The 101,460-nt window shown below is 41.3% G+C and overlaps 2 protein-coding genes across 9 annotated transcripts; one reads left to right on the top strand and one right to left on the bottom strand.

Annotated features, from left to right (window-relative positions):
• Positions 1–7,052: 7,052 nt before the first annotated feature.
• Positions 7,053–32,748, bottom strand: LOC116984400 (bestrophin-2-like). The gene is made up of 9 exons (XM_033038555.1): positions 32,430–32,748; positions 24,298–24,392; positions 22,213–22,446; positions 18,764–18,918; positions 16,318–16,395; positions 15,921–16,073; positions 12,790–12,870; positions 10,711–10,862; positions 7,053–8,379 (listed from the first exon to the last, which is right to left on the bottom strand). Exons 1-9 carry the CDS (start codon positions 32,579–32,581, stop codon positions 7,053–7,055), a joined length of 2,427 nt encoding a protein of 808 aa, XP_032894446.1. The 5' UTR covers positions 32,582–32,748.
• A 7,615-nt stretch (positions 32,749–40,363) lies between these two features.
• rab3il1 (RAB3A interacting protein like 1) lies at positions 40,364–95,862 on the top strand. Of its 8 annotated transcripts, none has more exons than XM_033039071.1 (12): positions 40,364–40,483; positions 71,013–71,265; positions 74,457–74,552; positions 74,816–74,893; positions 78,607–78,822; positions 81,093–81,209; positions 83,566–83,694; positions 85,006–85,118; positions 85,206–85,229; positions 90,818–90,917; positions 94,693–94,759; positions 95,405–95,862. In XM_033039071.1, exons 2-12 carry the CDS (start codon positions 71,083–71,085, stop codon positions 95,485–95,487), a joined length of 1,206 nt encoding a protein of 401 aa, XP_032894962.1. In that variant the 5' UTR covers positions 40,364–40,483; positions 71,013–71,082; the 3' UTR covers positions 95,488–95,862. The 8 variants fall into 8 exon arrangements, with proteins under 8 accessions (XP_032894962.1, XP_032894961.1, XP_032894960.1 ...); XM_033039070.1 differs by lacking the exon at positions 40,364–40,483 and adding an exon at positions 53,807–53,921; XM_033039068.1 differs by lacking the exon at positions 40,364–40,483 and adding an exon at positions 53,811–54,057.
• Positions 95,863–101,460: the final 5,598 nt, after the last annotated feature.

Below are 101,460 nucleotides of genomic sequence, written 5' to 3'. Positions count from 1 at the left end.
GGGGCTCTCGAATAGCATTAAGGCGGATAAATCCCCAGGAACTGATGGGATTTATCCCTGGATTTTGAGAGAGACGCTGCCTGACCCACTGAGTTTCTCCATTAATTTGGTTTCGATTCTGGCATCCACTGTCTCTTGTGTCTCCAAGGTTGTTAGGTTAATTGGCCCTAGTGTTGAAATTGATGGCAATATGAGGGAATCAATTCATTCTGCTATCTGACATAGACTTGATGGGCTGAATGGCCCATAAGGAAATCTGGAATATGGAATTGTGAGATTAATTCAAACTTTGACAAGTTTCTTTGTAGAAGTTCTCAATAGGTTAAGTGTTATTAGAAGAGTCAATGAAGCATTACCTCATTATTTAGCAAGCAAGTAGAATTTGTTGTGCTGATTTTGCTACTGTTTATTTTCAGGAAGTTTAATTTATTGATTACAACTTGTCCTACAGTAGAACAGTAAATATTGCTGAGTTATCTAAAGATTCAACAGTATTCTGAAAGCTTTGTAGTGTCATGCAGTCACAACTGCAATAACCCACTAAGTGGGTAAGGGTGTATTTTGTGTAGTTCTGGATGACTGTGATAGTTAGAGCAGTAGAGAATGTGGGACCTCAAAACTATTACTCGGCACATCACGGCCTGATTTGGCAACTCGAACACCCAAGAATGAACGAGATTGCAAAAAATGGTGAACATTACCTGATTCATCATGGGTACTGACCTCCCCGACCTCCCCACCATCTATAGGAGGTGCTGACTCAAAAAGGCAGTCAGCATCATCAAGGACCCACACCAACCTGGCCACGCTCTTATTTCATTTGTGTCATCAAGAAGAAGATATAGGAGCCAAAAAGGCGTAATGTCCAGGTTCAGGAACAGCTTCTTCCCAACAACCATCAGGCTGTGGAAGACTACGAACCCCAACTAAACTCTGAACGGCCTGGGTTGCACTTGGGACTTTGTTTTTGTTTTTGCACTATATTGTCTTTTTTTCCCCAATTTATTGAACTTTTTGTTTATCATGGTATCTACTGAGTATTATGTTTACATACCTGTTGTGCTGCTGCAAATAAGAATTTCATTGTCCTGTTTCGGGAAATATGACTATGAACGGTTTTGGTTCTGGCGCTGTGCACATGGTAACCAGCGAACAGTCCATCGTCTTTTCCTTTTTTTAAACTTATTTATTTTGACTTATTGTAACTATTTATTTTGTTTTTTTTGGTTAGTTAGTTTTTTTGCACCATGTTGGGGGGGAAACTTTTTATCTCTTTCCTCGTTGGGGAGATACTTTTTAAACGTATCTCTGTCTCTGCACTGCGGCTGCAACAAAGAGCTGGCGGTCTCTTGGTTGTCTACACCAGGGATCGAATGCTGGAGCTCTGACAGCCCCGACTGGCTGCCTTCACTATGGTTACATCAGAAATCCTCAAGGAACTGAGGAGAAATTACAGGGGATGCCAGTCGGGGGTAAAACGACGTGCAGTGAAAAGGAGGTACGCCATACTTGCAATTTCATCACAATGGTGAATGTGAGATCACTGGCTAACAAGATGGACGAGCTAGCTAAACTAGTGAGTACTCTTAGGGAGTACCGCGAGAGCAGTGTGATGTTTCACAGAGACATGGCTCCATGAGGACAATTCTGAGTCCAACGCGAGTGTGGACGACTTTCAGACTGTTCGGGCGGACAGGGACTGCAGGGAGGGTGGCAAGTGTAAAGGTGGGGGACTTGCTAGTCTTGTTAACAACGAATGGTGCAAACCTGGTCAAATCACTATTAAGGAGTGTGTGTGTAGCCCGGACATTAAACTGATGGCTGTGGGTCTCTGTCCATACTATATGCCCAAGGAATTCTCACATGCCATTGTGGTGACTGTTCACATTCCTCCGTCGGCCAACCCACTGCGCACACGTGCCGTCATCCACACAGTCACCGCAAGACTTCAGACACAACACCCGGGGGCTTTCATCGCAATCTCGGGGGATTTCAACCACGTTACTTTGGACGCTTCCCTACTCATTTTCACTCAGTTTGTTGATTGTCTCACCAGGGATATGAAAACATTAGATGCCAATGTTAAAGAAGCTTACAGCTCCATAGCCCTTTCGCCACTGGGAAGATCCAGCCACAACCTGGGTCACCTTCTACACAGGTATAAGTCAATGGTCCAGAGGCTGCTGTAACCACAAGTTCAGGGAGGAGATGGTCACAGGAGACCTGTGACGCTCTACAAGGCTGTTTTGAGGCCACAGACTGCGACGCACTCTGCAATCCCCATGGAGAGGGCATTGATGGACTCACGGACTGTGTTACCAGTTACATAAATGTCTCTGTGGAGGTGACAATACACTTTTTCCCAAACAACAAGCCCTGGGTCACCAGCAACATAAAGACCCTTCTCAACCAGAAGAAGAGGGCCTTCAGGAATGGTGACAGGGAGGAGGTGTAACGGGTACAGAAAGACCTGAAGGCGAGACTAAGACAGGTCAAGGACGACTACAGCTGGAACTGAAACTTCAGCGGAACAACATGAGGGATGTGTGACGCGGTATGAAGAGCATTACAGGCTACAAGAAGACCAGTGGCCTGGGGAAGGAAAGCAATCAGGATTAGGCCAACGAGCTAAACCTGTTTTGTTTTTTTAACAGATTTGATGGAGGGGCCTCTGCCTTTTCTCACCCCTGCTCCCCACCAGACTCCCCCCTCAATCCCCCTGGTCCACTTCCTCCTGCCCTTTCTTTATCGCACCTGACCATCAAGGCTGAGCAGGTGAGGAAGGAGCTGAGCAGACTCTGCCCAGCCGAAGCCACGAGTCTCTATAGTGTCAGCCCTAGGGTACTTAAGACGTGTGCTAGCTAGTTGTGCGCTGTACTCCAGCATATCTTCAACCTGAGCCTGAGCCTGGATTAGGTTCCTGTGATGTGGAAGACATTCTGCCTGGTTCCTGTACCAAAGAGGACGCACCCCAACTCCTCCAAGGACCTCACATATCATGGAGTCCCTGGAGAGGCTGGTGCTCACTCAACTACGACCCCTGGTTAAACCCTGCCTGGACCCCCTGCAGTTTGCTTACCAAACAAAGATGGGGGTGGGGGACACCATCATCCACCTATTTCATCATTCCTATGCTCACCTGGATAAGCCGGGAAGAACTGTGAGAGTCATGTTTTTTTACTTCTCCAGTGCTTTTAACACCATCTGGCCGGCACTTGTTGGGAACTGACAAAGATGCAGGTGGATACGCCATTGGTTTCCTGGATCACCAACTACCTGACTGGACGACCACAGTATGTCAGCCTACAGAACTGTGTCTCGGACATGGTAGTGAGCAACACAGGGGACGGTCCTCTCTCCCTTCCTGTTTACCATCTACAACTCGGGCTCCTGCCTCCTGCAGATGTTTTCGGATGACTCTGCAAGTTTGGGCTACATCAGTGAGGGGAGGGAAGCTGAATACAGAGGTGTAGTCAATGACTTTGCTGAGTGGTGTGGGTTGAATCATCTGCAGCTCAACGCCAACAAGACAAAGGAGTTAATGGTGGACTTTAGGAGGAGAGGAACACCCCTGTCCCCTGTCTCCATGAAGGATGTGGATATGCACATTACGAAGGAGTACAAGTACCTTGGAGTTTACCAGCACAGTAAATTGGACTGGTCCAGGAACGCTGAGGCACTGTATAAGAAGGGACAGAGCCATCTGTACTTTCTGAAGAGGCTCCGCTCTTTCAATATCTGTAGTAAGATGCTGCAGATGTTCTACCAAGCGGTGATGGCCAGTGCCAGCTTCTTCATTGTCGTGTGCTGGGGTAGCAGGGCGAAGGCCGGGACGCTAACATAATTAACAAGCTCAACAGGAAGGCTGGCTCCGTCCTGGGGGTGGAGTAGGGCTCACTGGAGATGGACTTGTAGGGGAGGATGCTCCTCAAACTGCAGAGCATCTTGGACAATACAGCTCACCCCCTCCATGACACACTGGTCAACCTGAGGAGCACCTTCAGCAACAGACCGGTTCCACCAAGATGCACCACAGAACGCCAGTGAAGATCCTTTTTCCCTGTGGCTATCAAACTGTTGTGGGGTAGACTGACTCGCCTTCCTCCTCCTCCCCCCCCCCCCCCCCCCCCCCCCCCAATATTTGCACATCCCTAATCCTGAACTTTCCACTCATCACTTTAATTTAATGTTTCATGTATCTTGTTGTGTTTTAAGACTGTTGGCAGACCAATTTCCCTCTTGGGATAAATAAAGTTCTATCATATCGTAAAACTCTCTTGACTCTTGAATTATGGTCAATGGTAAGTCGGGAAATTACCGGTAGCTATCTTAAAAAATAGAGCTATATGCTAATACGTATTTGTACTGAAATGGAATTGAAGTGGGTGTCACTGTTTATCATATAAGCTTTATACAATGCTGAGAAAAACTGGAAAATGGATGAGAGGCAAAACAAGTTTTATAGCTGGCTAAAAAAATAAATAAACGTTGCAAAAAAAAAAGATATTGCTTAGAGCATGATTGATAATTAAAAGCATGTGTTACCGTATTTGTATCTGGCTTTGGTCAGTCCTATTTAGAGCATAAGATTATAAGAAATGAAAACAGGAACAGTCCATAATGCCCCTCGCACCTGCTCTGCTTGTCAATAAAATCATGGTTAATCTTTTATCTCATCACCACTTCTTGCAGCAACCCCATGCTCCACAATTCCCTTAATATCCAAAAATCTATTGATCTATGTCTTGCGTGTGTACTCAGTGATTGAGACCATACAGCCCCCTTGGGCAGAAAATTTTAAAGGTTCAGCGCTCTCTGAATGAAGACATTTATTTTAATTTCAGTCTTGAACAGCTGATTCCTTATGTTGGGATTGTGACTTCTGGTTTTACCATTTCTAGCTCCAAAAGAAGTTAGCGTGTTTGACTAAGATTACTTTCCATTCTTCTAAACCTCTGAGAGTAGAGGCCCAATCTGCTTACTCTCTCTATGTAATAACATTCTCCCTTCTCCCCTAGTTCAGTTTGATAAATCCTCATTGCACTTTCTGCATCACACAATTTCCTTCTTTAAGTAGAGAAACCAGACCTGTGCACAATATTTCCTGTGCAGTCTCACCAATGCCCAATATAATTTCAGAGAGAGGTGAGCACTCTTGAACTTAAATCTCTTTGCAATAAAGGGAGGCACACCACTTGCTCCTCCCCCTTGTTGTTTTGAGCTTCAGTGTTCCAGTTAGGTCTCTTCATAATAAGAAAAATGTAGAATATTTGAAAGAGGGGTTTCAATCTGAAATCCGAATACTGAAGTGCAGATGATGATGCAATGAAAGCTTGTTGGACTTAAGAGTTAAATTAAGAATTTTAATTGCTGATCTAAAGTGGAACTAGTTCATAATTAAGGCATAATTAAGGCTGTCAAAATATGAAATATAGACAATATATTTAGGCGTCGAAGTGTTAGAAATTTCAATCTTAGGCCGCTGAACAGAAAACCATGGTAGGTTTAAAAAACTCAATTGGATACCTGAAGATAGACATCCATATTCATCCAGGGACCCCAGTCCTTCCAAGTGAGACAGAGGTTTACATGCACCTTCTCTAACCACCTCTACTGCATCTGGTGTTCCCGATGTGGGCTCCTGTACATTGGCGATCACTTTGTCGAACATTTTTACTCAGTCCGCCAAGGCTTACCGGATCTCCCGGTTGTTAACTATTTTAACTCCCATTCCCATTGCGACCTTTCCATCTTGGGCCTCTGCGATTGCCAGAGTGAAGCCACATGCGAACTGGAGAAACGGCATCTTATATTCCATAGGTAGCTTACAACCCAACTATGAAAAATGAACTCTCCACTTTTAGTGAACTTCTACAATCCCTTCCAATTCTCTTTTCTCCCACTAACACCCCCCCCCCCCTCCTTACTTTAACATAGCAAGAGATTCATCAGTTCTTCGTTGTGTCTTTTCCACCAAATGCAGAAATTACAGCAAAAACATTAGTCGTTTTCTTTTAATCCTTTTTTAAAGAAAAATATATCATGCCTTCTGATGTATACAGTCTACATCATTTGAATCTTCTGTGAATCTTCTTAACTTTCATCTTCTTTGAGTCTGCTCTCCTGTACATTTGTTCCGGCTCACATTGAATCATTGAAAAATTATTACATCAAGTAATTGCAAATGAATCTATCAGTTGTGAATGTTTAAAAAAGGTTATTTGTATGCTAGTGTTAATTTAAATGCAGCAGACTACTAAACTCTGAAGTAATAGATTAATGTTAGTTTTAATTTCTCAACAATCACTCTTCACTGTTACTTGTAGTTTATAAAGGGACCTGCTTCAATCAATATAGCATTGATTCTAAAGGTGTTCCTGATTTTGCATGGTTTGACTCAACAACATACACTGAGTTATTTATATAAAAGATTAATCATAAAATGTTCAATACAGAATCAGTTTCTGAATCCCAAATTTTAACCATGGATACAGTGTCAAAAGTTATATTTGTTTTAAATATTTTAAAACAAAATAAGATACATTTGCTAAATCTGTGCATATTATCAGAGTTTTTGGAATGTATTAAATTGTATATAAAATTATGAGAGAGTATATAGAATTATGAGAGGCACAGATGGCATAGTCCTTTTTCCCAGGGTGGAAATGTCTAACACTAGAGGGCAAAGCTATAAAGAGAGTAGGGAAAGTTTAATGGAAATTTGAGGAGCATAATGGGGGCCTGGAAGGCATTGCCGCGGGTGATGGTGGAGGCAGATATGTTAGTGGCATTTAAGAGGCTTTTAGATATTCACATGGAAGTGGAGGGGATGAAGAGATATGGATCGTGTACAGGTAGATGAGATCAATTTAAATTTGCATCATGTTTGGCATAAACATTGTGGGCTGAAGGGCTGTGCTGTTCCTGTGCTGTACTGTTCTATATATTATGTTCAACGAATTTGGTCATTTCAAAATTTACATTTATGATTATTCACTCTCTAGGACAGATAAAGCATAAACTGGAAGCTAAAGGTTTTGATATATTCTTCATTATTCTGTGTTTTCCATCCAAACAATACCTTTATTTACTGGTGTGACAGTTTCCTGTTTCCCATTCTGAGGGACAGTTTCTTCATGTTCAGTTGCGATATTCATGAAGTTGACTAGGTCCCCATCACTGAGGGAGAAGCTTGAATCGTTTCGAGCCACAGTCATATTTTTCAACAGTGGTTTCATGCAGACATCTTTGGTGCAGTCAGGAGTAGATTGAGTTGATAGGGAGGGAAACTTGGAAGAAATCTCTGTTTCAGAAAATTCTGGGGAAGAAGTACTTTCTGCCTTGTAATCAATGCCAGATGCAGTCCCGCTTTGACTTATTATCCTTGACCTACCAAGCATTGGGGAAGGCAGTGGTGTGAAGGAAAAGGTGGAAATGGTTGTCTCGTGACCTGGTGTGTTGTACAAAGGATTTAAAAGGTCTGGGTTATTGGCATATCCAAAGGACTCAAGGGTCAGTCTGGGATGTTTGCATTCCTGAAAACTATTTAGTTTTTGCTTTCCATTATCAGGTTTATTTGTATCTGAAGAGCTGTCTGAGAAGAGAAAGTGTGGACTTTCAGAAATCATTAGTAGGCTGTTGCTGCTACCAGGACTGAAGTTGCTAGATAACTCTAACATTACTTTATTGTTTAAGCACTGACAGTTTGTAGCACCTTCTGCTTCAGCTGCACTTTGGCAGCTGTCCACTGCTACTATCTCCTCAGATGGTTCATTAAAGGACATTTTATTTGTATTAATGCTATTGTGCATGTCTAGCTCGTCAGGCTTTGAGGCCAACACACTGTTGTTACTCCCTGGGTTTCCGGCAGGGAAGGCAGAAATGTTGGCTAGCTTAGAGGGCTTCTTCAAAGGAATCCGTTTGAGTGGAAATGCCATGGGTATGGATTGTACAGGTGTTTGAGGAGCACTGTAGTAACCGGGTCTGTCATAGAGTGAAGAGGATATGAAGCTATCGAAATCCCCTGTCTCACTATCCAATGTAACACAGCCTTGAGTTGATCCTAAAGGTGAATGAGAGGAGGAGGAAGCTCGTTGAATTCTTGCAAAGGGTCTGTTGGGGGGAAGAGATCCTGACTTGTGAAATCCATTTGGTGTTGATTCCGAGCTCAAGAAGCTGAACATGGAAGCTGGTGAAAATGTGCCATTCCTCTTCCTTGTTAGATTGATTCGAGGAGTCGATCGAGAAATGTTTTGCAAGTTTGTTGCCTGAACTCCCAGCAGCCGGCCTAAGTTACTCAGAAGTGGAGTGGCATGGTTGACTTCTTCGTTCTCATTGATTTGCTCCAAGGGCTGGAATTCCATCTCCTCTTTCAGCATGCTGTGAAGGAATTAAACACAAGTTTTCAGCAAGCAGATATATGCTACACAAACATTATTAGGCAGGAGTTTTGGAGATTTAAATTGGGTAAATCCACATCAGACATGTGGGATATGTAATTAAAAGGTCTGCAGATGCTGGTTTATACCAAAGATAGACAGAAAATGCTGGAGTAAGTCAGGCTGGAAACGTCACCGATCCATTTTCATCAGAGATACTGTCTGACCCACTGAGTTACTTGTATCTATCTTTGGACAGTTGGGAGTAATTTAAAGACCATCGTTCAGGACAGGATCCAATAAGGAGGAAGGCTAATGAAGGCAAGGTAAGGGATCCTAGGATGACAAAAGAAGTTGTAAATTTGGTCAAAAACAAAAAGGAAGCATACATAAGGTTTAGGAAGATTAAATCAGCCAGGGCCTTTGAGCAATATAAAGCAAGCAGGAAAAAACTCAAACTGGCAATTAGAATAGCCAAAAAGCCCCCTGAAATGCCATTGGATTAAATAAAATACCAAGGCTTTTTATACATACATGAAAATCAACCAGGGAGAAGGTAAGACCACTCATGGATAAAGGAGGAATTTATGCTTGGAGTGAGAGGATGTAAGCGAGGTGCTGAGCAAATACTTTAAAATCTGCATTCATTAAGGAGGACATGGAGGGTAGTGAAATAAGTGTGGGGTATCCTAACTAATATGCTAGGGCAGAGGTGTTGTGAATCTCTTTAAAAGCATTAAGATAGTTATATCCCTAGGACCTGATGGGATTTATCCCAGGCTACTGAGAGGGAAAAGAGGAGATTACAGGGGCATTGATGAAGATCTTTCTATCTTCTCCAGGAACAGACAAGAACCCAGAGGACCAATGAATAGCCATTGTTGTTCCTTTGTTTAAGTAGTGAAGTTGTGATAATCCAGGAAATTGTAGGGTGGTGACTCTCACAACAATGACAGGGAAGCTATAGGATAGGATTCTTCAAGATAGACGTATTTGCATTTGGATGAGAATGGGCTAAATAGGGTCAGTCACAATGTCCTTGTCTGCTCCAGGTCATGTCTTACATTGGATTGAGTTTTTTGAGGAGGTGACAAAGGTGATTGATGAAGGTTGGGGAACAGATACGCCTACATAGACTTAGTAATGCATTTGAAAAGACACACAGTAGGTTTATCCTATGCAATAGAATACATAGGATCCATGGTGATTTGGTAGTTTGGGTTCAGAACTGGCTTAGCCAGAGAAGCCAGATGGTAGTGGTAGAATGATGTTATACCGGGTGGAGGGGTCTGTCACCAGTGGTTTTCCGCAGGATCTGAGCTGGACTGCTGTTGTTTGTAATATATATATATATATAATGACGTAAAAAATATATGGATTTGTGAGTAAATTTATAAGCGACACCAAAATTGGTGACATTGCACGCAGTGAGGAAAGCAATCAAAAGATTAAAACATTTGCTGAATTAGGTAAAAAAATTGTTGCTTGCGTACGAAAAGGTAGAATCTTCACATAGCTTTAAAAAGAAGGAAGGCGGAAAGAAGTTTGAGAAAGACAATAGACAATAGTTGCACGAGTATGACATTCGGCCCTTCGAGCTAGCACCGCCATTCAATGTGATCATGCTGACCATCCGCAATCAGTACCCCGTTCCTGCCTTCTCCCCATATCCCCTGACTCCGCTCATTTTAAGAGCCCTATCTAGCTCTCTCGTGAAAGCATCCAGAGAACCTGTCTCCACCGCCCTCTGAGACTCACCACAATCTGTGAGAAAAAGTGTTTCCTCGTCTCCGTTCTAAATGGCTTACTCCTTATTCTTAAACTGTGGCCCCTGGTTCTGGACTCCCCCAACATTGGGAACATGTTTCCTGACTCTAGCGTGTCCAACCCCTTAACAATCTTATATGTTTCAATGAGATATCCTCTCATCCTTCTAAACTCAAGAGTGTACAAGCCCAGCTGCTCCATTCTCTCAGCATATGACAGTCCCGCCATCCCGGGAATTAACCTTGTAAACCTACGCTGCACTCCCTCACATGAGAAAGGGACGAATAAATAGGTTTAGATTGTGAAAACACAGGGCAAGAAGGTAATCTGCAAATATCCAGGTGATTCCATGTCTTGGATTCAATGTACTTGGCATGATTGCCCTTGAACATGTTTGTTATTATTGGGAAACATCTGGAATAATTAATTTGAAGAAAATACATTGTAAGTCCAGCGTCAAAGTAGCACATTGGATAGTTTGACGTGTATAATTTTGTTATAAAGGTATTTCTTTTTCCAGCCTCTTAAAAAATTCTGACTGTAAACATTAAATGCTTTACTTAACCTGATGTCAAAAGTGGAGCCAAGGAAGGAAGGTTTCCGGTGTTCTGTTGTTGCGGCTGTGTATGGAGGTTTGGGGTCATTATCATTCCAATATTTGTCTTTTTCAAGAGCTGGTAAGTTCTGATGCATCTCATCAACTGCCAAGAGTGAAACCTCAAAACAAAAGTGGAGCGTAAGAATGACCAATTATTCCAGGAAAATCCAAACTTTGTGTAATTATTCGCTTTCATAATTCTCACACTTCTGAATAAGCAGGATTCTCTCTATCATACAGTGCATTACCCTGACTGCTTAATAAACACAAGCTCCATATAATCAGCAGGTTAAACATTACTTAGCAATTATGAATTAAATGTAGTAGTTAGCAAGATATGGTTGATATAATCAATTAATTTAGAATTCCCGTTTAGTTAGCAGTGTAGAGATTAGGTATTGTTTTCATGTTTCCAGTTCATTTTTCAGCCTTACACTTGCACTTCTGCATTGCAGTTAAGATATTCAAACTGGGAGATACAAACAGCAGTGAAAAATGTATTGCTCATCATTTACTGTTAAGTTCTGCTTTGAACATAAGTTCACCTCAGTTTCCCTCTGGAAGTCAAACTCCAGCTCGACCAGTTGGAGTCAGAGCCAGCGAACCCTCCGTAGCGGCGACTACGGAGCGTTCATGGCCCCGACCCTGGATGAACAAAGGAGGAGGATTGACTGAACTTTGTTGCCTTCCACCACAGTGAAGAACGCTATGGTGGATGTTTGTGTTAAATTCTATTGTGTATTGTGTGTAATTTTTTAAAGTGTATCGCTGCTGGCAAATTCATTTCACTGCACCTTTGTTCGTGCATGTGACGAATAAATTTGACTTTGACTTCCCCAAAAACCCTTGTTGTGAGAGCAGAGTTGTACATTATGCCATTTCTGAAGCTGATATGTCAACTGTCCAATTTAAGATAAAGATGTATTAGCTTGAGGCTTAGCTTCTGATTTTCTATCAGCTTTGACGTGGAGACTGAATTCAAAACTGTTCTCTTGTATAGATGCACTGTTTCAACATACAAAGCTGGCGTCTTGGGTCCACCCTTTTGCATCAAGGATGATTGGCCAAACAAGTGGAAACTATAGTCCCCTCAACTCCTTCAACCCAATGCTGCAAACCTATTCACAGAAACTAAAGGAGGTGATAGGGTCCCAGATTTACAGGACATTATTCAACATTAGCTTCACTCATTAGATCGAGAACCAGACTCACCAATTTCTATTTTGTCTGATCCGGTGATTTAAATTATTTTAGAAATTGTTCCTTCGTGGCTTTTTGTCCCATTCCAAATACATGTAATGTTTTACTTTTGCAAGTTTAGTTTGGATATACAGTGCGGAAACAGGCCCTTTGGCCCATCGAGTCCGAACCGACCACCGATCCCAGCACATTAGCACTATCCTACACACACTAGGGACAATTTACACTTATACCAAGCCAATTAACCTGCAAACCTGTACATCTTTGAAGTGTGCGAGCAAACCGAAGATCTCGAAGAAAACCCAAGCGATCACGAGGAGAACGTACAAACTCCGTACAGACAGCACCCGTAGTCGGAATCGAACCCGGGTCTCTGGCGCTGCAATTCTACCGCTGCCCCACCGTGCTGCCTATTGCTGTATTTGTTATAAGAAAATGATCATTGTTCTGTTAATCACTCGTAGAAAGGATCTCTCACTGATGAATTTACTGAAAGTCTCTGTGACTCTAATGCCCCTGTCCCACTTAGGAAACCTGAACGGAAACCTCTGGAGACTTTGCGCCCCACCCAAGGTTTCCGTGCGGTTCCCGGAGGTTGCAGGTGGTTGCCGGAGGTTGCAGGTAGTGGAAGCAGGTAGGGAGACTGACAAAAACCTCCGGGAACCTCCGGGAACCGCACGGAAACCTTGGGTGGGGCGCAAAGTCGCCAGAGGTTTCCGTTCAGGTTTCCTAAATGGGACAGGGGCATAACAGTCTGGCAGTTGTGTAAACCCCCTGTGGGGAGGGTGGGGAGTCTATGTGGAAGTGAGGATTCTGGGATAGATTGTCTGACAATTTATTGCTTACCTGGAAATTTCTATCGATGAGCCAGTTTGCCTCAAAGTCATCATCATCCTCACCAAAAGGGTTGATTAACTGTTCAGCCACCTGTTTGTAATTACACATTAATGTTAATAGTGTGAATGACAGTTAATTTTATTTTTCTCCTACTCCCTTTGAGTATCCATATTTTCAATTTGTTTCCCCACCTGAAGATGAATTACATCAGGTGCAGCTTGTAGAGCTGCTGTCTTACTGCTCTGGTGACCAGGGTTCACTCCTAACCTCCGGTGCTGTTTGTGTGGAGTTTGCATGTTTTCTCCGTGAACTAATGGGTTTCCTTCCATATCACAAAGACATGTGGTTTGGTAGGTATATTGTCTTTCATGTGCCGATGAGTGGTAGAACATGGTGAAAACCGATGGGAATGCAGGTACATAAAATGGGATTATTGTGGGATTAGTGTGTATGGGTGCTTGATACTCATATGCACATGTTGGGCCTACGGACCTATTTCTGCACTGTAAGAGTCTATCACTTTATATAGACCATTGGTGGGATTGAACTTCACTTCTGGCCATTCTTCATGCATGAAGCTAAAAAGCAGACCTAAACAGGATACTCAAATATTTCCAGAGATCATTAATAGAGATTTGGAGCCTGGACTTTGACTGATTTTGATATTAACTAGCAGAGATGCTTCCAGGCCAATTTACTGACATTCCCATCAAAGACTAATTAATTTGGTGCAGGCCGGGATCATTTGACCTTGCAGGGCTTAGTTACGCATCATGTAAGGTGGATTGGAGGATGTCAAATAATTCAAAGTAAAAATTATACACTTCTATTTTTTTGCACTATTACTAATGGATATTATCAGAGGGAACAACATGAAGCACAATACCAATTGCATCTAAACTAATGCCAAGGTGGAATGAACATCAAATTAAAAATAATACTTAATGCAAAGTAGTTCTTTTTATCGCTATTAATCAATCTGAATGAGGTCTTAATCAAGTTTTTTGTGCAAGATCACCTTAATTCCTGCCTACCAACTAATTCCTGTCACAATTACTGACAATTTAAATGTATTTTCTGTGGTTTATAAATATTCACACAGGTGAATGATGGAACAGAAATTGTATAGAATGAAATAAATAAAATGGGTTAATTTATTTGAATTTCTTCTCCCTTTTTATTTATCTCTTCTGCTGTAAAATACTGCTTCACAAGCACTGGCTATCTTTGACAATAGACAATAGGTGCAGGAGTATGCCATTCGGCCCTTCGAGCCAGCACCGCCAAAAACTTCCAGAAGGACAACTATATCTGCAACACTCCATCAATCAGGCCTTTATGGTAGAGTGGCCAGATGGAAGCCACTCCTCAGTAAAAGGCACATGACCGCCCACTTGGAGTTTGCCAAAAGGCATGAGAAACATTGTCTGGTCTGATGAAACCGAGATTGAACTCTTTGGCCTGAATGTCCAGCGTCACATCTAGAGGAAACCAAGCACCGCTCATCACCTACGGTGAAGCATGGTCGTGGCAGCATCATGCTGTTGGGATGTTTTTCAGCGGCAGGAGCTGGGAGACTAGTCTGGATCAAGGGAAAGATGAACGGAGCAAAGTACAGAGAGATCCTTGGTGAAAACCTGTACCAGAGCCTTCTGGACCTCAGACTGGGGCGGAAGTTCATCTTCCAACAGGACAGCGACCCTAAGCCCACAGCCAAGACAACGCAGGAGTGGCTTTGTGGCAAGTCTGTGAATGTCCTGAAAATAGCTGTGCGTTGATGCTCTCCATCCAACCTGACAGAGCTTGAGAGGATCTGCAGAGAAGAATGGGAGAAATTACCCAAATAAAGGTGTGCCAAGCTTGTGTCATATCCAAGAAGACTTGAGGCTGTAATCGCTGCCAAAGGTGCCTCAACAAAGTACTGAGTAAAGCCTCTGAATACTTATGTAAATGTGATATTTCAGTTATTTATTTTTAATTACTTTGCAAAAATATCTGAACACCCGCTTTTGCTTTTTTTATTATGGGGTATTGTGTATAGATTGATGATAAAAAAATGAATTTAATTCATTTTAGAATAAGGCTGTAATGTAACAAAATGTGGAAAAAGTGAAGAGGTCTGAATACTTTCTGAATGCAATGTACCTAAAGAAGCTTTTACTATCCTCCTTTATAGCTTTCCTTCATACCTCATCTTTTCTCCCTGTATTGCCTTTTTAGTTATCTTCTGTTGCTCTTTGAAAGTTTACCAATCTTCTGGCTTCCCGCTCATCTTTGCTGTGTTATACTTCTCTTTTAGTTTTATACGGTCCTTGACTTCCCTTGTCAGCCACGGTCCCCTCTTACTTCCCTTAGAATCTTTCTACCTCTTTAAACCTTTTTCCTCATCTCCGTTCTAAATGGCCTACCCCTTATTCTTAAACTGTGGCCGCTGGTTCTGGACTCCCCCAACATCGGGAACGTGTCCAATCCCTTAATAATCTTTGGTACCTAGCACATTCTTCTTGAATTAGTCTGAACAATGTCTGCTTATGGGCTCTTCAAAGTTTCAAGCTTGATGTTTTGTCCACGCACCATTTCCAGCAAGAGTGATTGAATGAGGATTAATTGTGGAATCCTGTGATTTCTTTCTCTCTGTCTAGATTAAAATCTGCAGGTAATTGCAGCATCTCGTTTTTGGATGACATTATCTAATTTAGCACGATTAAGGTTTTCAACAAGAGACAACTTTGTTCGGAAAGATATCTATACAAATAAGTCTCTTGTTGAAAATAATTCAGTGTGGAACACTGTTATCAAGCAAATCAACTGGGGGTCTGTAACAAGAGGTTTGTTTTTAAAAACGTTCCATTTTTGATGTAATAATTGATTGAATTATTTTTTTGGATGGTTGTAATATCTGTAATTGCATTTGTTATTGGCGTAACATCACACTCTCTGGCAACATGTTTCTGTACACATGTCCAGTATCTATGTTTCCCCACATTGTCCAAGTTGATAATGTCTGACAGTTCCATTACAACTTGTTGATTCTAGTATTTGTGCAAACCGTTTCAGACTCATTTTCTCACAGTCTCTGTATCCCGATCCAAGGTTAGAAGTGTACTTTTCTTCAAAATACATGAAAGTGAAGTTGTTACCTTAAGCCAGCCTGCATAAAAGAAGAACTGTAGTAGGGTGAATGCAGGGATGTAAAGGTCCAGCTCATGGCCTGGATAACCCTGACTGGGATCAAGAAACTGTCGTCCAATCAGACAGGCTAGAAAGAAGCTGTAAACAGCAATGGTGACGACCTGAGAGATAACAAAGATAGAATGTGAGATGAATACAATTATAATTAATCACCAAATATATCTGAAGGATTCAGTCTTTCTATTTTTAATATTCTTGAGAGACTGTATGTTCTTGTTTTTACTGAATTAAATATAGTGCAATTCTGGTAGGAGTTATCAGCTATCAGCTTTTAAAAAAAATCTATTCTCCATTTTATCAAACCAGTTTTGAGTCATTTATCTCAACTAACATAACATTTCTTACCTGTGTATAAACCAGAGGGACGCTGATCCAGTCATAACTGTAGAGCTTCTCACACTGGCTGCGCAAATTATTTACTTCCTGTCGGAAAAGGTGCATTTTATCCCAATGGTATGGGAATAGTACTTGCATAAACTTTAAAAAAGTAAGTATGCTTCCTTGAAATGATGGAGTTTGCAAAAACAGGGATAATAAATTGAAAGCATAATGCTTAATCAGGAACTGGTGTAGGTCAACAGCACAGAAGTGGTGCAAATTTGGATACAGGTAACGCTCGCAGTACATATTATAGGGGCTTATTATTTTAAAAAATTGGTTCATCTATGAGCTGAAAATAATTTAATTTTGCATTGAATTTACCTTTTTCAACTAAATTCAGTGAGAACAAATTTTATTCTGTCTCTCAATTTTTTTGGGAAGTGATTTGTGAATTCTGTTAGGGGAAATTTCCATAACCTGAATGGCCATAACATGGAGGTTACCTGTATAAGCACCTGAGATTTAGAAACAAGGAAAAATAGGTGCAGGAGTAGGCCATTTGGCCTTTCGAACCAGCACCGTTCAATATGATCATAGCTGATCATCTAAAATCAAAACCCCGTTCCTGCTTTTTTTCCCATATCCCTTTATTCCTTTAGCCCTAAGAGCAAAACCTAACTCTCTCTTGAAAACATCCAGTGAATTGGCCTCCACTGCCTTCTATGGCAGAGAATTCCACAGATTCACAACTCTCTGGGTGAAGAAGTTTTTCCTCATCTCAGTCCTAAATGGCCCACCCCTTATTCTTAAACTGTGACCCCTGGTTCTGGACTCACTCAACTTCGGTAACATTTTCCTGCATCAAGCCTGTCCAATCCTTTAAGAATTGTATATATCTATAAGATCCCTTCTCATCCTTCTAAATTCCAGTGAATACAAGCCCATTTCATCATATGTCAGTCCCGCCATCCCGGGAATGAACATGGTGAACCTACGCTGCACTGCCTCAAAAGCAATAATGCCCTTCCTAAAATTAGGAGACAAAAATTGCACAATATACTCCAGGTGCGGCCTTACCAGGGCCCTGTACAACTGCAGTAGGACCTCCTTGCTCCTAAACTCAAATCCTCTCACAATGAAGGCCAACTTGCCATTAGTTTTCTTCACTGCCTGCTGTACCTGCATGCTTACTTTCAGTGACTGATGTTCAAGCACACCCAGTTCTCGTTGCATCTCCCCTTTTCCTAATCTGACACCATTCAGATAATAATCTGCCTTCCTGTTCTTGCCACCAAAGTGGATAACCTCACATTTATCCACATTATTCTGCATTGGCCATGCATCTGCCCACTTGCCCAACTTATCCAAGTCATCCTACAGCATCATAGCATCCTCATTGCAGCTTACACTGCCACCCAGTTTTGCTATCATCTGCAAACTTGGAGATGTCACACTTAATTCCCTCGTCTAAATCGTTAATATATATTGTAAATAACAGGTCCCAGCACCGAGCCTTGCGGCACCCCACATGTGTGGGATCTTGTCAAAGGCTTTTTGAAAATCTAGATACAGCACATCCATTGGCTCTCCCTTATCCATTCCACTTGTTACATCCTCAGAAAATTCCAGAAGATTAGTCAAGCATGATTTCCCCTTCATAAATCCATGCGCTGCTGTAACATCTTTAACAATAGACTCAAGCATCTTCCCCATCACTGATGTAAGGCTAACTGGTCTATAATTCCCTGTTTTCTCTTTCCCTCCTTTCTTAAAAAGTAGGGTTACATTGGCTACCCTCCAGTCCACAGGAACTGATCCAGAGTCGTGAGAAAATTGGAAAATTATCACCAATGCATCCAAGATTTCTAGGGCCACCTCTTTGAGTACTCTGGGATGCCAACATTCAGGCCCTGGGGATATATCTGCCTTCAGTCCCAACAGTTTTCCTAACACCATTTCCTGCCTAATGTGGATTCCCTTCAGTTCCTCCCTCCCACTAGAACCTCGGTCCCCTAGATTTTCTGGGAGATTGTTTGTATCTTCCTTAATGATGACAGAACCAAAGTACTGCCATTTATTTATTTTTCATTACAAATTCACCTGCCCACCAAATGGCCTAATTCTGCTCCTATGACATAAACTATGAACCATAATTGGTTGATCTATTTTTCCCTCTCAACCCCATTCTCCTGCCTTCACCTCATACCCCTTGATGCCCTTACCAATCAAAAATCTGTCTACGCTTTATAAATACCCAAATGACTTAGCCTCCATAGCTGTCTGTGGCAATGAATTTCACAGATTCACCACCCTTGGGCTAAAGAAATTCCTCATCATCTCCATTCTAAAGGTGTGTCCTTTTATTCAGAGGCTGTGCCCACTGGTCCTAAGCTCTCCCACTACTGGAAACATCCTTGCCACATCCACTCTATCCAGGCCTTTCACTATTTGGTAAGGTATAAATACTCACTCTGAAGATGTGTGCCAATGATACATAATCACTGATTCGGTCTTCCTGCCTCGCTTTCACTGCTAAATTGACGAACCAGACACAAGGAACCCAGAATTTATTGTGAGGTGAATTCAAGTGTTCAAGCTTTTTGTGTTCATCTGGAGTCATGAAACCTGGAAATACAAAAACAATAGACAAAAAAAAGGATGAGGAAATTGATTTGTATTGTCCTGAAAAACAGCTGTGTCATAGGATTTCTCCTAATGTATTGCCCTTCTTATTTTCATGGCCACTAACACGTGGAAACACTGGTCCATGTTTTGAAACCGGGCATTGAGTTTTCCCGAAACAAAGATACAAAATGCAGGAATAACTCAGTGGTTCAGGCAACATCTCTGGAGAGATGTTTTGGATCGGGACCCTACTTCAGACATTATCAATCCATTTTGGGTTAGGTTTCCTGATTGTGTTTCTGCTTGCTTTGAAGTTTAAATGTTTTCATGTGGTCTTCTGGCTGACTCCTCCTTGAAGCGGTCAATATGTTAAGTTTGAGTTGAGGTTGACTTCAAGATGCTCAATTAAAAAGACATCACAATTAAACCATATCCCATCCTTAGTTATCACCTACATATCCATTTTCAGCATGGGTCTTTGAATAATAACCAGCAGGGGAAAATTTGGCAGATTTTCCCCTTCAAAGCCCGTGATCACTGAGATTAACTCCATAATTGCTTCAGATCAGTTTCTGCCAAGCGTATTGCTAAATACTGCACTGGGTGGACCTTTTCTCATTCTTTATATGGCAATATTACTTCTTGATTGGGCAATGATGGATTCTTGGCTCTTCTTTCTGTCTCAGGTGTAGGAATCATTTCTCCAGCCTTTGCCTGAGTGAAGGTTCTGTACCATGATTTTTTTAAATGCTATTATCATTGCCGTTGTTCATCTGAGCTGAGACTGAGGACTGGAAATCTTTGGGTTTATCCTCCTCCGCCCATTTTTCTTTTTTGATTTTGTTCCTTATCAATTGAACCTCTAATTACATCCCTGCTTCTGATTTCATCCAGCTTTAATTATCCTCCTGGTCCGTGTTTACCTCTCCCTCCCACTGTTTAGTGCCTCACCACAGTATATTTCCTTTCCACCAGGCCACAAGGCTTTCAGGGATGCCAGAAGAAACTTCCAAAACAGGCCGAAGTTTAGTCATTAGGATGTCAAGCAATTGTGGCAGGGTCACAGTATCATCATGGGCTACAAGAAGTCAAGGGCGATCTCTGGCAACGGCACCTCTATACTGGATGAGCTTAATGCCTTTTACGTCTGTAATGATTAGGCAAATAATCTCGACTGCCCCCCCCCCCCCCAATTCTCCGCTGGCTCTGTCCCACGGTGGCAGACGTTAGATCTGATTTCACGAGGATAAACTTTTGGAAAGTGGCTGGATGGGTTCTGAACGTACACTTATCAACTGGGTACAGCCTTCACTGATACACTGATATCTTCAACCTCTCCCTTCATCAGCCTTCTGCCCCCAACTGCTTCAAGGATATCTCCATCTGTCCAGTCCCCAAGGAAAATAAAGGGATCTGTCTCAATGACAACTGCTAGCAGCTCTAACAGTGACGTTAGATTTACGATGACCCATATCACCAGCAACTTTGCAATTAGTGCACAGTAAAATTAAGTCCATGGAGGCACCATCTCTCTTGCACCACATTTAGCCCTGGATCACCTTGACAATAAGAACATCAATTCATTGACTACAGCTTAACCTTCAACATCACAATTCCAAATAAACTCATCCCTAAACGTCTGGACTATGTGGCCTCCATCTGCATCTGGCACTGGACTTCATGACTGATGAACCTCCATTAGCTTACAGCCAGCGCGGAGAAGAAACGCTAACTCCACTGCTCCTGTCAGTCCAGGGCTGTTGGTTAACCCGGCAGGGCAGGTAGAGTTGAGCTGGAGTTAGCGCTTCTCCACGCTGGCTATAAGCCTGGGCGCCACTGCTACGGGCCGGTGTCCCGTCAGTCCAGGGCTGTCGATTAACCCGGCAGGACAGGCAGAGTTGAGATGAATTTAGCGCTTCTTCTCCACGCTGGCTGTAAGCTTGGGCCGCAACTGCTCTGGGCTGGTGTTCCGTCAGTCCAGGATCACCCCGGACATCTTCGGCCGCCCCCGGAGAAGGATGGGATACTCGGGAGGGGACAGGGACGGTCCAGTAGCAATTCGACAGCGCTTGCAGCGCCGGAGACCCGGGTTCGATCCTGACTACGGATGAAACACAGGTCTGTATACATGCAGCAGCACAGTTGCCGAGAATGTTTATCGCGAGTGACCTTTGACAAATCCCATGATTCCTTGCGTTTTTTCGGAATACCGAACTCGCTTATACAGTATATCGGAGCTGGAAAGCTTGGATGTCCAGACTTAAGAACAGCTTCTTCCCAAATGCTTTTTGACTTGGAACCAATCACCTCTTTCATACCACATTCACGGAAGTGCTGCCATTCACCCTTACTTTTAACTCTACCTCATTCATTTATTTCCATCGTTGCAGTTTAATATTCTTCTGCACTACTTTGTTTTTGTACTATAATCTAGCACCATTCTGCCATTTTAAACTCGTCATCGTATTGTTGTATTTATCAATACAGTATAGTAGTTAGTCTGTGAGCTTCAAGTGAATAAGGAATTTTGTTGCACCCTACAAAGACAGAGTGCTGGAGTAACTCAGTGGGTCAGGCTAAATTACTCCAGCAATGTCCCGCTGAGTTACACCTGCACTCTGTGACTTTGTTTTGGAAACCACCATCTGCAGTTTCTTGCTTCTACATTTCGTTCCACCCTGTTGTATATGATGTAGGTGACAATGCACAATCCAATGTAATCTAACTCCTGCTGATCTTTTGTACCTCGCGTTTAATTATGACCAGTCTTTGATCATCTCCCTGTCTTTAATTGTCCCCTGTCTCACTGGGTTTTCCCCCAACTTCGGTCACTGATTATCCCTATCCCTTATCCTTTCCTCTCATCCCAGCCTCTGCTTCTCACTCCTTGCAATGCCCAGCATCCACCAGACCTCACAGGCCACTGTAATCCCCCTCACTTCCCTTCATCTGAACTGAACATTCCTCTAACCCTCCAGTTAAATCCATTCTCTGATGTCCTCATCTTCTCCTCATCAATTGTTAATACACTGGTTCAGATATTCCCAATTTAGCCACACTGTCACATTCCTTGACAGAGGCCATTGCCCTTCCCTAACAAGGACTGTCAATGGTCCTACACCTTGTTCACCTTGTCAATACTCACTTTCCCTGGCACTCCTTTGATTTCTTCCCCATACCGATTCCCTTTCCTCCCTCTCATTTGTCTTGCACGGTCCCATATCTCCTGGTACTGGATAGAGCCAAATCCAGCCGAGAGCTTTGATCTTATCGGCTGCACTAATGTTTTCTTACCTGCCTCCATTACATGTCTCATGGTGGGAAAACGTTTGTAGACAGCAGTGCTGACTGAGCGGAAGGTGAGGATGGAAGCGAGGTTTGCGTAGCGCATCAGTGTCCTTCGTAGCATCCTGCCGTATTCATCTTTGCCTTGGACATGACAGGATACAGTGCACATAAGGCGGTCGAGCCATGGCATGCTCTGGTACTGGTTCCACCAACGCGACACAACCAGACTGACGTAGAACCCTAAGGGAGAGAGACCATCACCAGTGAACTGTTTGAAACAAAAGGTGATTAGCATCCAGGGACATATTATTTATTGTGTGATTACTCCTCTGTGCATTTAGTGGACAATGTATACTGTTATTGACCACGATCATGTTATAGGAGCAAAATTAAGCCATTCTGCCCATCTAGTGGCACAGTGGCACAGCTGTAGAGTTGCTGCCATAGAACACCAGAGACCCAGGTACGATCCTGACTACGGGTGCTGTCTGTATGGCGTTTGTATATTGTCCTGTGATCACATAGGTTTTCTACTGGTGCTCCAGTTTCCTCCCACAATCCAAAGACATACAGGTTTGTAGGTTAATTGGCTTCTGTAAAATTGTAATCCTAGTGTGTAGGAAAGTGTTAGTGTACGGAGTGATCGCTGGTTGGCATAGCCTTGGTGGACCGAAGGCCTGTTTGACACCCTTACTAATCAAGAACCTATCAATCTCCGCTTTAAAAACACCTAATCTTGGTCTCCGCAGCAGTCTGCAGCGATGAATTTCACATTCACCACTCTCTAGCTAAAATAATTATTTGTCAACTCCTTTGTAAAGGTACGCCCTTTTATTCTCTCACTAGTGGAAACATCCTCTCCACATTCACTCTATCTAGTAATAAAAAGGAACTGCAGGTACTGGATTATACCAAGGATAGACATAGAATGCTGGAGTAAGCCAGCCGGTCAGACAGCATCTCTGGAAAAAATGGAGAGGTGACTTTTTGGGTCAGGAGCCGTTTTTAGACTGATTATGTGAGGGGGGTGCGTGGGAAGTAGAGTGGACCACTCCATCCACTATCCATTTTATATAGGATGCAGGAGAATATGGCAAAGCACAGCAAAGTACATTTGTGTGCTGCACAAACCATGTCTCTATCCTAATAGCTTTAGGTTACAATATTTTACACCTTTACACTCCAGACATGAGCTATATTTCATAGAATTTTATAGGGAAAGGTTTCTGAGCAGTGAATTTAGGAAGGACAACGCCTTGACTTTGCAAACCACAGGGGCTGGCCCTTTTAAAATGAAAATGGCAAAGAGCCAGTTGATTGCAGAGTATTTTAAAACACAAGGACACAGCGATGCTCTTGAAATCAGGGGAAAAAATGCAAGCTGAAAAGGCTTGTTTCCTCATTTTGCGGCTTACCTGAACAGCATGCTCTCTAATAAAAATACATTTTTGGAATGGAAGTAATATCAATTGTTTCATTTTCCCCTCTTGTGTTTAGATTGATGACATTTGAAGATCTGACTGAAATGAGAGTGGGCCAGTTGCAGCTTAGAGATATTTTGTGGAGCCAGGAGAAACATCTTTTCTCCTTCCAATTTTGCAATAAACTATGTTGCAGTGAGATTTGTGGCTATCTTTTGCACATGTGTAATTTTGTGTGCACAAGGTACTGGAATTGTAGGTTTAAACAACAACAACAAACATGTTGTTGCCTGATTTGGTGCTGCGTGACCTGCTGAGTTACTCTAGCACTTTGTTTTTTTGAACAATAAAAAATACCCATCCTAGTTCAGGAACTCTTTGGGACACGATCAATTTACCAATTACTTTGTCATCTATGCAGACCTGATTTGCATATCTACATTATCGACTTGATTTTAGTTGCATTTATTCTTTGGCTAAGAAACATGCATCACTATGTTGATTATAGATCCCACCCCAATATCCAAGGGTTATACTGGAAAGCAACACATTATAAAAAAATAATTATATATAAATATATTTTTATATTAAAACAAATTCTTACCACTAAATCTCAACTTAATTCAATTGGAGAAATGAAAATAAAGCTAAAATCCAGAAGAATTCTTACCAAGCACAAATGACATTGGGATTAGATCAGCATAATTGTTGCAGTTGATGGCCATTTTCTCAAAGAAGCGCTTTTGGCTCTCATTCAGCATAAACCTAAAGATATTGGGGGAATAAAGTGGATAGGCTTTTTGAAGATAAAAAAGATAAAGTGCTGGAAATGCTCAGCAGACCAGGCAGCATCTGTGGAGAGAGAAGCAGAGTCAACATTTAACATTTCGGGTTGATGATGTTTCATTAGAACTTGGAAATTAAAGGAAAGAGAAATGCGTTTTCTACTTCACTCATTTCATGGGGCAAAGTGTTCCATATTCTTGCCACGCTGGGTAAAATAATTGTTTCCTAATTTTCTTCTAGAGCTGTTTGTATTTCAAATGGCTTGTGTTTTGGATACCCCTCCACATTTATTCTATCTAGTAGTTAAAAGGAACTGCAGATGCTGGTTGGGGGGAATAAAATGTGCGATGATTGTAAAAAGGTGCTTCATGTTGGGCACTAATTTAATGGACCAAAAGCCCTGTTTCTGTGCAATATGACTCTATGACGCTATGATTCCTTGTAGGTAGAGCAATAAATCTAACTAGTCTTGACATACTGAAATATATACTCTGGCTGTGGCTTGGCCAAGAGCTAACTCTGATCAGACAGGCAATTAATTAATGATTTTGATTTGATGTCTCGTAAAAGAAACCTAAAGCTGTGTCCACAATTTGGAAACAATCCTGTATATTCAGTTCAGTTTGCAGCAGAACTTAATATAATTTTGGGTCAGTGGTAACGTGGTCCCCTCTGAATTAAGAGATTATGGTTTTAAGCCTGTTCAGAATCCTGGCAACCAATTTGTGAGCATACCATTGCTGCACCGAGGGATCTCTCTAATGTCCTTGTCTTAGGTGTGAGGTGCCAAATATTGGAGCTGACACTTAGGTGGATGCTAAAGATTTTATAGCACTGTTTGTAGCAGTGTGAGGGCCTGCCAAAAATGTATCCGTCAACTAACAATGCAAAAGTATAATTAACCATTTATTGATTCCATTATTAATCAAAGATAATATTATTGTTGAATGCAGTGTTAAAAGGGAGAAATGCAAAATAACGACTTAGATTGGTGATCTCGGTAGGATTTATCTCTACCAATGAAATGGAAACTGCTAACATTAAACTGCTTACCTTTTAATGCACCCATAGGCAGAACAAAAGTGGTCATAATGAATGATTATTTTGTGTTAATATTTACAGTAGATAATATTGAATCAGGAATGGGGTCCATCAAAAGTAACCTCAACAAAATAACAGAAAATAATTGCTTTCAAGAGTGCCAAAACCCTAATATATGCTTAAGTTCAAATGTGGCAAATCCAGATGGGTTGCATTAACCAGAATGACTGGGAACATATAGGGAATGATAATCAGGGAAAACATTAATAATCATGTTCAAAGGTTTGGAATTAATAAAGGAACCGGACCATGATTTTTTTAAAGGCATATCATGTTTGATTAATCTGGGGTTTTTGGTGAGCTAACAAAGAAGGTTAATGAAGGGACATGGATTTATATATGGGATTTAAAAAGGCATTTGAAACCCTCTCACATAAAACAACCGGTTAGCAAAATTGAGACCAATGTGATGAAGTTGGCTTGAGACTGAAAACCAGTGTGTCCTATTCCTGATTGTGAGTACATAAAGAGTGGTGCTCCAAAGCAAAGATCCTATAGCAAGCAAAGATCTTGCCTGCTACGTCCTTTTCGTCGAGTGGGCTATCTTGCTTGCTATAGGATCTTTGCTCCAAAGGGCTTAGTGTTGAGACCCCCCCACCATTTCAGATGTATATTCATTGCTTGGACGTGCTACACTGAGTAACAAAGGGCCAATTCAATCAGGGTGTAAATCATCCCAGCATGCTGATGTTTTCCAATACCATACATACGTCTATCCACACAGCCAATGGTTGAGACTTTAATTCCACTTGCTGGTGTAAATTGGAGCAGGAAGGCGCAACCTGGCATGTATGTTGAACTTCACAGTTTAAGCAGATGCACATCCTGCTATGGGATGTGCTACAACTGACAATGAGTGTTTTTCCTAGCAATTCATAGCTGGCTATGTCTACTGAAGCATTATCATTGAGGATGCTGGTAGCATTCTGTTAGTAGAAAGGTGTCATTATGAGATTGATTAATCAGGTAAATAGGCAACACTGACAAGCTGATCTGAGAAAAATCTACGACATCAGATTCTTTAACACTGTTAAATAATATCTTCCAACACGGGTTTTCTGAAGTTGTCATCAATGCGATATGAAGATAGACACAAAATGTTGGAGTAACTCAGCGGGACAGGCAGCATCTCTGGAGCGAAGGAATGGGTGACGTTTCGGGTCCAGACCCTTCTTTAGACTGATATCAGGGGAGTGGGCGGAACAGAGATAGAATGTAGTCGGAGACAGTAAGACTGGTGCGAGAACTGGGAAGGGGATGGAGAGAGAGGGAAAGCAACGGCTATTTGAAGTTAGAGAAGTCAATGTTCATACCGCTGGGGTGTAAGCTACCCAAGCGAAATATGAGGTGCTGTTCCTCCAATTTGCACTGGGCCTCACTCTGACAATGGAGGAGGCCCAGGACAGAAAGGTCAGATTGGGAATGGGAGGGGGAGTTAAAGTGCTGAGCAACCGGGAGATCAGGTAGATTAAGGCGGACTGACGGAGGTGTTCAGCGAAACGATCGCCAAGCCTGCACTTGGTCTCGCCAATGTACAGAAGTTGACAACTGGAACAGCGGATACAGTAGATGTGGTTGGAGGAGGTGCAAGTGAACCTTTGCCTCACCTGAAAAGACTTGCAGTCTTTGGATGGAGTCAAGGAGTATGAAGATCCAGATCAAATCTACCATTCTCTCCATCTATGTCAGACAACCTTTAATATCATCTTCCTCACCTTAATAGGTGACCGACTAGGAAAAGGGGAGATGCAGCGAGACCTGGGTGTCATGGTACACCAGTCATTGAAAGTGGGCATGCAGGTGCAGCAGGCAGTGAAGAAAGCGAATGGTATGTTAGCTTTCATAGCAAAAGGATTTGAGTATAGGAGCAGGGAGGTTCTACTGCAGTTGTACAGGGTCTTGGTGAGACCACACCTGGAGTATTGCGTACAGTTTTGGTCTCCAAATCTGAGGAAGGACATTATTGCCATAGAGGGAGTGCAGAGAAGGTTCACCAGACTGATTGCTGGGATGTCAGGACTGTCTTATGAAGAAAGACTGGATAGACTTGGTTTAGGAGATTGAGAGGGGATCTTATAGAAACTTACAAAATTCTTAAGGGGTTGGACAGGCTAGATGCAGGAAGATTGCTCCCGATGTTGGGGAAGTCCAGGACAAGGGGTCACAGCTTAAGGATAAGGGGGAAATCCTTTAAAACCGAGATGAGAAGAACTTTTTTCACACAGAGAGTGGTGAATCTCTGGAACTCTCTGCCACAGAGGGTAGTCGAGGCCAGTTCATTGGCTATATTTAAGAGGGAGTTAGATGTGGCCCTTGTGGCTAAGGGGATCAGAGGGTATGGAGAGAAGGCAGGTACAGGATACTGAGTTGGATGATCAGCCATGATCATATTGAATGGCGGTGCAGGCTCGAAGGGCCGAATGGCCTACTCCTGCACCTAATTTCTATGTTTCTATGTTTCTATGTTAATGATATTTCCAAATGGCCACAGCAGATTCCTGCCTCACAATTTACTTTTCACTTAACAATGGAGATTTCACCCAGCCACCCTACTTACAGAGAGTTACTTTCATATGTTTTCATTTTAGTGAAAAACATATGACATTTTGGGCATTGCAATTGTCCAGCATTTCTATGGCAGTTATTGACTACATAGGAGCTCCCATTTATAATCCACATTTTTTCATCAACAGGAATAGTTTCCACTTTCTCAAGGTACATTTGGTTTGCAGAGTTTTCTCATGATCAATGCCATATTTCTTGGCAGTTGTCAAGTGACCTTCATCTTTAGGGAAAGTGAATGACTAGACATTTCCAGGAACTGTCAGTGTAACGAGATGTGATTTCTGCGGAAGTGGGCTTTATACTCTATTTCTTGGTTTTCTGTAGCAATTTGCCATCCAATCACAGATGCAGAGAACTGCCACAAGGACAGATCAGACAAGTAGCAGAATACTATTGGTCTCCTGAAATTTCAATCCTAGTGTCTCTGTCAGCCTTGCCATACTGATCAATTTGTCTGCCTGAGTCCATCCTGTTTTCTGCATTTGGCCCTTAACCTTTAATCTTTTCCTCTTGTTTTTCCTGTCTAAGTATCTGCTCTTCATGGCATGTCGTTGTTCCCTTAGATATGGAAGCTGCACATGTGCAACAGAGTCTAGATGTTCAGCTGAATTTGTATGAGATCACAAAGACGCAGAAAGAATTTATGTGACAACCTTTGTCCTTCCACAACAAATATCACTTCCTACAATGTGCAGCATATGACACATTGACAAAAAGCCCTCGTAAGAAAATCTCTTGATATCGTTAAGTGAGAAAGAGTGCGTAGAAGATTTACGAGGATGTTGCCAGGACTCGATGATCTGAGCTATAGGGAGAGATTGGGCAGGCTGGGACTTTATTCCTTGGAGTGCAGGAGACTGAGGGGTGATCCTATAGAGTTTTAAAAAAAAATAATTCATGAAGGAGATAAGGTGAATTCACAGTCTTTTACCCAGGGAAGGAGAATCAAGAACCAGAGGACATAGGATTAAGGTGAGAGGGGTAAGATTTAACTGAGGGCCAACATTTTTTACTCAGAAGGTGGTGGTATATGTAATAACCTGCCAGTGGAGGTAGTTGAGGCAGGTACAATAACAGGATTTAAAAGACACTTGGACAAGTACATTGATAGGAAAAGTTTAGAGGGATATAGACCAAATACGGGAAAATGGGACTAGCTGAGATGGGGCATCTTGGTCAGTATGGACGAGTTGGGCAAGGGCTTGTTTTCATGTTGTATGTCTCGATGACTCCATCTTCAGAGAAGAGACCATGGCATCCTGGCTCCTGTCACATATGGAGATGCACCTCTCTATGCGCCACGTCATCACTTGCAATTTGGTTCTCCTGACTACCACCTCCAGATGTACATTAAATGGTTGATTTGTTAAAGTTTGATTGCAATATTTGTTTGTAGTATTGCCCAAGCAACAGTGAGCCCTTCAATAGAAGGTGCCATCTGTGAGCAGTCTTACTGACTGGGATTGATTACATATAATTCCCTGAGCTGCACAGTCCTTCCTCCCTTATCACCAGGCCACTCTTGATGATCTATGCAGAAGTTATGCTGCGTTACTTCACGTCTGTGTTGTTGGCCTTGGATCTGTTTTCTCACTGCAGCTTTGTCTCTTTGCATGTAGACTAGGCAATTTAGTATGTATAATGGCTGAAAAAAATGGTTTTCCACGTACGTTGAGGATCTGCTATTCTGAAGGACTATAATTTATTCAAACCAGATTCTAAGATGCTAATACTAATCCTGGGAGATGCCAGTCTTATTTTACTTCACTGCCTTTCATTCTTAGCATCCAGCTATCGATCAAGCTCCCCCTACCATGTACCATTCACTAAAGGCCACTGGTCCACTGTACTTCTGAATCTTGTCTAAGGAAAGCAGAACTGGATGGCATATGTTTGAATGCAAAAATATGGAACAGGAAGTCGGCTACAGCAATGGGACACAACTAACAAGTTTGTTGTTCCACAGCATCATTGCCCTTCCAGCATCAGGGACCAGGGTATATATGTGCATAAATCCTTGTAGGAGGTGGGGCAGGTTGACAGAGCAATTAATGAAGCAAATGGGATGCTGGACTTATGATGCCCACCCTTATATAATACATTGTTGGGATCAGAAAAATAGAATTGTATATGGTTATAGTCATCATACATTGGGAAGGAAATTAAGGCTTTAGTGTGTGCATAATAGTTCTGTAGATGTGTCTGTTACAACCAGTTGCACTTCTTGCAGCAGAAAAGGTGCAGTGGGGAGGGATCTGAAAGAGGTATAGAAATGTTTACTGAGTGTCGGGTGTAAAAATCAAGTACTGAAGTGCATAAAGTTAACGTACAAAACAGAGAGTGACACAAGGAAAAATGTTATGTGCAGCAAACGGTTATGATCCGGCTGAAAATGTGGCAGATGGAGATTCAATTGAATATTGAATTAAAAAATAAATTGGATAGATATTTGATTGTTAGAAATTTGAATGTTAAAAAAATGCTTTGGAGAAAGAACAGAGACATAGATGTTAATGGATTGGTTTACAAAGCTGCATTGTGGACTGGATAAGCAAATAGTGTGCACCAGTACTCCAATAATCCTACAATTTAAGAGAAATAATGCAGGAGTTCTAATCTTCCAAATCTCTTAATTTAGAAACTGTTCTTGTGGATTGGAAAATTGCCATTTCAATACTTAATGAGTTAAGACAGGAAACCAAAAGATTATGTAATATCTGTGTAGTTGGACATTACTGAAGTCTCAAATTAAGGGTGATCGAATATCTTGAAACGTTTTCAGCTGATCAGAGAAAATCAACATGGATTTAACAGGAGGTCATACTCGATGATTGGATTGTTTCAAGGGATATCTTAATTTATGAACTGGAAAATGTCATTTGATATCATTTATATGGACCCTCAAAAAATATTTGACAATAATTCTCATGAGAGACCATTAAATTTCATGGATTTGATTAAAAAAAACCTTTGACCTGGTTAGAAGATTATTGAGTAACAGTAAAATGGATAATGGATAGACATGTTGATAGCAAATGATGATTGGTGTTCCCTCGAGGATGTAATGCTGGTTTCATAATTCTACACTACTTTCTGAAATAGAAACTAACATATCCAAGATCGCCAGATACATGAGAAGGCTATATTGTAAACGGTGTAGATGGAAGCATAAAGGTATAATGATATGTTAAACAAATTGGTAAAAGAGTGGCAATTATATTATAATATTGGTACTTAAAAGCATAATTGGAACCTATTTCTATGATTAGGAGGGTGACAGGGATTGTTCTGAGATTCAGGTCGATATTACTATGTCAGCACTAGGATGCAATGAAAATTCCTTGATTGCATGAAGCTCGTAGAGAAAGCAGTACAAAGCGATGATGTATAACTATAAATGCAACATCAAATGCTAAACAACATAGTGGTATAAATATTGTAGGGCAATCTGAAGTAGTGCAAAATAAAAACACTATAGTGCAATAATGGAATAACTGAATGAGATAGAGCTAAAAGTAGAGGATAGCACTTCCGGGAAAAGGGTGCAAAAGAGGCAATTGGTTCAGGAGCCTGATAGCTGTGGGGAAGAAACTCTCTGCGGGTTCAGATGGTCAAGAGAAAACCAGTTGCCACACCAGGCTGAGGTGCATCCCATCAAAATACTTTCTATAGCACATCTGTAGAATGTTTAAGAGAATCTTTGTAGAGTTGCTTATGAGAGTAAATGCAGTTTGTTGATTGCCGCCTCAGTGTGAAGGGATTAGATTGAGTTGCTAATAATATGGATGCCAAGGAACTTGAAGGTGTTGAACATCGCTATAATAGCCTTGTTTGCTCAGGAGATACCTATGGGCAAACTGTGGGCCTTAGTGGACTTTATAGAAATAAAGTTTCAAAACACTTCCTAATGCGAGGGGAGCCCTTTTACCAAATGACAAATAATAGTGGGTTATAATGCTAGTCTTTTTATGACCAAAGGACATAATAAAACCAAAATAAAACCAGAGATATAGTTGAATGGCTTTATGGGATAAAAAAATGTTTTGTTCTTATAATACTTTTTGTGGGATCTTGAATGCAACATTTGGTTATTTGCTGGACTAAAGCAGATGCAGTAATGTGGTGAAGTGCCTCTTAAATACAAGTAGTCTTGCCTTGCTTAAAGCACAGGGGAAGAGTAAAAAAAATATGTACTGGTGGGGGAACAAAAAAATAGTAAGAAAAAGTAAATGGAATGAAGAAAAAGAGAAGTAATCAATTACATAAAATTTAATGAGAGTAGTCAAAGTGATGAACTGATCTTTTTGTTGCTTAGCCCATGTTCCTACTCCATCTCTGGATTTCACATACCTGTAGATGCAGCTGAGAGTGAGGTAAAGCAGCATAAAGATGAGGAACTCCTTGTACAGTAATTTGTATATGCTGCCCTTCCACTGCAACAAGAGCTTGGAAAACCCGCACAAGCGGGCATTGGCCACACGACTTGTATATGTCACTGTCATAATGCCACCTGGAGGGAGGAACACAGATTGCTTGAATTGTTGCCAACGGATAAACTGTTTGAGAAGATAAACATATTTTCTTTCCCTCTACTTTTTTCTTCCTTTTACCAGTTGGGAGTTGGTTCAATGGATGCTGGCCATCAATAGTTATAGAATTGAATAGAATAGAATAGAATGCCTTTTATTGTCATTCAAACAGCTTGGTTTGAACAAAATTGCATTTCTACAGTCTTAACATTACAAAAAAACCCAAGACCCACACTTAACACAATTTACACAAACATCCATCACAGTGAATCTTCAGCACCTCCTCACTGTGAAGGAGGGCAAAGGTCTTATCTCTTCCCTTTGTTCTTCTCCCGCGGTCCAGTAGTCCAACTGCAACGTCGAGGCGACTGGGGCTCCCGATGTTAAAGCCCCCGGCGGGCGATGGTAAGTCCCGCAGCCGTTAAGCCGCGCCAGGCGATGTTAGGCCCCGCTCCTAGTCATTTAAACCCCGCGATTCCAGCGGGAGAAGTTGCTGTTGTGGGAGCTCCGAAAAGCGGTCTCCCACCAGGGACCTGTGAGCTCCCGATGTTCCTGTCCACCGGGCCTGTGGCCGGAGCCTCCAAAGCTCCGAAGTCGGCCAGCTCCGCAATGAGGGAGTCCGCAGGCTCCGCGACTGGAGCCCTTAGGTTAGTTCCAGCCGGAAGCCACCGCCGGCTCCCCGTACAGGGAAGAAATTCTGGTACCCCGTACAGGGAAGAAATTAAACGGTTTCCCCCACCCCTCACATATATACAGCTAAAAAAGAATAAAAACTAGAATCAACACATACATTTAACGAGACAAAAATTTAAAAAAAGACAGACAAACTGCAGTTGAGCCGCTGACGTTAGGTGCCGTCACACCACATATTTGAGAGTACCAGAGGACAAGCTTGCACAGTCTGAATTTGATATTTGTCCCTTTTGGAATTTGCACATCTACTTACAGTGGAGCCAATTAATGGTAAAAATCCAAGCTGGGTTTTTGTTTGAAGTTAGTTCAAGAGAAATAAAAGCAGAAAATGCTAGAGGTACTCAACAGTCAGGCAGCAACTCTGCAGAATGACTCAGATAATGTTTTGGGTCCATGACCCTACCATCAGAAGTTAGGAATCAATGATGTGTTATATTACAGAGAAGGGGAAGGAATGCAGAGAACAAAAGGCATGCAGTAAGGTGATGACCAAAAGTGATTGGATTACACAAATAGTCTTAGTGCTGACTTGGAGAGGGTGGTTAAGGCTTGTTGAAAGATCAAAGAACAGTTGATCTTAAGTCTTTAGACTTTAGTGATACAGGGTTGAAATAGGCCCTTCTGCCCACTGTCTGTGCTGACCAGGAATCACCCCGTACACTAGCACTCTCTTACACACGAGGGATAATTTACAATGTACAGAAGCCAATTTACTTACAAGCCTCTACATCTTTGGAGTGTGGAAGGAAACCAGAGCACCCGAAGAAAACCCACACGGTCACAGGGAGAACGTACAAATTCCGTACACACAACACTCGTAGTCAGGATCGAACCCGGGTCTCTAGCACTGCAAGGCGGCAACCCTACCACTGTGCCACTGTGTTAACCTAGGTGGGCATATAAATAGATGAAGATGAACAAGCACAAGCAATGTGGAAAAGATTACTGAAGAATATTGAAGCCGCTTGCTGTGTTGATGTTGCTATCTGATTAAAGTCAGTCTACTCAGCAGAGACCAGAGTTTGAGTTGTCATGGCTCAAGATAACATTTGTAGGTACATTTGAGTTGATAGTCATCTCAGAAATAGCTACATTTAGACATTAAATTAAGGCTGATTCAGGTGGACAGATAAGATTCTATAGCTCTGTGTTCCCTGGTGTTCTAGGATACATTAATCATTAAACCAAGAAGTAAAAATTAGATTTTATGGTCATTGTCAGATTGCTATTTTTGGGAGCTTGCCATGTCTAATCAGCTGTGGCATTTCATACATTACAACAGCTACAACATTTTATGCAGTACATTTTGGTTGTAAATTGCATTGAAATATCCTGAGATCATGAAAGGAAAATATTAATATGTTTTATTGTTCAAAATTGTAAAGTCTATGGATGTTGCTTTTAATCTAGAATTTGAGATGGCGGAATTGGCTTGGACCGTGTAAGACATCTGTAAGAGGGCGAAGAGTGATGCCAACAGAGAATGTTAGAGTGAAACATTGAAACATGTTTAACATCTAACATGTAATTAATCTCTGGGAAAATATTATTTTACGGCCCCGGGTTATTGTTAAATCGGCACCTGCAGCAATTGTCAATTAGACTACAACCAGAGATTAGTTTGCAGCATTTGAAGACAGCACATGAAGTATAAAATTCTGATACATTAAAAATGTAGCAAAGGATTAGAATTTTAACAGAATGAAAGTATCTAGCTAACACAAAGCTGAGTAAGAATACCAAGTGTTTAGACAAGTCAGAAATCCCTTCTAATGCAATCGCGTCAGAAATGAATATATCAACTTTTGGGGAAACTTTGGGCATGCATAAGATCCTCTGAAAGACTTCTGCCTTGATTTGCTGACGGTAGACTCATAAACCAGAAAAGGCCACCATGAAAACCGAAATGGATATAAACCTTCACAATTCCATGGATATGCAAAACGATGTCAAATGTTTTTCTTCAGTTCTGCTTCAAAACCTCTGTCACTCAACTTTGCCATAAGGCCAATTGTAAAGATGAAGTGCTGGTAATATCACTCGGTCAAATATTGGTTTAGAAATAGTTACTCAGTCAAATGTCATTTTAGAAACAGTACTCACTGTATTTTAAGGCTAGAGCCTCTCCCTTTCCTTTGTGTCCGAGTTCTGATTTCCAGAAGGTTCTTGAAGGCTCATTTTTTCCTCTGTCCTTGTGGTAATATGGCAAAAGAAGTACGCATGGAATTTTGAAACCCTTTCAAGTAGTGCTGGTCACTTGACCAGCTAATCTGCAAATTTACAACACTGCTTTGTTCTTGTGTTAATCTCTCTCACTAACATTCTGTTACATTTTCAGTGCTATTTCACAACACAAAGTGGTTAAACAACTTGTAAAACGAAGCAATTTTTGACCATCAGGTCCGGAACCTTGAAAGCAGGATTCTTTGTCACAATAAAAGTAACAAATGAAACAAACAAGAACAATTATGGAATTTTAATCTTCCCTGTTTTTCTGAAATGTTACCTTCACAGTCTTGTGGGCGCTCTCCAGGTCATTGGGTTGGATGAGTCCACGAGTACAGCCGAACCACATCATGACTGACCAGCAGGGGGTGTCAACACTGAAATGGTCGCGTAGAGGCCAGCTGGCCCCTAACATGGGGTAAGTGGAAGATTAATGCTCCTGCTTTCTCTTGGGTGAAGATATAAATGTTGCTGATCACAAAAATGGCATACAAATCATTTAAATCCATGATGGACTATTTATGGGTTTCTTCCTTGGTGGAACCTGACTTCATCAGGTTAAAATGTATTTGTTCCATCTATTTGTACAAGCTTTAGAAATATGTTCCAGTCTGATTGATGGTATAGAGTTTTTATCAAGGCACAAAACTTATTTAGGAGGCCCTAACAAGTTGGTTGGAGCCAATGTCCTTGGGCAGTGATTCACTTGATGGTCATTCAGAATGATAGGAACAAATAAAAGCATTCTTTAAAGTTTGTCTCTGCAGATTGGAGCATTGGGATGATGACTGACTTTTCATGAGTACAAATTTGTGGGAATAATTTTTTACATTTAGTGCCCATTGGAAGCAATGAATGAAAGTAATATTTTATTGTTTTTGCTAGGGACCCAGTCCAAGTAGGGGAAAATCAACCAACTATTCCATGTGTTGGTCCATTTCATTATTTTGTTCCCAGAACATGAAATTGATGTGCTTAGGATAGATTGACAAACTTAAACTGCTTTCAGGCATTGGTTGCTTTAGAGCTAACTAATTTATCTTATTGTCTTGCATAAAGAACTTACAAGAACCTTTGGTAAACTCTCCATGTTTATTGTCACATGCTAGACGCTTTATGGCACGTCCATCAAAGATGGCAGTAGTTATCTGACCCCCAGAATCATGTGTCATAAGAACCAGGTACCTTTGAATCTCCACTTTCAGTTTCAGATTCATTGCCAGAGAAAGCTGTGGAGGCCGTCAATTAATATTTTTAAGGTGGAGGGTCAAGGGTTATGGGAAGATGCTATGAGATTGGGGTTGAGAGGGAAAGATAGATCAGGCTTGATTGAATGGAGGAATAGACTTGATGGGCTGAATGACCTAATTCTGTTCCGACAATTTATGAACAACAGGTGGCTCATAAGAAGTCAGGTGGGAGTCTGGCAGAGGGTGGTAGGTGGTTCAAATCTTTGTACTTGTAATGATCAAGACTTCCTTTAAAGTATGTGGAGCCCAAGTTAACTTTTGTGAGCTCACAGGAATGTCTCTGATAGATCCAGTGAGCTGCCAGATGTTATTATAATGGCTTCAACTGAAGTTACCTCAGCACAGATTTTGAATGCCTGATCTGACAGCTGAGTGTATAGCAAGACAGTAATGTTTTGTGGAGAGAATTAAACTAAATTCATGTACAGATGACAAACGTTGCGTTGCCACTCTGCTTCCGACTCTGCCATTATAACTTTTTTTTCACAAGTATCAGGTATGTCAACTGCAGGTGGGTGGGGCCTTAGAATAAATTAAATTGTTCCGTGACTTCTTACCTCACATCTAAATGCAAATTTGAACTTGGCGTGTGCAAATTAAGTGTTGCCATTAGCAGCAGCATGCGGAATTGGGAGCATCTTCCTCTGCGCCAACTTGAGAACATCTCCATTGCAAGGTGCAGGCTACAATTAGCTACATGGCACAGCCACAATGCTGGGTGCTGATTTGCAATTCCCAGGAGAGCGGGTATGTCTGCCTGCAATGACACAGACTCAGAAATCACTGAACCTCCGGGTGATTCTCATGGTCTGCCAGTATGCGGGTCAAATCTAATGATCTCAGGGATAATGAGATTCCCACCCTCCGTCACTGTCTGCTCACTCAGCGTGCTGAATCAGTTGACTCGGACCTGTCCACAGGCTTGTTGTTTGCATTATATCCTGCTCATTGATTCATTAAAAAGTCTACTTTTGTAATCTCTTTCTGTGTGAATGTAACCACATAAGCACACATCCTGCCTGTGTAACTAAATTTGTACATTTGAAAATTATCTCGCTCTGTTTTATTTCTATTCTCTCTCTTCACCCCCAACCGAGTTCTCTAGAAAAGGGTGTATCCCCCAAACATCCACCCACTCTTTATGCACTGTGTGCATCACCGCTAAACTGTTGAAGCCTGGAGTTAATTAATAGAGTATAATAACTAAACAAAACTATCACAGTCTGTGTATGACCACAAACAAGGAAAATGTTGCTCTGTGACCTTGCATTAGCAAAAGTCGGCAGCTGAGTTTGCAAGAGTTGGGGTAGCCTGTGTTTATATTCACTCTAAGCTTATCAACTTCCTTAGAAGCTCACAAATCTTTCTTTCATCACGAGGCTTTGCCATGTTATGTGGGGGAAGAAGATAAGGAGATGCAAAATGGAGCTTGGATCAAGGGGCATTCACACTGGGACATCTTTTAAATATGTCCCATCAGGCAAATGCATCAGCATCTGCCTTCCAAAGAATCGTTGGACTTGGTCATCAAACGGAATGCAGGACAGCGATTTGTACCTCCTCTGCCTCTCTCAATGAGTCAGAATCTCTCACAGGTTTACTAATCTCGCATAATTCATGGTGTGTCCAGCAATTTGCACAGTGTTAATTAGTGACGAGCAGATCACTACTGACAGGTAGCAGTTATTTTAGAAGAAACATAGAAAGTATTTGGTTTGGAGAAAGTAAAACTAGTTGTAAGGTGTGACAGGGTCCTCTCCCTTGTGTGTCGCTTTGATCCCTTTAACTAGCTGACAAGGGCAGGTGAGGCCAATCATTGGTAACAGCAGGGTCTAATTAGCTGATAAAGGTTGGACACTTGAACCTTGTCAGCCTGCTCCCTATAAAACACAGGAATGCTAGCCAGAAGAAACAATGTGAGGTAAAGAGACAAAGTGGTGTTAGCTGTGCTATGGACCTGCTAGCTGTGTTCCCCCTCGTTCAAGGAAGACTGAGTCACTGGGACAAACCCAAGACCACCAGCGCCACCATGTGATCAAGACTGGACAGCTGGGAAAGAAGCCTGAGCCAGCCTGCTACTCTACCTAATGCTGACTGAGTGGCCGGGGTCAGCCTGAGATTCTTGAACCTCTTCCTGGTCACGCGCACACACGCACACAGAGGCACACACGCACACAGAGGCTCACACGCACACAGAGGCACACACACACACACACAGATGTGCACACACACAGAGATGCGCACACACACACAGATGCGCACACACACACACAGATGCGCACACACACACAGATGCGCACACACACACAGATGCGCACACATAGACATAGATGCACACACATACATAGATACACACACAAGATCACAAGGCCTCCTCCTGTGACGATCGGGAATGAGTTGCCTGGACAACCCTGAGATTGCGTGTTCTCATGGTGTTCTGATGGCGTCCTAATATTTCCGCTTTCCGGAATAGTCTTTCTGCTGACTAGTTAGTATGCAACAAAAGGTTTTTACTGTACCTCTGTATGTGTATCAGTGCTGTAGCACAAGTTCTTGCAAGCTCCTTTTTTAATTCAAAGGAAGTGTTAGATTAACAACTGTGTTACAAGGATTAACATAATGGGCCTGTCCCACTTAGGCGAATTTTCAGGCCTGAAAAACTGGCAACTGGAACGGCGACTGTCAGAGACACACTCACTCACACACACACACTCACACTCACACTCTCTCCCTCTCTCTCTCTTAAAGAGGGGGGGGGGGGGGGAGAAGGAGTGGAGACAACTTTTAAGAAGCCAGAGATACATGGCTGTGAAGCTCGGCGGACATTAACATTACCAGTTGGTTATCCTTGGTTCTGAAAACTACTGCTTATGTTTTTTTCCCCAATGAGCCAATGAAATTTACCGGTCACCACCGGCTACAACCTACGAGAACCTTCGACCTCCTGGCAACCCACTAGGACCTCCTGGTGACCCACCTACGGCTCGCTACTCTCCATGGCAGCTTCATTCTAGTCGGTGCTAATTTTTTCAACATTCTTCAACATGTTGTAATTTTTCAACATTTATATAACATGTTGAAAAGTTCGCAGAGACCATAATGAGGCTGCGACTAGTTCCCAGAATGCGGGAACTGCTCACGACCACGAAGGCGAGTCCTCGGCAACCACCTGCAAACATTTGGCGACTATGTGGCGACTGCATAGTCTCCCGCCGTTGCCTAAGTGGGACAGACCCATAAGTCTTTTGGTTCATTTTCATCAGCAGTAAAGTCAGGGGCTTATGCAGGAATTTAAATTTGATCAGTTTTCGAAAGGCATGTAAAAAATGTAATCATATATGGACAAACCCTTAATGTGTTTAATGGTTATTGGAGGGAGTTGCCATTCCTCCTGGGTACACCCTGAGCAAAACTAGAATCCAAACATTCAAGCTAAGACTTCTGTCCTCTGAACTTATCTTGACTCCGTTCTTCAGCACTTGTGATGCTCCATCTTTATCTCCACACCACCACATGGTACACCATCTATTCCATAGCTGCTGTGCCTCTGATAAGCTTTGAATTTGATATACGGTATTGGCCAGTAATTTTAACTGCATGGAGATCCAGTTGTTCTACACAATGATGATTGATTGTTGCATTTAAAAAGCACTTGGGAGATTTTGACATGCCATACTGCGACTAGATACTAATCTATAAGGAGCTGGTAAGTCGGCCAGCTTAATGGATGTGACGAGTTGTTTGGTTTCTGGTGTAACATTTAAATTAATTTTTGGTTTTATATTTTGCACGTTGTACAAAAGAACGCTGAGTATGTGAAACAGATTAAACATTAGGCTTTAGGGAATGCAATATGTAATTGACTGAAGGTGTGATTTAGGTTGGCAATATTATATGGACCTCATGTTACTGCTTAAGTGTAATGAAGTAGATAATGCAGCCTGAGCCTTGGGTGTTTGTGAATATGTTTGTCATATTTCATAGGAGCGTTGCTAAGCAAAATTTGAAACTGAATCACCTAAGGAAATGCAAGGTGACAATTTGTGATAATTATATACTAACAGAAAGTTTGGGTTCTATTGCATCATTAACCAGAGTTCCGGTAACATTTTACATTTTGCAGTGACGCAAGGTGTTTCACAGAAGCATTCCCAAACAAATTTTAAGATCATCAAAGCATATAAGGAGAGGCGATCAAAACTTTGGACAGGATACATTTTAATGAGGGTCCCAAAGAAGCAGATAACGATAGAGATGGTCAGGGAATTAATAACATCATGTAAGACACAAGGAACTGCAGATGTTAGTTTACATAAAATACATAAACTGGTTTACAGAAGGTGTGGGAGAGGGAGTAGAGCTTCTGCTGTGAGCTTGGGGAATGAGAGAGGAGGAATTGGGCCCTAGGTCTTCCCAAGGATCAAATATGCTGATGGGGTCAATGTCACAGACTATGGCTTCCATTAGAGAGACCTTATTGAGTTGGAAGCGAAGTACTGTAGTAACTCAGCAGGTCAGGCATCATCTCTAGAGAACATGATTAGATGCCATTTTGGGTCGAGACCCTTCTTCACAATGTTCTCCAGAGATTCTGCCTGACCTGCAGACCTGAGTTATTCCAGCACTTTGTGTCCTTCTGTGTATTAACCAATGTCTTCAGCATTCGTAATAAGGTGGATGAGTTGAATGTGCAGATAGCTATTAACGACTATGATATCGTTGGGATCACGGAGACATGGCTCCAGGGTGACCAAGGCTGGGAGCTCAACATCCAGGGATATTCAATATTCAGGAGGGATAGACAGAAAGGGAAAGGAGGTGGGGTAGCGTTGCTGGTTAGAGAGCAGATTAACGCAATAGAAAGGAAGGACATTAGCTTTGAGGATGTGGAATCGATATGGGTAGAGCTGCGAAACACTAAGGGGCAGAAAACGCTAGTGGGAGTTGTGTACAGGCCACCTAACAATAGTACTGGAGTTGGGGATGGCATCAAACAGGAAATTAGAAATGCGTGCAACAAAGGTAAAACAGTTATAATGGGTGACTTCAATATACATATAGATTGGGTGAATCAAATTGGCAAGGGTGCTGAGGAAGAGGATTTCTTGGAATGTATGCGGGATAGTTTTCTAAACCAACATGTAGAGGAACCAACGAGAGAGCAGGCTATTCTAGACTGGGTATTGAGTAATGAGGAAGGGTTAGTTAGCAGTCTTGTTGTGCGTGGCCCCTTGGGCAAGAGTGACCATAATATGGTTGAGTTCTTCATTAGGATGGAGAGTGACATCGTTAATTCAGAAACAAGGGTCCTGAACTTAAAGAAAGGTAACTTTGAGGGTATGAGATGTGAATTGGCCAAGATAGACTGGCGATTGATTCTTAATGGGTTGACGGTGGATATGCAACGGAAGGCATTTAAAGACTGCATGGATGAACTACAACAATTGTTCATCCCAGTTTGGCAAAAAAATAAATCAGGGAAGGTAGTGCATCCGTGGATAACAAGGGAAATCAGGGATAGTATCAAAACAAAAGATGAAGCATACAAATTAGCCAGAAAAAGCAGCCTACCAGAGGACTGTGAGAAATTCAGAGACCAGCAGAGGAGGACAAAGGGCTTAATTAGGAAAGGGAAAATAGATTCTGGACTGATATTTTTGAAATAACTTCAGAAGTTATTAATACAAAACTGGACCCAGACACAAAATTAATAATACTTGGAATATCAGAACAAAGCTTAACACTCACAACAAACCAAAGAAATTTCCTCAACTACAGTATAATAACCGGAAAAAAATTAATATTAAAATTTTGGAAAGGCCCTACAACCCCCACAATTAAAATGTGGATTACGGAAATGTCGGAGACCCTATACTTAGAAAGAATTAGACTTGTCTTAATTGACAAACAAGATCTTTTCCTTAAAATTTGGGCTCCATTCATTAACTATCTGAAGGGATAGATTGGCACAGCACGAGGACCCAACTGAAACTTGAACTCAGGAATAGATGAAAAGCTATACTTTATAACCTACGAACCTATCTCCATTGATGTATTACAGGTAACCCATTCCACCTCCCTTGTTTTTCTGTTGTGTTTTTTTTTTTTTTTTTTTCTTTCTTTTTTATTTGTAACTTTCTACCCTCTCTTTTTCCCTCTTTCTATAAAAAATAAAAACACTAGAAGCAGAAGTAATTGATAATGGAAAATTTTAATAATGTATGACTGATGTATATGAAAAGTTTTTTTACTATAATATGTAACTACATTTTATAATATGTCTACTTCTAATAAATAAATAAAAAAATAAAAAAAAAGATTATGAAAGAAAACTGGCAGGGAACATAAAAACTGACTGCAAAAGCTTTTATAGATATGTGAAGAGAAAAAGATTAGTTAAAACAAATGTAGGTCCCTTGCAGTCAGAAACGGGTGAATTGATCATGGGGAACAAGGACATGGCAGACCGATTGAATAACTACTTTGGTTTTGTCTTCACTAAGGAAGGCATAAATAATCTGCTGGAAATAGCAGGGGACCGGGGGTCAAATGAGATGGAGGAACTGAGTGAAATCCAGGTTAGCCGGGAAGTGGTGTTAGGTAAATTGAATGGATTAAAGGCCGATAAATCCCCAGGGCCAGATAGGCTGCATCCTAGAGTACTTAAGGAAGTAGCCCCAGAAATAGTGGATGCATTAGTGATAATTTTTCAAAACTCTTTAGATTCTGGAGTAGTTCCTGAGGATTGGAATGTAGCTAATGTAACACCACTTTTTTAAAAAGGGAGGGAGAGAGAAAACGGGGAATTACAGACCAGTTAGTCTAACGTCAGTAGTGGGGAAACTGCTAGAATCAGTTATTAAAGATGGGATAGCAGCACATTTGGAAAGTGGTGAAATCATTGGACAAAGTCAGCATGGATTTATGAAGGGTAAATCATGTCTGACGAATCTTATAGAATTTTTCGAGGATGTAACTAGTAGATTGGATAAGGGAGAACCAGTGGATGTGTTATATCTGGACTTTCAGAAGGCTTTCGACAAGGTCCCACATAAGAGATTAGTATACAAACTTAAAGCATATGGTATTGGGGGTTCAGTATTGATGTGGATAGAGAACTGGCTGGCAGACAGGAAGCAAAGAGTAGGAGTAAATGGGTCCTTTTCACAATGGCAGGCAGTGACTAGTGGGGTACCACAAGGCTCAGTTCTGGGACCCCAGCTATTTACGATATATATTAATGATTTGGACGAGGGAATTGAATGCAACATCTCCAAGTTTGCGGATGACACGAAGCTGGGGGGCAGCGTTAGCTGTGAGGAGGATGCTAGGAGGCTGCAAGGTGACTTGGATAGGCTGGGTGAGTGGGCAAATGCATGGCAGATGCAGTATAATGTGGATAAATGTGAGGTTATCCACTTTGGTGGCAAAAACAGGAAAGTAGATTATTATCTGAATGGTGGCCGATTAGGAAAGGGGGAGATGCAAAGAGACCTGGGTGTCATGGTACACCAGTCATTAAAAGTAGGCATGCAGGTGCAGCAGGCAGTGAAGAAGGCGAATGGTATGTTAGCATTCATAGCAAAAGGATTTGAGTATAGGAGCAGGGAGGTTCTACTGCAGTTGTACAGGGTCTTGGTGAGACCACACCTGGAGTATTGCGTACAGTTTTGGTCTCCTAATCTGAGGAAAGACATTCTTGCCATAGAGGGAGTACAGAGAAGGTTCACCAGACTGATTCCTGGGATGTCAGGACTTTCATATGAAGAAAGACTGGATAGACTCGGTTTGTACTCGCTAGAATTTAGAAGATTGAGGGGGGATCTTATAGAAACGTACAAAATTCTTAAGGGGTTGGACAGGCTAGATGCAGGAAGATTGTTCCCAATGTTGGGGAAGTCCAGAACAAGGGGTCACAGTTTAAGGATAAAGGGGAAATCTTTTAGGACCGAGATGAGGAAAACATTTTTCACACAGAGAGTGGTGAATCTGTGGAATTCTCTCCCGCAGAAGGTAGTTGAGGCCAGTTCATTGGCTATATTTAAGAGGGAGTTAGATGTGGCCCTTGTGGCTAAAGGGATCAGGGGGTATGGAGAGAAGGCAGGTACAGGATACTGAGTTGGATGATCAGCCATGATCATATTGAATGGCGGTGCAGGCTCGAAGGGCCGAATGGCCTACTCCTGCACCTATTTTCTATGTTTCTATGTTTCAGTTCTTTTTTTCTACCTTATTGAATAGTATGGATCAGGCACTGGGTTTGTGATGGCTGACCTGGGTGACATGCTGAGTGTTTCTAGCTTTGTGCATTTATATTTCGGATTTTCAGCCTTCATGATATCTTGATTTTAACCAATACTCATTTGTTCTAATTCAAATGACTGGGTCACATTAACTTGTCATAATTCACTAAGTTTTGGCCTGCAGCCTACATAAATATCTCATACAGTGGACGGCAAGTTCTTTTCAGATATCCTTATCTGCTCCCCTGCAAATAAGCTTGTTCAGAATCCTTTGTGTTGTGACCATTACTGTGAAGTGGAAAATTGCTTTAAACAAATAAGGTTGTGAAAGTTCAACTTTAAAAGAGAAATGTAGTTTGATAAATACTGCATTCTAAATGCTGTGAAGCAAGATAATTTCAATTATCAGTATTTGAGTTCTCTTTCTTTGCTTTCACTGCTGGTTCTGTTCTAATGATCAAGTGGTTAGAAGGACATAATATTGAACTGTGCAGTTCAGGTTGTTCTTATTTTCTTTCTGATCTCCTTTGAGTTAGCTAAACTCACCAAGCAATGCTTCTCAAATGACAACTCCCTCTTGAGCAAAGTAGTAAAAATAAATAGGCCAGATTTCTTACTACCATAGTGGATAATTGTACATTTGCCAGCTGAGAACAAGTTTGAGATTTCCTGGTAAGACGCCTCCGTTGCCATGCTGTGAGAATGGAGAGGTTGAGAAGGAGTTTCTTCCCAGAGGCCATTAGGAATGTAAACTCCTATCTCACCAAGGACTAAAACTTTACTGTACCACTCTACTGCTTTTTAAAAAATTGCTGTTTTTTTTCCTTTTTCCTTCCGCCCACAATATTTAATATGAAAAAGAATATGTGATTCTGTTACATTCTGTTTGTAGTTTGTTTGGTTGTTTGTTTGTTTGTCTTTTTGCACAAAGTCCGCGAGCATTGCCACTTTTCATTTCACTGCACATCTCGTATGTGTATGTGACGAATAAACTTGACTTGACGAGATTTCCCTGTTTCAAGATAGATATGGACAAGGAAATCATTTGGGTGATATTAAGCTGAAAATACTTAGCTGGTCAGGCAGCATCTGTGGAAAAATCCCAACGAGGTTTGGAGTTCCTTGCCTCAAAGTTGCTGGTAAACTGCCACTATCTCACATGTGTTCCAGCATGGGCCTTGTGGTGCTGTATTCCACTTGGAATATACGCCACGTTTCAGCATGGCTAAGGGCAACACATGGGCTGCTATCAGGAGGACTAACTGAACAACTTTGAAAACTGATGATTGCAAGCATTAAAAAAAGGGACAGGTTAACAAAACATTAAAAGATAATTTACTTTACATGATAAATTTTAATCTGCAATTTGAGAGGGAGAAGGTGATATCGGATGTGTCGGTATTGCAGCTGGGCAAATGGGACGACAGAGGCATGAGGGAGGAGCTGGCAAAAGTTGACTGGAAAGGGACCTAGCAGAGATGACGGTGGAACAGCAATGGCAGGAATTTCTGGGAATAATCTGGAAGATGCAGGATCTTTTCATTCCAAATAGGAAGAAAGATGCGCCTGTGGCTGACAAGGGAAGTTAAGGACAGTTTAAAACAAAAAGACAAGGCATATAACACAGCAAAGATTAGTGGGAAGCCAGAGGAAGCCAGAGCCTTTAAAGAACACCAGAGGGTAACTAAAAGGACAATACTGGGAGTAAAGATGAAATACGAAGGTAAGCTAGCCAATAATATAAAAAGAGGATAACATGAGTTTCTTCAGATATAAAGAGCAAGAAAGAGGCAAGAGTGGACGTTGGACCGCTGGAATAAAGAAATGGCAGAGGAGTTGAATAACTTTTTTGCATCAGTCTTCACAGTGGAAGACACCAGCAACGTGCCTGAAATTCAAGAGTCATGGGGTGGAAGTTAGTGGAGTGGCTATTACTAGGGAGAAGGTGCTTGGGAAGCTGAAAGGGCTGATGGTGGATAAGTCACCTGGGCCGGATGGACTGCACCCTAGGGTTCTGAAAGAGTTGTCTTTAGCAACCGTAGAGGCATTGGTAGTGATATTTCATGAACCACTAGTGGTTCCAGATGATTGGAAAATTCCCAATATTACCCCGCTGCACAAAAAGGGAGCAAGGCAGAATAGTGGGAAATATAGGCTGTTTAGTCTGACCGATGGTTGGTAAGATTTTAGACTCCATTGTAAAGGATGAGATTACGGGTTCTTAGAAGTTCACGATAAAATAGGCCGAAATCAGCATGGCTTTGTGAAGGAGAGGTCTTGCAAATTTGCTGGAATTCTTTGAAGAAGTAAATAGCAGAGAGTCAGTAGATTTTCAGAAAGCCTTTGATAAGGTGCCACATGTTATGCTGCTTATGAAGGTGAGAGCCCATGATATGAAGAGGCGGATACCAGCATGGATAGCAGGTTGGCTGGATGGCAGAAGATAAAGTGTGGCACTAAAGATGGCTTTTTCTGGTTGGCTGCCAGTGGCTAGTGGAGTTCTGCAGGGGTCGGTGCTGGGGCTGCTGCTCTTTATGTTGTAGATTAATAATTTGGACGAGGGGATTGAAGGCTTTGTGGCAAAGTTTGTGGATGATACGACAAAAGGTGGAGGGGCAGGTAGTGCAGCGAAAGCAGGGACTCTGCAGAAGGATTTGGACAACTTGGAAGAGTGGGCAGAGAAGTGGCAGATGGAATATAGTGTAGCAAAGTGTGGAGTCATGCAATTTAGTAGTAGGAATAACAGGGTAGACTATTTTCTGAATTGAATTGAATTGAATACATTTTATTAGCCAAATATGTGTACATACAAAGAATTTGCCTTGGTGCTTTGCTCACAAGTAATAACACGATATGCAGTAGACAATTAAAAATAAAACATGTGAAGAATGAAATAAAATTAATGCATTATTTTGCCGAATAATTTATTCAACATAATGTTCACCCTCCAGCCAAGTTGGTGAGCAGCTGCTCTTTTGGAGACGAGGAAGTTGACATGAAGGTGTCAGCAAGCAGCTCTTGGCCAAGGTGGTTTGGGCTCAGACTTCAAACTCGGAATGTGAGGATCTGGAGTATGGCACACATTACAATGCAAGATGTTGTGAAACCTCCTTTCAGTCTTTACACACGGCTTCCACAGTTTAACATTGTACATGGTCAAAATGCTCAGTGCCTGACTGGATGCTCCTTTTAGAGTGGTCATGGTCCAGATTTTCTCATGACTCCAAGGAACCCAGCTTTAAATAATAAATCTTATTATCCTCAGCTAGCTTTCTTAATCATAAATGGGATTAATGTTCAATTGCTGTAAATTCCCCATATTTTAATTTTGGCAGGCAAGCATGGATTGCAGTGGGGGTATTCTGAGCTCATAGACTCCTTCTTATAAATACCTGGTGTTTTTGTACAAATACTTTTAGTATAGAGGCTGCTGGACCAGTATTGTTTTCATGTTGATTACTAATATTCTCACCTCTCACCCAAGTGTAGTAATTTGGCAGGTTATTCATTCCCTTCAACACTAATGTTGCTGTCGCCTTAAAGGCAAGTTTATAGGAGACCTTGGAATTTTGTTATACTCAGTAAGGCAAATGATTGAGATTTAACATTTTACAATTGGCCATGAACTAACATGAGTATGGATTGGATATTTGTCAGTTACAAGTGGTTTATTGCTGCCATCATTTCAGATTGTCCAGATGTATTTGTTTTTCCTGATTCTCTCCCCAGAACCTGAAGTTTTTGCTCTTCAGAAGGCTTTTTCTTTAGACAAAAGACAATAGACAATAGGTGCAGGAGTGGGCCATTCGGCCTTCGAGCCAGCACCACCATTCAATGTGATCATGGGTGATCATCCACAATCAGTACCCCGTTCCTGCCTTCTCCCCATACCCCCTATATTTAAGAACCCTATCAAGCTCTCTTGAAAGAACCGGCCTCCAACGCTCTCTGAGGCAGAGATTTCCACAGACTCACAACTCTCTGTAGGGATGTCACAAAAATTGGGAAAGTTAAAAATCAAGCCTGTAATTTATCCCATCAGATAAAGCATAAAAAAAACTTTAATTTGATAACCAATTCACTTTCATATCTTCAGTATAAAAAATAATTATGGTCATTTTCATACTCGGAAATTAGCATCTTGTTCCCTATTGTTTTTCCATTAACTTAACACAAAAGCTGTGATGAGAGCAAGAGCCGTTTACACAGACATGTGTTCAAAATCCTCAAACATCCACTCTCAAAATAATCAAAATCATTATTTTTTGCAGTCATGTCATAAGAACATCTAAATTATCCGTATTTTGTGTAATTGTCTATCCATGATCGATATTTTCATACTAAATATCTGACTAAAAACTTCCACAGTACATACAGATATTGGGGCCAAAATAACTTATTTCACATCATCAGATTAAAATGAAATGACACAAAAAACTAGATAAATAAAATGTTAAATAAACATCCTACATACCTTTTGTTTTGTCCTGAAATTGATTCTGTGATTTTGAAGGTGTTGGTTGAGCCCGACTTTCAAATCCAGCGATCCAATAGACCAGCAACGTTTTGAAAAAAAAAACGTGAACGGGATGACAGAACGAGATTTCTTCTACGTCATAAGCTTGTCGTACGTGGAAATCCCTCCATGACAACCAATGAAAAACCTGCATTTTACTCACCCCCCCCACCTACAACCTCTCGGGTTGCACGCACTGGCAGTGGGCAGATCTAGAGCGCCACTGATCGCGGGGATTGTAACATTACTACTCTCTGTGTGAAAAAGTGTTTCCTCATCTCTGTTCTAAATGCCTTACTCCTTATTCTTAAACTGTGGCCCACGGTTCTGGACTCTCCCAACATCGAGAACATGTTTCCTGCCTCTAGCGGGTCCAAACCTTTAATAATCTTATGTTTCAATAAGATCCCCTCTCGTCCTTCTAAATTCCAGAGTATACAAGCCTAGCTGCTCCATTCCCTCAGCATCTGACAGTCCCGCCATCCTGGGAATTAACCTTGTGAACCTATGATGCACTCCCTCAAATTAGGGGACCAGAACTGCACACAATACTCCTGGTGTGGTCTCACTAGGGCCCTGTACAACTGCAGAAAGACCTCTTTGCTCCTTTAGTCAACTTTGTTGTAGCTTGGTTCCAAGGTTACACAGTATGTATCTGAACACTGTGTGTGGAGATCTGCCAGTTTTCAAGACTTCAAGACCCACTACGTCTCGATATCACTTCCCAGTTTTTAATAGAATAGGAAGCTTGGCAGACTTTTGTTATCCTTAGCTAAGGGAAGGAAGCTGATTCCGCTGGCCTGGCAGGTGACATTACCAAACTTAGTATTGTCTAGGGAATAGGCTGGCATCTTTCTTGTAGTCTCTGGCTAACAATTTACCTGGTGTTTTGATTGGCAACCTAACACTTAGATCCTTTATTGCAAAGAATTATTACAAAGTAATTATGCACACTGCAAATAAACTAAATTAAAAACAGTTATGACAAAGTCTGTACAGTGATGTTGGATAGGAGTAGTTATTATATCCAGTTGTGAAAGGAAACTGATTGAATATCACTTGAATTTAAGTATACCTATTGTCAAGATTTTACTTGATGACAATGTATACTTACTATACATGTATTTCAATGTTAATTGAGATGTCAGAGGCTGTGTTTTGTCCAATTCAACTGATTGTCTAACATCACAATTTGATAGACAGTATATATAAAGTAGAAACAAGGATCTACAGCTGCTAGTTTACCCAAAAGGACATAAAGTGCTGGAGTAATTGAGCGGGTCAGGCATCATCTCTGGAGAACATGGATAGGTGACATTTCGGATCAAGACCCTTATTCAGACTCAATCAAGCAAATAAATTAGGTTGTGTATGCCATTTTGATTCCGTGACTGAGAGGAAAATTTCCAAGAAATATATGTTCACAAGGACACATCAGGTAATTCACTAGCGTGATGAAATGTAAACAAAAGCTGGTCACAAAACATTTTTGAACCGAAGAACTTCTCAGTGTAACTACACTAAAGTGTTTGTGATATGGAATTAGTTTTTCTCGATAGAATAATATATTTGAACATTTTAGACTCGCTCAAACACCAGATAACGAGAAGGGAAATTTTGTGTATTTTTACTCTGGATAGATAATAGACAATAGGTACAGGAGTAGGCCATTTGGCCCTTCAAGCCAGCACCGCCATTCAATGTGATCATGGCTGATGAATTAGATACATTTCCTCCCTCAATTTAGTATATATATATAATGTGTCAAGATGGCTAATTGAAACAACAGCAAATAAAATCCCTTCAATGGTGGGAAACCTATACATAAGTGATGATCAACAGCCAACAAGAGAATTTACTTATGTGCAGTGCTGATCCATTTTGAACCTGTTTAGCACTGGAATTTTGCAGGTGTGCCATCATATATACTGCATACGTTTACATTTTGTTTTATTGTACTACTTTATTTAAGCCACAGGCTCAACAGACTTGTAATATTGAATGGTGCAAAGCATAGCAGGTACTAATTCTTTTTGCCAACTACCCTGATCTCTCCGTGTAACTGAGTCGTATAATGGAGATCACAGGCTTGATTCTCAGCCCCTGAGTCATCAACGATGACCCTATTGGTATTATACTTGGTTTTGGAGCAATCGGGTAAAAGGAAATCAGGCAAGGTATTCCATTCCTTATCGTAATTCATGCTGGAAGTATGTGGATGTTTGGAGGAAATAAGATTCAGCCTCAATTAAATAATGTGCTAAAACTTTCCGTAAAGTCTGGCCACAGGTTGAATGGGCAGTCTGGGCAGATATCCTTGAGGTCAAGGGTGTTTTGTTTCCATCCATTTCTGAGGTAACTGATGAGGTCAATGTAGAAGCCACAGACTCCTTTACGGATGGAGCAGGAGATGCTTGATGGAGGGAGTGGATAGATAAGTTATGAGGAGATATGTGACTTCTTTTGCTGACGCAGGTCCTCTGTGTGCTTCCGATTCCAGGCATGGGTACATCTTTGGATTATTTTCTTCCTCATCCATCTAACAATCTGTTCCCTATTAGAACTTGGAGAAGAGTGTGTTGGGAAATCTGGTGTCAGGGGTGTAAATAATATGACCTGCCTAAGAAGCCAATCAAGTGTAACTCGGACCTTAATGCTGGATATGTTGGCCTTGGAGAGGATATTGATGTTGGTTTAAATACATTTGGAGGAATTTGTGAAGCCAGTGTTGTTGGTATATTTCCAGTGTCTTGAAGTGTTTGACACAAACAGTTTAGGTTTCAGAAGCAATAATTGTTGCTTTCCAGATGATTAATTTTGTGCCCGGTTTAGATTTATTATTGTGACATATATTGAAATATTATGAAAAGATTTGTTTTGCATACTATCCAATGAAATTATACTATAACTAAATATAATCAAGCCAATCTTAAGTACCATAGGTAGAGAAAAATGGATAGATACAGAGTGCTGAATATAGTTCTCGGCATTATAGTGCAACAGTTCAGAGACAAAGTCCAATGTCTCTGGGTAAGGTAAATTGTACCCTAGCTTATGAAAGGACCAGTCAAAAGCCTGAAGGTAGACAAAAATGCTGGAGAAACTCAGAGGGTAAGGCAGCATCTATGGAGCGAAGGAATAGGTAACGTTTTGGGTTGAGACCCTTCTTCAGACTAATGTGGGGGTCAAAGATACTATAGGGTGGGGGGCGGGAAGAAGAAAGGAAGAGGCGGAGACAGTAGGCTGTGGGAGAGCTGGGAAGGGGAGGGGAAGGAGGGAGAAAGCAAGGGCTACCTGAAATTGGAGAAGTCAATGTTCATACCGCTGGGGTGTAAACTGACAATGGAGAAGAAGAAGTTGTTTCGGAGTCTGGTGCTGCGCATATTCAAGCTTCTGTATCTTCTGTCCGATAGGAGTGGGGAAAAGGAATGAGCAGGGTGGGAAAGGTCTTTGATTATGTTAGCTGCTTTCCCAAGGTAGTATGAGTGTAGATAGAGTCAATTGTGGGCAATCAGATCTGTGTGATGGACTGGATTACATACACAACTGCAATTTCTTGCAGTCTCAGACAGAGATCTGAGGTCTTGGTGTTTAAATACTGTTTTCTTTATCTGACCATGGATTATGCTGGTGAATTAAAGGTGACGGTGACTTTCATCATGAATGCCCGCTTTCATTGAGAGGGAAGTGTTCCACCCATTTGTATCCTTCAGCAAAAGAGGCGACGATGTCTTGGGGCACATGCAAACGCAAGCACTCTCTGCAGCTAATATACTATCACCGAGGTTTGAGTAATCGCCCTCGGAGTGCCTGTACCATTGCATGCAGCCGCGAGCGATAATGCATTCAAGAAAGATAGTGAAAATGGGTGATTCTTGGAATGAATTACTTCTGGTCTCTAAAGTGAAATAAAAGGGGTTCCATTTCTGTTTTTCTCTTTCCTGCTGAATTGATCTGGTGCCGAATGTCTGAAGTAAATTATTAAATGAGTCAGAAAATGTTGACAGGCTAAAAGTTTAATAAAGTTTGAAGCTCTAGAGACACTGGCTGGGCACCTCCCAGTATTTTTCAGACAGCCGGAAGATGGTGTCAGTTTTATTTGGAAAGGAAAGCCTCCTCTCTCGGGCATCCTGGCTGAAAGTAAGCAGTTTTTAATCAGATGTTTTCTATCATTGCTCTCAGTCAGCTGGAGTTGCTTGTCTGCCTGTGTGTCATATGATGCTAGAGGGAGGGTCACATGTTGTACTTATTCAAGAGAGAGCGAGTGAATTAGCTGCATGTGGTCACGTGATACTGAGTCTCGGCTGCTGAGCTGTTCCTGTTCGTGCCTTGTGCTGTAGAATGCAGTGAAGTGGAGAGAGAGAGAATCCTAATAGCACAGCTGGGTAAGGTTCCCCAGTATTTTAATGCCAGGAGTTGGCATCTCGGCCCTTTTTGTGTAATGGAATCACAGCTGCAACCCATAGCAGTGGATAGTTAGGTAAGCAGGAGAGAGGGGATCGCTGCTGGCATGTGGAAACGGTAAGTCTGAGCCTTTTCAACTTGCAGCTTCTTTCCTGTGCTGGCAGCAGGGAAGCTAATGCCGTCACTAGTTTTAATGCAGACTCGCACGGTCTCTGACAGGAAATCTATTGGGGGGGAGAGAGCAGGCATCGAGGGGGCTCAGGCTTTCAGGGAGCTTAAGACAAGTAGGATGAGAAACTAGCCTGATGTGCTGTGTTTGTATTTATGTTTTATTAAATACTCAAAATCCTTATGTTGTACCCTATTGTTATTGTTAATAGTGATTGTAAATTACTATTTAGTGATTCACTGCAGAGTGAAAGTATAAATTAGATGCTAATTTGTGACTTGTAATGAAAAGTTGTTCTTCTCATGCCTGCTGATGTGCATAACCACACACAGAGATACGAAGAGTAAAGATTTGAACGTTAAAAAACTCAAGGGAGAAAAGGGCATTCAGACGAATGCATTCCCTCTCAACAGAGGAACACTGATCTTGTCTAATGCCACATAGTGTTGATTTGACTGTTCCTTGTTTAAAGGAGAAGGAGAAATCGTTGCTCTCAGACAATGAACAGTGCACTCCTCATCAGTCTCTGCACTGAGCATGCTTATAGTTTATGTTGGGGTATACTTTCCTCCATTTTCTCCTCTTCCTCCTTGATGTCATTGCTTACTGTAAGAATGCAGATTTGGGAGCAACAAACACCATCCTGTATCATGGGCAAAGGGTCATCCTTCATGCGTGAGTCCAGACAATGAAGCTTAGCAGACTATCCAACTATAAAAGCATGGAGAAACTCAGCGGGTGAGGCAGCATCTTTGGAGCATAGATCCATATGCTCCATAGATATAGAGCATATGCTCCATAGATGCTGCCTCACCCGCTGAGTTTCTCCAGCATTTTTGTCTACCTTCGATTTTTCCAGCATCTGCAGTTCTTTCTTAAACTATAAAAGCATTGTTGCTGAGCCCCTTCCTGCCTTCATTTGTTTTCATCTTCCAGAGTAGAAAGTGATCAGGGGCAGAAAGACAAAATTATTTTTCTCCTTTTTAAACCAGCCAGATATCAATTTAGAATTACTGATGTTACGCTGACTGAGATCAGCCAGTTCACCATTGCCTAAGGACCAAACCTAAGACCTTCTCGTCCCTGCACTGCATTTTGTAAAGCGTTCCCTGACCAAAGGATAGGCCACCTCCTACCTCAGTTACTCTTGTGGCATGTGTCATTATTTAGATTGCTTTTCATCCTATGGTTTGTTATAATGCTAAGAAGATCCACAAATACTTTTTTAACTGTTAATGCAAATATGATTTTTGAATGAGTGCGCTCCTTGTAAAGACAGTAAACCTCAACTTTTATTTCCAAGTACCATAAGCAGTCACTATATTGAAATGTGTAGAAAGGAACTGTAGATGGTGGTTTATACCGAGGATTGACACAAAGTGCAGGAGTAACTCAGCAGGTCATGCAGGATTTCTGGAGAAAAAGGATGGGTGACATTTTGGGTTGGACTGAGTCTGAAGAAGGGTTCTGACCTGAAACATCACCCATCCTTTTTCTCCAGCAAAGCTGCCTGATCCATTGAGTTACTCCAGCACTTTGTGTATATTTTCACTATATTGAAATGTGTCTTTAGGGTCACGTATCGCTTTCAACAGTTCTGGAACTGATTTTAGACCAAAGAGTTGTGACCCAAAACATCACCCATCCATGTTTTCTAGAGATGCTGCCTGACCTGCTGAGTTACTCCAACACTTTGTGTTCTACGCAAGATTCCAGCATTTGCAATCTGTAGTTTAGTTTAGAGATACAGCGTGGAAACGGGCCTTTTGACCAACTAAGCCTGCGCCGACAAATGATAGCCCATACACTAGTTCTGTCTTACACACTGAGAAGCTAATGAAACTACAAACTTCTTGGGAGTGTGGGGGGAGACTAGAGCACTCGGCGAAAACTCAGGTTGTCACAGAAAGAACGTACAAACTCCGTACAGACAGCACCCGTAGTCTGGATCGAACCTGGGTCTTTGGTGCTGCAAGGCAGCAACTCTACTGCTGTGCCACTGCCACCCCGATCTCTTGTGTCTCAAGGAATTTTAAAAGTTTGACCCATCCCTTACCCAAGTCTGAATTCTAAGATTGGTCATTATCCAGTTAACCCAGCAAGAGAAGATCTTCAGGAATGGGAATAGTTTGAGTGGTGGCTTGAGACGGTCACTTGAGACCAATAGCTGCAGAACTATATTTCCACAAATAATCTGTATATTCAGGGGAGGAGGGGAAGGGACACAATTAGTGTGGGTGTAAAATGTGTAACAGAATCTGGATCACAGAATGTTTGGATCTTTCACATCTGTGATCCAGGTATTTAAACAGCTTAGACCACAAATTGAAAGTTCAGTGTCTGTGCTAATAAAAAGCTTTGCACAGTCCAAACACAGTTATCAGCAATCCTTCTTCATAAACAGGCAAAAACTTACAGTACTTAGGAATCTGTATTTGAGACCACATTATGATGGTGTGACAAATAGAGGAAATGTATTTCCAAGAGTCAGTTGAGGCCAGTAGTTGGGTTGGAGGTAAAGAGAAGGTTATATGGCAAGTGATCAACACTTTACTTGGTATGGGAGTGCTTTATGTGGTATATTGATGGGAGCCTTACTCTGCTGCCAACTCATACATCAATATAGCACCTTTCCATTTGACAGGGCACCTCACCAGCTTCTCAACTACTGAATTGTTTTTGCATAATGGTGATTGTTGTAGGGAAACACTGCAGTTAATTTATACAAAGTAAAGTCCATGGTCAGCAATGAAAAGCTGGAAGGGAAAATAATAACTTTAGCATCTATTCCTCTTCATTGGCTGTGTGTAAAATGTAGTAGGTAGATGCTTGGTGAGTACGGGCTAGAGCTCGACTGGTTCATTCAGTAATTAATAACTTTCTGAATTGTGCTGTCTCTGCAGGCTCAAATACAAAGAATGGCCCTTGAATCTGCACCACAGAACATCAATATTTTTAGAAAGGGAAAGCGAAGGGAGAAAAATTGGAGATATTATGGGAATAAAATAAAAAAGGAAAATAATCAAGAGTGACATAAGGAAAGTCTTCTATACACTGCATGCGGTTGAAATCTGCAATGCACTGCCTGCAGATGTTGAAGTAGACTTCAATGCCTTCAAGTGAGAATTGTTTGAATAAATGGTGAATATATAGAGTGAAACTAGTGAATTATACTGGTGGAGGTGACAAAGACATGATAGGCTGAATGGCCACCTATGCAGTAACTAAGAAGCCTTTTCTTGCAGCCATCTGCTCTGAAAAACAAGATGCTCCCTTAAATCACAAATTTCTGAATATTCCAGATTGTAATTATTTTGGTGGAATAATACTACTCTTGACCTTGCAATACTGACCATACTTCCATGATGCAGTTTACTATGGGAAATGAAGGTCATTCATTCAACTCTCCTGTGACTCGTCACAAGGACGAACAATCCAACTGAAATGACATTGAATGTACATTTCTTCCAGCTCATATTCCGATTGTAGTGCAGCTCAAACACACAGCAAATATTCAACCCGATCCAGGAAAAGTAAAATACATTTTTGATGTGGAATATAATAGAGATGTACTAACTGTAGCTATGTATTGACTCTGTAACGAACCAAGTAACATAGTGACTTAATTTAGCATGCACTAACAAGAAGTCCAGGGATTCATTAAAGACATTTTCAATTCTTCCTATAACATTCAATATGTTGCATTTCGGATATCTCAATATCTGCTGTTTTAGCGAGTGCTAGATTTGGAGATTTGTTTGATTCAATAAAAAGAATCAGTGATATCCTTATTTGAAAATTAATTGGGATTTTTAATACAGCAATAGAAATAAATGGCTTAAACAATTTTAAGAAGTGGATAAAATCAAGAAGGCTTTCTTCTGAATTTATTCTTGACGTGGACAACTTTGGCAAGTAGTTTTAATTCCCCATTCCCAGTTGATCTAGGAATTAGTGATTGATTGCTTGAGTGTTTGCTTTTTCGCTTATGTGGTTTGCTGGGCCACTGTCAGAAACTCTTGTAGGTCAAACCTGGTGTTGGTTACCTTTTCAGCAAAAATTACAAATCACTTTTATTTATTTTTATATCACTTTCCAATGAGTGGTTACAATCTGCAACTTGCTGCCTGTAAAAGTTGTCGAAATAGTGTAGTCAGGAGCGGCACAATGGTGCAGCTGGTAGACCTGCTGCCTCACAGCACCGGAGACCCAGGTTCGATCCTGACCTTGGGTACTGTCTGTGTGGAGTTTGCATGCCCTCCCTATCATCGTGTGGGTTTCCTGTGGGTACTCCAGTTTCTCCCCACATCTCAAAGACATGCAGTTTGCTGGTTAATTGGCCTCTGTAAAATTGTCCCCTGAGTGCAGGGAGTGGATGAGCAAGTGGGATAGCATGGAACATGGGTGATCGATGGTTGGCGTGGACACGGTGGATTGAAGATCCTGTTTCCATTCTGTATCTCTAAAAACTAGTCAGGTGTTTTTGAAATAAAATTGGATGGCATTGGATGAAAAGTAACATGAGGAAAGAGCAAAAAAATTGGGCGAACAGAATTGCTGTGCACTCATCAACGACTCCTCCCACAGTTATTAACAACGCCGAAGCCTGTTTGATGAACCTGCCAGCCAGTGATGGATCAGTTTGCCACTGCAAGCAACCAACTGATCATCCTTCCAAACACTTATACACTGGGCATCAGCAGTTTTAACATCACCCCGACCCCTGTGCTCTGCTAGTCATTTGATTAAATGATCAGTGTGCTGGATGACTTGGACTGAAAGTTTGTGCCCATATCTGCACCTGAAAGAAAGATGGTTTTCAACTAGGAGAAGACATGTCTTTGTCAACCACGGACCTTTTAAGCATAGTTGCAGGGCCAGCCGGATCCTCAGTTTCTCCTGGTGGTCAAAGATCTGTGTAAAAGCTGAGGATCCAGTTGGCCTAATAAGCATTTCTGAAATGCTTCCATCATCCAGGAGGAGCTGAGGATCCGGCGAGTAGGATTCCCAGGCCCATAAAGCCCCTTTCATTCAGGAGAAGTTGAGAATCCAGCGTATACTGTACGGGCACCTGATAGATTCCCATCATTCGTCTTTCATAGGGGTAAAGAGAGCGTGGGAATACATTTGTCAGATTTAGTTTAAAGTGGGGAGGAAGGAGGGAATAACACATTTGCTGTTGAGTAAAACCTTTGTGACCCCAATATTCACAGACCAATCCATCATTCTGTTCATTTGTGGCTTGTGACTGTGCTCGTGGAAGCAGCAAAAGATTGTGCTTTTCCAGGAGTCTTTTCCTGATCATACGCATATGCATGCATAAATGTCACCTCTGTACTCTTAGTGTCTACTATGTGATCTGATTGCATTTGAAAGAACAAGGCAAGGCAGAGGCAGCTTGTCCTCATTGCACTCGTCACCGATACATTGTGAAATATGCATCAAAACAGAATTCCACTCGTAGAGTAAGGAAAAGCTTGGTGTGTTGCTGCTTTTCTCATGTTTTTATGTATAACGTTTATGTATAAAGTTTTTATGTATAAAGTTGCATTTAAGTACGGTAATCTTGGTACTTTTTTCCAAAAATGACTTGCAGTATGTGAAATGTGTATGATCGGAATATAAATGAATAATAAAGTGGAGATAGAAACCAAAAGATGGAGTAACTCAGCGGGAAAGGCAGCATCACTGGAGAGAAGGAATGGGTGACGTTTCGGGTCGAGACCCTCCCATTTCTTCTCTCCAGCTTTTTGTATCTATCTTTAAACCAGCATCTGCAGTTCCTTCTTACACGAATAATCAAATGGGATTTATAGACTTATTTTCCTGCTTCTATTCTGACAGCACTTCACTAGAATCGGTGAAAGATCGCATTCTGCAGAGATAGCCTCCATGGCTCTCAACAGCCTTGGTATGTCAGATACACATGATGAATTGGAAAGGACTAAAGACTGTACAGTACTTGAGAGTAGAAAATACATGTTACGAGAGGTGACTTTCTAGATTCTGAGATTCAAAGTGTTGAAATCTTGTCGATGTGAGTTCGAAGTGTATTTGCCTGCTGCAACAGTCACTGCAAGTGAAGCTAATTTAATATGTGTGAAAGACAAATTTTTCCATTAAAAGCGATGATACTGAAATCCAAATTCTCTGATTTTCTTTGCTCTTTGAGCAAAGGACGTGAGCTGAGATTTCAAATGCAACCACATTATGTCCTGCTGAGCCCAGTGTTATTTCTGAATGTGGTTAGGGATTTGGAAGAGGAAGTGCAGTTCCAGCCTATTCTGCTGACTGCATTCATCTGCACAGAGTTTACAATGTCAGATCCCCAGAAATATTTAAATGAAGAGCAGGCTTTGCCTGAGTTAACTTTTTTAAACACGAGCCAAGTTCAACACGCACGTCATATCAACGACTACAGGGTATCAGATGTCTCTCTGTAAACGGCACTGATAATTTCTCTGTTAGCTGGTGAGATGATGTGCTGCAGGTTGACATTGTTACAACAAAATTGAAAGGTCAGTGAGTATTGTATGTATTAGGTTTTCAAACTCCAGCAGAATTTAAAAAATGCTTTTGGTCTGTTTTCACAACTGGGAATAATTACATACCACCCACGACTTGGTACTCCTGTCAGCAAATTCAGTTCTTTCATTGCTGAGCTAATGACTGCTGGTAAATGCTGTGGCTAGGGTGGTGCCAAACTATATTGCCCAATATTTGCGATCCTGTTCTCAGTCTGGGCTGTTTGCTGATCTTGAAAAGAGAACTGCAAAGTCTAGAGAGGGGACTGTGATGCTTAACTCAAAAACTGGGTCTTCGGGTCTCACTTAAGGGAAGGATTTGTTGCGTTTTTTGCATTATTTTGCCTGCTATCATTCGCAGTCATATACTTGTGCTGAAGTGAAGTGTGGAATGGCCATTTTGACATGCCAGTAACTGAGCAACATGCATTAAGGCAGCTTCTTACACTGAATGACTTACTCTGAACTGTTCAATATTACTCCCATTTAAACCATAGTAACCTCTTCAGCATCTACAAACATCTTTAGTTCACGTCTTAACCTCCCTAAATGTAGTAATTACTGTCAAGCTCTTTCATTTGACATCCACATTGGAGAACACAAACACAAGACACAAAATTAGAAAAAAGATTAACAATGCCGGAAATCTAAAAGGGGAACAAGATTTTGGAATTACATGGTAATGGAAAAGACCATCTGGATGAGGAAGAAAAAAACAGATGCCACTGTGGACCCTACTAATCTACTTCTTTAATCAGCTGGTTGTTTAATGTAACATCTAGTCCCCTTTTTCCAATTTGCACCCCTATTGATGAGAGATACAGCATGGAACCAGGCCCTTCGGCCCACTGAGTCCATGCCAACCATCGATCACCCCTTCACACTAGTTCTATGTTATCTCCCGTTCGCATCCGTTCCCTTTGTACAAGGGGCATTTTATAGAGGCCAATTACTTCCAAAACCGCATGTTTTGGGGATATAGGAGGAAACTGGAGCATTTGAAGGAAACCCAAGCAGTAATAGGGAGAAGGTGCAAACACCACACAACAGCTCCTGAGGTCAGGATCAAACCTGTTTTTTGGCACTGTGAGGAAGCAGCTCTACCAGCTACTCCACCTTATAACATGTGTTTTTGTGCCATTCATTTTTATATTAATTGTTGGCAATAAAACTGCTTAGAAAAGATTTGTAATGCAATGGACGTGTCAATGTTTTTTTTTGCTGCTCAATATGTGTTTTGTTGATGATTATAAAAGGCAAATATGTCTTGCCTGAAATTCTCCATGAAGGTTATAGATTGTTCTTGTTTAAATAACAGGTACATTTTGCATTTTGTTTTATTCTTTGCTTTAAGTTTGATAAGAATTAAAAGTGAAACGCAGGATTTGCGAAGGGGAAATCATGCTCGACTAATCTTCTGGAATTTTTTGAGGATGTAACCAGGATAATGTACAAGGGAGAGCCAGTGGATGTAGTGTACCTGGACTTTCAGAAAACATTTGATAAGGTCCCACATAGGAGATTAGTGGGCAAAATGAGGGCACATGATATTGGGGGTAGGGTGCTGGCATGGATAGAAAATTGGTTGGCAGACAGGAAACAAAGGGTAGGAATTAACGGGTCCCTTTCAGAATGGCAGGCAGTGACTAGTTGGGTACCGCAAGGCTCGGTGCTGGGACTGCAGCTATTTACAATATATATTAATGATTTGGATGAAGGGATTAAAAGTAACATTAGCAAATTTGCAGATGATACAAAGCTGGGTGGCAGTGTGAACTGTAAGGAGGATGCTATGAGGATGCAGGGTGACTTGGACAGGTTGGGTGAGTGGGCAGATACATCGCAGATGCAGTTTAATGTGGATAAATGTGAGGTTATCCACTTTGGTGGCAAAAGCAGGAAGGCAGATTATTATCTAAATGGTGTCAAGTTGGGAAAAGGGGAAGTACAACGGGATCTGGGGGTCCTTGTTCATCAGTTCACTGAAAGTAAGCATGCAGGTACTGCAGGCAGTGAAGAAAGCAAATGGTATGTTGGCCTTCATAACAAGAGGATTTGAGTATTGGAGCAAAGAGGTCCTCCCACATTTGTGGGAGACCACACCTGAAGTATTGTGTGCAGTTTTGGTCTCGAAACTTGAGGAAGGACATTCTTGCTGTTGAGGGACCGCAGCGTAGGTCCACGAGGTTATTTCCCGGGATGGGGAGGATTATCATACGTTGATAGATTGGAGTGGCTGGACTTGTATACTCTAGAATTTAGAAGGATGAGAGGCAACCTTATTGAAACATATAAGATTATTGAGGGTTTGGACATGCTAGTGGCAGGAAACATGTTCCCAATGTTGGGGGAATCCAGAACCAGGGGCCATGGTTTAAGAATAAGTGGTAAGCCATTTAGAATGGAGATGAGGAAAGTTGTGAGTGTGTGGAATTATTTTCCTCAGAGGGCGGTGGAGGCTGGTTCTCTGGGTGTTTTCAAGAGAGAGTTAGATAGAGCTCTTAGGGATAGCGGAGTTAAGGGATATGGAAAGAAGGCAAGAATGGGGTACTGATTGTGGATGATCAGCCATGATCACATTGAATGGCGGTGCTGGCTCGAAGGGCCGACTGGCCTATTCCTGCACCTATTGTCTATTGTCTAAATATATAAATAAAGGAATCGGAGAAATTACATTTTATGATTTTCACAGAATAATGGCAGATGTGGAATTCAAACCTCCATTTGCTGTATCAGCAAAATTCTCAATGTTCCTCAGACAAACATCCTTTTGTAATAAAACATTGAATTATCTGACTCGGCATAAATATCACCTTGGGAAATCAGCTTGTTGTACAGATTGAATGTAGAGGAGGGAAAGGCTGGATCATTTAACAATTTAGTTACAACTGGAGACCTGGGAAGCTTAAAGCACGACAGGATTTTCCACTTTCCATATGTAAAATAGTAGCTGTAAACTAATTACCAACTGTGTCCGTAACTCTGTGGTTCAAAGGAGAACAATCATTTATCAGTTTAGACTTTAGAAATACAGCGTGGAAACAGGCCTTTCGGCCCACGAGTCTGTGCCGACCAGCAATCCACCTATACACTAGCAACATCCCATACACTGGGGACAATTTACAATATTTTTACCAAGACCAATTGCTCTACAATCTGTACGTCTATAGAATGTGGGAGGAAACTGGAGCATCCGGAGAAACCCATATGGTCACAGGGAGATGGTTCAAACTCCGTACAGATAGCACCTGTAGTCAAGATCGAACCCAAGTCTGTGGCACTGTAAGGCAGCAATTCAACTGCTGCGACAGTGCGCTCCTACATTGTTATCATGTCTGACAAGATAGAAAAAGCTTTGCAGAATAGAGCAAGGGTCTGGAAGAACTGATTAGTAGAAAAGTGAAAAGCAATAAATGTTGTAGACACCAAACTGGGTTAATGTCCACAGTTATTTTACACTTGTAATTCGTTGGCCTCACTTTGTAGTGCAGCTAAATTAATAGTTTTGATGGGATCATCTCTGTGTACTAGAGAGAAATCTCTCCTTTTCTGGCCACAGAACAAAATATTATTTCAAGTTGACCTTATAGAATCTGATCTTGTTTTATTTTCTCAAGCTTAATCTGCTCTCACTATATCCTTAGATCTGAATGAAACATAAGCATACTTTTCGGTAAGAAAGAACTGCAGAGGCTGGTTAAAATCAAGGGTCTGAAGAAGGGTCTCGACCCGAAACATCACCCATTCCTTCTCTCCAGAGATGCTGCGTCACCTGCTGAGTTACTCCAGCGTTTTGTGTCTACCCATACTTTTCGGTGTTTATTTTTCTTCTGTTTGCCCATTACACATTGTACAGCAATGAAAGTTAATTTTGATGAAAAAGAATCACTTCCAATCATACAAAGTGTACTCGGTCATGGAGGCTAAGGAGGTATAGTTTACAGCACTGGGAATGTTTGGGAAGAGCTATTCATTCTGAATATGATACATCTGAAGGAATATAAGAGGCCTTTGGATATGCTGGGGGGGGTGGGGGGGGGGGGGGGGGGGGATATGGATTATGTGCAGGCAGATAAGAGTTGGTCTTGGCTTTATGTTTGGCTCGGACATTATGGGGAGAGGGGCCTGTTCCTGTTCAATACTGTTCTATGTGTGCACCTTCGGCAAGTCTAGAGTGGTTAGAAATTTGGAGAGCAAACTTGATTGCTTGGTACAGATTATTAATGTTCCTATTTGCAGTTTTGATTGTGAATTGTTTTAACTATATTGTCGTGTAATTTGTATTATTTGTTTTCTTAAATTGTACAGTTCATTTGGACGTGTGCAGGGATAGGAAAGGGTTAAGAGGGATATGCGGGCAGGTGGGACTAGCGTAGATGGGACATCTTGGTCGGTATGGGCAAGTCGGGCTGTAGGGCCTGTTTCGGTTGTGCATGACTCTATGACTCATTCCAAGTATGAACTGATGTTGTACCTGGTCCTACATTTATTTGATACTCTGTCTAGTAGAGTGTGGATTATGCATTCGAAATAATATGATGAAGAGCTGCCTCAGATCAGTGTACAGAGATCCTAGATTTCTGGCAGGTTTGTTGGGATTTTCATTTATAGGACAGCTTGACAACACTTTGGACTTCTGTGATCCCTGGTATTATTCCAAATAGTATTGTGAGGGCTGCTTAAATATTTAGTATTACATTAAAATTGAAAGCGATCACCCTGGGAATTCAGTTTAATAAGAGTGGTAGGAGAGGGTAGTCGCCAAAGGTGGTTGAAGGAGGAGTGAAAGAAGAGGATTGGCCAGTCCTCTCCACCGTGTCATTTGAAGAATAACACACATTTTGCTGTGTCCAAGGATGTGGTCACTGAGGTCTGCCAGCAAGCAGAAGTTCACCATCTCTGTGGAGACAGCTCTGCCCTTGGAGTTGAAGGTTATTGTACCAAATCCCAAATTTCTTAAGCTACTGAATCTATCCAAACAATGCAGGCTAATATTTGCACCTTCCTGCAGTTTGTAGGCTTGCACTTCATTCACTATAAGTTGGCTCCTCTTGCAAATAACTCCCAAAGTGTTGACATAATTAGTCTCCAATTGCCGCCTTCACATCTTCTTCAGTGCTGTCTATATCTCCGGCCAATGGAGTGAAAGACTCATACAGCACGGAAATAGGCTCTTCAGCCCACCTTGAACACCCTGACCAAGCTTCCCCCATCTACAATATCCCCATCAGCCTGTGTTTGGCCTATATCGATCTAAACCTTTCCTATCTATGTTCCTGGCCAAATTATGTTTAAATGTTGTTCTAGTACCTGCCTTAACTACGTCTTCTGGCAGCTCGTTCCATATACCCACCACCCTCTGTGTGGAAAAGTAACTTTTATGGTTTGGCTACTTTCTTCTGAACTTTACTTCTCATTCTTAATGTTTACAGAATATGCTAATGCTCCAACTGTACAGGTTGTCAAACTCAAGACATCCATATCCATTCAAGCTTCCTATGATCTCAGTGTTAGCTTCCTGGTTTCACCACAGACATTAAAAAAACCCAAATGGATTAAAACGTAGCTTTTCCAAGTTATTTGACATGGATGCCACTGAATTACTTTAATGAAAATGAAATCCATTAACTTTAATTGATGTGCTAGGTGGGAGAAAATAATCAAGATCGACTTTTGACTGAATCTAAACCATGATCTATGTGTATGTGTATATTTTGGGAATGTGTCAAAGTGTGATGACTTGACTTAATGCAGCAGAAGCAATGTGGCACATTGCACCTTTGCTAATCCTTTGATAGAGGTGGGAACTAATCTCAACCATTTTACTTGTTCCCCATGACCCTGCAAATGGTTTCCCTTCAATTATTAATACATTGCTAAGGCCCTGTGTTTTGAAACATTTTATGATTCTGCACATCAAGGAAACGAATTCCAGGTAAATGAACAATCCAGTAAAGTACTGGTCATAGGTTGAAGTTAATAACTCTGACTGGACATCATGCAGGAGATATGATCATGTGATATTTTGTCATGAGACATTTGGTATTGCCATTGGTTTATTACTGTCACGTGTGCTGAGATACAGTGAATAGCTTTGTTTTGAGTGTTATCCAGGGAATTCATACCATATACGAATACATTAGGTAGTGCAAAACAGAGTACAGAATATAATACAGCTGCAGAGAAAGTGTAGATAATGCTCAAGGTCTGCAACAAGATTGTTTGAAAGATCAGAAAATGTATCTCTTGTATGTGAGAGGTCTGCTCATGAGTCTGATAACTGCGAGGAAGACTCCATTCTTGAATGTGCTGGCATGTGCTTTTAAGCTTTTGTATCTTATACCTATACGATACAATGGCACTTTATTGTCAGACCGAGGTCTGAAATTTGTTTTTGCATACAGCCATACAATAAAATAAAGAAAAGAACATAACACTATTGTGAGTCCAACATAAAACATCCCTACACAGCAGAATCAAAAAGTTTCTCACTGTGAGGGAAGGCACCAAAGTCAGTCATCTTCCTCTGATGTTCATCCGTGGTCGGGGCCTCCGGAGCCCTCCGCAGTCGCCGCTTCGGGTGGCCAGCCGCTCAGGCCCACTCCCCGGGATGTTGGAACTCCGACGTCGGGACTGGAGGATATCCTCGGCGGCTTGGACCTCCGAATCGGCCGCTTCCCACCGGAGTCTGCGACTCCCGACGTCCCCAGGTCGCGCCGGGAGGAGATTCACTCTGGCGGCCCTCGGCAAAGGGCCCCAGGGACTCCGCGATGTTGGAGTAAGCGCCGCCTGCGTTGGGAGCTCCGCGAACCAGAGCTCTGCGATGTTGGAGCTCCGGAGCTTCAAACGGCGATCCAGGTAGGTATCGCCCGTTCCGCGGTGTATCCAGCGTCGCGGCGCTGCTTCCGAAGCTCTGGTCCGGTCCCCGTTCTCCGGTAGGAAAGGCCGCTCCGATCCAGTTGGTAGGCCTCGAGGAGGGGGGCGAGGACGCGACTTGGAGAAATAGTCGCATCCTCGCCAGGAAGCGACTGGGAAACGGTTCCCCCCTTACCCTACCCCCCTCCCCCACATAGAAAAACGAAAGAATCCCTAAAACAAACTGTTTAGACAAGATGAGAGAATGGAGAAGAGAGGATGATTGGGTTGCGAGTGGATCTTGGTTATATTAGCAGCTTACCTAAGGCAGCATGAGGTCCAGAATGTTTTGAAACATTTTATCCTGCCTCCCCGTTCTCTGCCCCTACCTCACTAATCTCTTCAACTCCTCATTGTCCCAAGGAATTGTCCCCTCCGCTTTGAAAACTGCTGCTGTCACACCAATCTTAAAGAAACCTGGTCTTGATCCCTCCTCTCTCATTAACTACCGCCCAATCTCAAACCTCCCCTTTCTTTCAAAAACCCTGGAGCATATCGTTGCGTCGCAACTTCATTCCCACCTCCTTGCGTATAACCTACTTGAACCCCTCCAATCTGGCTTTCGCCCCCTCCATAGCACAGTTCTCTAGATTTCAATAACTTATTTGCATTACAATTGATTGTGCAGTTAGCAGGAATAAGAATAGTGACCAGCTTGGGTATGTGCAGCACAATAACAGTATAGTATCTGTTTGATCAAGTGTAGAATATGTTCCTTTACTGCTAAGCAACTGTGGCACCAAAATCAAAATAAGACACTATTAGTCTCAAGTATGGAACAGGTCTACAGGCCGGGGCCTCTTTGCACTGCAATGGAGTTGGAGCTGTTAATGCTGACACTGGCACTTTTCCCGACTCAGATGTCTGGGGAGTGTGGTGATCTCTAAAATGTTGGTTCTTTAGTATGATTCAGATCATCACATTCCTGTGGGTTGCAGCTCACTGGAAAGACTGCCTGTTGGAGTGTGGATTTTTATTTGGCTATCTTCCTGGCTTCCACTTCCTGGGCACTGACTCTTTGTTATGGACTTCCATATGTGCAGACATTTCTTCTGCATCAACGTGTTTCAACTTAGATAATGAAAGAACAAGGATTGAAAAGTAATATACAGTAGAGATATCATAAAAAGATTAGTTCTGTCTTAATTGGACATTTTACTTTCCTTCTAAACCCACAAGTTTTAGAATTTAACCTTTTGGGATACAGCATGAAGACAAGCCCTTAGGCCCACCAAATCCACGCCGACCAGCGATCACCACATACACTGGCACTAGGGACAATTTACAATTTTACCAACGCTAATTAAGCTACAAAACTGCACGAATTGGAATATGGTAGGAAACTGAAGCACCCAGAGGAAACCAATGCTGTCACGGGGAGAAAGTCCAAAATCCGTACAGACAACATTCATAGTCAAGATCAAACTTAGATTACTGGTGCTGTAAAGTAGCAGCTCTACCGCTGTGCCACTGTGCCGCCTCTAAGTTAAAAAATATAAAGTTATGACTGGTGAACAACTGATAAATGTGTAAGCATGCTGGACATATTTAAAGGTCTCAAAATAAATAAATCTCTGGGTTAGATGGTGTTTATCCCAGGCTGTTGTGGTAAAACCTACAGAATCATTCAAGAAACTCTTAGATATGATAGTGGGATGAAGTTTTTTTTTTAGGTGAATGAATTGAGGTGGGTTCAAGGATAAATTGGACTCGATTGCTCACTGAATAACATCTCAATGTTGAATAATATATCAATGTAGATGTTTTATGAAGTGGGAGATAAGAAGACCATAAAAAATGGAAATCAGGTGACACCATTTGGGTTTGAAAGGTCTGCAGGTTGTACTATGATTGAACAATATTGTATAAGAAACTTGCTAGTTTTGAGATTTAAAAAAATAATGCATATGAATAGATTACATTGTTGTTATCCTAGGTTTTGCCAAAACGTAGATGTAAGGAGAACAAAATGGTGGGTAGATTTTGTTTAAATACTGTAGCTGAATTGTATGTGTGCAATAAAATTGGCAGTAGGTGTTTAAATAATATGTGAATCATTAATCTTATGCTTCTAGAAAGTATCAAGCAAAATACCATTATTTTGGGGTACTATTGTACAACATGTATTGAAAACATTAATATGTAGTGTGGTGTCCATGGTAACTAAAAGTATGATATTCAAAGGAATGGTAGTGGTAGGTATGGGTGGAGAGGACAATTGGATGAATATTACACAAGGCCGTGATGTCCTAATGATCGAACAGCTTGTCCAAACTCACTGCCTATGTGAACGTGTGATGAAATGAGCTGCAAGAGTGTCTTGATTTCTTTATTGATCTTAATTGATTTGCAATAAATAAGTAAACAATCCCAAAGGTCTTGAAAAAAATTGTCTTTTATATTTTTTTTATCTGATAAAATCTCTGCGGGCTATAATTGCTCTATATTTATGCATAGGTATGAGATCAGTGACCAGGTAGATTGCAGTACATTTTAATGTTAAGATGACTAAATTTTATTGTTGCCAGCTTTAATTTAGTTTTAGGTGTGTTTATTAGAAATTGAAACCTGACTGAAGATTTTATTCAATGGACGATACCAGATTTTGCCAAACACTAATAAAAACTGGGGGGAAAAACACACCTAAATTGAAAAAGATAAATAACAAAAAAAAACTCAGCCTAGTTATACTTGAATGGTCAGATGACAATCTATTCAATTGTATCAGATACTGCTTAGCAGCTCCTGTGTAAATGTATTGGTTTTGTATTTGACAATTGTTATACTTCACAATATACTGAGCAAGACGATTCTTCCATTTTCCACTTGTGAAGGAAGTTGTCACACCTGTGAAGGTACCTCGGTTCTTTACCCCCTGTGAGTCGGGACTCGGTCTCCGAGGCATCCAATATACCAGTGATATCCCTCTTTAAATATATTTCGGTATAATTTTCAACCTATTTCTCTTGTATTTCTCTCTTATCCCCTTTTTCCTTGTTCCTATCATTAGAGATATCTATTTCTATTCTTTGCTCTCTCTCGATCTTGGTCCTTCTCATTTATGTCCCGTTTTTTTTCTTCTGGATATGCTACCTTGTTTTCTAAGCTTCATTATTTCCCCCACTTCTCAATTCTTGTCTACTGTCTTTTCTCTGGCAAATTCTTTACTTGAGGAAGAGAGGAGACATTTATTTAGCAAGAGGGTGGAGAATCTGTGGAATTCATTACCATAGACAGCTGCGGACACCGACATTGAGCGTTTTTAAAGCGGAAATTGATGGATATTTAATTAGTAAGGGTGTCAATGGTTACAGGGAGAAAGCAGGAGAATGGGCTTGAGAGGGAGAAGTAGATCAGCCACGATCAAATGGTGGAGTAGACTCAATGGGCTGAATGGGCGATTGGAGTGGTTCGTCCCACTGGTCTGGATGCATCACAGATATTCCTTTCTATCTTTCTACCAGGGAGCAGAAGCAATCTGTTGGGAACCAATGTTTGGTCAGTAACCGAACACTCAACACCTGGAAGGAAGCTATGCCAATGGATGATGAAGCTGGCTCTGAGCTGCACTCAGCAGATGCTGAACAGAACTCAGAGCCCATGAGTGAGGAGATGCTTCGCAATGCATATCACCTTTCCCGGCTACGGAGTTCTTCAGTAGAAATACGGGAGAAAGGGGCTGAACGGCTGAAAGAGGAGCTGGCAAAGGCACAAAGGGTAAGTGGGCACAGCCCCCGAGGTGGCAAAGGAATTTCTTCAACTATTTGGTTCACCACACTGGTTTTATTGCGACCCTCAAATGGTAGCAGTGCATCCCTCTCTGGATGGAGCTGCACTTTAATGCCCATTTGGTTATATTGGTGAAAAATAAACTATTTTAACCGGTTGGCATATTAGGGAACACACTGTTGAAATCACACATGTAAAGCTACATAGCTGAAAGCTTACTGCCTGTAAATTATTTTGTGTAGTTTTGTCTTTTAAGTTTTTTAGGAAGTGGAAAGTGAAATTGTATGGACAGTTGTATTGTGTCATTACATTATACCATATGATTTATTTATCCTGATGTGATTTTGAACATTTTCATTAAAGTTTTGTGTGTCAATCTTTTGACTCACCAAAACGTGTGTGTGCGTGCGTGCGTGTGTGTGCGTCTGGAGAGACACCATCGAGGCAATTAAAAATCTCTCTCCTTCCTATCTCTCTCTTCATATTTTTTGACCAGTTCTCTCATTCTCTCATTCACTTTCATCACTTTTCTCTCTTCCCCCCCTCTCTCATCCCCCCCCCCCCCCCTCCACCCCTCTCTCTCCCCCCAGTGTAGGCCATATTGGTCAGGTCTTTAAGGCAGTATGAAGGAATAAGGGTTGGGGGGGGGGGAGGGGGGGGGTGATAATCTGAGGTTCATTATCTGACAGCATGGTAGGAGATTGGGGTATAGCAGAAATCCTTACCTGAAGGTTTATTGTGGAGGGGGGGGGGGGGGGGGGGGGGGGGGGGGGGGGGGTGAAGAGGGATTGTGAGGGTCCAAGTTTTGAGTGAAACAACAGTTGGGATGTTGGTGGCATTGTGGGAAGTCTAAAAAGTGAAAATGCCAGACCTAAAGTAGTCCACAGAAGCCATTGTGAAACTCTTGAGAACTTTGGTTTCCTAATATTGTATTAATTCGTTAAATACTCTATAATTTAAAACCTTGTTTACCAATATGATTAGCACTAAGATTTGCATTTTATCTCCATAAAACTCCAAAGAGCAGTATCTCATAAGATTTGACAGAAATACAGTTGCTGTATTAGAAATGTCAGCAATTAGATGAGATGTAATTAATAATTGCCCTGCTCATGAATGTGTTTTCTGTAATTCTTTGAATTACTGATGATTCTCCAATTGTACTATACCCAGAGCACCATAACATTCAATCAGGCTTTGTGAGATGAATGACTTTATATTGAACGAAAACTTTGGTAATCTGTGTAAGCATTTGTGTCATTATATAAATTCATAGTGTACTACTCCGCCGGTGCCAGAAATCTCTGCAATGTGGGCAGCAACATGTTTTGAAATACAAATCCATCTTTGCAGCCGACCTCACAGATGCAGTTCAGTGAGAGAATTTTCACATTCTAGATGTGACAAACATCAAATAGGAGATAATTGGGAAATGTGTCTGTTTAGTTTACCACCTTACATAATCACGCATCATTAAAGTCCTTTGTGCAATTTGTGTGAAATGAATCGAATCTCAAGTGGGGCAGGGACTCTCTACATCAGGGCAGGGGGAATGTCTGTCTCCAACAATCTATTAGTTTTAACAAACTGTTGAATTTGACTGGAAATGACTGAGCTCAGTCTGAAGAATGGTCTCGACCCGAAACTTCACCTATTCCTTTTTTCTGGAGATGTTGCCTGACCCGCTGAGTTACTCCAGCATTTTGTGTCTATCTTTGCTGAATTTATAGATGCCCGGCTCTGGTTGTCCATGTAATCAAATCCTATGCAAATGTTTAAACAAGGAAATTCAGATTATGGTTAACCAAGAAATACTACAATGCTGGTTAAATGCTGGAACCCGAAATATCATCTGCCCATGTTTCCCAATGACGCTGTCTAACCCCAAGGAGTTGCTCTAGTATTTTGTGACTCTCCTATGTAGATGTGTCCATCTGGTTTGAAAGTGTCAAACAATAGCACTGCTACACACCACAAATGTGTAATGCATCAATGGTCATCTTTCAAACAGTTAATGTAAAGAAAACAATTAAACTTTTGGATCTGCGAAGTTCTTGGCACCCGTGGAGGATATTCAGCCCATTGTATCCATACCCAACATTTTTAAAATTCAAAACTTACTAATATCAATTCTTTTGGGGAAGAAGTGAGGACTTAAATGCTGCTGCCAATCTATCAACCAATATAGTTGATTGCAGAAGTTAGCATTTATTGAGCTAAAAAAAAAGCTCTATTACAGGAACTAGTCATTGCAGCTATAATGTGGTAGTCTATTACAGTATAGATCTAGTAAAAACAGAACAGTACATTGTGTGTTAGTGTATACTGCTCCCAGCCATTTAAAACAGTGTATTGTGTAATCTAATATAAACTTAGATATGGAAGATACTCCTGTTACAAAATGAGAATGCTGTAATTGTTTGATTTTTTTTCCTTCCACTCTTTATGTTTTCATTCCTATTTGGGTACCAAGTGATACTGGGTACACAATTCACTGATGCGGTCAAAAATGGTCAGTTGGCAGAAGTGGTTTAGACAATGATTGCTGTCAGATATTTTGACATTGCAGCAGCATTTGTTCCTGTTTTCACTTCGTGCCCACAGACATGGGCGTTTAACCAGAATGTGTTGAAAGATAAGTGTTTGGAGCATGTGCAAGGGCTAACTGTTCCATTCTACTTACCGCATCAGGCAATGGTGCAAAGGCCAAATACCTACATGCATTCATGCTTGATTATTTAGGTTCGAGCGTGGATGTTCCTTGTTTTTGTACCTCAGGAATATTTTAGAAGGTGAATTTACATCCCAGCCATTTAATAAATCGGCCAATGATGGAGGTACGTGTTATCGCCATTTAGTATATTTTCATTTAGAGATATAACCCTTCAGCCCACCAAGTTTGCACTGCCCAGCGACCTCCTTTACACTATCGCAGGCTATGCACTAGGGACAATTAACAGTTTTTACCAAAGCCAATTAACCTACAAACCTGTACTTCTTTTGAGTGTGGGAGGAAACCGGAGCATGGGGAGAAAACCCACATAGTCACAGGGACAACATATAAACTCCGTACAGACAGCACCCGTAGTCAGAATTGAACCCGGGTCTCTGGCGCTGTAAGGCAGCAACTCTACTGCTGCGCCATTGTGTGACATGTCTTTATCTTGTTCTTTTGTCAGGAGTTGAAGTTGAAGGATGAAGAATGTGAGAAGCTGTCTAAGGTGCGGGAACAGTTGGAGCAGGAGCTGGAAGAGTTGACAGCCAGTCTCTTTGAGGTACTGCTAGCAATACAGTCTCTTGCCAGTTTTGTAGTGCCTGTTTCCCTCATCAATTGATGCATGAGGTCCCCTCCCCATCCGTGTGTCCCCCCGTCGGGCATGGCCAACAGACCCTTTTCTTGGTCAGTGATTCAGTGTGTGAATAGTTCCACTGATGAAGGTGAGGTTGACAGTGTACATCTTCCATACTAAAATTGAGAACTATTTAAACACAACAGACATTGTTCCCATTCTTTAATTTCTATTTTTCTTCTAAACAGGAAGCACACAAGATGGTGAGAGAAGCAAACACTAAACAAGCTACCGCTGAGAAGAAGCTTAAAGAAGCTCAGGGAAAGGTAGGTGACCTCCTTTCAGATGACCCGCAGATTGATTTGCATTCTGTAGGGCGGTTCGGAAGGATAAATACCATGGAATGTTCAGGGTGTGCTGGCCTACATTTTCCCAGGAAGAGATGCCCTACATTTAGATATTATCACTTGGCCATGAAGTGGCAGATACATGTCGGCCTGCCTAGTAAGAGATGTTTCTCTAATGTGTCAGGTACTTGCCTTATATTAATTATCATCACCATCTAATATTGATTATGACACAGTGGCGCAGCTAGAAGAACTGTTGCCTCACAGCAACAGAGACCTGGGTTTGATTCTGACCTCAAGTACTGCCTGTGTAGAGTTTGCACGTTCTCCTTGTGACCGTTGTTGGTTTCCTTTAGGTGTATCAGTTTCCACCAACATCCCAAAGACTTACGGGTTTATAGGTTAATTGGACCCTGTAAAATAGACTCTACTGTGTGGGAGTAGATGAGAAAGTGGAATAGCATAGAACTAGTGTGAACGGTTAATATTTAATTGGTGGGGACGGTTTTCTGAATAGATAAGGAAGTGTGAGGTGTGAAAACTGGACGAAAGGAATGCCAATCAAGGAAAATGAATTTGATCTTTGTTAGTTGGGAGACGGTAACAACAAAGCAAACTGATAAAATGTAGTCGGAGACAGTAAGACTGGTCGGAGAACTGGGAAGGGGGAGGGGATGTAGCGAGAGGGAAAGCAAGAGCTACTTGAAGTTAGAGGTCAATGTTCATACCACTGGGGTGTAAGCTACCCAAGCGAAATATGAGGTGCTACTCCTACAATTTGCACTGGGCCTCACTCTGACAATGGAGGCGGCCCAGGCCAGAAAGGTCAGTGTGGGAATGGGAGGGGGAGTTAAAGTGTTGAGCAACCGGGAGATCAGGTAGGTTTAGGCGGACTGAGCAGAGGGCAGACAACACATGCCGAATCTACGCTTGGTCTCGCCGATATACAGGAGTCCATGTCTGGAACAGCAGATACAGTAGATTATGTTGGAGGAGGTGCAAGTGAACCTCTGCCTCACCTGAAAAGATTGTCGGGTCCTTGGACGGAGTCAAAGGTTCAAAGGTTATTTATTGGTCACATACACCTAGGTGTAGTGAAATGCTTCTTGCCAATGCAGCACATAAAGAAAGAATACAGACATAACATTAATAAAAGATTTAAACATAAAGAACATCCCCCCACAATGGCTCCCACCATGAGGGAAGGCACAAAGTCCAGTCCCCAACCCTAGTTCACCCATAGTCGGGCCTATTGAGGCCTCCACTAGTCGAGGAGGGAGGTATAGGGACAGGTGATGCATCTCCTGCGGTTGCAGGGGAAAGTACCTGGGGAGGAGTGGTTTGGGTGGGAAGGGACGGGTTGACCAGGGAGTTGCGGAGGGAACTATCTCTGTGGAAAGCAGAAAGGGGTGGAGATGGGAAGATGTGGCGAGTAGTGGGATCCCGTCGGAAGTGGCGAAAATAGTGCACCGCCACTGCCACCGACCTTCACCGCCTCCCCAGTGCACTAAACCGCTGTTGCCGCCAACTCTTGCCGCCTCCCTGGTGCCACCGCCGATGGCCTTCACCGCTTCCCTAGGGCCACAACCGCTGCTGCCACCGACTCTCACCGGCTCCCTGGGGCCGCTGCCGCCGACCTTCACAGCCTCCCTAGCCATCTGCTGACTGGGGCTACCGACGCTTAGTCCGCTGACCCAGACTCCAGCCCCCTGCGGGTCTCCACCAGCGACTCCACCGAACCTCGCCACTCCACCACCCACCAGCGCCTTGCCCGAGTTCCAGGCTCAGCACCGGGTCCACAGCCTCCATGACGCAGTCTACAACAGCACGTGGTCTGACTCTGCTGGGTCCTACTGCTCCCCCCCCCCCCCCCCCCCTCCTACAGGGAACCTCAGTGGGGGTTCCACTGGTTCTTCTGCTTCCCCCTCTTTTAACCAGGTGGCCCCAGCTGTCCCCACCCATACAATAGTCTTCTTGCCCCCCCCTCCTCTCCGAACACCCACCATTCCCTCACCAGACCCCGCCTGGGTTTATTCACCTGCCCTCCTCCGACCCCAATCTCTACCATTGCCGTGTGCTCACCATCTTCATACCACTTCAAGCAGTGTGCAAGGCCACAGCAACCATTTGCTGTGCTTTAGTTCAAACCAACCACCACCAGCAACTATCTGCTGTGCTTTTTCAAACCAACCACATTTTCATTTTAAAACCACATTAAGGGCACTTAAGGTCAGTAAAACCACACTCACAGTTTAGTAGACATGTGTTCAGTGTTAGTCACAGCTCAGACTGAGAGACGTGACCCTCTCACTTCCCCCATCTTGCAGACTGACTGAGGCATTCAACACTTACGGGTTTTATAGTCCCTCCGGAAGGGGCGTTGCCTTCAGAAGAGAGAATCTCAGCATTTTTTAAACACTAATAACTCTTTTATTTTTCATCGATGGGAAAAATCCTCTTGTCCTGCGCAGCGGAGGGGGTCTCTGTGTAAGATGGCCAAAAATCACAGCCATAAGTGGCAGCGTTTTTTCTAAAATCAATATACAGAACAACAGGAAGTGGTCAAGATCATACTTTTAGTAATATAGATAGATATATAAATTTTCAAAGATAAAAAGGAAAAAGACTACACAAAAAACACAAGACATTTGTACAAAAACACAATTGGGAAAGAAAACTCCATGGTAGTACAAGAAGTGGTCCATAGTGTTCTATTGTCAAAGTAGAATTAGGGTTGTGTGGGTCGATTCAAGACCCTGATAGTTGTAAGAAAGTAGTTATTCCAGAACCTGAGGGTGTAGGACTTCCGAATTCTGTAGGCCTGATAGGAACAGTGAGAAGAGGGCATTAGCCAGGTGAAGGTGATCCTTGATGAGAGATACCACCTTCTTGAGATGCACCTTATGTAGGTGGTTTCAATCATGGAGTGGGTTGTGACCAAAATGAACCAGGCTAAGCCCACCACATTCTGCAGCCTCTTATAGCCCTGTGCAATGGAATTGCCATTCCAGACCATGATGCAACCAGTCAGGATATTTCTACGTTCAAATCGAGTCGAGAATGATGAGAACACTTTCTCCGCATGACCATTATGTGCAGTCCCCGTGAATCTTGCTGCCTTTATACCACACTAATTGAGACCAAGTTAATCGTCACTTGATAAGTTACGTTAATAAATGAAAGATCTGTGTTAATCCATGATGGATTGATTACATTTTGATTACTGGCACGGTGTTTTGTTCAAGGTGGTTGATTCCATTTATAGGTTTTCAATAGGAAGTTGATAAAGTTCCACGAGTTAAAGAACCTACTCACAAAATTGATGCCCGTGGCTAAGGCAGCCAAACATTTGGCAACATATTTTTCAGACTGGACAAAAGTGTCCAATTGTGCCACTTGAGGTGAGATTTGAGTTCACTGCTTTTCTCAACAGATAAAACTTAATTTTAAAAGCGTGAAGGGTTTACTGCTGCATTTCTTACATTGCAACAGTGACAACACTTAATAAACTTCAATGCTGAAGTTCTTTGGATATCCCGAGAGATAAAATTAAATATTTTTTTCAGATGGGCATGTATAAAATTAACTTTTGGGTGACTGAAATTTACAAAAAAATAATTATTTGTTTTAGCAATTTTCTGTGATATTGATGATGACTGAATGTTGCATGGTTACTCTTCCTCCCAATTTAGATTGATGTCCTACTGGCAGAGGTAACAGCATTGAAGACACTTGTAATCACATCTACACCGTCATCTCCCAATAGGGAGCTGCACCCACAGCTCCAGATTCCCTCAAAAGCTGTCTTTAAGAAGGGCCATGGTCGCAACAAAAGCATGAGCAATGCCATCGTCACAGCAACTACACAAAATTCACAGTTGCAGCCAATTAATAAGGATGGTAGAGAGGTAAGTGTAGATGTTAAATGTATTGAAGTCAATCCGTGTTTCTTGCCTGCTTCCTGTTTTACCTGTTTCTTTTGCTTTCCTTCCTATCTATAAACCCAACCGTCTCAATTTTTTTTACCTGCCTGCTCCTCTGCCCATTTCTTTGTTTGCCTCCAAATTCTCTGTTTCCTTATGTACTTGTCAAGTGAGTAAAACTGTGTCCCCCTCAGAATGGTATAGTGATTCAATGTGCTGTTATGTCCGTGAACCCTTGCGTAAGTCAGATTTCACGCAAGTCGGAATCACCGCCTCCACCCCCTGCTCAAAATCACTCATTGCTGACTTGAGTTCCGTCTTGCCGTTGGGCACTTTCTGCGGTTCGCAACCTTTTGGCTAAGCACCACCTCCATTGCCGGCTTGTTTCCCATGTAAACTTGAATGATCGTAAATGTCATGGAAATTATAAACTGATTGCATCAGAGATTGAGTACAGAATTGTTTACATATGTGCAAGTTTACATTAGTCACCTGTTATGAAAGTTGGCGAGTGTGGGTTAATATGAAGTTTGTACATTGGGTACTTAATAAGCAAAACAATTTACTAATTATTTATGCATTGCACAAGCCAATCTTTGGAAATGTTTGACTATTTTAGCTTCTAGCAACAGTTCCTGGGGCTCCTAAGTTTCAGCCGATATTCTCCACTGTGATCTGTGACATTTTGTATCCTTCACAGCAGTACATTGTTCCAAGGGCAGCAACAGCTCAGTGGACTGGTGCTAGAATTTGTATCAATCCTTGAGTCTCACTAAGAATTCAACCCTGTGGGAACAAATCCTAGTTTATCACCAAACTATGTTTAACTACTTCAGCTTTATCGAATTTAAGAGAACTGATATGTTATTGCTATAATGGTTAGTAGGTTTACTCCAAATTTGGTGATATAGTACACAGTGGAAAAGATTATCTAAGGTTGCAACAAGATCAAGACAACTGGGAAATTGGCTCTGGGATGGCAGATAGAATTTATCTCGGGCAAGTGTAAGGTGTTGCAATTTGGAAAGTTAAACCAAGGCCGGACATGCACAGTAAATGGTAGATGCTCAGAGAATGCTGTGGAACAGAGAGACAGAGTGGTGGGGGTACGTAGTTCCCTAAAAAGTGTCAAGGTGGTGAAGAAGGAGTGTGGCACACTTGTCATCATCATTCTTGGTGCTGAGTACAGAAGGTAGGATGTCGTTTTACAACTGTATAAGTTGTTGGGGAAGGGGACATTTTCACACGGAGGATGATGGGTAAATGAAACAAGCTGCCAGAGGAACTCTAGGGCCAGATACAATGTTTAAAGGACATTCAGTACGTGGATAATATAGGTTTGGGGGGGGGGGGGGAGGGGGGATATGGGTCAAATACAGGGAAATACATTTAGTTCAGGTAAATATTTTGGTTGCCGTGGGTGAGTTGGGCCGAAGGGCTTGAGGTGTATAACACTATGATTCTATGACACAGTTTGGGATGATCTGAAATGAACAAAATCTGAACCCACAGGTACATCACTAATTACATTAGATGGGCATCATTGTAATTAATCAAATTGATTAATTTCTGATCGTGCCCAGAAAAACTGTTGGGAGAAAAGTCTTGGCAATGCTCACATTCAAGAGGTAACAAGGATGCAAACTTAAATTCATATTTGTACTTTTTTTGTAAATAATAACAGGAGTATTGTTTTGAAAAAAATTATGTGAAAAGACATTTGGTACTTTCACCTTGAAAGAATAACATTGGACTGACCTTGAGTGGGTTAATAATATTTAAAAACTGAAGTAGCCCAACAATATGAGCTCGATATGAGCTCGATGATCTCTTTTCCAGGTATTTGCTGGTCCTAGTTTGCTGTTCTCTTCATATTCCTTCTCTTTCTTTCTTTCACCATTGCTCCCTTTTACTCCTACCCCTCTCGAATCCCCATCCTTACATTCTGCTCCACTTTCTCTTTTCTCCCCGTCTTTCCTTCTCCTTGTGGGGAAGCAATGTGTATGTGTGTGTCTTTCCGTTTTTTTCTATGTATGTATATCTATCTTTTAGACTCAGCGACTCCCTTTGTTTTTATAATGCTCTCCCACGCCTAGCTATACCATTGGGAGCTGAAATAACTTTAAAACAATTCTATTATTATTCTTGAGACTGTGTGGCTTGGTTATACTTTTGTCCATATTGGTGATTATTCCTGTCTGTCTTGTAAAATACTCAAATTCTACTAACATTAATTTTTCATGGTGCTCCTGAAGGCAGGGGTGCCTACTCTTCTCTCTCTGCTCCTTTGTATCGTACCTGGGAGGGCGATTTATGTTACACCTGAGCCATTTGAGCATCTTTCCAAATCATCATCGATGCAGGAGCATCAGGTACTGTTGCCACCTTTTGCTCTGCCCTGTCTAGTATAATAATACTACTACTTAAGTCTGGCTGTTTTTCCTTCGTCATCTAATCTGCATTGAAATAATTTATAGGAGGGAACTGCTGCTGTGGTGAATTTGATCATTCATCTACATCCCAGTCAAATAAAGTGTGGGCGAGCAATTAATGTAAACCAACAAAATGCATTATAGGACTGTTGCACAGGGCACCCTTGTTTTGTGAACTAATTTCCCCAGCAACACTAAAGAGTCTTGTGCACATTGAACAGTCATTGTACATTTTCCTTTGCTTGCTGCATCTGATATCCAGTTCCAGAAATTGATACAGCGAGGTCTGAAATAATGGGGTGGCTGGATAAGGGGTAGCTAGGGCTCATGATAAGGTGATGGTGGTGGAAACTGACCAAACGCTGGTGGAGCACTAATTGTTGGATTAATTTCTTTAAAATTACGGCCTTCGGGCCACTGAATCCGTCCTGACCAACGATCACTTGTTTGTATTACCCCACTTTCTCCTTCACTCCTTACACATGGGACAATTTTACAGAGGCAAATTAACGTACAAACCTGGACATCTTTGGGAAGATGGAGGAAATCGGAGCATCCACAGGAAGCCGATGTGGTCACAGGGCGAATGCGCAAATCTCCACATCGACAGAACCCGAGGTCAGGATTGAACCCGGGCTCTGGTGCTATGAGGAGGCAGTTGCACCCCCGTGCTGTTGCTCAAATAACATTTCAGGAGAGATGCCATTGGTTATTGGATTTGTGGAAATACAACTAGAATTATCTGGTCAAATTTCAATACATTGTTTCTCAAAAATGGGTAAAAATATTGATTTTTGATGATTGATTTTTAAGATGCTAAAAAGATGCAACATGTCCCAAATTTCAAGGCCTGGGTATAAGGGTATGAAAAATTAAATCAGACTTTCTAAATCCAATTCTCGTAGGCATGATACATAACTCAAATTGCTGAATTTGGCTCTCTCACTTGACTACTAAGAACAAGAACTGGGATAAATCAATCTCTTAAACCCATTAATGATCTTAAGATCCAGTTATTGATTGGGTTCTTTAATCAATGAATCCTCTTCTTGTGTATGGCGTGCACAGCCTAAAGTTGTAGATCAAGGGTAGACATCCAGGCCTGGACAGCATCAGTTACTGGGTGAATGGCTTTCATGCCACCGGGGAAAAGCCTCAGTGAGCAGTCATTCACGATGTGTGGAATGGTCTGCTCTGGATGTCCGCAGTCGCAAGTAGGGCTGTCTGTCATCCCTCACTTATGCAGGTGATGGGCTGTTCTTGCACAAACAAATAGAATCAATGAACGACTGGGGCTCAACTCTTCCTCAGGAACTAAAAAATAATTTGGGCAAACTCCTCCCTCTTCCATGGATGAAAGAATTGGGAGAACTCCTTTATGCTAGTCTGTTAATTAGAGTCATACAGCACAGAAGAAGGTCCTTCAGCCCAACTTGCACATGTCGACCAATATGCACCATCTACACTAGTCCGACCTGGCCACATTTGATCCATATCCCTCTAAACATTTCCTATCCAGTGACTGTCCACATTACTTTTAAATGTTGTTATAGTACTTGCCTCAACTACCTCCTCTGGCTGCTCATTCCAGATACCCACCACCCTCTGTGTGAAAAAGTTAGGTTCCTGTTAAATTTTTCCCTCTCACCTTAAACCTATATGCACCTTATCTTGCTGCTAAGCTTTTGGAGCTAAAATAAACATAAATATAAAGAAAACTGGAATGAAATGAATATAATTAAATTCATTCATTTTATTCCAGTTCCTTTTTTAAATATTCCTCGTTGAATTTTGGGGTAAAGATTGCAGGAATTGTGTGGGAATCTATACTGAGGAAAGACATGTTGTGGCATGGTGCACAACTGATGGACTAGCAGACTATAGAAATCAACCCTGTTCTACACAAAGTTAGATGATAGAATCAGATAACTATTCTCAGTGTCCTTAGCATAGGGAAGGGGGAAAAGAAAGATCAGGATTACTGTCTAATAACTTCCTTCATCCCACCTGTCACCACCAAATTTGAGAATCTGTACATGTGTGTACATTCAGCAAAGACAAGATGGTGCGTGGTTTTCGGCCTTCCATAGCACTTGCTTAAAATAGTGACGAGCAGGATACAAATTAATATTTGATGTGCATGGATTTGTAACCTGGGGTGGGTCAGTATCTTTAAGATCAGTAGCTTGACAATAAACTGGCAAACAATGGAAATCCTTACAGGCACACGCACACACACGCACTAATTTAGACCCATCAAACTACTGTTAGTAATGTTGCCGTCTTCCTATTATAGATCAACTTGATTTTATATGATGAGTTCCTGGCATGGAAAGAAGAACCAACTCTGGATAAGGTTTGCCCATTCTTAGAAAGGATTTACCAAGAGGACATTGGTCCATGTCTCTCTTTTGCCAAGCATGAGGTGAGTTTTTGCATGCCAGTGTTGACTTAGAATGACATGAAACAGACAAGGGCCAGTAAATTCCTGATGCCAGGATGAATATTTTGGAGATTAATATTCATGTTTTTAAATGTCCATGAGTCTCATATTTAGTTTAAAATTACAGCATGGAAACAGGTCCTTCGGCCCACTGAGTCCATGCCGACCACCAATCACCCATTCACACTAGTTGTATGTTATCCCACTTTCGCTTGCACTCCCTAAACACAAGGGGCATTTTACAGAGGCCAATTGACTTACAAATCCGCACGTCTTTGGGATGTGGGAGGAAATCCACGCAGTTTCAGGGAGAATGTGCAAATTCCACACAAGCAGCACCTGAGGTCAGGATCGAACAAGGGTCTCTTAAGGGCCTGTTCCACTTGGGCGTCATTTGCGCATGATTTACGTGACATCATTTACGCGTCACGACGCACGACGCGTGCGTCGTGGTGCGCGCATGGTGTGCATTACGCATGCATGGTGCGTGGTGATATAGGCAGTGACGCGCTATCGCGCGCGTTGCCCCAGGATTATGGGATGTACAAAATCTTCGCGTGCCATCTGGGTGATGCGCAAATGACGCCCAAGTGGGACAGACCCGTAACACTATGAGGCAGCGACTCCACCTACTCTGTGTTCCCTTTCCAGATTGCACTTCTTCACCATTAAATGCTCTTTTCCTAACTGCTAGATAAGGTAAGGTTTGTGATGACCTGGGAGACAGGCCAGAGCTACACAATGGCTCACTTTGTCACCAGGTCCTCTGTCCACCCACTGTGGTGCCATATTGTTTCTGGGAGTAGCATGCTGAGCAAGAGAGTTGGTGTAAGATATTTCCTGTTTCATACTATTGAGTTCTGACTGAAAGTGCAGGAGTTACTGCCCCTGAGTATGTTTCTTCTGACTTTGAAATAACTTTAAATGCAATTTTTATTGAATGCATCATTGTTGCAATGGTGAAGGAATTTAAAATGCTGCCAAACCAAGTCGATTACTTAAATTATAAGAAACTTCAGGGAACTGGGCCAAGGGCTGCTGTTGTTTCCTGTTCCCAAAACACTGTCAGTATTCTATTTGGATGGGGTCAAACCATATATAATTAATTTTAATCATATTCTTTTTAGTCAATGTTTGAGTAAAATTAACCCCATGTTAAATATATGTTGATTAATATTTTGCCTTTCTTGTTATCTCTCCTCCTCTTTCTCTGATTTTCTGCCTCTGCTATTTACCTATGTGCATCTCTCTCGCTGTCTCAATACTTTCTCCCATCTCTCACACTATCGTCAGCTGACAGAAGCAGTTCAGGCTGCTGTTGAGAGCAACACTTTGAGTATTGAGCCAGCAGTTGTCCAAGCGTTACCAGTGGTCAAGGCTTCAGCCATAGAGTGTGGAGGGCCAAAGTAAGAGCAAACTCTACATAACTTTGATCTAATTGTTAATAATTGGTCTGGTTCTTCTCATGATTTCATGTTCTTTCTCTCTTCTAGTGGGTGGCGGGCTGAAGTAGTGACGTAAGTGTTTATATAGATATTCACAGTCCTAATGCAAACTAACAGCTGTTTACATCCAGCCCATACTCACATTATTAACACATCTTTATTATATTTCTATGTCTCACAATGATATAAATTATGGATTACATGTTAGTCTCTACTCCACCAAGTCTTGGATCCAGATTGGATTCTAGTACATGCGGTGAATATGAACCTGCTTACTGGTTATAAAGATCCAAAGTAAAAGGAAAAGGATACGATGACTTAAGGCCCCATGACTGTCGACCTTCAACACTATATTTTACCACATTATCTGCCTTGAGAGAACTGTGGGATGGTGGACGAGGAGGAAGTAAATCCCACATTAGCACAGTAGAGGGCACTCTGTTTTGAAATGAAGCATCTCATTGATTTGGAATGGTATCATACAAGCACCTCTCCTTTTACGCGGTGATACGCTCCTGAAAAGCAGTGTGTAACTCAAAAATGCATACATTAAAAATATACATTTAAACAGGCTTACATTTGAGTGCATTATTTCAGAAATATAGCTTGTAAATTAAGTTTTGGTATTAATTAAACAAGTGTATTATTTAAAAAAAGCATAAATCAAACATACGTAAAATGCGCGGTGCCTGTACTTGAATTTGCTTCCTGGACCATATGAAGTGTATTTAAGGATTTCACAGGTTGACAAAAATGCTGGAGAAACTCAGCGGGTGAGGCAGCATCTATGGAGCGAAGGAAATAGGCGACGTTTCGGGTCGAGACCCTTCTTCAGACTGTCTAGACCCAAAACGTCGCCTGTTTCCTTCGCTCCATATATGCTGCCTCCCCTGCTGAGTTTCTCCAGCATTTTTGTCTACCTTTGATTTTCCAGCATCTGCAGTTCCTTCTTAAACAAAGGATTTCACAGATCAGTTCAGACATTCAATTTCTGTCCATCTACCTAGAACTTTTGTACTCGTCGGTATGAGTAGTCTTTTGCGTAGTTTTTTTTTTTTTTTTGCAGTGTTCTATTTTGAGTAATTGATGTTTTCATTAAGTGGTTCTGGTTAGAACCCATGCAAAAAAACTAGTATTGTCACAAGGGTGTGATAAAAATGATGGGGGAGACACAAGTGTTTTCCTAACTTCATACCATGGTGTGCTACAATGCTGAGAAGTATATTCTGCACTCTGCATCTACATTATTCTCAATGTAATGAATAAAGTAGGCAGCCTAAATAATTACAGGTCGATAGCTTTAGCCAACATTTTGTCAAAAGTCCTAGAAAGAATTCTGCTGGATAGATTAAATGAGTTTGTTAATTCCACAGGTAACCAGTTTGGTTTTAAAGCTAAACATGGCACTGACTTGCCCTAAAGGAGGTTGTAAACAAATAGAGAGGTAGAAACTCATCAATTCTTATGTGCATTACTGATGCTTCCAAAGCCTTTGATCGTGTTAATTAAACTGTGTTTGTTAAATTGATTCAAAGAGGGGTGCCCAAATACATTGTGAGAATTCTGGTTTACTGGTATGCTCACCAGACTATGCAAATAAAATGGGGCAATAGGGTCTCAGCCCCATTTGGGATTAGCAATGGTGTTAGACAAGGGGGAATTTTGTCCCCAGTCCTTTTTAATCTTTATATTGATGATCTGTCCAAGCAATTGAAAGCCTCTAATACTGGGTGCATGATTGGTAATACTTTAGTGAACCATATTATGTATGCAGGTGATCTTGTGGTCTTTAGTCCATCTAGCATTGATCCCCTGCAGCTCCTTACTATATGTTCAGTATATGGTGTGGAACATGATATCAAATATAATGCTGGTAAGAGTGCTGTTATGATCTGTAGAACCAAAGAGGGTAAATGTCTACATTTTCCTGATTTTAAATTGTTTGACAATAATGTTAGTGTCTGTAATAAGGTAAAATATCTTGGGCATTTTATTACAGAACAAATGACAGATGATGAGGATATTTATAGGCAACGCCGTATGCTGTATGTACAAGCAAATATTATCTTACGCAGGTTTGGTGCGTGTACAGATGTAGTGATGATGTCTCTGTTCAGAGCATATTGTACACCTATACTGCACACCTGTGGTCAAGCTACAGAAAAACAAGTTTACAGAGACTTAAAGTAGCTTATAATGACGCCATGAGAATACTACTAAAGAAACCTAGATGATGTAGTGCAAGTGAATGTTTGTGGCTGCAGGAGTCAGTACTTTACAAGCTATCCTAAGAAATCATATGTATAAATTTATTTGTAGGATTAATGACTGAAAATGAAATTATCTTGGTCTTATCAAACATAAGGTTTTGCACCACATGCTACCAATCCCAGCTGTGGATACATTGGTATAGTTGTCTCATTGTAGGACACTGATCTTTCTTTTTATTCTGGATTTTAAACCATATATTGTGTTTTTGTATATAATTTATGATGCTACATAGTTTACTAAGCTTTTATATGTATTTTATGGTGTTTTTATATGCAATGTATTCTATGTAATGTCGTCCTTTATCTGGACCTTGAGTCTGAAATAAAAGTTTAATAATAATAATAATAATAGACTGGGGTTAAATCCTAATCCTGTAGTCAATCAGTCGACTTTTAAAAAATCTTTGTAAACCGCGCATGCGCAGATTGGTCTCCTCTCCTGTGGGCATGCACAGCACCTTGCGTACAGTCCATGGTGCAAGGGCAGAATTTCAGCTGCCTTTAATGCCCGCTGTAAGTGAAGACTTGAAGCAGCGTCCACGGCACGTGTGTTGAACATAGTTACACGTATTAAGCGTACTGCGAATGAAAGGCACAGGAGAATTATGCCTACTTAAGATCGATTATTAAAATAAAAAACATTTAATAATAAATACTGAATTTAGTAAATGAATTGGAAATATTTACTATTTATATTTAATAATTACTTTTTTATAATTTTAGTCCGGGTCGGTAGGCTACACTGCCTACCTTGCCTACCCTGAAGGCACGTGCCTGGATCTAACCTTCTAGAGCAACCTACCATGTGGAACCTTTGCAAATGCCTTACTAAACTCCATATATACATCTACAATAATGGCTCTGCCTTCATTGACCTTTTGGTCACATCTTCAATAACAATTAGATTTGTGTGATGACCTCCCACGAATAAAACCATGTTGACTATTTGTATTTATTTATTCATCGTTCCAGCTACATAATTCCTGAAGAGTGAATTTTATTCCTGACCTCAGATTTTTGGCTAGTGATTTGTGAATACCGTCAGGGCAAATTTCCGTAACCTGAATGGCTGTAATGTAGAGGTTGTTTGTAAAAGTAACACGATGAAATTTGAGAGGAGAATTTCTTGCTTGCCAATAGTTGTGCTACTCATCTAACACAGGACATGAATATTAGATGTAAGTATTCAAAGCCTCTTCTCATTGTTTGATACTGGAACATGAAAATAGAAGCAGGAGTAGGCCACTCAGCCCCTCTAGTCGGCCCCACCATTCAATGTGATAATGTTTGATCTAAGCTGGCCATAACTCATCTGTGTCTGTTCCCCAAAGCCCTCAATTCCTAGAACATTTGAATATTCATCTATCTCTACCATAAATATGTCTAATAATCTGGCTTCCACCACCCTCTGGAGCAGGGAATTCAAGAAATGTTGGACCCTCTAAAAGAAGAAATGTCTCCACACCTCAGTTTTAAATGACTGATCACTCATTTGGTAGCTATGTCCTCTTGTTTGTGTCTCTCCCACTAGTGGAAACATTTCAACAGTTACGCCATCAAGCCCCCTTAGGGTCTTATAAGTTTGAACAAGGTCACCCCTCATTCTTAACAAAACAAAAGCACCGCTTACTGCAATACTAAGAAGTCAGATATACCACACGGAGACATAAATTAATTGATTAAATTGATAAGGTACCAAATCAATTACCGAACATGCAAAATGTTTTGCTTTCCTATTGTGGTGCCATTGTTTTTTGCAGTGGAGCATTAGTTCAAATGAGTGCAATCAACCAATCATTTAATTTGCATGAACCTCCCATATATGTACAAGGAAGCGTATTTGGCTTGTGAATGAAATTCAAAAATCTTAATGCTGGAATCATTCCACAGAACAGGCAGCATTATTAAAATAGAAAGAATATGGTCCACAGTTCAGGTTGAAGACCCTCCATTAAAAGTGCAATGGGTATTTGACCTGAAGCATTAACTTTGTTTCTTTTAAAATAGAACCATGAACTATACAGCATGGGAACGGGCCTTAAGTTTCAGCCGAACATGATGCTGAGTTAAACTGAACTCATCTGCCTGTACATGATCCATATCCCTCTATTCCTTGCACTTCCATGTGCCCATCTAAAAGCCTCTTAAATACCACTTTTATATTTGCTTCCACCACCACCCATGGCAATTCAATCCAGGCCCCCCGCCATTCTCTGCAAACAAAAACTTGCCTTGCACTTTTTCTGTAGATACTACTTGACAACCAAGGTATTGCCAGCATTTACCATTTTATTAGATTTTTTATAAATAGCTTCTGGTGCTGTGACAAATGATTCTTAGTACTCTGGTGGGTCAAACTAGCTTTTCTTCCTATGGCCTGAAGTAAATTCAAATCCTGATTTAAGTCATGTAATCAAGAACACAGTGAACTGCTAAAGTCACAACAAAACCAATCTTGACTAACAGTTGGCCTTAAGAACATATTATCAAAAATCATTGAACTATGATTAAGATTCATTTATAATCTGTGTGGTGTTGACTGACAGGAGAAAAGACCAAACTGCGCATGCGCGTTTTTAAAGATTTTTAAACCTTAATAACATTTAGAATATATCATCGATCGGAACAAAACTTGTTGCACTTGCAACACAGGAGAATGGTGAGTAATCTGGTGAAAAATCGTAGCGCTATTGTGTACCTTTTTTGCGCAAATAGAAAAACCATATTATGTATAGATAGATAGATTCAACAAGAAATCAAATAAGGAATTCACAAGCAGTTTCTCGATCAGTCGGACAAAATTGAGGAGAAGAGCACAGATGCATTAAACAGGTTATGCCCTTCGGTCGAGCTCTTGGATAGAGGAGACTTGAGTGGAACATAAACTCTGGCACAGATTATGCTGAATGTCTGGATATATGTGCTGTGTAATTCTATGCAATAGCCAAGAAAAAAAAGGAGAGGGAGGGATGTATTCATATCATTGTAATACCTTCTGCCCCACATAAGATAAACCATTTTTAACTTTTCATGCCCATCATAAATATAAATCTTGCTGCTGGAATTTGTTTAATATTGATAGGATTACTTCATGTCAATTTTAATTATTTTGTGGCGAAATATCATCATCCCAAATCTTTTAATCACAGAAAAGAAAATGCCACCAGAGGCCTGTAAGATTTATCCATTAGGTGGATCAAGTCAAATGTAAGTCTGCCAGCATCCTTTCCCTGAAGGACATCGGTAAACTAGTTGTTTTTTTAATTTAAGGCTGTGGATGTTTATTCAGACATTTGTCTTTTGTTGCCTTATATACATATTACCACTGACAATATAAACTTAACAAGGAGTGGTCCCTTCCTGCCTGACTCTTTTGTTCCTTCTTCACAGGAAGTGTGCACTAAGTGGTCTGTCCAGAACCTGTAAACATCGCATCAAGCTGGGAGATTCAGGAAGCTATTTCTATATTTCACCATCCTGCAGGTCCAGGGTGCGTACAAGATAAACGAATGAGGGAAGTTATATTATGATGAATCTTGTCTTTACCAAAAGGGATTTAAGATACAAAGATCTTTGTTTTCAGGATAAGAGAAATATAAATTTTGTTTGATCAACGAAGAAAATATGGAAACATGGTACATGGCATGAACTTGGCCACATGTTTGGCATGGACATTGTGGACCGAAGGACCTGTTCCTGTGCTAAGATAGACACAAAAAGCTGGAGTAACTCAGCAGGACAGGCAACATCTCTGGAGAGAAGGAATGGGTGATGTTTTGGGTCAATAGACAATAGGTGCAGGAGTAGGCCATTCGGCCCTTCGAGCCACACTGCCATTTACTGTGATTATGACTGATCATCCACAATCAGTGCCCGGTTCCTGCCTTCTCCCATACCCCCTGACTCCGCTATCTTTAAGAATTCTATCTAACTCTCATAAAAGCATCCAGAGAATTGGCCTCCACTGCCTTCTGAGGCAGAGAATTCCACAGATTCACAACCCTCTGTGTGAAAAAGTTTTTTCTCATCTCTGTTCTAAATGGCATACCCCTTATTCTTAAACTGTGGCCCCTGTTTCTGGACTCTCCCAACATCGGGAACATGTTTCCTGCCTCTAGCGTGTCCAAACCATTAATAATCTTATATGTTTCAATAGGATCTCCTCTCATCCTTCTAAATTCCAGAATATACAAGCCCAGCCGCTCCATTCTATCAACATATGACAGTGCCGCCATCCCGGGAATTAACCTCATGAACCAACGCTGCACTCCCTCAATAGCAAGAATGTCCTTCCTCAAATTTGGAGACCAAAACTGCACACAATACTCCAGGTGTGGTCTCACGAGGGCCCTGTACAATTGCAGAAGGACCTCTTTGCTCCTATACTCAACTCCTCTTGTTATGAAGGCTAACATGCCATTCGCTTTCTTCACTGCCTGCTGTACCTGCATGCTTATTTTCATCGAGACATCTCGATGCTTACATTGAGACCCTTCTTCACCCGAAACCTGAAACGTCCTATTCCTTCTCTCCAGAGATGCTGCCTATCCCGCTGAGTTACTCCAGATTTTTGTGTCTATCTTTGGTTTAAACCAGCATCTGAAGTTCCTTCCTACACTGTTCCTGTGCTATATTTTTTCCATTCTATGTTTATACAAAAGTAGCGGACCTATGAAGTCTGCTCAGTTATTCAATGCAATGATGGCTGATTTTTTAAATTAATACCAGATTCTTGCTTTCAGTCTCATACCTCTTCATGCCTTTTTCTATCTAGGAATCTGTCTATGTCCTGTAAATAAATTCACCAACTTAAAGATATGCGGGTTTCTACGATAAATGGCCTCTGTAAATTGCCCGTAGTGTGTAGGGAGTGGATGAGACAGTGTGCTAACAGAAATAGTGTGAATGGATGTTCGATGGGGACTCAGTGGGCCGAGAGGCCATTTTCCATGATGTATCTCCAAACTAGTGCAACCAAATGCAGTTTAGTGTTTTGTAGTGTTCAAGAGCCTGATGTTTGTTGGGAAGAAGCTATTCTTCAACCTGGTGGTCACGGTTTTCCAATTCCTGATGGAGGGAATGAAATAAGAGCAAATCCAAAAGTTTCTTAAATGCTGCAATTATATCTGCCTTTACTATCACCCTAGGCAATACGTTCCATGTACTCACCACCCTCTGTGTAAAACAATTTGCCCGCTCATCTCCTTTAAACTCTGTTCCTCTCACCTTAAAGCTATGGCCTCTAGTATTTGATATTTCCATCCTGGGAAAAGGTTGGACTGTGCCCTATCAAAGCCTCTCATAATTTTATATACCTCTAACAGTTATCCTCTCAACCTCTGGCCTTCCAGAGAAAACAATCCAAGTCTGTCCAACCTCTCACTTTCCCAAATACTCCCTAAACCATGTATCATTTTGGTTAACCTCTGCACTCTTTCCAAAGTCTCCACATCCTTCCTGTAATGGGGCTACCCGAACTGCACCAATGCTCGAAATGTGGCGTAACCAAAGTCATATAAAGCTGTATCATGACTTCCTGTCTCTTATGCTTAATGCCTGACCAATGAGGGTAAGCACACCATATGCCTGACAAAGGCCTGAAGAAGGGTCTCGACCTGTAACGTCACCTATTCCTTTTCTCCAGAAATGCTGCCTGACCCGCTGAGTTACTCCAGCCTTTTGTGTCTGCCTTATTTACCACTCTTTCCACTTGTACTGTCACACTCAGGGAGTTATGGACTTGGCCCCCAAGATCCCTCTGTTCATCAATGCCAAGATGTTCAAGGTCTTGCCATTAATTGTATATTTTCCCCTTACATTTGACTCTCAAAGTGCGGCATTTCAAACCTGCCCGGGTTAAACTCCATTCTCCTTTTCTCCGCCTATGTGTGTAGCTGATCTATATCTTGCTGTACACTTTGACAGCCTTCCTCACAGTGCGCGATCCCAGCAATGTTGCTGTCATATATATATATATATCACAAAGAAAGAACAGAAGGTCCAAGCACAGATCCCTGTGGAACTCCACTGGTCATAGACCTCCAGCCTGAATATTGTCACAACCCTCACGTCTTCTATCAGAAAGCCAGTTTTGAGTCCATGTGACCAAGTCACTGTTAATCCCGTGCATCTTAATCTTCTGGATCAGTTTAGCATGGGGACCTTATCAAATGCCTTACTAAAATTCATGTAAATGACACCACCGCCCCACCATCATTTATCACCTTTGTCACCTCAGAAAACATGCTCGTTAGAAAGACACAACCTGGTGCGTACAAAACTATGCTGACTGTTCCTATTTAACCCATTCTTTTCCAAGTGAGTGTAACTTCAATCCTGAAGAATCCTCTCCAATAGCTTCCCTACCATTTTTTGTAATCTCCTTAATTCCTGGGCATTTGAGTTGATAAAACAAGCATGATGCAACCAATAAATATGCTCTTTACTGTACACCTGTAAAACTTCAAGAGTATTCATCAAAATACTGAATCTCCTCAATCTTCAAAGGAAGTAGGGGGATTGATTGTCTTTGTTTATGATTGCTTCAATGTGCAGTTTGTTGACTCTTCCCACTGTCGACACATTGATGAAGACAGGTTTGTGGATCCTCTGCTTCCTAAAGTAAACAATCAGCTCCTGGTTTTGCTGACATTGAGAACAAGGTTGTTGTTTTGGCACCATTCAATTAGATGACAGTATCTATCTCTCTCCTATACCCAGACTTATCATTATCCCAAATTGCTCAAAAAACAGTGGTGTAGTTGGCAAATTTAAATATGGTGCTGGAATTGTATTCTGGCTACACAGTCTGGGTATAGAGTGGGTAGAACAGGGAACTGAGCATACAGCCCTGAGATGCCCCTGGGCTGTTGGTTTTCAATGAGGATGTGTTGCCAATTTGTACTGACTGTGGTCTATTGATGAGGTAGCCGACGATCTAGTTGCATATGGATGAACAGAGACTCAGTTACCTGAACTTGATAACAAGTTTGGAGGAAATTATGATGTTGAACTGTTATCGATGAAAAACATGTGAATGTGTTATTGTCCAAGTGGTCCAGAGCAGACTGGAGCTGGCAGGATCGCTTCTCCCATTGATCTATTGTGGTGGAGGGTTGTATTTGTAATTCAGTGCCAATTGGTCAAATTCTCTTATTTTAGGGTAAGTTGTTTAATATTTTTAGATCAGAATTTTTTTTATCCATATGTGGGACTTTGCAGTGTGTATAATTCTGTTTTAGTAACTGGTACCATATCTTTCTCAGATTACGGCTGTTTGCAACTTCCTCACATATATCCGGTATATCCAGCAAGGCCTGGTTCGACAAGATGGTAAGATTCTTGACTTTTTTTCCCCCATGGAAAACTCAAAATAAAGGGTCAAGGTCCATAGTGGCCTGTTCGACCACTCTTCATTTGAGAAGGACTATATAAGAAGTGGGAATAAAGTGGGAAGTATGATAGGAAGTTTGAGTAGCGTGTGGAATTCTTCCAATAGCCTATGAGTGAGGTGAGCACTGTGATTGTCTAAGCCCTGTATGTAAGGCGCATGCTGGGCATAAGGTGAGGACTAAAACTAATATCATATTTGAGACCCAAGGAACTGCAGATGCTGGTTTACAAAAAAAAACATGAAGTGGTGGTGTCTGAAGAAGTATCCTGATTTGAAACATCAACTATCTCTATTCTCCAGAGATGTTGCCTGACCTGCTGAGTATATCTCTCATTTCCCTTTCCCCTGATTCTCGACCCCAAAACGTGACCTATTCTTTTTCTCCAGAGATGCTGTCCGACTCATTGAGTTACTCCAGCTTTTTGTGTCGATCTTCGGCTTAAACCAGCATCTGCAGTTCCTTCCTACACAACTCCAGCAATTGTTCTCCAGAGATATTGCCTGACCTGGTCCTCCAGCACTTGTATGTTTTTTGTTACTGTAATATTGGAATTGTGGACTAATTTGTTTTCTTTTCTCTGCAGTGGAACAGATGTACTGGGAAGTTATGAAGCTGAGGAAGGAGATGTCGGTCGCTAAACTGGGATATTATACTGAGGAGTCATAGTCTCTAAGTTAGTGTCCCAGATTCAGGACTAGGCTGCACAACTCTATTTTGAGAGGCAAAAATTTCACACGATGGATTTAAACAATGGAGAAAAAAATGCCTTCTACAAACACAAAACTTTGCTTCCTTGAAAAAATAATAATAGAGGAGCAAGTGTGGTAAAGTATTCAGAACTCATTACCTCCCACATCCTGGATCTGGGCTGTATTTTGTTTTAAAACATCGATGCTGAAAGACTGAATGATGTACAGAGTAATTTTGTATTATTTTCTAACCTCTAACTGTGCTCTGTATTCACAACGGTCAACATTTTTAAGACTCCACAACTCAGTATTGAACCCTAATAGACCATCGTGACTTAATTATGTAACATAATGTGGAGACAAATGTTTAAAAGGGGAATCATCAGAGGAAAATGTTTATTCCCTTCACTATAAAAATAGTAGTAGATTCCCTACTGTTGGATGTTGGACCCAGGCGTGAATAATGATCAGCCGATACTATCTCCAGTGTTGAGCTAAACGGCAGATCAATAGACCCGGATGAGGGGCAATGAAGAAAACTGGATTCACTATTTGTACAGTTTCATGCTAATAGACAATAGTATTGATGGTATGGCAGAGAATTGTGCAGCAAATAGCACAAGATTTGATGTAACGTATGAAGCACCGGGTTGAGGTGCATTAATTATGTTTCTTATAAGTGGCTCTCACACATAATCCAAGCTGTAGCTTTGAGCCCAGCACAACAATGAACACACTCCTTCTGTTACACTGACCCTTTGATCTATCGCTCCATTACACTAACAAATACGTTGTCCACCTCGTTATGTTGGTTCGATGCTCTCCTCAATTATACCTACACAATTGGGGGCTCTCTCAGCCTGGTCGTGGCAGTGTAAGTTTGTTTTCCTTCACCTTATCTTCGACTGATGAAGAATGTCCCGTGACACAGTAATAATTTTTCCTCACATCCACTCAGATGCAAAGGTAAGGAAGGGATGCTGATAATTATTAAAGAACAAGTATCTTAAAATTATTAGTAATATGAATGCCGCCTATTATTTGATTAACTGTTTGGATCAGTCCTGATTGGCGCCCCACATAGAAAGCAGATATTATTATTTAATAGAAAGCTTTTTCTAAACTTACTTGGCTACAGCACTATATCATTTTTTTTCTTTAAAAAAATCCTGCATCTTTCTCATATCGCTCTGCTCAAGTTTGTGTAAACCCAATTAATTGTGAAAAGCTCTTTTAGCTTTCCTCACCCCACCCTCAGCAATCAGTCTGAAGAAGAGTCCCAACCCAAAACGTCACCTATCCAGGGTACACAAAATTGCTGGGGAAACTCAGCGGGTGCAGCAGCATCTATGGAGCAAAGGAAATAGGCGACGTTTCGGGCCGAAACCCTTCTTCAGACCAGGGAAGCTCCCTGACCTGCTGAGATGCATCTTTTTCCCATTTAATTGTCACTGAGGCAAACTTTAACAGAGCCACCTACAAGCTTTGTAACCTCTGTTTGCATGGATGCATTAGTATAACGGTGAATAGGATCCAAATTTGTTTGTTTATTCTGAATTCATGTTGGACTTCCCCTCCACTGTTTCTAAGTGAAAGGAAAAGGCCTGACTATCTGTGTTATTGACACAAATCTGCATTTTTCTTTAAAAACAAGAGTGGTTTCCATAGTTGAAAACTGCACAGCATGCACTTGTTGGTCAAGAAAGTCCCAGGTTTGATTGCATATTTTTTTTCCTGCCTTCGATTATCGGAGCCAATGGAGGATAAGGCGATCCTACTGGACTCAGCTGAAGTTCCTGCTCAAGGGTTCCTGGAAAGTACTCATATTATGAGTGTTGAATGTGGACAGGACAGGACTCTGAGTCTATCACATTTAAATGGCCCGCAGATTCACAAAACATACACTACAAATGTGCAGTATCTAACTTTATCAATGTAGCTATGCTTAGTTACAATGCTCTTTGGAGACTTTGCAAATGTTTGGCTAGTTCCACGTTCAATCAAACCAGGAGATAGCAATGCTGCAAGAGATTAAGATTAAGTTCAGGCACAATATTTATTTATAATTATTCTCCACTCCCTGCATTTCTGGGGGGGGGGAAACTACTCCATTGCAAATAATTTTGTTCATGTACTGATTCCTTCACTCTATAAATGAGCTGTATTCAGAGTAATTCATGTTATTGAGTGTAGCAGCAAATAAGTATTGTGATCCCAAGCAGTTGACCAATTTTGCGTCCTTCTCTTTGACCGATAGAAAGTTACCAATAGTGAAACTGCTTGGAATGTGTAGCTCTCTCGGCCTTTGAATGGGCATAGGTTTCCAGGCAAGTTTTGCAGATATTTTTAATAATATCTGAAAAAATGACAGTCAGCGAGCAGAAATCTGAATTTTATATTTTGCCTGACACAACCTGCAAAGGATTTATACAAATTATTGTATATTTTAAGTTCCTAACACACACATACGATAGCCACTTGGATGAATGTTAGGGGGCTACCAAATTGTAGAGTTGTTATCTAGCCAGCATTTTCTGAAAAGGAACTTGGGAAAACCAGTTTTCAGGAAAAGAAGAGAGGAATATACTCCAGCATCCCATCGTTATGAAACTTTGTGCAGAATAGCACAAAGTATTTTTGGTGAATATTATATGTTGAATCTGTATTAGAAAATGTTGGGAGTCCTTCAGTGAACAATAGCATCATGAAGGTTAAAAGTAACATATTAAGGCAGTACAATAGTACTGGAGAGGCAGGCTGAGATCTCAAGGATTTCTGTCCATCTTATTGAAAATGGGATTTGGTGGTGAAGGACTAAAGTCATTAAGAAGACAGGATCAAACTGTCAGTCATGCCTTGCACAATTGAGTAGCCAGTAGGTACTCGTTGATAATAATCTATACGTGGGCTATATACCAGAAAACTGCCAGAGTCCATGCAACTGAGCCTCATCAGAATGAACAGCTTCACGTGGCTGAGGGCATGTGACTGAGGGTTGTAGGACTGGGGCTGGTAGAGGCGAAAAGTTAGAGATAGTAGCAGAATTAAAAATAAATAAATACAGATGCGTTCACCAATGAAAGGTTGCAATAATACTGCTACATAATTGTTTCAAGAGTTAACTGACCGAACAGCCTACAAATGCCATAAATTGTTGTCTTTATCTTTACAAACTCCTGCAACTTTCTGTATTTGTCAACTTTCTCATCATTGTCATACTATGTTGCAGTTCCTCACTGATATCCATCCTGGGTTATCAGTGACACTTTCTTGGGAATGTTCACTCCACAAAACACTCCAACATATATGGGTCACTGTCCTAGCAAGACCAAGTTAGTGTCTCTCTCCCTTTCTGTTGTTCAAGATGTACCTCACCTGTATTTTTGTGCTTTTGCTCAGACACATTTATCACGTTCTATCCATTTCTCACAGAATTATTTCATAATCTGTCAGTCAGGAGAACATTGTGTTCATTTGATTTTTCTTGCAGCCCACTTTTTTGGTGTACTATTTTCTTGGTAACCAGCCCCAAAACAATAAATGTTTCATATTTGTTAGATTTCTACATGTCTCTATTTTGCTTAGACGTTATCTACGATGCGCAGCATCCTGAGAATGGGAGGCAATAATTTCCCAAGAGTTTCAATGTATCATTCCATTTCATGTTTAACATGTATTAGAGTATTATAATCACTAAGGAATGCCTTATAATCCACCCATTTCCATTAAAGGAGCATTGTTAAATGTTTGGCAAACCTTAATGAAAAATAATTAATGGCTACTTTCTCTCTTTCTGTCTTAGAAGGTGCTAAGATCAACAACCACTTACTGTCCTCTAATGACCGGTCCTAATCATCAGTCTTCAGCCTTGCTAGTGAGGGCAGACACATTATTTCAAAAAGGATATAACATCAAATCCTGGTCCTCTATTCAGTTCATATTCACAGTTGGAATTTCATAAAGGGATACCGGGCACGAGGATTCCTGCCCTATTTTCCCCGTGCAATAGGACTCATTACAGCACCCGTGAGATACACCTAAATTAATTTGAATGCAGATCAGGAAACAATTTACTTTCTCAGTATGGCTTAATGACATAACAAGTGGTACACTGAGCAAGGGAATCTTTGTTTAGAAACAAGGAATAAATCACATTGTTATGTGATAGCATGGCATTTGAGGTAGTGACATAGCAAAATTATATCGCATTCTCCAGGCCCTGCCACCTCCATCTCCTAAAGAAAGTTTGCCAAACACTTTTCCAGCGAGGTAGAGCTCCTGTAAGTTGCATGGTGCATGTTTAACTTTTTCTCAATTGACTATTTTTTCAATTGTTATTAATTAATTCCAGTGTTTTTATTATTTGGGAGCAATAAGTGTCCTTTTGCCAAATGTGATGCCTGTTTTGATGCGGGGAATTTTCCATTCTCTCAGCTTGGTGTGGATAGACTGCACATTTATACAAATGTCTACTACATTGTACAGTGTATATAAAATGTAATAAAAAATGAAAACTTACTCCTTTGAATAAACCAAATGAACTTGATGGGCGCATTAATGTTGAATTTTTAGCATGCTAATAAATTATAGGCTGGAATTTTTTAAAGGGGTTTGGATATTTTACACACATTAATAATGGAAGTGAAATAGGAATGCAAGCATCAAGGACATGAAAATGCTTTCTTCCTCTTGAAGGTACTACCCTTGTATCCTAATCTATCTGTTACAACAAATCAAATATCCTAATAATAACTTGCCACCAAGCCATAATTCAACTTGGAAATAGCAGAATGATCGAGAAGACCAAGTCCACAGCTCCTTGTAAGCATTGGCGGTTGAACGGAGACCTGACAGGTTTATAAAATTATGAGAGGCATAGGTAAGGTAGATAGTCAGAATCAATTTCTTAGGATGGAAATTTCAAGTACTCGAGGCCACAATTTTAAGGTGAAAGGGGTAGAGTTTAAAGGAGACACAGAATGGAAGATACTTGGAACGTGCTGCCAGGCTGGTTGTGGAAGCAGGTACAATAATGATGTTTGTGTAGGGAATATGCATGAATACGCAGGGAATGTAGGGAAATGCAGGCTGAAGGGACCAGCTTAATTTGGCATTATTGGCTGAAGAACCTTTTAATATGTTCCTACTGTTCCATGTTTCATTAGATATCACAAATACAGGACATAATGCTGGGTTGGATTTTGGGCATGGGCAGAATTATTATTGAATGCACAGCTTGGAATTTCTCCAGTTTTGCAACACTGCAGTTACAATTTGAATACAATACAAGCTAGGCATTTGTTGTGGAAAAGCTGCATTCTCGCCACATACTCAGCAGCTTTAAAGCAGGTGGATCTACAGAATCTGGTACAAGGAGAGAAAACCTGATGCACTGCCTACATCTTTTGAAAAGCAGAGCCATATAGAGATTCCAAGGCTGGACTATGAACAAATGGTTGGATGATAGTTTTAGCAACTGCTTGAAGACATTTGGTAGGAAAATGTACCTTGACAAAATATGTAAATAAGGGCAAATGCAACTTTTTGGAGTCATAGAGTTACACAGGATGGAAACAGGGCCTTCGGGCCAACTTGTTCATGTTAACCAGATTGACTACCTGAGTTTGTCTCAATTTCCATGCATTTGGCCTACTTCCTTCTAAAATTTATCTATTTAACCATATAACCATATACCAATTACAGCACGGAAACAGGCCATCTCGGCCCTACAAGTCCGTGCCGAACAATTATTTTCCCTATGCACCTGTTCACAATTATTTTTTGATTGTTGTAATTATATCTGCCTATACCTCTTCCTCTGGCAGCTTGTTCCACATACTAACCACACTCTGTGAAAAAGTTGCTCTTCAGGTCCCCTTTATATCTTTCCATTCTCACCTTAAGCCTATGTCTCTAGTATTAGACATTCCTATCCTGGTGAAAAGACTGT

This window comes from Amblyraja radiata, chromosome 20 (assembly GCF_010909765.2).
Source record: "Amblyraja radiata isolate CabotCenter1 chromosome 20, sAmbRad1.1.pri, whole genome shotgun sequence".
Classification (NCBI taxonomy): domain Eukaryota; kingdom Metazoa; phylum Chordata; class Chondrichthyes; order Rajiformes; family Rajidae; genus Amblyraja; species Amblyraja radiata.
Note: the sequence above shows the minus strand (reverse complement) of the source record. Positions and strands in the feature narration are given on the sequence as shown.

Excerpts from the sequence above, each read along its gene's own strand:
- rab3il1 (XM_033039068.1), top strand. Across the intron at positions 74,894-78,606 it reads TTAAAGAAGCTCAGGGAAAG|ATTGATGTCCTACTGGCAGA; the intron begins GTAGGTGACCTC and ends CTCCCAATTTAG. Across the intron at positions 81,210-83,565 it reads CATCGATGCAGGAGCATCAG|ATCAACTTGATTTTATATGA; the intron begins GTACTGTTGCCA and ends TTCCTATTATAG.
- LOC116984400 (XM_033038555.1), bottom strand. The coding sequence starts at position 32,581 with ATGACAGTGACATATACAAGTCGTGTGGCCAATGCCCGCTTGTGCGGG. Across the intron at positions 16,396-18,763 it reads CATTGGCACACATCTTCAGA|GAAGTAAATAATTTGCGCAG; the intron begins GTGAGTATTTAT and ends CTTTTCCGACAG. Across the intron at positions 16,074-16,317 it reads TCCCTCTGGTTTATACACAG|GTCGTCACCATTGCTGTTTA; the intron begins GTAAGAAATGTT and ends GTTATCTCTCAG.